Source organism: Aegilops tauschii, chromosome 5, assembly GCF_002575655.3.
Source record: "Aegilops tauschii subsp. strangulata cultivar AL8/78 chromosome 5, Aet v6.0, whole genome shotgun sequence".
Lineage (NCBI taxonomy): Eukaryota > Viridiplantae > Streptophyta > Magnoliopsida > Poales > Poaceae > Aegilops > Aegilops tauschii.
The window spans coordinates 553,644,074-553,787,847 of record NC_053039.3 but is presented as its reverse complement, the minus strand read 5'-3'; the positions used below and the strand labels follow the sequence as shown (position 1 = coordinate 553,787,847).

At 48.2% G+C, this 143,774-nt stretch overlaps 4 protein-coding genes and 3 pseudogenes across 4 annotated transcripts; all 7 read right to left on the bottom strand.

The window, feature by feature from the left end:
• Positions 1-1,349: 1,349 nt before the first annotated feature.
• On the bottom strand, positions 1,350-2,599 carry LOC141022653 (BTB/POZ domain-containing protein POB1-like). Its single transcript, XM_073498915.1, has 2 exons — positions 2,334-2,599; positions 1,350-2,187 (listed from the first exon to the last, which is right to left on the bottom strand). The coding sequence occupies exons 1-2, from the start codon at positions 2,597-2,599 to the stop codon at positions 1,350-1,352; spliced, it is 1,104 nt and encodes a 367-aa protein (XP_073355016.1).
• A 25,574-nt stretch (positions 2,600-28,173) lies between these two features.
• Positions 28,174-31,699, bottom strand: LOC109744812 (BTB/POZ domain-containing protein POB1). The gene is made up of 5 exons (XM_020303950.4): positions 31,343-31,699; positions 30,118-30,236; positions 29,978-30,041; positions 29,366-29,645; positions 28,174-29,247 (listed from the first exon to the last, which is right to left on the bottom strand). The coding sequence occupies exons 1-5, from the start codon at positions 31,563-31,565 to the stop codon at positions 28,413-28,415; spliced, it is 1,521 nt and encodes a 506-aa protein (XP_020159539.3). The 5' UTR covers positions 31,566-31,699; the 3' UTR covers positions 28,174-28,412.
• A 2,174-nt stretch (positions 31,700-33,873) lies between these two features.
• LOC109744807 (BTB/POZ domain-containing protein At2g46260-like) lies at positions 33,874-39,457 on the bottom strand. Its single transcript, XM_045229324.2, has 6 exons — positions 39,229-39,457; positions 36,304-36,407; positions 36,127-36,228; positions 35,988-36,051; positions 35,196-35,475; positions 33,874-35,078 (listed from the first exon to the last, which is right to left on the bottom strand). The coding sequence occupies exons 1-6, from the start codon at positions 39,455-39,457 to the stop codon at positions 34,247-34,249; spliced, it is 1,611 nt and encodes a 536-aa protein (XP_045085259.1). The 3' UTR covers positions 33,874-34,246.
• Positions 39,458-39,834: 377 nt separating this feature from the next.
• Positions 39,835-50,647, bottom strand: LOC123494229 (BTB/POZ domain-containing protein POB1-like; annotated as a pseudogene).
• A 13,731-nt stretch (positions 50,648-64,378) lies between these two features.
• On the bottom strand, positions 64,379-123,330 carry LOC109744805 (BTB/POZ domain-containing protein At2g46260-like; annotated as a pseudogene).
• A 1,346-nt stretch (positions 123,331-124,676) lies between these two features.
• LOC109744804 (BTB/POZ domain-containing protein At2g46260-like) lies at positions 124,677-128,066 on the bottom strand (annotated as a pseudogene).
• A 7,174-nt stretch (positions 128,067-135,240) lies between these two features.
• Positions 135,241-137,213, bottom strand: LOC109744803 (BTB/POZ domain-containing protein At2g46260-like). The gene is made up of 5 exons (XM_020303944.3): positions 137,183-137,213; positions 136,893-136,951; positions 136,745-136,811; positions 136,136-136,410; positions 135,241-136,031 (listed from the first exon to the last, which is right to left on the bottom strand). Exons 1-5 carry the CDS (start codon positions 137,211-137,213, stop codon positions 135,507-135,509), a joined length of 957 nt encoding a protein of 318 aa, XP_020159533.1. The 3' UTR covers positions 135,241-135,506.
• Between the last annotated feature and the right edge of the window lie 6,561 nt (positions 137,214-143,774).

The window sequence follows — 143,774 nt, the reverse complement described above, 5'->3', positions numbered from 1 at the left end:
TCTATCTCAACCAGAGACAATTTGAGGAAAAAAATTGAACTGGGAATCATCTGTGTTCTTTCTGCAATAACATAGAAACTGCTGAGCACATGTTCTTCTCCTGTAGTGTTGATCTACTTGGGGTTGTACTGGTAGAATTCCCGGTACTTGAGGCATTGCGGGCTTGCGGCGGTGTGTTGGGGGATTTGGAATGTTGGCGACAGGGTTACCTTTGACATTTGACAAACACGTGATGAGATCACCTATATATAGGTGATCTTTACAATCTGTGCGTTTCTGTTGTATTGGACAGGGTGACTGAAAGAAGCTGACAGAGATGCTGATGCTTTCAGTGAAGGAGTGCAGACGCTGATGAGTGATGAATGAAGTTTGGGAAGCATAAAAATTGCTGGGCTGCTTCCTTTGTGCTGTGTAGATGTTGGGTTCGTTTTGGATGTTGGATGTTGGATGTTCAGTGTGCTGCTAGCCACCTGTATTGGCTGATTCTTGTTTGTTAGGCCAGAGTGTTACTGTCAGTGCCAACAGGTTTTTGCCCCGTAGCAGTCGGTTGGTCGGTTTCGATGTCGAATCAATTGCAGCGGGTTTCCTGTTGCTGCTCCAGCTCGAATCCCTCTTTCGGTCTTTCCCTCTTCCTTTTGTTGTATGAACAGCTATATTTCCGTTATTGCAAATTAATGGAAAGGGGGTAATGCCCGGTTGGGGAAAAAATGTGTCGCCAAAATAATGTCACAAACTTGCAGTAGCAACTGACCCGAGTCGATCTGGTTTATTCAGAGTGTCGTGCCATCACAAGGGAGGGAACACAACACCTGCAACTTCAGGATTCGGCTACTGGGCACAAGCCGAGGAAGCTGCATACATTCTATCTATCTAGATGCACAAGCCGAGGAAACATATATGCTGCATGAATGAGGATTATTATTCGATTTATCCAACCGTATTCATCGGTACATTACATACAAAAACATATATCTTTGCACAATCTCAGTATGCTGCCCTACCTAAAATCTCAATTGGCTACCCTGGCATGCTTCCTTGTCTGAGACCAAGGCCCAAGCTGATGATGCCGAATCTATCTATCTATATAGAACAAAAAGAACGGAAGAGATATGCTAGTCAGACCAATAGTGCATGTCTACCACGCGGGCTATCCAGCCTTCTCACTGTAAGAGCACCCTTACATCATTCAGGCACCAAGCCTCCTTCTCCAGCAGACATAACAAAACGACGAAACGAAACAGCACAAGCAAGAACTACCAAAAAGAACTCCACATTGTGCCCAGCCAACCAATAAAACTCTCTGAAATGACACTGAAGCTATCAACCTAACTTTGCTGAGTGAGATATCATCAAGTCTCTAGTCCCGGCTGCGCCACCACCCCCACCCTCAAGTCAGCTCTCAGATGCAGCACGCCATCGATGAAGAGGTTGTCGTTGGTAATGAACGTCGACCATGGAACCTCAAAAAGATCAGCGCATCCCAGCATCCAATCATCGCCTGTATGCTTGTCCTGGAACCTGGTAACGAATTTCCCCGACGATCTTGTCCTTGCAGCTAACTCAAAATCTACTGTCAAACATGTTGGGCCCTTTGGCATCTCAATCTTTTCTACACAGAGGCCAAAGCTGTATGCCTTACTCTGCTCATGCATTTGACAAAACGCTATGAGAAAGAAATCCTGTCCAGCAAGATGGAACAAGTGTGTCAAAATTTTCCCGGTTGGGAACAGTCGGGAGCACTCCTCGTGTGTTAGATCCAAGTAAACAATGGCCTGTGGGCAGGGCTGGTCGAATTCAACGACTTTGATTGGTTTAAGCCTGTAAGCTCGCTGTGGGACTTGCCAGCAGGTTCTTGTGTCTGCATCAGTAGTGCCTTGCTCATGTGCTGGGTAAGCTTTGTGCAAGAGAACATCGATGATAAGCTTCTTTGTTTGCTCACTGTCTACATCATCATCACTGCATGTCAGCACTTCATGAAGTTTACTCCAAGTCATATGACTGAAGCGCACCAGCGGAAGTAAACGAGAGCTCCATATCTTGTGCCTTTCCTCTGTTTCTGGGTATTGCTTGCACGCCCACTCAAGCAGAAAGCTATATACGGTATCTTCAGATCTTATCTGTAGGTCAGTACCAGAAAAGATGGCTTCAATCCCAACAAGAGGCATGTCCATCAATTCATCAGAGAAGCTGGAACAGACAAGTCATGCCATGAGTAACACTCCATGCATGATTTTGTGAAAAAAAATGTCTACACTTTTTTCTTTTTTGAGGAAGATGTCTAATGCTTTCTCGGAAAGTAAAAAAGGTAGCTCCATCAGATGGTGGTCACTCACTTGGCAAAAACCTTGTATTTGCTGGCAAGGAATTCCTTGGCAGCATCTGTCAGATGCCGAATTTCAGCAGCCACTGAAGTGGAGCATGGGTAATCTAGGTAGAGCAACGCAGACTCTCTGGTCATAGGCAAGTTTGTGAGTAACTGGTTACAATGCCTCATGCAAGCAAGAACCTCAAATTTATCAGCGGCCATCAAGATGTCGAGCAGAAGATTGGGCTCAGTTGTTGTCAACTTTCCAGTGTACATAAAGCTCAAAATCTCCATCATGACAGTTTCCTCCGTTCCTAGTAGAATGAAACAATCGAGGCATAAGGGTTTATGATAACGGAGCGCTCCGGCCCCGCCTCCCAATCCTCCCGCTCACACGGCAGCACGCGCTCCGCCCGCTCAGATTCGAGCTTGGAACGCAGCTCCGCCTCATAGGCCAGATCGACGCCATCGCCCGGCGAAGCTTCACGGGCCCGCTTGCTACCCGAAAGGCCTCGGAGGAGGAACCCCGAGACTTGTCCATGGCGGTCACCTCAGCGAAGGAGAGGAGTAGAGGGGGTGGGGAGGGAGCGGATCTGGAAAACTGGCGGATAGGGCGACGCACCCTGCCGATATCGGCGGCGGAAGCAGGAAACCCTAGGAAGGGGGGAAGCGCCGCGACGCACCCATAAATAGCCACAACAGGCCAGGCCACAGAGGGCCGAATGGGCCGGAACGGGACCGCAGGCCCGGGAAGGGGACGGACGCGGAGCAGTGGCCACAACCAGCTGCCCCGGGTGCTGCTTCGGCTGGCGGTGGTTCTGGGCTGGATCCGTGGGAGGCCGCTGCTGCTTCGGCTGGCGGTGGTTCCTCCTCGTCGGCGCCGCGCCCGCTCCGGCCAGGGGCCCGGTCCCTCCGCCCCGGCCCCCTCCTCGCTCGTTTGCGGCGGGCGCTGCCTCTCGCTCGGAGCCGCGCTTCGGGCCTGGCTCTTCCTCCTCGCAGGCCGGGGATCGGCGCCCCCCTCCCTCTGCTTCGGGTGCCCCTTCTGCGGTCCGTGGCGATGCCATCCTGCCGCCGCCGCCTCCCCCTCCTCGCCAGCACCCTGCTTCCTCGGGCCCTTCACCGACCCTGACTTGCTTTGCTTGCCACCGCCCGAACCACTTCCAATCTAGATGCACTAACCCACCCTTCTGCCTCATCTGTCGCTCTGATGGCCATCTTACTGTCGACTGCCGTAACCGTACCAAGAACCCCTCTTTCATTCAGTTTGGCTTGGGTATTCCCGGATGTTCTTTCTTCGCTCTGGATGCTGATGTTCCTGTGGTGATGGCTGCGCCGTCCCTCTCTAACGCGGCCATCATCACGGTGTGCGGTCAGCTGATCTCTCCGCAGACCCTCCTGGATGGTTTGAAAATATGGGACGATGGTGGCTGGGATTGGCAGGTGCGCCAGCTTTCAGAGTATGAATCCGCAGTGGTTTTCCCCTCCAAGGACTGTCTATGGATGATCTCCTCGTGCACCAGTTTTACCCTCCCCCTCAACCAGCTTGTGGTATCTGTCAAAGCGGCTACTTGTGGTGCCAAGGCGGTGGGCCCTCTTAGCAAGATCTGGGTGCTAGTTGACGACGTGCCAGTTGGGCTTCGATCTATGGAGTTCATGATGGCGTTTGGTAAGCTCATTGGAAAGCCTGTGGAAGTGGATTCGGAATCCCTGGGCAAGGTTGGCCCGGTTCGTCTCAATGTTTGGTGCATCGACCCCGTCTGCGTTCATGGTTCCGTGGATGTCTTCCCTTCTCCTGAGGGTGTGTGACTTCGGGTTCGGGTGGAGGGTGCTGAACCCCGTGCTCCACCTCCACCTCCGCCTCCTCCTTCCAAGCCTTCGGACCAAGATGACACGCAGGGGGATGGTTCGGCTGGGGGGCATAACCCAAGTGGAGGTACTGATCCGCGTTTTACACAATCTGAATGGGATAAGTTGGACCCGGATGAACGCAAGCTGCTCAAGGATAATGCCCCTGCTCCTAATCCTCAGAAGGAGGACTTGGCTTCTCGTGACGCTGGTGTTGGTAAGGGGACCCCCTTCTCTGGTGTTTGCTCCAATGTGCCTACTCGCCCGCAGTCTCCTTCCTTCTCTGGGATCGAGGATCTTCCCGCTTCCCCCTTGCGCTCACCAAGCCCTCAACTAAGAAGAAGAAGAAGTCTTCGGTCTGGGAATTCTCGGCTAAGAGTCGGGCCTCCTCCACTTCCAAGCTTTCGGCGGCGGGTCTGGCTCGTCGTCTGGACAAGGATCTAGGTTCCGCCTCGGGGTCTGGCCCTGGGCCGGCGTCGCCGATCCGGTGCTCCCCTGTGCTGCATTCTCCGGCGTCCACGGCGCGGAAGGGCCGGCGTGCGCGACTCTGGCGTTTCGGTGGCGGTGCGGGCGGAACGGCGTGCCGCGGCCAGGGATCTCCCTCCTTCAGGTTCGTCTGCCCAACCATCTCTTCCTGCCTCTCCTGTTCGCCTTGTTTTACCAGCTCTGTCAGATGATCATTTGTTGCATATCATGTCTGATATTGGGCTGGCTACTATACCGGGGATGGGCTCCCCCTCTCACCTTCTTTCTGTCATTAGGGCCAATGAGGCAGCCCAGGCTGCCATTGGTAAGGCAGTTGAGGCCGCGAAAGGTGCTGGTCCTGCTGGTGCTTAGGGCCAAGCCGGGGGGTTGGAGGCGACAAATGGTTGTGGCCAGTCGTCTGGCCCCCCGGACCTTGATAAGGTTGGGCGTCCCAAGCGATCTAAGCCTTGTGGGGCTCCGTGCAAATCGAGTCTCCGTATTAAAAACCTTTCCTTCAGATGAGAGCTTTATTCTGGAATATTCGTGGTTTCGGTGCTAGGGGGCACCGTGACCAGATTCATGACTTGGTTTGTGGTGAACATATTGACATTTTAGGGCTGGTCGAAACGTTTAAGGAATCCTTTTCCCCTTCTGAACTCTCTGCGATAGCTGGGATGGATAGGTTTGATTGGCACTTTCTCCCCGCCTCGGGTCATTCCGGGGGAATCTTGATTGGGTCCAAGCGGGACGTTTTTGATTTCATTGCTTTTGATCATGGCATCTTTTGGGCTAGCTGTGTGGTTCATCATCTTTAGCTGAACACTTTGTGGGAATTTATGGTGGTATATGGCCCTGCGGATCACACGCTTGCTCCTCTCTTTTTGGACGAACTATCGATTAAGATTGAAGCATGTAATATTCCTCTTCTAATTGGGGGTGATTTCAATTTGTTACGTTCTTCGGCCGACAAGAATAATCCTAATTTCTCCTGGCCTCTTGCCAATGCTTTTAATGATTTCATTAGTAACTGCGCGCTGCGTGAGCTCCCTAGGGTGGGGGCGCGTTTCAACTGGTCTAACCATCAATCCTCGCCTGTCCGGTCGGTGCTGGACAGGGTTTTTGTTTCTGTTCAGTGGGACTCGCTGTTTCCCCGCGCGCTGCTTAAGGCTAAGCCTGCGGTGGGCTCTGATCATGTTCCCCTGATCCTGGATGCTGGTATCCTTTCTCTTGTTTCTCCCTCCCGTTTCTAGTTTGATGCTTCTTGGCTTGTTGTTGAGGGCTTTTGTGACATGATGGTTTCTAAGATTACTAATCTTCTTTCTTCTCCTCATCGCTCTATTGGTCCCATGGATGATTGGCACAAGGTGTCTTATGAGTTGCGTAAATTCTTAAGGGGGTGGTCTCGGAATAGGGCGGCCGAGTTGCGTAGAGACAAGGAATCCCTCGAATCTCAAATCCGGGATTTGGACCAATCTGCTGACACATCTGGGCTCTCCGCCTCTCAGTGGGCTACTCACTACTCCCTGGAAGACGCTTTGGTGTTGCTTCACCAACAGTCAGAAATTTACTGGCGCCAACGAGGTGCCCTTAACTGGACCTTGAAAGGGGATGCTATGACGGCTTATTTTTTTGCGATCGCGAATGGCAGACGCCGCAGATGTTTCATTGACACTCTGTTGATTGACGGCGTTAGAATTTCTGACCAGTCCCTCATTATGAATCACATTGTTAGCTTCTATTCCAATCTACTCGGCTCTAAGCCGGACCCTGGGCTTGGCCTTTGCCCTGACTTCTAGGATGAGGGGTCTAAGATCTCTCCGGGCGAAAATTCGGGCCTAATGGTCCCCTTATCTGATGAAGAGATTTGGCAGGTGATTAGCTCGGCTAACCCGAATGCTGCTTCCGGCCCTGATGGTTTTTCGATCCCCTTCTTCAAAAATTCTGGCCGCAGTTGCGGCCTCTCATTTGTACGATCATCCAAGGGTTCTGGTTGGATACGGTGGACATCTCTCGCCTTAATTACGCTGTCATTACCCTTATTCCTAAAGTCAAGGGCGCGTATTTGATCTCGCAATTTAGGCCGATTGCCCTTATTAATAACTTCGCCAAGTTTCCGGCTAAAGGGTTAGCCACCCGTCTCTCCCCCATTGCCCACCGTACCATTAGCCCTTTTCAGTCGGCTTTCATTAAGGGTCGTTTCATTCTGGACGGGGTTCTCTGTTTGCATGAAATCGTTCATGACCTTAAGATTCGCAAGTCGAAAGCGGTGATTCTAAAATTAGACTTTGAGAAGGCCTATGACTCGGTGAGTTGGCATTTTCTTCGTAGAGTTTTATTGGCCAAAGGGTTCGAGGGGCCCCTCGTCCATAGGATTCTGCAGTTGGTCTCGGGAGGCCACACTGCCATCAATGTTAATGGTCAGGTTAGAAAATTCTTTGCCAACGGTAGGGGCCTGAGGCAAGGCGATCCTGCCTCTCCCATTTTATTCAATTTTGTTGCAGCTGCTTTATCTCGCCTACTCTCTAGGGCAGCCACTAGTGGGCACATTACTCCGGTGTGTTCTAATCTCATTCCCCATGGTCTCACCCATCTCCAATATGCGGACGACACTATTATTCTGGTCGAGTTGAATGAGGCCTGCCTTGCCCACCTCAAATTTATTTTACTATGCTTTGAGGCTATGTCGGGGCTTAAGATTAACTTTGCCAAGAGCGAAGTAGTTGTGACTGGTGTGGACGAATTGGAAGCCGCGCGAGTGGCCCACCTTCTTAACTGTAAGCAGGGCTCCTATCCGTTCAAGTACTTGGGTTTGCCTATTTCCCCGGATGTGCTCCATGCCAAAGATTTTGCCCCGGTAATCACTAAGCTGGGAAACAGGGTCCTTCCCTGGCGGGGTAGATATAATACGAATGCTGGTAAAGTGGCTCTAATTAATGCTTGCCTCTCCTCCCTCCCCATGTTCCTTATGGGCTTCTTTCTCTTGTCGGCTGGGATTCATGCTGGTTTTGACAAACACCGTGGGGCGTTTTACTGGAATGCTGCAGACAATCGTCGCAAATATCGCTTCGTCAAATGGAAATTGGTGTGCAGGCCCAAAAACCTTGGGGGGTTAGGAATTCTTAATACTTCCATCATGAATCAATGCTTCTTTCTAAGCTCGTTGGTGGCACGCCTACCAATCATTTTTCCCAAGTTTGGAAGGCCCGTATTCCCCCTAAGATTAAAATTTTCTTGTGGCAAGCCTTTCGAGGCCGGTTGCCCTCGGCTGATCAGATTCGTAAGAGAAATGGGCCGGTCTCCCAGTTCTGTGCTCTTTGCGGTGATGTGGAAGACTCGGATCATATCTTTTTTCACTGTCACCTGGCTAAGCTTATTTGGAGTTGTGTGCGGGACTGGCTTCATGTGTCTTGGGCCCCTGCCTCCTTTGCCGAGTTGCGCAGCTTGGCTTCCAACCTCTCCGGTGTATCTAGACGCATCTTTTGGGTGGGCTTGGGGGCTTTATGCTGGTCTCTGTGGACTACTAGGAACAAATTTACTATCGAGCACATGTTTCCGGCTAAACCGGCTGACTGCTTATTTAAATCGTGTGCTTTCCTGCAGCAGTGGAAATCATTGACTAAGGTCGACGACCAAGAGGCGCTCTCTATGCTGATCTACAAAATCCGGATGGCGGCGTCTCAGTTATGCAGACAAGAGCAGGATGCTTGATTGCTTCTTTTGGGCCAGATGCTTTAGCTTTAGTTGGTTCTTTCTTTTCCGGCCTGCGTGCCGTGTACTGGCGTGGGAGCCATGTACCTGACTTTATCCTTCGTCGTCTTGCCCAGCGTTGGGGCTTGGGTGTGTTTGTTACTTTTCGGTGATGCTGTTGCTACCTGCCTTATGGCTTTATTTATAAAGTCGGGCGTATGCCTTTCCTCTAAAAGGGTTTATGATAACAGTTCAATAAAGAACTAAATGGCAGATTCTTTGTGCGTAAATTACAACAGTAGACCTCCTATATTCAGGAAAGCTATCCATGCAGAAGACTAAGCGTGGATATACATTTGGTAGTTAAAGGCGATGATGAAAACTGAAAAGAGACTTAACCATTTCATTATGAAAAAGAAAAAGGAATGGCTGACAGAAACTCAGAGACAGAATGCTTCTTTCTAATAACATGTGGTGGGGGGGAATCCCTTTTCTTCAAAAAAAAAACTCAGAGACAGAATCCCTATAATACCATAAATAATCAACATTTTATCCTAAAAAAACATAGTGTGTACACTCTACATACTACAGTATAATAACACAGTCACAACAGAAAACCAGGACAAACTATAAAGGGATGGATGTTATCAGTTTACCTGAATCAGCAATTCGGAGTGTTATATGCCTCTGATCAGACTCTTTCATGCCATTTGAGAAAATCTAAGGTGAATAAAGCATATTAGGAAACATGTACTGACCATAGAAGAAATGAATCTCAAAAGGTTACGAAAATTACCTTAAGAAAGAATGGACTATTTGCAGCGAGAACAACCGAATTGATGTAAATGGTCTTTACTCGTAAAACTGGCGCAGACACCATGGTCCAAGAAGAGTCAATACTTTTTCCATCTGTTCATCACACAAAGAATACAAAGATCAGAGAGAAATAAAGGCCAAACTGGGGGAAATGAGATAATAGGCATACAACACAACCACTAGACAGATTCTGCTGTTAAGTAATAGGAACGCTCTGTTCTTCTATGTGTGCATATTCGTTGATTCAACCTTCAGAAATATGGTAAAGTGATTAACAAAACATCATGAACATTCAAATTGACAGATTCTGCTGTTAAGGTAATAGGAACGCTCTGTTCTTCTATGTGTGCATATTTGTTGATTCAACCTTCAGAAATATGGTGAAGTGATTAACAAAACATCATGAACATTCTATGTGTGCAATTTATTTCCAGCAAACAAACGCTTTGTGACAAACACAAACTTGACAAGGAAGAAGATTACAAGTTAATCAATCCACGAAAGGACAGCATTGTCAATTTCAATGATTCAATATTTGTTTTAACTTTGATATTGTTAGAACTTTGAACATCATTGCTGCTCCACCTAAATATGTGACTAAGAATTTTCTGCATCCTAGTTGGATGTATAGACGATGCACAATTTGTTGATTGCTTCATTTGAACAGATTTGATATTAATCCAGACTAGAAAACCTCCATAGTCAGACAAATAACTCTCAAATTCACACAGCAACAGGTGAGGCTTGCTATAATTGTTCACCCCTAATGAAAGGCAAGCCAAGTGAAGTGAAGAAACAGCAGGAATCACAAATAAGCCACAGATTCCACACGGACCCATAGCCGAATCGCGCTGAACAGCAGAGAATCACCAGCAGCTGCATCCATCAATCCAATTCCAAGGGCGTGGGAGGAGTGAGGCATGGTACGGACCTGCTTCCTCCTTGTGGAGGCTGTTGGAATATTAGACAAGTTCATGATTAATTCCAGTAAATAATTCATGACTAGAAGAGATACTAGCATGCAATAATCTAGCAAACTAGAAGAACAGCAAGACATGCATAACAGCAGCAAACACGTAACAATAGCTGTAGAAACAGACATGAACAGAGGATGTTGGACGTACTGATCGTTAGCTATTATGGGTGCGACAGTGTTGATGACGATGTTGGCGACGATCTGCTGCTGACGGCGATGAATACGACGATGAGTAGCACCGCCCGACTTGGACGGAAGACGACCCGTGATGACGAATTTGAGCAGTCGCGCACAGCGCTTCCCAAAAACCTAATTCGTCCTCTCCCGGTGCAGGATCGCAAAGACGAACGGTTCCGGAGACCTGCTCTCCCACGCGCCGATGCACGCCGGCGTTTGGGATGGAGTAGACTACGATGGCGACGCAAGTTGTGAGATGAGGCAAAACCCTAGGTGTTTTTCGGTGTGTCTCTGGCCGCAGCCGGTAGCTGTATATATATTAGGACCAGAGGAGGTATTGTGTCGCGACCACAATCCCAAACCGACTCGGTTTCTAATTCGTATACTTACCGGACAAGAAATCAAAGGCAAAAGGAAGCTGCGCTCCTGCAAGGAGACGGACTGGATTTCGGCGGACCATTCACGCGCATGTCGCATGTACGCCTCGCCTCGCCTCGCCTCGGCACGGCCCGGCCCGGCCCGGCCCGGCCCGGCCCGGCCCGGCCAGGCGAGGCGAGCGAGCGCGCGCGTGTGGTTTCCCTTTCTCTTCTCACACACCACTTAGAGTGGTGGAGAGAACCCACTATATAAAGAGGTCCAACTCTTCTTCAACTTCCAAGGTGGGACTAAACTTAGCACCACCACTTGCCATTTTACACATGGGCTTTGAGATTTCAGAAATTGCTATGGGCCTAGCCCATTAATTCTAACAATCCCCCACCAGATCTCAAATACCCATTTAGAGATTTGCCTTCTCTCATCACTTGTTTAATATACCAGTGTTTCAGCAGAGACTGTTAAGTTGAACTTCTGCCTAGAACTTTAAGCTACATCCATTCACAACTTGACAATGGACTATGCCTTGAATTGCTAGTTTTGTGTGAACAGGTTTCACTCAAAGTCTTAACCAGTACCTGACCGCCAGTAGGCTACCCCGCGGTTTGGAGCTTATACGTCATACTCCCTGGTCTCTTCGTGAGCTTACTAGAGATCACCCAAATCTCATAGACTGCGACGTTTACAGTCAGAACTCATATAGGTGTGTTCTTTCAAGACTGCTCTGTAGGACAGCATCTTTGCTAATTATAGCCAATAGAACCACATTAAGGCATGTTGCCAACCTGCCTTACAGATCTGAGCCTTACAGCTCTGAGAGTTTTGCATCTTCACTTGGAGACGATCATAAGTTATTACTCTCCTCAGTTAACCAATAGCTTGTTCTTCCCAGATCCTAATTCACGGGATCTCCGATCACAAAGGTTGGGTTACTACTATGGTGTAACATCTATGGGTCTCATACCCATCTCCCTCGATGCAATATCTATCACATTTCGTGATAGTCCCTTTGTAAAGGGATCTGCCAGGTTTTTGTCTGTTTGTATGTACGTAACAGTTATTACTCCGGAGTTTCTCAACTTCCTGACAGACTTCAAACGTCTTTTCACGTGTCTTGATGACTTTGCATTATCTTTAGAATTGTTCACTTTAGCGAGAACCGTTTGGTTATCACAATTCATAAGAATAGCCGGTACAGGTTTTTCAACAACCGGCAAGTCCATCAAGAGCTCACGCAGCCATTCTGCCTCAACAGTAGCTGTGTCCAAAGCAGTTAATTCTGCTTCCATAGTTGACCTCGTCAATATGGTTTGCTTGCAAGACCTCCATGACACTGCGCCACCACCATGAGTAAATACATACCCACTTGTTGCGTAAAGTACATCAACATCGGAGATCCAATTTGAATCACTATATCCTTCTAGCACAGCAGGATGCCCTGAATAAGTAATTCCGTAACTCATAGTACCTCTCAGATAGCACAAGACCCTTTCTAGTGCATGCCAATGATCATCACCCGGGTTGGACATGAACCTACTCAGTTTGCTCACAGCAAAAGAGATATCTGGTCTTGTAGCGCTAGCTAAGTACATGAGTGAACCGACAATTTGAGAGTATCTTAATTGATCTCTCGTTTCTTTCTTGTTCTTTCTGAGTGTCACGCTGGGATCATAAGGTGTTGGAGAAGGCTTGCTATCCATAAAACCGAATCGGTTCAAGACCTTCTCAACATAGTGAGATTGCGTTAATGTAATCCCACTCTCATCCTTAATAAGTTTGATGTTTAGAATTACATCGGCTTCTCCCAGATCTTTCATGTCAAAACTTTTTGATAGAAAAGACTTGACCTCATTAATTGCATTAATGTTTGTACCAAAGATCAGTATGTCGTCCACATACAAACATAATATGACACTATTGCCCCCACCATGGCGATAGTAAACACACCTATCAGCCTCGTTAATGACAAATCCTGCAGAAGTCAGAGTTCTTTCAAACTTCTCATGCCATTGCTTAGGTGCCTGTTTCAGACCATACAAAGATTTTAACAACTTGCACACCTTTCTCTCTTCACCCTTTACCACAAACCCGTCAGGCTGATCCATATAGATCTCCTCTTCCAACTCTCCATTGAGAAAAGCTGTCTTTACATCCATTTGATGAATGATAAGACCATAAGAGGCAGCCAAGGAAAGTAACACTCGAATGGTGGTCATTCTAGCAACGGGTGAATAGGTGTCAAAATAATCTTCGCCTTCTTTCTGAGTGTAGCCCTTGGCCACTAGCCGCGCCTTGTACTTATCAATAGTACCATCAGGCTTCAGCTTCTTTTTGAACACCCACTTACAGCCCACAGGTTTACAACCATATGGTCTATCAGTTAGTTCCCAAGTTCCATTAGAAAGAATTGAGTCCATCTCATTATGAACAGCTTCTTTCCAATCATCTACATCCGGAGATGCATATGCTTCTGCAATCGTCTTGGGTGTGTCGTCCACAAGGTATACAATGAAATCATCACCAAAGGATTTTGCAATCCTTTGTCTCTTGTTCCTTCTAGGAACTTCATTGTTATCCTTCTCAAGGACTTCCTCATGTGATTGTTCGAAATATTCATCAGTTGTACTAGATTCAGGAATTATCTCAGAAGAAAATCTAGCAATGCTATGCATATCTTTCATAGGGAATATGTTCTCAAAAAATGTTGCATCACGAGATTCCATTATAGTATCAACATGCATATCAGGTACTTCAGATTTTACCACTAAAAACCTATAAGCAATGCTCCGTTGAGCATACCCTAGAAAGACACAATCCACTGTCTTTGGTCCAAGTTTGCGTTTCTTAGGAATAGGAATATTGACCTTTGCCAAACATCCCCAAGTGCGCAAATAAGAAAGTGATGGTTTTCTCCCAACCCACTCCTCATAAGGGGTTTTCTCTTTATTATTGTTGGGAACTCTATTCAGGACATGACATGAAGTCAATAGAGCCTCCCCCCACCATGCCTTAGATAAACCAGCAGTGTCTAACATGGCATTCACCAAGTCAGTCAATGTGCGGTTTTTCCTCTCGGCCACTCCATTTGATTGAGGTGAATAGGGAGGCGTCCTCTCATGAATAATACCATGTTCCTCACAAAATTCATCAAAAACTTTTGGAAAATACTCTCCACCACGATCGGACCTAAGACGCTTGATCTTTCTCTCTAGTTGATTTTCAACTTCAGCTTTATAGATTTTAAAATAGTCTAATGCTTCATCTTTAGTTTGCAACAAATAAACATAGCAAAATCTAGTCGCATCATCAATCAAAGTCATGAAATATCTCTTTTCACCTTTTGTCAACACACCATTCATCTCACAAAGATCAGAATGTATGAGTTCTAGAGGTGCCAAGTTTCTCTCCTCGGCAGCCTTATGAGGCTTTCGAGGTTGCTTAGATTGCACACAACTATGGCACTTAGAACCTTTGGCAACTGTGAAGTTCGGAATTAAACTCATGCTGGATAGCCGAGACATTAAACCAAAATTAATATGACATAAACGAGAGTGCCAAATACTTGCATCATCATTAACACTAGCACAAATTTGGTTTATTGACTTATTGCAAAAATCTGAAAGAGAAAAGCGGAACAAGCCTCCGCACTCATAGCCTTTTCCTATAAATTGTCCAAATCTTGACACGATTACTTTATTGGACTCTAAAACTACCTTAAATCCATCTCGACATAGAAGGGAGCCGCTAACTAGATTCTTGTTCATAGTAGGGACATGCTGCACGTTCCTTAGTTGCACGATCTTTCCCGAAGTAAACTTCAGATCCACCGTGCCAATGCCACGAACAGAAGCATGTGACCCATTCCCCATTAGGACGGAAGAATCCCTTGCGACCTGATAAGAAGTAAACAGGGAGATGTCAGCACACACATGAACGTTAGCACCCGAATCAATCCACCACGAAGATGATTGAAATACTGAAAGCACAATAGGTAAATTACCATACCCATCAGTATTGCTAGCGGTCACCATGTTGACAGTCTTGGAGCTTGTTTTCCCTCTGCGGTCTGCACGTTCAGGGCATTCCTTGGAAAAGTGTCCAGGCTTCCCACAGGCGTAGCACTCTAGCTCAGCCTTGTTGAACTTCTTCTTCTTGAAAGTAGTAGTCTTGGTAGGCTTGTTGAAAACAGGTTTGTTCTTCCCTTTGTTCTTGTTCTGTGGGTACCTCTGCACCATGTTAGCAGTAGGCTGAACCTCACCTCCTTTTTCAGTGGTATCTTTAGCCCGAGCTTTTTCTTCAACATCAAGAGATGCAATCAGATTTTCAACTGATATCTCCTGTCTCTTATGCTTCAGAGTTGTGGCGAAATTCCTCCATGAAGGAGGCAACTTTGCAATCATGCACCCAGCCACGAATTTGTCGGGTAGAACACATTTAAGGAGTTCAAGTTCCTTCACAATGCACTGTATCTCATGAGCTTGTTCAACCACAGAACGGTTATTCACCATCTTGTAGTCATGAAAACTCTCCATGATGTACAGTTCACTGCCTGCATCTGTTGCACCGAATTTTGCATTCAGTGCATCCCACAGAATTTTTCCGTCGTTTATGTGCATGTACACATCACACAGACGGTCAGCAAGAACACTCAGAATGCATCCCACAAACATAGTATTGGCTTCCTGGAATTTTCTCCGATCTTCGTCGGTTATTCCCTCTGGAGCACCAACACTAGCGTGGAAAACTTTCAGAGCAGTAAGCCAGAGCGTGGTCTTCACCTGCCACCTCTTAAAGTGCACACCGGTAAACTTATCCGGCCTCAGTGCATCAGCAAATCCAGCCATAGTTAACTCAGGAAATTGCCTACAATTAGGTTTTTGGATTGTTGGAATATTAGGCAAGTTCATGATTAATTCCAGTAAATAATTCATGACTAGAAGAGATACTAGCATGCAATAATCTAGCAAACTAGAAGAACAGCAAGACATGCATAACAGCAGCAAACACGTAACAATAGCTGTAGAAACAGACATGAACAGAGGATGTTGGACGTACTGATCGTTAGCTATTATGGGTGCGACAGTGTTGATGACGATGTTGGCGACGATCTGCTGCTGACGGCGATGAATACGACGATGAGTAGCACCGCCCGACTTGGACGGAAGACGACCCGTGATGACGAATTTGAGCAGTCGCGCACAGCGCTTCCCAAAAACCTAATTCGTCCTCTCCCGGTGCAGGATCGCAAAGACGAACGGTTCCGGAGACCTGCTCTCCCACGCGCCGATGCACGCCGGCGTTTGGGATGGAGTAGACTACGATGGCGGCGCAAGTTGTGAGATGAGGCAAAACCCTAGGTGTTTTTCGGTGTGTCTCTGGCCGCAGCCGGTAGCTGTATATATATTAGGACCAGAGGAGGTATTGTGTCGCGACCACAATCCCAAACCGACTCGGTTTCTAATTCGTATACTTACCGGACAAGAAATCAAAAACTTGTCTGCCAAGACATAAAAATAAAACGGCAAAAGGAAGCTGCGCTCCTGCAAGGAGACGGACCAGATTTCGGCGGACCATTCACGCGCATGTCGCATGTACGCCTCGCCTCGCCACGCCACGCCACGCCACGGCCCGGCCCGGCCCGGCCAGGCGAGGCGAGGCGAGCGAGCGCGCGCGTGTGGTTTTCCCTTTCTCTTCTCACACACCACTTAGAGTGGTGGAGAGAACCCACTATATAAAGAGGTCCAACTCTTCTTCAACTTCTAAGGTGGGACTAAACTTAGCACCACCACTTGCCATTTTACACATGGGCTTTGAGATTTCAGAAATTGCTATGGGCCTAGCCCATTAATTCTAACAGAGGCGGAGCTCCTCGCGGCGGAACACCAAGTCGGGGAGGGGTCCTCCGGCGACGCCGTCGACCTCCAGCCGCAGCACCCTGTCAGAGAAACTCTCTGAATTGAACGCGACCTCGAAGCTGGGCAACCCGCCCCCGCGCGAGATGTCCAGGCCAATCTCCGCCTCCGCCGGCGCCCCCGTGGTGGCGGCCCCTTCGCCGCCAGCCATGCGCCCCGCCGCTGCCAGAAGAGGTTGGAGGCGCGGGAGGGACAGCGTGGCCGTAGCCATAGCCGGATTGTTCCAGAAGGCGAGGCGAGGTTCAAACTTTTGGGAGAGCCGCCAACCTTTTCAATTTTTCGGGGAGAGGAGGGAGGAGGGAATGGGACTTCAGTCTTTTGTTTTTTGAGACTTCAGTCTTTGTTCAGCCACTGACGTGTGGGCCCGGGGCCATATGTCAGTGGGCGTCACGGCATGTCAGGAGAGCCACGTCCGAAAAACATAGCCAATTGTCTGATTGCGCATTGAATTTAAATTGTTTAGACCAAAATACACACAAAACTTTTAAATGGATTTCTTCTACGCCAGATTGTGGTATTCAATATGCTAATCAAATTTTAAGTTTGATGTAACTCACGTTTCACTTAAATTAATGGGATAATTGATATTGTGCCCTTAGTTCGGTCTCACTAGGCTGGTTTGCCTCTAATTTTTAAAACCCATGATCCTGCCCAAGTGCGTTAGGTCCTCTTATGTTCCGTCCCAATTTCGTCCAAAATGGTCTACAAAATGTCTCCCTAACAGTCAAACGCCTTTGACTGGATGGAATTGGGATAGAAGGGCAAAACCATAAGGGGACCAAATGTACTTGGGCAGGACCACGAGTTTTTCAAAATTAAGGGCAAACCTGCCAAGTGGGACACAACTAAGGGTATAATATCAATTATACCTAAAATAATTATTTTTAGTTAGTTATTACTCAAACTAGGGACTTTTATCAATGGAAGTACTTTGCGATAACTTTTGGATTAGAAAATCTTTATCACATCTCTAAATAGTTTTTGAGGCTAGAGGGGAAAAACCCAAGTGGGTCATTGCCTTCCCGTAAAAAAAAGTCCTTGTCCAAGCCTCCACTTTAGCTAGGCCCTCAAAATTTTCTCAAACCCCCATAGAAGTAGGGACTCTTCCCTCACCCCAAGCCCCTTTCAGAGGTTGTGATGTGGTAGAAGTGTTTGATGCGCGCCAACTTTATGTTCTCGTCACTGACCATCTGGTCCTCTGTTGCCGTCCACCAGCATGCAACCCCACCCACCGGCCTTCCTGCCTTCTTTCTTTTCATGCACACACACCTTGTTGGAAATATGCCCTAGAGGCAATAATAAATTGGTTATTATTATATTTCCTTGTTCATGATAATCGTTTATTATCCATGCTAGAATTGTATTGATAGGAAACTCAGATACATGTGTGGATACATAGACAACACCATGTCCCTAGTAAGCCTCTAGTTGACTAGCTCGTTGATCAATAGATGGTTACGGTTTCCTGACCATGGACATTGGATGTCGTTGATAACGGGATCACATCATTAGGAGAATGATGTGATGGACAAGACCCAATCCTAAGCCTAGCACAAGATCGTGTAGTTCGTTTGCTCAGAGCTTTTCTAATGTCAAGTATCATTTCCTTAGACCATGAGATTGTGCAACTCCCGGATACCGTAGGAATGCTTTGGGTGCACCAAACGTCACAGCGTAACTGGGTGGCTATAAAGGTGCACTACAGGTATCTCCGAAAGTGTCTGTTGGGTTGGCACGAATCGAGACTGGGATTTGTCACTCCGTGTAAACGGAGAGGTATCTCTGGGCCCACTCGGTAGGACATCATCATAATGTGCACAATGTGACCAAGGAGTTGATCACGGGATGATGTGAATTACGGAACGAGTAAAGAGACTTGCCGGTAACGAGATTGAACAAGGTATAGGGATACCGACCATCGAATCTCGGGCAAGTAACATATTGATAGACAAAGGGAATTGAATACGGGATTGATTGAATCCCCAACATCGTGGTTCATCCGATGAGATCATCGTGGAACATGTGGGAGCCAACATGGGTATCCAGATCCCGCTGTTGGTTATTGACCGGAGAACGTCTCGGTCATGTCTTCATGATTCCCGAACCCGTAGGGTCTACACACTTAAGGTTCGATGACGCTAGGGTTATAGGGAAAGTATGTACGTGGTTACCGAATGTTGTTCGGAGTCCCGGATGAGATCGCTGACGTCACGAGGAGTTCCGGAATGGTCCGGAGGTAAAGATTTATATATGGGAAGTCCTGTTTTGGTCACCGGAAAAGTTTCGGGTGTTATCGGTAATGTACCGGGACCACCGGGAGGGTCCCGGGGATCCACCAAGTGGGGCCACCAGCCCCAGAAGGCTGCGTGGGCCAAGTGTGGGAGGGGACCAGCCCCAGGTGGGCTGGTGCGCCCCCCCCCCCCCACCAGGGCCCAAGGCGCATGGGAGAGTGGGAGGGGGCAAACCCTAGGTCCAGATGGGCCTTAAGGCCCACCCTAGTGGCGCCCCCCCTCCTCCCCTTGGCCGCCCCCTAGATGGGATCTAGGGCTGGCCGCCAGCCCTTGGGGGTGGAAACCCTAGAGGGGGCGCAGCCCCTTCCCCCCTATATATAGTTGAGGTTTGGGGCTGCCCAAGACATGAGAACGTCTCTCTTCCGGCGCAGCCCTACCCCTCTCCCTCCTCCTCTTCCGCGGTGCTTGGCGAAGCCCTGCGGGATTGCCACGCTCCTCCATCACCACCACGCCGTCGTGCTGCTGCTGGATGGAGTCTTCCCCAACCTCTCCCTCTCACCTTGCTGGATCAAGGCGTGGGAGACGTCACCGGGCTGCACGTGTGTTGAACACGGAGGCACCGTTCTTCGGTGCTTAGATCGGAATCAACCGCGATCTGAATCGCTACGAGTACGACTCCTTCATCCGCGTTCTTGCAACGCTTCCGCATAGCGATCTACAATGGTATGTAGATGCACTCCCCTTCCCCTCGTTGCTAGATTACTCCATAGATTGATCTTGGTGATGCGTAGAAAATTTTGAATTTCTGCTACGTTCCCCAACAGTGGCATCATGAGCTAGGTCTATGCGTAGTTTCTATGCACGAGTAGAACACAAAGTAGTTGTGGGCGTAGATGTTGCCAATTCTTCTTGCCGCTACTAGTCTTATCTTGTTTCGGCGGCATTGTGGGATGAAGCGGCCCGGACCGACCTTACACGTACGCTTACGTGAGACAGGTTCCACCGACTGACATGCACTAGTTGCATAAGGTGGCTAGCGGGTGTCTGTCTCTCCCACTTTAGTCGGAACGGATTCGATGAAAAGGGTCCTTACGAAGGGTAAATAGAAATTGGCATATCACGTTGTGGTCTTACGTAGGTAAGAAACGTTCTTGCTAGAAACCTATCCAAGCCACGTAAAAACTTGCAACAACAATTAGAGGACGTCTAACTTGTTTTTGCAGCATGTGCTATGTGATGTGATATGGCCAGAAGATGTGATGAATGATATATGTGATGTATGAGATTGATCATATTCTTGTAATAGGAATCACGACTTGCATGTCGATGAGTATGACAACCGGCAGGAGCCATAGGAGTTGTCTTTATTTTTTGTATGACCTGCGTGTCATTGAATAACGCCATGTAAATTACTTTACTTTATTGCTAAGCGCGTTAGCCATAGAAGTAGAAGTAATCGTTGGCGTGACAACTTCATGAAGACACAATGATGGAGATCATGATGATGGAGATCATGGTGTCATGCTGGTGACAAAGATGATCATGGTGCCCCAAAGATGGAGATCAAAGGAGCAAAATGATATTGGCCATATCATGTCACTATTTGATTGCATGTGATGTTTATCATGTTTACATCTTATTTGCTTAGAACGACGGTAGCATAAATAAGATGATCCCTCACTAAAATTTCAAGAGACGTGTTCCCCTAACTGTGCACCGTTGCGAAGGTTCGTTGTTTTGAAGCACCACGCGATGATCGGGTGTGATAGATTCTAACGTTCGAATACAACGGGTGTTGACGAGCCTAGCATGTACAGACATGGCCTCGGAACACATGCGAAACACTTAGGTTGACTTGACGAGCCTAGCATGTACAGACATGGCCTCGGAACACAAGAGACCGAAAGGTCGAACATGAGTCGTATAGCAGATACGATCAACATGGAGATGTTCACCGATAATGACTAGTCCGTCTCACGTGATGATCGGACACGGCCTAGTTTGACTCGGATCATGTATCACTTAGATGACTAGAGGGATGTCTATCTGAGTGGGAGTTCAATAATCAGATGAACTTCATTATCATGAACATAGTCAAAAGGTCTTTGCAAATTATGTCATACGCTTTAGTTCTACTGTTTGAGATATGTTCCTAGAGAAAATTTAGTTGAAAGTTGGTAGTAGCAGTTATGCGGACTGGGTCCGTAAACTGAGGATTGTCCTCATTGCTGCACAGAAGGCTTATGTCCTTAATGCACCGCTCGGTGTGCTGAACCTCAGCGTCGTCTGTAGATGTTACGAAACATCTGACATACACGTTTTGATGACTACGTGATAGTTCAATGCGTAATGCTAACGGTTTAGAATTGTGGCACAAGAGACGTTTTTGAAACGTCGTAGAACATATGAGATGTTCTGAAGACTGAAATTGGGATTTCAGACTAGTGCCCACATCAAGAGGTATGAGACCTCTGACAAGTTTCTTAAGCCTGCAAACTAAGGGAGAAAATCTCAATCGTTGAGCATGTGCTCAGATTGTCTGAGTACTACAATCACTTGAATCGAGTGGGAGTTAATCTTCCAGATGATATAGTGATAGTTCTCCATAATCACTGCCACCAAGCTATTAGAGCTTCGTGATGAACTATAAATATCAAGGAGGAGCATCAATTGTTGATGGTTAGTAAAACCACTAGTTTAAGAAGGGCAAGGGCAAAAGGGATACTTCATGAAACAGCAAAACGCTTGCTGCTCTAGTGAAGAATCCCAAGGTTGAACCCAAACCCGAGACTAAGTGCTTCTGTAATGAGGGGAACGGTCACTGAAGCAGGACTACCCTAGATACTTGGTAGATGAGAAGGCAGGCAAGGTCGACAGAAGTATATTGGATATACATTGTATGAATGTGTACTTTACTAGTACTCCTAGCAGCACCAGGGTATTAGATACCGGTTCGGTTGCTAAGTGTTAGTAACTCGAAATAAAAGCTGCGGAATAAATGGAGACTAGCTAAAGGTGAGATGACGATGTATGTTGGAAGTGTTTCCAAGGTTGATGTGATCAAGCATCGCATGCTCCCTCTACTATCGAGATTTGGTGTTTGCGTTGAGCATGATTGGATTATGTTTATCGCAATACGGTTATTCATTTAAGGAGAATAATGGTTACTCTGTTTATTTGAATAATACCTTCAATGGTCTTGCACCTAAAATGAATCTCGATCGTAGTGATACACATGTTCATGCCAAAAGTAATGATAGTACCACATACTTGTGGCACTGCTATTTGAGTCATATTGGGATAAAACGCATGAAGAAGCTCCATGTAGATGGATCTTTGGACTCACTCGTTTTTGAAAAGATTGAGACATGCGAACCATGTCTATTGGTATATATGCATGAAGAAACTCCATGCAGATGGATCGTTTGGACTCACTTGATTTTGAATCACTCGAGACATGCAAATCATACCACATGGGCAAGATGACTGAAAGGCCTCGTTTTCAGTAAGATGGAACAAGAGAGCAACTTGTTGGAAGTAATACATTTTGATGTATACAGTCCAATGAGTGTTGAGGCATGCAGTGGATATCGTTATGTTCTTACTTCACAGATGATTTGAGTAGATGCTGAGTGTATTTACTTGATGAAACACAAGTCTGAATTATTGAAAGGTTCAAGTAATTTCAGAGTGAAGTTGAAGATCGTCGTGACAAGAGGATAAAATGTCTGTGATATGATCATAGAGATGAGTATCTGAGTTACGAGTTTGGCACACAATTAAGACATTGTGGAAAGTGTTTCACAATTAATACCGCCTGGAACACCATAGTGTGATGGTGTGTCCGAACATCATAACTGCACCCTATTGGATATGGTGCATACCATGATGTCTCTTATCGAATTACCACTATCGTTTATGGGTTAGGCATTAGAGACAACCGCATTCACTTTAAAGGGGCACCACGCAACTCCGTTGAGACGACACCGTTTAGAGAAACCTGAGTTGTCGTTTCTTAAAAGCTTGGGGCTGCGATGCTTATGTGAAAAAGCTTCAGGCTAATAAGCTCGAACCCAAAGCGGATAAATGCATCTTCATAGAAAACCCAAAACAGTTGGGTATACCTCCTATTTCAGATCTGGAAGCAAAAGTAATTGCTTCTAGAGACAGGTCCTTTCTCGAGGAAAAGTTTCTCTCGAAAGAATTGAGTGGGAGGATGGTGGAGACTTGATAAGGTTATTGAACCGTCACTTCAACTAGTGTGTAGCAGGGCACAGGAAGTTGTTCCTGTGGCACCTACACCAATTGAAGTGGAAGCTTATGATAGTGATCATGAAACTTCGGATCAAGTCACCACCAAACCTCGTAGGACGACGAGGATGCGTGCTACTTCAGAGTGGTACGTGATCCTGTCTGAGATATCATGTTGTTGGACAATACTGAACCTACGAGCTATGGAGAAGCGATGGTGGGCCCATATTCCGACAAATGGTTAGAAGCCATGAAATCCGTGATAAATGGATCTTTGAGAAGAAGACGGACGTGGACGGTAATGTTACCGTCTATGAAGCTCGACTTGTGGCAAAGAGTATTTCCACAAGTTCAAGGAGTTGACTACGATGAGATTTTCTCATCTGTAGCGATGCTTAAGTCCGTCGGAATCATGTTAGCATTAGCTGCATTTGTGAAATCTGGCAGATGGATGTCAAAACAAGTTTCCTTACCAGTTTTCGTAAGGAAAGGTTGTATGTGATACAATCAGAAAGGTTTTGTCGATCCTAAGGATGCTAAAAGGTATGCTAGCTCCAGCGATCCTTCCATGGACTAGAGCAAGCATCTCGGAGTCAGAATATACGCTTTGATGGAGTGATCAAAGTTTTTGGGTTTATACAAAGTTTGTTAGAAACTTGTATTTACAATAAAGTGAGTGGGAGCGCTGCAACATTTCTGATAAGTATATGTGAATGACATATTGTTGATCCGAAATGATGTAAAATTTATGGAAAGCATAAAGGGTTGTTTGAAAGGAGTTTTTCAAAGGAAGACCTGGATAAAAGCTGCTTACATATTGGGCATCAAGATCTATAGAGATAGATCAAGACGCCCGATGATACTTTCAAAGAACGCACACCTTGACATGATTTTGAAAGAGTTCAAAAATAGATCAGCAAAGAAGGAGTTCTTGGCTGTGTTACAAGGTGTGAGTATTGAGTAAGACTCAAGACCTGACCACAGCAGAAGAGAGAGAAAGGACGAAGGTCGTCCCCTATGCTTTAGACGTAGGCTCTACAGTATGCTATGCTGTGTACCGCACATGTAGTGTGCCTTGCCATGAGTTGGTCAAGGGGTACAATAGTGATCCGGGAATGGATCACATGACAGCGGTCGAACTTATCCTTAGTATCTAGTGGACTAAGGAATTTTTCTCGATTATGGAGGTGAAAAGGAGTTCGTCGTAAAGGGTTACGTCGATGCGAACTTTGACACTAATCCGGATGACTCTGAGTAGTAGACCGGATTCGTATAGTAGAGCAATTATTTGAAATGGCTCCAAATAGCGCGTGATAGCATCCACAAGATGACATAGATATTCGTAAAGCACACACGGATCTGAAAGGTTCAGACCTGTTGACTAATAACCTCTCTCACTAGCATAACATGATCAAACCAGAACTCATTGAGTGTTAATCACATAGAGATGTGAACTAGATTGTTGACTCTAGTAAACTCTTGGGTGTTGGTCGCATGGTGATGTGACCTGTGAGTGTTAATCACATGGTGATGTGAACTAGATTATTGACTCTAGTGCAAGTGGGAGACTGTTGGAAATATGCCCTAGAGGCAATAATAAATTGGTTATTATTATATTTCCTTGTTCATGATAATCGTTTATTATCCATGCTAGAATTGTATTGATAGGAAACTCAGATACATGTGTGGATACATAGACAACACCATGTCCCTAGTAAGCCTCTAGTTGACTAGCTCGTTGATCAATAGATGGTTACGGTTTCCTGACCATGGACATTGGATGTCGTTGATAACGGGATCACATCATTAGGAGAATGATGTGATGGACAAGACCCAATCCTAAGCCTAGCACAAGATTGTGTAGTTCGTTTGCTAAGAGCTTTTCTAATGTCAAGTATCATTTCCTTAGACCATGAGATTGTGCAACTCCCGGATACCGTAGGAATGCTTTGGGTGTACCAAACGTCACAACATAACTGGGTGGCTATAAAGGTGCACTACAGGTATCTCCGAAAGTGTCTGTTGGGTTGGCACGAATCGAGACTGGGATTTGTCACTCCGTGTAAACGGAGAGGTATCTCTGGGCCCACTCGGTAGGACATCATCATAATGTGCACAATGTGACCAAGGAGTTGATCACGGGATGATGTGAGTTACGGAACGACTAAAGAGACTTGCCGGTAACAAGATTGAACAAGGTATAGGGATACCGACGATCGAATCTCGGGCAAGTAACATATCAATAGACAAAGGGAATTGAATACGGGATTGATTGAATCCCCGACATCGTGGTTCATCCGATGAGATCATCGTGGAACATGTGGGAGCCAACATGGGTATCCAGATCCCGCTGTTGGTTATTGACCGGAGAACGTCTCGGTCATGTCTGCATGATTCCCGAACCCGTAGGGTCTACACACTTAAGGTTCGATGACGCTAGGGTTATAGGGAAAGTATGTACGTGGTTACCGAATGTTGTTCGGAGTCCCGGATGAGATCCCGGACTTCACGAGGAGTTCCAGAATGGTCCGGAGGTAAAGATTTATATATGGGAAGTCCTGTTTTGGTCACCGAAAAAGTTTCGGGTGTTATCGGTAATGTACCGGGACCACCGGGAGGGTCCCGGGGGTCCACCAAGTGGGGCCACCAGCCCCAGAAGGCTGCGTGGGCCAAGTGTGGGAGGGGACCAGCCCCAGGTGGGCTGGTGCGCCCCCCCCCCACCAGGGCCCAAGGCGCATGGGAGAGTGGGAGGGGGCAAACCCTAGGTCCAGATGGGCCTTAAGGCCCACCCTAGTGGCGCCCCCCCTCTCCTCCCCTTGGCCGCCCCCCTAGATGGGATCTAGGGCTGGCCGCCAGCCCTTGGGGTGGAAACCCTAGAGGGGGCGCAGCCCCTTCCCCCCTATATATAGTTGAGGTTTGGGGCTGCCCAAGACATGAGAACGTCTCTCTTTCGGCACAGCCCTACCCCTCTCCCTCCTCCTCCTCTTCCGCGGTGCTTGGCGAAGCCCTGCGGGATTGCCACGCTCCTCCATCACCACCACGCCGTCGTGCTGCTGCTGGATGGAGTCTTCCCCAACCTCTCCCTCTCACCTTGCTGGATCAAGGCGTGGGAGACGTCACCGGGCTGCACGTGTGTTGAACGCGGAGGCACCGTTCTTCGGTGCTTAGATCGGAATCAACCGCGATCTGAATCGCTACGAGTACGACTCCTTCATCCGCGTTCTTGCAACGCTTCTGCATCGCGATCTACAATGGTATGTAGATGCACTCCCCTTCCCCTCGTTACTAGATTACTCCATAGATTGATCTTGGTGATGCGTAGAAAATTTTGAATTTCTGCTACGTTCCCCAACACACCTCACTTGGCCACCTCCACATAGCGCCTCTGCGGTCCCCTCTAACGTCGTCAGCCGCCTTCACCGCCTTCCTTCCATCTTCTCGAGCCTCCACCTGAGCAGCCAATCACAGTGTGTGGCAAGAGCTCAATGGGCAGGGTAGAGAAAGGAAAAGAGAGAATAAGAAAGAGAAAAGGATAAACCATCGACTGGCAGATCAAAGATCCCGTAAGGCATAAAAAATCAGGGTGAGACCCGGGGGCTAGTGTTGGAGATGGGGACATTTTTTTTGGCTGAGAAAATGGAGACTAACCCATGTTGGCCTTTATGGGTAATTATTGGAGATACTCTAACATGGCACCACATATGAGACCTTCTATTCCCCATAGTGGCGCGCAATGAGCAAATGCACCCTCCTCCTCCCCCCGCATGTGCTTTGGGCACACCCATGTGTGTTTTCCACCCTTTTTTTGCTTTTTAAACTTTGATAAAATATACAAAATCCCAAGTTCAAAAAATGTTTGGGATTTGAAAAAAGATTCAAAATTTCAGAAAAAGATATCGAATTTGGAAATGTTCATGGAATTTGAAAAAATGTTCTCGGACTTTAAAATGTTCATGAAATTGAAAAAAAATCTAAATTTCAAAAGATGTTCATGAATTTGTTTCCAGATTAAAAATGTTCCCGGATTTTTAAAAGTTCATGAAACTGAAAAAATATTCTAAATTAAAAAAATGAATTTGTTTCCAGATTTAATTTTTTCATGAATACCAAAAATGTTTCGGATTTTGAAAAAGTTCATGAAATTGAAAAAATATTCTAAATTTCAGAAAATGTTCATGAATTTGTTCTCCACTTGAAGCAGCACGCTCGTGTCGGGGGTACCGATACGTGTTACGTCGCTATTACCCGACCTAGGCGCTAAATAGGATCTGCCCCACCATACATGGATGGAGGCAAGGGATGGCCAGCCAGCCAGGGCCAAGGCCCACCAAAGAATCTGATTTACTTGTTGAAAGCAGGTGAACAGTTTTACTTTTTTTTTTTTGAATTTCCTCTATAGCCATAGCCAACCCCTCAACATTTGATTTCATTGTGTTACGTGATATGATACCACCATGCTTCATACTGTACAATTGCAATCAGTCAAGAATATAAAACACGAATCTCTTACTTTCCTCGTTTGACACAAAACCCGACATTTTAAGCACATATGTCAGGGCTTACGTGGATGCCACGTGGACGAAATACTGACATGGGGTGGGCACCACAAGTCAGTCTGCTCCCCTCTACTACGGATCCGCTATACAGCGCGCTGCCACGTAGAGTTGCGCGTAACAAACTAGGTGCCCTGCATCTCAAAAAAAAAAAACTGTGGAAAATCTAAAGTATAGCATGCTATCTCACTCGCCAAAGTCGCTTCCGACTTGAGTTGCACTTCCCAAACCTGGAGTACGATGATAAGTTGCAGAATGCAATCCTGATACGACGACACTCGGCAAAGTTGCTTCAGAGGGTCGTAGTTGCACATTCTGGATGCAGAAACCCAATCTTCAGACCATCTGCCGAGTGAACGATCATTATCACGACCACTTCCAAACAATTGCTTGTGAGTTTGAATCAGGCAAAACTTCTTTCATAACACTGAAACATCAGTGCACAATCTCACATTGGCAGCTTCGCTGTCGAAACTGAGCTGATGATGACGAATCTAGTCCAGAACAGAAAAAGGGGTGAACACCCACGCATGTGGAGCAAAAGACTACGGTGAATCCAGAACGATGATGAACACACACGTTTTACAAAGAAAAAAAGCTAGATATCGCCACAGTTTTCAAGTCTCTCATTGCAGGTAAGAGCTAGCCTCCTTACATCATTCAGGCAAGCCAAGTTTTCCAGCACAGACACCAAAATAATGAAATGAGACCACATAAGGATGAGCGACTAAAAAGAACTCCACGCTGCCAACATTCCAAGCCAACAACTGAAATCCCATTGGACCGATGGACCTGACTTTGCTGCTGAGTGAGATATCATCAAGCTTGTAGTTTTGGCTGCCCCAGCAACACCCTCAAATCAGCTCTCAGATGCAGCACGCCGTTGATGAAGAGGTTGTCGTTGGCAATGAACGTCGACCATGGAATGCCAAATAGATCACTGCATCCATGTGTCTCGTCAGTGGTGGAGATCTTACCCTCCAATTTGCGCACAAACTTTCCTGACGATCTTTTCCTTGCGGCAAACTCGTAATCTACCATGAAACATGATGATCCCTTCATATTTTTGGCGACTCCTAACCAGAGGCCAAAGCTGCACAACTTACTCTGCTCATCCATTTCACAGGTTGCCATCAGATAAAAGCCCCATCCTAGAAGCCGGAATGGGTGCGGGCATATACGCCCAGACGGGAAGAGTTGGGAGCACTCATCGCGTGTTAGATCCAAGTAAACTATAATCTGTGGGCAGGGTTGATCAAAGGCAACCAATTTCACAGGTTTGTACTCGTATGCTCGCTCAGCAAATCGCGAACAAGTTGTTACCTCTGCTGCAAGAGCACCTTCCAACTGCTTCGGGTAAGCCTTGGGTAGAAGTGCCTCAGCAATACGATGAGTTACTTGCTCGCGATCTATATCATTATCAGTGCTTGCTAATATCTCCTGAAGTGTCATACACGTCATATGACTGAAGCGTACCAGAGGAAGTAAACGAGAACTCAAGATCTTACGTCTTTCCTCCAATTCTACGTATCGTGCACGGGCCCAGTCAAGCATGAAGTAATATACGTCATCTTCAGTTTCCACTTGTATGTCAGTACTTGAAAATATGGCTTCTATCCCAGCAAGAGAAATGTTCATCAGCTCACTTTTAAACCTGAAATGAGACCAACAATATCATGAGTACACTGAATACATGATTTTGTGACATCAATATCTGTAGTTTTCTCAGAAAAGAAAATAAAACATGGCTTCATCAAATGGGGATCACTAACTCATAAAAATCCTTGTACTTGTTGGCAAGGAATTCCTTGGATGCATCTATCAAAGGCCGAACTTCATTGACCATTGAAACAGAACAAGGATGGTCTATGTAGAGCAGTGCAGATTCTGTGGTCATAGGCAAGCTTATGAGCAGCTGACTGCAATGCCTCATGCAAGAAAGAACCTCGAACTTGTCTGCAGCCATCAAGATGTCGAGCAGACGAGTGGGCTCAGCTGTAGTCAACTTTCCACTGTACATATAGCTTAAGAGCTCCATAAAAGCATTTTCCTCTGTTTCAAGTAGAATGAAAACATAATGCATAAGGATTACAGAAACAGTTAACCGAAGTAAACAGAAAAAAGGACACACTTATGTATCTTAAATGATTATGTAGGTTGATAGTTGACTTTCAATATCGAGAAAAGCTCCATGGGAGACTGACTTTTTCTTCATCACAGAAGAGACAAAGAAATGGCAAAAACTATCTATGAAGCATAATCCTTCGGTTACCATAAATATTCATGTTTTTCTTTCAAAATTATAGAAAACAGTAACACAGTCACGACAGCAAACTAGAATAAATTATAAGAGGAAGAATGTTACACTTTAGCTATCACCTTACCTGAATCAGTAATCCTAATTGTTGGATTCGTCTGATCAGATTCTTTCATGCCATTTGAGAAAAACTAAGAAGGATGAAGCTTATTAGAAACTTCCACTGACTAGAACAAATGCAGTTCACAACCAGGTTCTCGAAATTACCTTTAGAAAGAAAGGACTTCTTGAAGCAAGAATCGCTGAATTGATATGAATGTTTTTTTCTCGTAAAACTGGTGTACCCACCATCATCGATGAAGAGTCAACACTCTGTTCTTTCTCACCTGCAAAGTATTAGATAAAAGAAATAAAGAAAAAATCGGGTAATATATTATTCTGTTAAAAAACACGGAACACTGTATTTTTCTACAGGTGTAGATTCATGTAATCAATATTCAGAAATAGGATAAAATGGTCATCCAACAACCTGACCATGCTTGTAGCTCTCATAGATGTAACTGACTAACTGCTATCTAATGAGCAGTTCATACTGCACATGCATCTAGTAGCACAAGCAAGTTCAAGTAGCTAAAATAGAAACAAGGTGTTAAGTAAGAACTTGTGGTTATCTCTGTATTTTCTGCAAGCACCAGCCTGTAACCAATATATAGCGTGTATTGAGACAACAGGCAACCAAAGGCTACCTTTGATTAGCAGATTGTGCAAAAACTATACCTGCATCCGTATGAAGTTTTTTGTTTTTACCACGCAAGCTAATGATAACCAATGTTTCAACACTACGAAAAGCGGAGATGGACAGAAAATGCAGACTAATGTTGACTTAGAATTGAAGGATTGAAGGTTATGAAGCAGTTTCTTCTTCACTTCAGATACAGCTAGCTGTTACATCAAGAGCCGACTTGATAACAATATGGTATTCCATACCTATTTGTTCTGTTGCTGCATTAAGAATAAAAATTGGCAGATCTATTGTCGTAAGTACTGACTAGTGAACACACAATAATTTCCCTTTTGAATTATTTGACATGTCCATGCCCCATGGTAACTCACTCAAAACAAGTTCAATTCGAGATCTCTAAATTTTCCCACAGACAAATAATTTTGAAAAAACTAACTACAGGAAATTAATGCCTTCTCCAGATGCTTTGTGACAAACTGTATCGAGAACTGTAATGTGAAGACTGAAGGTTTAAAATCGACAAAGAACAAACATGTTAGCAGAATTCTCAGGTTCAGCTGGCAAGCACCTCTCCAAGTTTTCCCAGCTGAATAGTGGTCAATGTCAATCACAATTGGGTTTATTTTCATCCAATTTTGGGGGTAATCCAACCATGGACTTACATTATTTCAACAGAAAAAAATGTTGACATCAGCTACATCCAATAGTTACAGCATTTTAATAATCTGTTAATAGCAGCTACATACGCACCTTGCTCCTCGCGGCGGCGCTCCTGGTTGGCAGAAGATCCTCCGCAAGATCCCGGCGCGGGGCCGCCGCCGACGATCTCTATCCGCAGCACCCTGTCGGAGAAGGTGGCCGAATCGAACGCGAAGTCGAAGCTGGGCACCACGCCGCCGCGCGAGAAGTCCAGCTCCATCGCCACTGCCGCCCCCGCCCCCGCCGCCGTCGCTGATTCTTCGCCGGTGTCCATGCCCTCCGCCGCGTGCGGGAGAGAGAGAGAGGGACGAAACGCCGGGCGGCGGCCGGCCGTAACCTAGCCGCCGAAGCTTCTCCGAGAAGACGAGAAAGTGAGGCCAGCGGTAGGTATCAGACTTTGCAAACAGGACCCTCGGAAGTCGGAAATGTTAAATTACGGGCACGCTCTCAGGTTTAAAATGCAAAAAGACCATGTCTACTTACAACTTACCATAAAATCACATTCGGCTCCCTGTGGGATGATGCAAAGCCTGATCGTGAGGATGCTGCTATATTTGTTACTCGCTCCGATCAAAAAAAAGAAGTGTCGCATTTTTGAACTAGTTTTGAATAAAGATTAGTTGAAAACTACGACACTTATTATAAATCAAAGGGTGTATAACAAATAAATAGAGCTGTTTTCCTCTTAAAGATATAACTCGCTTAATTTTCATTTTTTAAGGAATTATTCTGTTTTATATTCTACTTCTACAAAAGGAACATAGATTTCACCCGCAAAAAATAAGGAACATAGACAAATACACGCTGAAAACATATTGTTTTTATGGCTTTTGGAGAAGATCTAGTGCTACGTGTACCACACATGGCCCAACTAACAACACTTCTTTCTCTTGAAGATGGAGGTGATAGCCCTTGAACCTTCAAAGGTCCACGAGCTTGTGGGTTCCCCTCCCATTTGTCTGGCTCCAACGATGGGAGGGGAACCTTTTTTCTTCCGGCAGGCATGTAGAGAGGGGGTAGGTCTTTTGGTGGTTCCACTAGCGTGGTGGGGATGGCTCTCCATCAAATAATTATCTACTGCAACTACCTCCTCATCTTCGGGGGGGGGGGGGGGGGGGGGGGGGGGGGGAGGGGGGTCTCATCTCTTGCAGAGTCGAGGGGCTAGCCTCCAGAATTTCTCGTTCCGCCCTCTAGGAGGCGCCGACAATGTAGCCTTGGAATCCCCCCCTCCCCCCTCCGACTTTGTCTTTACTGTATCTGTGAGTGCTCCAACACCCTTGGGAGGCTCGGGAGGAGTTGTATAGAGGTGGCCAACTAATGTCGTCCATGGTCAGCCACTCACATTTGTTGGAAGATAGATGATCTAGGATATGCTTATGTGGAAGATTGGAGGATCTTGTGGTCTCCTTCGATGTCACCAGGGATGGAGACAGATTGGGATCAGCCCATCCAGGATATGGTCAAGTCCTTTTTTTTAGAGAAACTTCCAATCTATTTACCTTCAATCATGACAGTATAAAGAACATCAGAAGTAATAAAAATTACAGCGAAGTTCGTGACCGCCTAGCGACGACAAGCACTGGAGCGAGTTGAAAGCGTGCTGCCGTCATCGCCCCTCCCTCATCGGGGCCGAACAAACCTTGTTGTGGTAGATAGTCGAAAAGTCATCGTGTTAAAGCCTCATAGAAGCAGTGCACTAGAGTAGCAATCATCGCCGACGAAGAAAGCCGTAGATCGGGATCAGTCCATTGAGCACAGGGTCCAAGCTTGACAAAGCCACATAGCGAAGGGCTACGCCGAGCCCAATCAAGGTTGGCAAAGCAAAAGAACCGTGATCATGTTGCGATGGATTTTGGTATTGATGATGTGTACCATTTTCTCCCCTTCGACACATGTTTCGGCAACGTCGAAGGAGTGAAGCTCATAGATCTCTAGGGACAAGTGTCTTGCTTCCTGAGCATTTCTATAGTACTGTGTCCCGTGTCAAGGAGATCATTTGATGTAGTTCGTTAGTTTCGTCTCCAGTTTGTCAAACTTTGTAAACACCTTGGATGACTTTTTAGCAACAAAAATTGCCATTGTAAACGCTGTACTTTTCCTGTTGTGTTCATCTTAGATGGGCGTATGCTCTATCCATGAGATCATCATCACACTGGATGTAAAAGAGATGGAAAGCAGCTGCCTCGGAAGAGTAAGGAAATCATTCGAAGACGAAAGCATCACCCTACGGCCGACGCCGAACCATGGCACCTCAGGTCGCAGGCTTGAAAGAGGGCGGCAAGAGTCTTCAACTCTAGCTAGGTGTTTTTTCTTTTCACTTTTTGTGGAGATTGAACAAAGGCGACAAAACACCGAAGATCACTAGCTGTCGGAGTTACAGAAGAACAATTCATTTCGATATCTTGACGAGGGAAGGGCTCCGAGACATTGATCAGAGGATATCTTGAGAAACTCTCATAAATGTTCCTCTTTTGCAAAATTTTAGCTGAAAGCATTCGGATCCAAGGATCAGGTGAACCCCGACTTGATACAAGCAGTCGGGTAACCTTGAGGTCCCTAACCTTGAGTAAGTCCAGATAATGGAACACAACATGTTCAGACACCCAGTAATGCCCGCAACTTTGGGGGAACACATGTAATAAGGAATCGCCCTACCATTCAGGTTACGGCATGAAACAAGACGGTATTTGCTTAACAAAAACTTGACGACTACGATTAATCTTGAAAACAAGTAAAGGGTGATCAAAGGGTCTACCGCCCCGGTTTCCAAAATTTCATTCTAAGAAGCCACGAGCCTCCACCAATTCCTTAGATGCTTCATCTTCAGGCGCCAAAGTGTTTCCAGCAGCATAAACAAAAATAACGAAACTAGACTCAGATTACAGCCAGAATCCCATTGAAGCGGCTGATGACGAACAAACGACTTAATAACTCTGCCAAGTGAGTGAGACATCATCAGGCCTGTAACTGATCCGTCTGCTGGACCGCCACCAAATCAGCTCTCAGATGCAGCACACCGTCGATGAAGAGGTTGTCATCGGCAATGAATGTCGACCATGGAACGCCAAAAAGATCATCGCATTTTTTCAACCAAGCACTGGTGAAGGTGTGCTTACAACTGTACTTGCTCACAAATTTTCCGGACGATCTTGTCCTTGCAGCAAACTCAATATCTAGTGTCAAATCTGTGGAACCGAATCCAATTAACTGGAGACCAAAGGTGGACAACTTACTCTGCTCATTCATTGTACAGACTGGGCTGAGATAAATGCTCCCCTTCCACCCTGCAAGCCGGAAGTCGTGTGACCATGCATGTCCAGACCGGAAGAGTCGGGAGCAGTCCTCGCGTGTTAGATCCAGGTAAGCAATAACCTGTGGGCAGGGTCGATCAAAAGCAACCAATTTCACAGGTTTGTACTTGTACTCTCGCTCAGTAAATTGCCAACAGGTTGTTGCGTCTGCTGCAAGAGCACCTTCCATCTGTTTTGGGTAAGCTTTTTGTAGAAGTACCTCGGCAATACGTTTAGTTACTTTCTCATGGTCTATATCATCATCACTGCATGCTAGGATCCCCTGAAGTTTTGTACATGTCATATGACTGAAGCGTACCAGTGGCAGTAAACGAGAACTCAAGATCTCGCGTCTTTCCTCCAATTCTGGGTATCGTTCACGGGCCCATGTGAGCATAAAGGCATATATGCAATCTTCCCGTATTACTTGTAGGTCAGTACTTGACAAGATGGCTTCAATCCCAGCAAGAGGGAAGTTCATCAGTTCATGCTGGAACCTGAAAAGAGTTAAATCATGCAATTAGTACACCAAATAGATGATTTGCGACATCAATGTCTACATTTTTCTTAGAAAATGAAATAAAACATGGCTCTATCAAATTGGGATCACTAACTTAGCAAAATCATTGTATTTGTTGGCAAGGAATTCCTTGGCTGCGCTGATCACACCCTCGACCTCAGCCGATAATGAAGTCGAGCAAGGGTGGTCTAGGTAAAGCAGTGCAGATTCTGTGGTCATAGGCAAGCTTGTGAGCAGCTGACTGCAATGCCCCATGCAAGAGAGAACCTCAAATTTGTCTGCAGCCATCAAGATGTCGAGCAATAGACTGGGCTCCGTTGTTGTCAACTTTCCGCTGTACATATATCTTAAAAGCTCCATAAGGGCATTTTCCTCTGTGTTCCAAGTAAATAAAAAAATTACATAAACATCAAGGAAAGAGCTAATAAAGAATTAAACAAAAAAAGACGGCCTTTTGTATATATCCTACTCCCTCCGATAAAAAATAAGTGTCGTGGTTGAACTAGAACCACGACACCTATTTTGGATCGGAGTGAGTAAATGATTATAAGTTGAATGTTGACTTTCAGTACTAAGAAAAGTTTCCTGGGAGACTAACCTTTTCTTTATCACAGAAAATATAAGTATCAGAAATTAAGAAACATATTACCTCCGTCCCAAATTATTTCTCTTAGATTTGTCTAGATACGGATGTACCTAACACTAAAACGTGTCTAGATACATCCGTATCTATACAAATCTAAGACAACTAATTCGGGATGAAAGTAGTATTTTGTTTACTCTAAATATTCATAAAAATATAGGAACTATAAAAACTATAACACAACCACAATAAAATTAGAATAAATTGTAAGATGCAGAATTTACCCTTTAGTTATCACATTACCTGAATCAGCAATCCTAATTGTTGGGTGCGTCTGATCAGATTCTTTCATGCCATTTGAGAAAAGCTGAGAAGCATGAAACTTATTAGAAACTTCAGCTGGCTAGAAAAAATGTAGTTCACAGAAGGTTATCAGAACTACCTTTAGAAAGAAAGGACTTCTTGAAGCAAGAAGTCCTTTAGAAAGAAAGGACTTAATTGTTGGGTGCGTCTGATCAGATTCTTTCATGCCATTTGAGAAAAGCTGAGAAGCATGAAACTTATTAGAAACTTCAACTGGCTAGAAAAAATGTAGTTCACAGAAGGTTATCAGAACTACCTTCAGAAAGAAAGGACTTCTTGAAGCAAGAATTGCTGAATTGATATGAATGGTTTTTTCTCGTAAAACTGGTGTACCCACCATCATCGAGGAAGAGTAATCACCTGCAAAATACCAAAGATCAAAAAATAAAAATAAAGAACAAATTGGAAAAGTAAAATGTATGGAAATAGAAAGACCGAACATATATTCTTCTACTGAAATACTCGCAACACTATGTTCTTCTATGGGTGAAATATTTTTGTGATCAATCTTCAGATAAAAGAAAAATAATGGTTAAACAACGTGCAAAAATCAAACAACCATTTAGCTGCATCCAGCAATCATAGCATACAGTACAAGGTGTCGAGGATATCCTCACTCTCTCGAAACAGGCTTCCACCCTGCTTTATAGAGAAAGTCACACGGCCGAACAATACAAGGTGTCGAGGATATCCTCATACAAGCTGATCAAGAGAAAGATGACGACAAAACAAGCCGGACACGGCAAACAAGAACCCAGGGGTGCACTACTAGTCGCCGCCGAGAAGAAGTGCATCAGAGGCCGGACCACCAAGAGTCAGAACCAATCCCGATATCAAACCACGAACACGTGCCACTTGGATGACACTACCGGACTTCGCTGCAAAAACTCCAGCATGCTGCCACTGGAGAGGACCCTCTACTGTCTCACTCCAGACCAAGTAGTGTCGACCCTGCTGGACAAGCAACCAAGACCTCGAGTTTGAAACACATTGTCACGTGCAAATGAAACGGGGCAAACGAAACCGCCAACCACTATAATCAAGGTTGGGCCAAGTAGCGCTTCAATTCCACCCGAACAGGCCGCCACGATCGGGGATCACCCACACTCACCGACGCCCCCCTAGGAGGGACAAGACGCACAACGCTTCTGCCGTCACATCCACTAGAGATAGACAAGGGTTTTCGTCCAGAGGGCACCACACTTGCAAGCATCGTCATCATCGGTGCCAAGGCACGGAGCTTTTGCTCGGCACCCCCCCCCCCCCCCCACACACACACCTCACTGAAGGGACCCAAGCTACGATGGCCCCCGACGTGGACCGCCCATGACAAACATGGAATCGACGACAACAACTACGCCAGGATCGGCCGCCACCACGCACCCACCAATCACATGACGAAGAAGCGTCACCAACACCATGGCAACACTGCTCGTCGGAGAGCCAAATGCGCAGCTAGCCACTCAGGGTTGCCGCCCCGACATCCACGACCTCGAGCCCCCACCCCACACCAAACCTGCAGCCACCAGTGGAAAGGGTGGAAGGCAGCTCCTTCCCCACCCCTTGAAAACCCCCAAACTTGCGAGCATCAACGAACCCGACTAGATTTGGACGAAGGCGAGCCCAACACAATGGCCACTTGTAGCAACAACCTTTGAGCCCCATATCGAGCCCCGCTATATGCTGTGCTTCGGGCACCAGCCGACCCCACTGACTCCTACCCCGGCCCAACTCAGCAAGAATAAGCACCTCGTTGGTGGCTCCCACCATCGAGCTAGGGGGACATGCACGTCCGTAACACTCCTGGTGATAGCCCTCGCACCCCAAGGAGACATCCATCGGCAAGACGTGAGGGAAGCTGTCCAGACACCTGACAACGACCCAGGTGGGCCTGGCTAGGGTTAGGGTTTGAGCACCCCTTGCAGGTCCTGCAGGAGGCGGGGAGAGTGGAGGAAGGAGAAGCCACAACACCGCATACCGCCGGGGTCTTTGCCCGACAGCGTCGAGGGGGGCCAAAGGCGGCGGCGGGGGAGTGTCGTCCATGCCGACCTAGGGGACGAAGCATGGGCCAAAGGAGGTGTGCTTACGCCTTGTACAATGTTGTGTGCTTAGGGGATGTGCTTAGAAAAATAAACCAGCTTTTCCTTAAGCACCGGTGCTTATTTGTATAGGGTATGCTAAATTAGGGACCCCTCGTATAGAAATAAGCATTGGCGCTTAAGAAAAACTCGGTTTATTTTACTGAGCACCTTGCATTATACAAGGCCTTATAGCTCACTGAGTACAGTAATAATGGATGTAACATGCTAATTGCCATCTAATGAATTAGTGTAGTCCATACTGCTATATCCAGTAGCACAAACAAGTTCAAGTAGCCAAAACAGAAACAAGGTGTTAACTAAGTTCAAGTGGTTATCTTTGCATTGTTGGAAAGCACCGATCTGCAACCAGTATTTTTGCATGTATGGAGGCAGCCGTATGAAGTTTTTAGCAGGCTAATGACAACCTTTGTTTCAAACAAGAAAAAAAAAGAATGCAGACTAATGTTCAACTAAAATGAAGGTCATGGAACAGTTTCTTCTTCGGTCCAAATACATATGTTACCTCAAAAAAGAGAAAAAGAGAATGCAGACTAATGTTGAACTAAAATGAAGAGCACACTTGCTAATAATATGTTATTCTATTTGTTCTGTTGCTACATTTAAGAAATATAACAGTTGGAAGATTTATTGCAGTGACTGCACATTTTTCCTTTTTTAATGATCTGACATGTCAATGCCTCAATGTAATCTCACTCAAAACAAGCTTATTTCAAGATCTCCGAATTTTTCCCACAAATAAATAATTGTTAAAAGCCTACCTAGGCAATTCCTTGGAAAGGGCTTCGTGACAAACTTGACCAAGACTTATGACATGAAGATTAGAAGTTTGAAATGCACAAAGGACAACAAATATTCCTTCAGGTACTGGTAGCACCTTTCCAAAAATTCAAAGCTGAGTAGTTGCGCCCCTTTGCTGTCCAGTGGTTAATCTCAATTACAACTGATTGAAGTTTATTTAAATTTTTGGGGGCTAATCCGGTAATGGACTGATATTATTTGAACACCACTGCTACATCCAAAATAGCTGATGTATTCTAATATGTTAATAACAGCTATATCAGGCACTGTACGCTACATACCTTTCTCCTTGCGGCGGCGCGCCTGGTCGGCAGTGGATCCTCCGCCGACGTGTCCGCCGGAACCCGGCGCGTGGTCACGGGCGACGATCTCTATACGCAGCTTCTGATCGGAGAAGTTGGCCGAATCGAACGCGAAGTCAAAGCTGGGCAGCACGCCGCCTTGCGAGTAGTCCAGCCCCATCTCCGCTGCCGCACCCGCCGCCGTTGCTGAATCTTCAACGGTGTCCATTTCCTCTGAGAGAGGGACGAAACGCGGGGCGGCGGCGGGCGTAACCTAGCCGCCAAAGCTTCTTCAGGAAGGCGAGGTCAGCGGTTCCAGACTTTCCAAACAGGACCCTTGGAAATAGGAAGTGCAAAATTACGGGCAAGCGTTCTGGTTTATAATGCAAAAGACCACATGGACCTAATAAAAATCACAATGCACTCCTTCTGGGATGCTTCAAAGCCTGATTGTTTGTTAACGAATAAAGTCTTTTTTTGGATTTTGTTGATTAATAAAGTTGTTTCCCTCTCGAAGAGACAACTTGATTAATTTTTGTTTCTATTTCAAAAATGCAACTTTCACCTTCCACAGCTATCAACCTAACTTTGCTGAGCAAGAGATCATCAAGTCTGTAATCCCGGCTGCGCCACCTTCAAGTCAGCTCTCAGATGCAGCACACCATCGATGAAGAGGTTATTGTTGGCAATGAACGTCGACCATGGAACCTCAAAAGATCACCACATCCCAGCATCCAATCATCGCCTGTATGCTTGTCCTTGAACCTGAGCACGAATTTCCCTGACGATCTTGTCCTTGCAGCTAACTCAAAGTCTACTGTCAAACATGTTGGGCCCTTTGGCATCTCAATTGTTTCTATAAAGAGGCCAAAGCTGTATCCATTTGATAGTTTGTTATGAGAAATAGATCTTTGTCCAGCAAGATGGAACAAGTGTGCCAAATGTTTCCGGTTGGGAAGAGTCGGGACTATTCCTCATGTGTTAGATCCAAGTAAACAATGACCTGTGGGCAGGGCCGGTCGAATTCAACCACTTTGATTGGTTTAAGCCTGTAAGCTCGCTGTGGAACTTGGCAACGGGTTGTTGTGTCTGCCTCAATAGTGCCTTGCTCATGTGCTGGGTAAGCTTTGTGCAGGAGTACATCAGTAATAAGCTTCTTTGTTTGCTCACTGTGCACACCATCATCACTGCATGTCAGGATTTCGTGGAGTTTGCTCCAAGTCATATGACTGAAGCGTACCAGCGGAAGTAAACGAGAGCTCCATAGCTTGTGCCATTCTGGGTATTGCATGCATGCCCACTCAAGCAAGAAGCTATATACGGTATCCTCAATCATGGCTTCAATCCCAGCAAGAGGCATGTCCATCAGTTCATCAGAGAACCTGGAACGAAACAAATCATTCCATGAGTAGACACTTCATGCATGATTTTGTGACAAAAATGTCTACACTTTTTTCTTTTTGAGGAAGATGTCTAATGCTTTCTTGGAAAAGAAAAAAGGTAGCTCCGTCAGATAGTGATCACTCACTTGGCCAAAACCTTGTATTTGCCGGCAGGAATTCCTTGGCTGCATCCGCCAGATGCCGAATTTCAGCAGCCACTGAACTGGAGCATGGGTAATCTAGGTAGAGAAATGCCAACTCTCTGGTCATAGGCAAGTTTTTGTGTAACTGGTTACAATGCCACATGCAAGCAAGAACCTCCAGTTTATCAACGGCCATCAAGATGTCGAGCAGAAGATTGTGCTCAGTTGTTGATAGCTTTGCAGTGTACATACATCTCAAAATCTCCATCATGACAGTTTCCTCCGTTCCTAGTAGAATGAAATAATGAGGCAGGGTTTATGATAACAGTTCAATAAGAAAGAACTAAATGGAAGATTCTTTGTGCGTAAATTACAACAGTAGACCTCCTTTATTCAGGAAAGCTATCCATGCAGAAGATTAATCATGGACAAAATACTCATTTGGTAGTTAAAGGCGACGGTGAAAACTGAGAAGAGACTTAACCATTTCATTATGAAAAAGAAAAAGGAAGGGCTGACAGAAACTCGGAGACAGAAAACCTGTAATACCACAAATATTCGATGTTTTATATTAAAAAAACATAGTGGGTACATACTACAGAATAATAACAGTGTCACCATAGAAAACTGGGATAAAAAGGAAAGGATGTTACCTGTTTACCCGAATCAGCAATTCGGAGTGTTAGATGCCTCAGATCAGACTCTTTCATGCCATTTGTGAAAAGCTACGGAGAATAAAGCATATTAGGGAACATGAAAACTGACCATAGAAGAAATGAATCTCAAAAGGTTATGAAAATTACCTTAAGAAAGAATGGACTATTTGTAGCGAAAACCACCGAATTGATATAAATGTTCTTTACTCGTAAAACTGGCGCGGACACAATGGTCCAAGAAGAGTCAATACTTTTTCTATGTGTCCATCACAGAAAGAATACAAAGATCAGAGAGATATTAAGGGCAGACTGAGGGAAATGGAGTAATAGGCATAAACTAAACCACTAGAGAGATTCTGCTGTTAAGATAATAGGAACACTCTGTTCTTCTATGTGTGCATATTCGTTGATTCAACCATCAGAAATATGGTAAATTGATTAATAAAACATCATGAATATTCAAATTCATTAGCTGCATCAAGATATCTGAGCATGCTCGCTGCTTCCTGAGTAAAGTAATAGTAAACGTCATCCCAAGGATTCTATTAATATACCGTATAATGGTGTCCAAGTACAAAAGAACAGACAATCAAAGTGTAATATTGTTATATAGTTAATCAGTATTTTATACCACGCAAACGTCTATTGGCAAAATCAAGTTCAAGCAACAAACAGGAACACAGGTTTAACTAAGAGTTCGTGGATATCTTGCCATCATTGGCATGTAACTAGTATGTTGCACATGTGGAGAAACACGCAACCTGCAAGGGTTACCCAGTTGATCATCAGACTGTGTCAGTAATAACAGCTATACCTGTACATCACAGGCGTTAATACTACATTAAACTAAACGATGATCAAGCAGGCTAATATCTAGTAACATTAAATGTTTGAATAAATGAGACAGAGTATTGCTTGACTTTAAATGATGAACAGGGAACAAGGTTGTGAAGAGCTCTAGAGTAGGAACCCGCCCCTCCATGCTTTCTCTCCAAATATATATGGCGTTTCACAGTTGCTCGTAAAATCAAAGTTTTTACAAAATGAGGAATATAAATCAACTTCCTCAACCTTCCAAATATACACCCATTAAATGAATAACTGATTGACAATAACACGTCTTTCCTGTTTGTTTCGTCGGTTTAACTTTTGTCAGGAAAAGTTCTTTTATGAATAATCTGGCATGCTAATGTAACCTTACACAAACCGAATGCCAAGAGCACATAAATATTTTCTCTAAAATCTAATAAGTGATATATTTCCAGAAAACAAACGCTTATGTTAACCAATCCTCAAAAGGGGGCAGCACTGTCAATTTGAACGGTTCAATATTGTTTCAACACCATAACTGCTCCACCTAAATATTTGACTCTCAATTTGCCGTATTCTAGTTGGATGTATTTGTTGATTGCTTCATCTGAACAGATTTGATATTAATCCAGACTAGAAAACTCCATAGTCAGTCAATTCTTAAATTCACACAACAACAGGTGAGGTGAAGTGAGGAAATAGCAAGAATCGCAAATAGGGAACAAGGTTGTGAAGAGCTCTAGAGTAGGAACCCACCCCTCCACACATTCTCTTCAAATATATATGGCGTATCACAGTTGCTCGTAGAATCGTTTTTTTTTTACTAAATGAGGGATATAAATCAACTTCCTCATCCTTCCAAATATACATCCGTTAAGTGGATAACATATTTGAAAATAACGCATTCTTCCTGTTTGTTTCGTCGATACAACTTTTGTTAGGGAAAATAATTTTATGAATAATCTGGCATGTTAATGTAATCTTACGCAAACCAAATCCCAAGAACTATAAATTTCCAAGCACATAAAGATTTTCTCTAAAATGTAATTAAGCAGTATAATTCCAGAAAACAAACACTTTGTGACAAACTTGACTAGGAATCACCCTGAGGATTACAAGGTAACCAATCCACAAAAAGGACAGCACTGTCAAATTTGATATTGTTTGAACTTTGAACATCATTGCTGCTCCACCTAAATATGTGACTAAGAATTTGTTGTGTTCTAGTTGGATGTATGGACGATTAACAATTTGTTGATTGCCTCATGTGAACAGATTTGGTATTAATCCAGACTGTAGAAAACATCCATATATATAGTCAGACAATTAATTCTTAAATTCACACGACAATAGGTGAGGCTCATATCATTCTAATCGATCGTTAGCCCCTAATGAAGGTGAAGCTATGTGAAGTGAAGAAACAGCAGGAATTGCAAACAGCCACAGATCTCCACACGGATCCATAGCCGAATTGCGCTAAACAGCAGAGAATCATACACATGAATCCGTCTAATTCCAAGGGCGTGGGAGGATTGAGGCACTGTACTGTACGGACCTGCTTCCTCGTCGTGGAGCTCCTCGCGGTGGAACGCCAAGTCGGGGAGGGGTCCTCCGGGGACGCGCGCCGTCGCTGGCGATGGCCTCCAGCCGCAGCACCCGGTCGGAAAAGTTCTCTGAATTGAACGCAAACTTGAAGCTGGGCAGCCCGCCCCCGCGCGAGATGTCCAGACCCATCTCCGCCTCCTCCGGCGCCCCTGCAGTGGTGGCACCCTCGCCGCCGGCAGAGGAGGTTGGAGAGGCGCGACACCGTGGCCGTAGCCCTAGCCGGTTTCTTCGAGAAGGCGAGGCAGGTTAGGTGGTTCCCTATTTGTGAGAGCCGCCCGGTTTTTTTGGACGGAATAGGTTTCCCGCTTTGTTTATAGCTATACCTATACCTACCTACTATTAAAGGGAATAGGTATTCTTGATTTGGTTTAGTTTTTTTTTTGTTTGGTCTAAGTGCATGTTAAAATTCTGTGCTGTTGGCTCGTACACGGGCTAAGCGATCTGGGCCAGGTACTTGCATGTTGATGGGCCTTTTATGGGCTTTCATAGAGATCACGAAAAATAATTGGGTCAAAAGAAATAAACATTGTGGGAATTAAACACCGAACCTCCTATCTGTATCTTCCATGTAACAACCAACAACCTATACAGCATTCACATTACTAATCCCAACTCACTCTAAATATACGAGTGGCAGTCCTCATATTTAGAGCGAGCTAATTAAGCAAATGAGCTAATTAAAGGAAGGATTGTGGGCCTAAATAAAATATTTAAACGGATGTGGCTAATTAAAGAAAGGATTACGGGTAAACCTATGGAATAATTAAAAGAAAGATTGTGGTCTTAATAAATAGAATATTCAAATATATGAGGCTAATTAAAGGAAGGACTTGACGTAAAAAGCTCAGATAATTAAAAGGAAGAATTTGTAGGCTTCAATGTGTTGGGGCTGCTAAATTAGAAAAGGAAGGATTTGATTCCCGACTAAAACGGGTGAGGGCGTCATGGTAATTAAAGGAAGGATTATACTTAAATAAAATCAGTGGGAGATTATGCCCGACAAAGAAAATATGAACAGAGATAAATTGCATCATATTTTTTATGTTCATTTTGTAGAATGATGCTGCGTTGCAGCATGTTCTTTATAGTGAATCCAGTGCTGTGGGACATTCTGCTTGCACAAAACATTAATTTTTTCCGTTACAACGCACGTGCATATGTGCTAGTATTACTACAAAGCGAACATCACCGATAAAATTAGATAGGTGCTGGGACAAAAGCAGTACAGGCATACCTAAAAGAAAATGAAAGAGAAAGAAAAGAAACATATGCCGACACCGACAGATCAACAAAAAGGAAGAAGCTACACAACTGCCGCACACACCGGGGATCCTCCACTAAGCTCCTATACTCCGAGGCGCCGGTACCAATTAACACCTCTAAGAAGGGACGCGACGATGACGACACTGCTGCCAAGGGTTTCCCCCGGTATGCGACGAGGAGAGAAGAAGGATACCCCCGACACCCTCCAGGAAGGTCCGGCGGCACCCTCACGCACCGCCGCGTCGGTGTCGGCTGGGCCGACAGGGATTTCTCCCGATCCCAACCTTCACCTCGGGCGCTCCGGAGCACGCCACCAAACAAACCACCACTCTGCGCCAAAACGGTCTTGAGCTTCCGCGCCGTCTCACCACGGCACCGCGAAAGGGGCCTGCTCAACGAAGAAGCGGAGCCGGGACTCGGGGCAACAGCATCGTCGGCACGCGGGAGGGCCCAACCTCCACCATCAACGACGGTAACCGACCGGACGCGACAGCAGAAGCATACCAGGCCCGTGGGCCCACATGCCCGGCCGGGTTCGCAGACGCCCGTAAAGCTCCTGTCGTTGGCGCCACCACCTTGAGTCCGAGTTGCTCCTCCGCTCCACGCAGAGGACGTCGAAGCCACGCCAATTAACACCTCTAAGAAGGGACGCGACGATGACGACACTGCTGCCAAGGGTTTCCCCTGGTATGCGACGAGGAGAGAAGAAGGATACCCCCGACACCCTCCAGGAAGGTCTGGCGGCACCCTCACGGACCACCGCGTCGGTGTCGGTTGGGCCGACAGGGATTTCTCCCGATCCCAACCTTCACCTCGGGCGCTCTGGAGCACGCCACCAAACAAACCACCACTCTGCGCCAAAACGGTCTTGAGCTTCCGCGCCGTCTCACCACGGCACCGCGAAAGGGGCCTGCTCAACGAAGAAGCGGAGCCGGGACTCGGGGCAACAGCATCGTCGGCACGCGGGAGGGCCCAACCTCCACCATCAACGACGGTAACCGACCGGACGCGACAGCAGAAGCATACCAGGCTCATGGGCCCACATGCTCGGCCGGGTTCGCAGACGCCCGTAAAGCTCCTGTCGTCGGCGCCACCACCTTGAGTCCGAGCTGCTCCTCCGCGCCACGCAGAGGACGTCGAAGCCACGCCAATGATCGGCCTGCTAGGACCCAGATGGGGCCGGGAGGGGCCAGATCTGGGCCGGGGGCGCGCTGCCGGCCACCGCACGTCACCACGCCGCCCCGCTGCTAAGGGGCAGCACCTCCACCTCGCCCGCCGCCGGGTCGCCGCCCAGCCGAGCAGCACCGCCGACGTCCACTGCCCCGGGAAGGGGAGCCGCGCGCTTGGGGACAGGAGGTCCCGCCGTCTCCGACACCACCCGAGCCAGCGCCGGGGGCGTCCGCCGGCGACGGCGGGAAGGAGTGGGAGGACGGGGACGGCCGAGGGGGAAAGGAGGGGGTGCGCCGTCCCGGCCACCTCCCGGGGAGGTGGCGCAGGGGCGGGACGGGGAGGGGGAGAGGGGGGAACGCGCGGGACTGGCCGGGAGGTGTGCACCCGGCGGCCGGCGGCGGCGACGGGGAAACCCTAGCGGGAGAGCTGGGTCGGGAGTGGTCAGAAGCCGGTTTGCGTGTTTCAACAATAAGGCCAAGTAGCTCCCAGGGTTTTTTTTTTCTCAGCCGAGATTTTCAGAAACCAGCCCTTCCGTTACCCAGCGAAAAATTCAAATATCGCCCGAAAGTTTTGAATTTATACGTCTAACATATGTCAAATAGAACCCGTATGATTTTCTGAATACAAGATCACTCTTTTTTTTGAGGGAATGCCATCATGGCTAATTTTATTAAAATTAAATCACGCTTACATCGTCAATCAACAGCGGCAAAATAAAACTAGGTGGATCATCAGCCCACACACAACTATCTAGCCTACATTCATGTGCAAGTGTATGCGCTACCCGATTTGCTTCCCTTGGACTGTGCATAAATAAGATTCTGTGAAAAGAGCTCGCCTGAATACGAATGTCTTCGAATATTGGAGCAGCAACTGTCGCAGAGAAACCGCCTTCCAGAAGAGTATCAATAACTCCTGCACAATCAGACTGAATAACTAATTTCTGACAGCCTATTTGATTTGCAAGATGAATACCATCTAGAACTGCTTGAGCTTCAGCTGTTGCCGCGTCAAGCGCAAAAGGAATGAGCTTGGATCCCACGCCTACAAATCTTCCTTTATCATCTCTGATTACCACACCTGTAGCTCCTGACCTCATACTAATATCGTACTTCGCATCAACATTTACAGAGACAAAGCCCTCGGATGCCCGATGCGAAGTACTTGATCTTGGCTGAATCTCTTTCCCTTGTGCTTTCGAGAAACTAGATACCAAGACTTGAATTGACATCGCCGCTTGTGATAAAGATTGCACGGTTTCTGCATGGACTGTCTGTCTTCGTCTCCACCAAATATACCAAGCGGCCGTTATGATTGTTTCTCTCAAAAACTTTACTGATGCATCAACTGGGACCTTGAACTTTCCAGCCATCAGATAATCAAGCACTGCACTACCTGACCGATCTATCTGACATGCTTCAGTAACCACCTCTATCAGGTCAATTTTCTGCCAAATACCTTTTGCTTCCTCACACTGAAAAATAACATGTTTTATGTCTTCACAATATCTCTTACAGACCGGACACGTACTGTTATTAATTATGTGGCGGTTAACCAGAACATCATGACAGGGAAGAATCCCATGCAAACATTTCCAAGTAAAAATTTTCACTTTTGCTGGAACAGCGCACTTCCAAAGATCTCTCCAAATCGTGTTCAACCTGAAGATCCCGTTCCACCAGATCTTTGCAAGGAGACACCAAAAGTAGATTCCCACTCCATGTGGTAAGCAGAACGAACTGAAAATAAACCATTCTTACTGAATTTCCATGCCACAAAATCACCCATTCCATTCTGACTCAACGGAATTGCTAGGACTTGTCTTGCATCAATATCCCAAAAAATGGATCGAATTAAGTCAGCATCCCATACTCCTGAACTAGGATCAATCAGTTCATGGACATGTTTTAGCAAACAGTGACCTTTGGGCGTTAAAATCCTTCCGTTATTACTATACGGTAGCCATGCATCCTCTCAAATATCAATTTGCTGACCATCTCCGACACGCCAGATCGCTCCCTTATTAAATGTATTGAGCCCTGACTATATAGTCTGCCAAGTAAAAGATGAACCTGATTTAAGTTTAGCATTAAGTATCTTGCCATCAGGATAGTACTTACTTCTCAAAACTCTTGCGCATAAGCTGTCCGGAGCCTCAATTAATCTCCATATTTGTTTAGCTAACATAGCTAAATTAAAACAGTGAGGATCTCTGAACCCCATTCCTCCTATCTCTTTTGGAACACAAAGCTTCCACCAGGCAAACCAGTGCATCTTCTTATTACTGATGTCATCGCCCCACCAACACTGCGCTATTGCATCCGTGATTCCTTTACATATATTTTTTGGAATCCTGAATACAGACATTGCATATGCCGGAAGAGCTTGGGCTACAGCTTTAAGCAGAACCTCTTTACCTCCAATGGATAATGTTTTCTCTTTCCAACCTTGAACTAGTTGACAAACTCTATCCACCAAATATTGAAATTTGTCACTCCTGTCTGCCCCAACTAACAAGGGTAGACCCAAATATTTTTCTGACAATGCCTCCACTAAAATATTAAGAGTTGTGCACACCTCAACCCTTTTATCAACAGAAGTATTTGGACTGAAATATATGCTGCATTTAGCTTCACTTACCATTTGACCGGACGCATTGCAATATGATTGCAGAATACCCTTTAATGTATTTGCATTAGCCACATCTGCTTTCATCAAAATTAAAGAATCGTCGGCAAATAGAAGGTGTGATACCGAGGGAGCATCACGACAGACCTTCACCCCTTCGATTGCTCCTCTTTCTTCAGCATCCGACAATAAGGCTGATAAACCCTCTGCCACCAACAAAAATAAATATGGGCTAAGTGGATCACCCTGTCAGAGCCCCCGTGATGGGATAAATCTTTCTGTTATCTACGAATTAAATCTCACTGAATATGTAACAGATTTAACACATGCCATCATTAGTTCTACCCATCTCACATCAAATCCCATTCTCAACATAATTCCTTCAAGAAAGCACCATTCCACACGGTCATATGCTTTGTGCATATCCAATTTTAGCGCACAAAGACCATGATTACCCTTCTTCCTTTTAATTCTATGAACACTCTCATAAGCAACCAAAACATTATCAGTTATGAGTCTACCCGGGACAAAAGCACTCTGAGCCTCTCCAATCACCTCGGGTAATATACCTTTCAGCCTTTTAGCCAACATTTTACTTATAACTTTGTAGACCACATTGCACAAAGATATTGGCCGAAACTGAGATAATTTCTCTGGTTTGTCCACCTTTGGAATTAACACTATTACCATGTCGTTCCATCCTTCTGGTATAACTGCAGTATTAACCGCCTCCAATACCTCCTTCACCAAATCCTCTTCTAACATTACCCAGAAACGCTTATAAAAAGCTGCATGCAGTCCATCGGGACCCGGTGCCTTTAGATCACCTATATCAAAAAGAGCTTTTCTCACCTCCTCAGATGTAAATGGTGCGAGAAGGTGATCGTTCATGGCCAGCGTCACTCGAGGTTTTGCTTTATCTAGAACCTCCTCATTTGCTGCATTAACCTCGGACGTAAACAAGCCTGAAAAATAATCATTAATCAGAATGGCTAAAGAATCACCTTCAACTATGTTACCATTATCATCAAGCAACATTTTAATTAGGTTTCTTTTCTTCCTTGCTGTAGCAAAATGATGAAAAAAATTGGTGTTCCTGTCACCATGTCTCAGCCAATTCGCCCGCCCCCTTTGCAACCAGAATATTTCTTCTTGCTCAAACAGATCCTCTAACATCACCAAGATTTGTCTTTGTCTCTCCAAAGCTTCATTTGTCATAGGGCCCCTTCTTAACTCTTCTAATTCTCCTTTTATTTTTTCTATTCTTTTCCTGGGTTAATACAAGATCACTCGTAGTACAATGGTTCGAGTCCCTTGCCTAGCTCCGGGGGTCACACGGCCGAACCCCAGTTCTGCCAACTTAAGCGTGACTCAAAAAAAAAAATCTTGGAGCTGCCAACCTTTTCAATTTGGTAAACGCTTGTACCCGGTGGACCGGCTCAAAATTGCGCCGGTCACGCACGGGCGTCACGTGTACGCATCTCAAGTGGGACCGTCCACCGCCCTCCCTTCATCTTATCTTCTCAGCTCAAACGACCACATCCACTTAATCTCATCTCAGGTGACTACTCCCATCTCCTCCGCTCTGCTCCACCTCGTCTCGCACGCCGCCGACGAGATCGGATATCCTCTGCCACCGGCGACGCGATGCCGGCCGGCCATGGCCACCACCACATTCTGTTTCTTTATCCCTGCCATGGCTCTGCTCCACCAAACGCCTCCGCGGCGAGCTGCGCCTGCGGCCGCAGTGAGCCGCGCCCATGGATGCAAGGCCGTGCAGCGGAGCCTGTTGCGTCCTTGGACCGGCGGCGATGTCCGAGGTAAGGCGTTGCGACCAGTGAGATGCGATGCTGGAACCGGCGCGGGGATTTGCTTCAACCGGCGAGGATGGTGGTGGGCTGCGGTAAGTGGCTTTTTTTTTGCTGGAAACACTTGACTTTTGCTAGAATCAGTTTCTCGATTTGCTGCAACAGGAGAGGATAGTGCTGGGCGCCACAACGGCGGGGGTGCCATGTTTTTTGCTATACTGGATTTTTGGCGGAACCAGCTTTTTGACTCTGCTGCAATCGGCGAGGATGGTGTTGGGGTCGCTACGATGGCGACGCCATGAATTTTTTTGCTGCATTGATTTTTTTTGCTGGAACCCCCTTTTTCAGTTTTGCTGGAACTATATGAATTTTTTGTTGAAACCATGTTTGTTTTTTGCTGGAACCAAATCAATGTGTCTTGCTGGAAACACATCATTTTTGCTGGAAACACTTTATTGTTTGCTGGAACCATATCAGTTATTTGCTGGAACCATATAAATTATTTGTTGAAACCATATAAATTATGTGCTGGAACCATGTGTTTTGCTTTTCAAATTGGCGTTGTCATTTTTTGTTGCAACCGACGAGCGGCGACGGCGAGCGGCGAATGGTGTGGAGCCAGCGAGTTTCGAGGTCGCGCGGACAAGGATCAGTGACGTTCATTATGTTTTTTTTTCTATGCATGCGAGGTAGAAAGACGGAGGGAAAAAGGAAAATGACACAAGATCTGACAGTTCAGCTTTTATATCGGGTGGCTAGCAGCAGACCGGCCGAAAGGTTGGGCCGGCGCGCCGGCGCCTAATAGTGCCCTTTCAATTTTGGGGAATGGGACTTCAGTCTTCGTTTTTCGGGACTTCAGTATTTTGTTAAAAACATATCCACCATCTGATTGCGAATTGAATTTAAATTGTTTGGACAAAAATATACACAAACTTTTAAATGGATTTCCTCTACGTTCAGTTATGGTACTCTTTATGCTTCTCCCTCCGTTTTCGAATATAAGTCTTTGTAAAGATTCTACTATGAACTATATGCGGAGCAAAATAAGTGAATTTAAATTGTTTGGACAAAAATATACACAAACTTCTAAATGGATTTCCTCTACTTCAGTTATGGTACTCTTTATGCTCCTCCCTTCGTTCCTGAATGTAAGTCTTTGTAAATATTTCACTATGGACTACATACAGAGCAAAATGAGTAAATTTACACTCTAAAATGTATCTACATTCATCCGTATATGGTCCATTGTGAAATCTCCACAAAGACTTGTATTTAGGAGCAGAGGGAGTAATCAAATTTTAAGTTTGATTTAACGCATGTCACTAAAATTAATTACTTTTTAGTTAGTTATCACTCAACCCAGGGACTTATCTTTGGAAGTACTTTGCGATAACTTTTGGATTAGAAAAATCATTAACGCATCCCTAAGTAATTTGGAAGCTAGAGGCCAAAAAAAAAAGACCAAACCCAAGTGGGTCATTGCCTTCTCGCGAAAAAGGTCCTCATCCAAGCCTCCATTTTAGCTAGGCCCTAAATTTTTTCTCAAAGCCCCTATGAGCAGGGGCTCTCCCCCTCATTCCCAAACCCTATCCATAGGTTGTGATGTGGCAGAAGTGTTTGATGCACAACAGCCCCACCCGCCGACCTTCCTGCCTTCTCTCTATTATCTTGCACACACCAGTTGTCGCTAACATCCTCCATCATGAGCCCGTGTGCTCCAACCCACATCGACCATCCGCAAAGGCACCCAACATACTCCACCGACAACATGGCCACGTCACCAACTGACAGCCCTCTGGCGGCAAAGCGCCTGTAGCACTCCATGTACATGGCACTAGGAGCACATTGACCAACTGCGACAATCAGTGGACAACAAGAGCTCGAAGGGCGGGATGGAGAAAGGAAAAGAGATAACACGAAAGAGAAAAAGATAAACCATCGATTGGAAGATCAAAGATCCCGTAAGGCATAAAAAATCAGGGTGATAACCGGGGGCTAGCGTTGGAGCTAGGGACATTTTTTGGTTTGAGAAAATGAAGAGTAACCCATGTTGGCCTTTATGGGTAATGTTGGAGATGCTCTAACATGTCACCACATACGAGACCTTCTCTTCCCCGCGGTACGCGGCCGATCAATGAGCAAACGTGGCCCCTCCTCCTCCCGAGCGCACGCTCTGGGCCGACCCATGTGTGGGGTGGGGCACCCCTATGCCCCCCCCCCCCTTTTTTTGCTTTTTAACATCGAAAAATGTTAACAAATTCCAAATTCAAAAAATGTTCCGAAATTCAAAAAGGACAACGACATCTAGATCGGCACTAGAGGGGAGAGTGCTACCGTTGGAGCAGGGCATGCTCGGGCGTGTCCTCCGATATCGATCATGCCTCTCTTCGGCCCGGCCGTTCCTGGAGGATAGAGGTTCAGCCTCACCGCCGCCGGCCGGGAGGATGTACATATGCTAGCTCAGGATTCACTGATCCGCGTCGGTCTGTCGAATATATAGCACTAACAGCCAATGAAATGTGCAGTTAGCATGCCAGACTTATCAGTCCACGACTTATCCAAACAATCGTTAGTCTATCACCGTTTGAGTTTGAATCAAGCACATATTCATTCATCGACACATACAGAAACATCGGTGCACAATAATCCTAGGAAGCAAGTTGCTGGCTTCATCGTCGAAACCGAGCCGCCGATGGCGAATCCAGTTTACAAAAGCAAAAAATAACACATACACATGTACGGAAGATGGTTATGGTGAATCCAGAACAAAAATGATGAACTTTCACCATTTGCAAAGAAATAAATATGTTCAGATAAAATGTGCCTATGCATCACAAGAGTATCCGACTTTCTCATTGCGAGTAAGAGCCTCCTCACATCATTCAGGCAAGCCAAGTTCTCCAGAACAGACACCAAAATAACTAAAATGAGACCGCACAAGCATACACTAGTAGAAAAAGGGTTATTTGTCCCGATTCGTAAGGGCCATTTGTCCCGGTTCTTGAACCGGTACTAAAGTGTTGTTACTAATGCCCTAGGCTTTTAGTTCCGGTTTTTACATGAACCGGGACAGATGGGCCTCCACGTGGCCCGTGCGGCGAGTCCAGGCAGGAGGCCCTTTGGTCCCGGTTGGTGGCACCAACCGGGACCAATAAGCGTCCACGCGTCAGCAGCTGGCAGGAGCTGAGGTTTTTTTTGAAAGGGGGTGGTTTAGGGGTTTTGGGGGGTTAATTTAGGTGTTTCATATATTGTGTTATCTAGCTAATTAATAGAGAGAAGTGTCCTCTCTTATCTCCGTGCTTGGTCGACGTATGCTACGTATTATACGTATAGAGAGGACTCGACACGCTAGCTAGTAAGCAAATGAAGGAAACAGAAGATCGTCATGAACATATGCATACAGAGAGAAGTGATATCGACCACCTCTCCTTCTCCGAGAGATTGGTCGAACAACAAGTTCTCGAATATCTATCCGACACTACTGGCCACATATATACAATATAATTATCTCTTACAATATAATCTCCTAATTATATATGAAGTCAAGGTCCACATGGTATTCTCCGTCTTTAGCGATCACGTGGTCAAGAAAGAATGCCGCCAATTCCTCTTGAATTGCTCGCATACGATCTGGTGGTAGGAGTTCATCCCGCATCCGAAAGATCTAATTTGAAGAAGGGGGTCAATACATATATATATATATATATATATATATATATATATATATATATATATATATATATATATATATATATATATGAACAAATGAAACTCAACACAAATGATGGTAATAAAATAAAATTGTGAATATTATTGCTTACGCACTTCATATTGTTTGTCAGAGTAGCCCCGCTCACAGGTCGTGTGGCTGATGGACTCGCAAACGTAGTATCCATAGTAATTATTCCCGGCTTCCTGCCACAACCACTTTACAAGAAATAGAGGTCAATCAAACTGATAAGCAAGCATGCTATAAATGGTATTGATGAAACTAGCGCTTGAATCACTAGGAGATGTGAGGAACATGCTAGTAGTACTTACTTTCGGGTGTCTAAATTGCAGCTTCTTCGGCAGTCCCGGAGCTTTATTGGTGAATTTTGTCCAAACCCTGCCAGACAAAGAAAACAATTACTTGATATCAGGAAATGAACAAAGTTGCTGATATGGTGCGATAATGATCGATTTAACTTACTTCTCGAGCATTTCAGTCATGTCCGCATACTCCTTAGGATCTTTTCGTCTCGAGTCTAAGACGGTTACTAGTCCCTGCTCAAGCTTAATCTCTAGGAGAATATAGTGAAACCTGCGCACGCATGCATAACTCATCAGTTACATTACTATAACCTGGACTAATAAGGGAAACCAAATATACACAAGACAGTAACACTCAGTTGAAGTTGTAAGGAAAGAGTACTATATCTTTGTTTTCATTTATTACCAACGATCGTAGCAAGTTGACCTCGGTATCTGTGGCATGAAATTCAACCTCATATGCATCTATGAGATTTGTGTTAATGAACCCAATATCACCGACTTGTCTTTTCTTCAATTCAGCGATCTTCAATCTGCATGATATAGTGAGGATAATTATAAATACATGCAATGAAAGAGCTGACCTATATATAGAGACTTAATGACAGAAGTAGTACTTACAGACAGTAGCAAGTGACCGTTAATTTATCGAGGGCCTGTTGATTGAAAAACTGGAAGAACTCCTCAAATGGAACATTTAACAGTTCAATTCTAACGAGGTCATGCTCCTCTTTAACTCTCAGCGTCAAAATATTCGTCCCCCCAGACTCTCTGCAGGTTTTCATGTACCAATCATGGAATCTTCGCATCACCGTTGTTAGAGATCTTTCATCTTTGACGAGAGGCTTCCTGTACTCGTATATGTGTTCGTCCACCTCCAAGAAATCATAATGTACATCGTCGGGCAGGTAATCTCCAAGATTGGTATAACCGGGCACCATCCTCGGATCATTAGCGACGATATCGCTAGACACCTTGAGCGGGGGGGGGGGGGCACGATTGGTTCGCTTGTTCGCCGAGCTGGGCAATTTTTTTCCCAGCTCGTCATTCTGCTAACCTTTGATCACTGATAGTACTTCCCGACCGCGTCGCTTCGAGAAATGACTTTTCAATAATGCGGTCATAGTTGGCTTTCGGCGGAGACTTTGGTGGTTTCTTCAGGGCATTGATAGTGCGCTTCGCTTTCACCGGATCTATCTTCTCCTCCGAAGGTGGATGTTTCTTTGCTTTCACCCCTTCAAAGAAGTCCTTCACTTCGGTCCGCACGATCTTCGCGTTTTCCTCCTCGGTCCTCTCGTATGGTAGCTTCTCTGGAGTCTTTAGAGAAGGACCGAATCTGTATTGCCTCCCGCCTCTGGCTGTACTGCTAGAAGCCGGAGCAGACGGAGTGGCTGCGGCTGTCTTCTTTCCTTTCTTTCGAGTCGGAGGAGAAGGACTACGACGCTCCGGAGCAGCCGAGGCGGCGGCGGGTCTGTTCCGCCCTTGCTGGCGAGGCGGAGAAGGAGGAGGCTGGCTGCTCGGGCGCGCCGGCGCAGGCGGAGAAGGAGGCGGAGTGTCGCCACGCGCCGGAGAAGGAGGCTGGGTGCCCTGATCACTCACCGGAGGAGGAGGCGGAGGAGGAGGCGGAGTGCCCTGACTCGCGGGAGGAGGAGGAGGAGGCGGAGGCGTCCAGTTCGGCAGGTTGATGAGCTCCTTCCGGCATAGGCATGGAGTCTTCAGAGAAGAACCCAGCCGAGTCTCCCCTTCACCCGTAGGGTGGTCAAGCTTGAGGTCCTCAAATCCGTCGGTTATTTCATCCACCATCACCCTAGCATATCCTTCTGGAATTGGCCGGCAGTGGTAGGTTGCGCCAGGTTGAGTAGGTAAAACAGAGCCAACAGCCACCTTGACTTTGAATTTCATCCATTGCGTCATAAGGTGGCAATGTTGAGACTCCGTGATAGCATCCACGGGGTAGCTAGCAGGTGCCGTGAAGACAGGCTCCTGCTGAAGCAGCTCGGTGGAAGCCATGCTGCTTCTCCGCTGAGATGGCGGGGTAGCTTCGGGGGAAGTTTCGGCAGGTCGTTTGCTGCGATTGCTTCTCGTTCCTCTATCGCTAGTACCCTTGCGTGCAGCGCCTGCAGTTGGGTATGCTCCACTTTCTTCCTCCTCTCCTGGCATTTGTAACCGCCTACGTCCGGAAACCCAGCCTTCCACGGAAGGGAGCCTGGCGTGCCTCGTGTCCGTCCAGGGTGCTCAGGATTCCCGATGGCCATTATGAGCTCGTCGTTCTCTCTGTCTGGAACGAACGTCCCTTGCTGGGCTGCATCAATATACTCCTGAAGCCTCGTGACTGGTATTCTCAGTTGCTCGTCCGTCCAAACACACTTCCCTGATACAGGGTCCAAGGTACCGCCAACCCCGAAGAACCAAGTCCGGCAACGGTCTGGCCACTTCAATGTCTCTGGTTCGACCCCTTTATCAAGCAGGTCATTCTCAGCCTTGGCCCACAACGGCCGGGCTTTGAGGTAGCCACCTGACCCCGTGCGATGGTGAAGCTTCTTCTTCGTAGCATTCTTCTTGTTTGTCGCTGACATGTTCTTACTCTTGTCTGATGTCTTGTGGGCCACAAATGCGGGCCAGTGATCTCTGATCTTCTCATACCGGCCGATGAACTCTGGTGTCTCTTCTTTGTCGACAAATTTTTTCAGCTCATTCTTCCACCTCCTGAATAGTTCTGCCATCTTCTTAAGAGCATGAGACTTGATCAATTGCTCTTTAACTGGCTTCTCCGGATCATCCTCTGGCGGTAGGGTGAAATTTGCCTTCAACGCGGTCCAAAGATCATCTTTCTGCATATCGGAGACATAAGACACCTCAGGGTCTTCTTTAGCCGGCTTAAACCATTGGTGGATGCTGATCGGGATCTTGTCCCTAACAAGAACCCCGCACTGAGCAGCAAATGCTTCCTTTGTCCGGATGAGTTCAATCGGTTGGCCATCGCGCGCGATTTCTATGATCTCAAACCTTTCATCCGAGCGCAACTTTTTCTTCGGGCCTCGTCTCTTTACCGAAGTTGTGCTCGATCCAGAGGGCTAGAAAAAAGAAGAAAGACGAGAGTTCATTAATATATGTGTAGATACCAAAAACAATATGCATCAATTAGCTAGCTATAGTCAGCACATGCTTAATTAATATATATACCTGGTCGGACTCCGTTCGGTCACCGGAGCCGTCATCACGATGTCCTTCTTGCACCAGCATTGGGTTACCGGAGCCATCATGATCATGTCCTTCCTCCTCCATTGTTCGATCACCGTAGTCTGCTTCTTCACCCTCTCCTTCCAGACCATCGGTGTCATTGAGAAACGACAAGACGACCTCACTTCCGTGTGCGATTATGTCCCCCAACATCGCTTCTGTTGCTTCGTCTCGGGGGTCCATAGTTTCTGCAAATTTTTACAACATGGCAATTATTATTCAAACATGACAGATGGATATATTAGTGGCAAACGTAGAACTAGCTAGCTAATCACAATAAGGAATCATATTAATTAGTGGCCTCGACGCTGCTTCTCTAGGGTTTGGGGTGGCCTCGATCGGCAACGCTTCAAGGGTTTGGGTGGCCTCGACAACGCTTCAAGGGTATGGGGTGGCCTCGACGACAACGCTCTTTTAACTTGGTAAATTTGGGTGGCCTCGAGAGAGTTTGTCGGGTAGGGGCGCGGCGGGAGGGGTAGGAGACCGACATCGTTTTTTCTATGGTTTGGGTGTCCTCGAGAGTTTTGGTCGAGCGAGAGGGCCCGGGGGGGGGGGGGGGGTTGCTCCCGTGGTATAAGTTATCACGGTCGAGAGGGGGTATATATATCGACCACCCATCATGTCGAAGTTATTTTGGAACGGAGTTCCCGATAAAAATTAAGAAGAGGTAGTAGAAGATAAAAAAAGAAGAGAAGAAGAAAAAAAAGGAGAAGAAGAAGGAATAGAGGAGAAGAAGAAAAAATAGACTCTATTTTTTCTTCTTCTCCTCTATTCCTTCTTCTTCTCCTCTTTTTTTCTTCTTCTTCCTCTTCTTATTCTTCCTTCTTCCTTTCTTCCTAGCTAGATATATAAAACTTTTCTAAAAAATGTTATCGGGGAGGGGGTATATCGACCTCCCCTCATGTTGAAATTATCGGGGAGGGGGTATATCGACCCCCACCCCCCTCATCATGCATATATAGCTACCACATACATATATACATTGAAAAAAAATTACATATATGCAACAAAAACATTAATACACATATGAACAAAAAAATAGATATATGAACAAAAACATGCTCTGAACAAAAAAATTAATGTAATAAATCTAATAAGAAATTAATCTAATAAAAACATGCTCTGAACTTACATATAGCCACATACATACAAATATACATTATATATATATGAACAAAAAATTAATCTAATACGAAATAAAAACAGAGACGGACCGGCGCGACGGCTCACAACGGAGGCGTCTGGCGATGGCGACGGCGGGGGAGGCGAGGGCGCCGGCGCGTGGGAAAGGGCTCGGGCGCGGGGCAGGGGCGGCGCGGCGACGGCGTCGGAGGCAGGGGCGGCGCGGCGACGGCGTCGGAGGCAGGGGCGATGACGGCGACGGCGACGAGGAGCAGCGCTGGGGCGTCGGGCACGAACTGACGAAGAAATTGTGAAATTTTCACAAGTCCAGCTTATATACCCAGAGCATTGGTCCCAGTTCGTGGCACCAACCGGGACCAATGCCACCTTTAGTCTCGGTTGGTGCCACCAACCGTGACCGAAGGTCAGTTTTCGGCAGCCCAAAGGGCGGGAAGCGACGGCCTTTGGTCCCGGTTGGTGGCACCAACCGGGACTAAAGGCGAACCGGTACCAATGCTCCCCCTTTAGTCCCGGTTGGTGCCACCAACCGGGACCAAAGGCCCTGTGCTGCCCGCGTCGCGGCCAAAACTTTCGTACCACCTCGCTAGTTGAGAGAGCTTGAGAGTGGTTTATAAGCGCTGCTGTGCCAACCCTCTCGAGCTCCTCTCAACTGCAGGCTTTCGGGCCTAATTTGTAACAATGTGCTTGTGGGCCTAATGGGCCTCCTACGGGCCTGAATCCTGGCCCATGGTTGGGTTTCTAGTCGTATTCAGGCCGTGGTGGCACAGTAGGTGGCACTTTTTTCATTTTTTTGTTGCTTTATTTTTTTTATTTTTTTTCTGATTACAACAAAAAACTTATTGTTCCTATTTTTATTTATTTTATTAAATTTTATTTATTTTACTTTTATAAAGTTTATTTTGTTTCTACTTCTTTATTTTCTAAAAGTTTATTTTATTTTATTTATTTTGCTTCTACTTATTTATTGTATTAAATTTTATTTTATTTTATTTCTACTTATTTATTTTATTAAAATTTATTTTGAACAGAAAATACTTTAATAATTTCAGTGGCATGAATTTTATATAATTTTAGTTTAAAAAATACTAGAGGTTTATAAAATCTTTTTAGTTCATTCCTTTCGCTATTAGAGTTATATAAAAGTTTTTTAGTTAATTTTGTTTTTGTATGGTGTCATCATTTCACCCACATAGCATGTGCAAGAAAGTAGAGAGGGTTACGGCAAAAACTGGATGCACTTCGTGTACAAAACGAACAATCTCTTTCGAAGTATCAGAGTTTCATACGGAAACTCGTGTGTTACAAAGGGATTTCATTTTTTTGAATTTATTTGAACTCCAGAGTTTTTCTGTGTTCAAAATGCACCATTCAAAGCCACATCATCAATTTTCAACCCTTTCTCACTTCATTTGTCATTTTTCATGAATTTACTGATTATTTTGAGCTATAAGACCCAGAAATTGAAAAGCATTTCAAATGAACTCTGAAAAGGTTGAAAGTTGGCATGGTATCAACATTTCACCCACATAGCATGTGCAAGAAACTAGAGAGGGTTACGGCAAAAACTGGATGCACTTCGTGTACAAAACGGACAATCTCTTTCGAAGTATCAGGGTTTCATACGGAAACTCGTCTGTTACAAAGGGATTTCATTTTTTTGAACTTATTTGAACTCTAGAGATTTTCTGTGTTCAAAATGCACCATTCAAAGCCACATCATCAATTTTCAACCCTTTTTTGACTTCATTTGTTATTTTTCATGCATTTAGTGATTATTTTGAGCTATAAGACCCAGAAATTGAAAAGCATTTCAAAGGAACTCTGAAAAGGTTGAAAGTTGGCATGGTATCAACATTTCACCCACATAGCATGTGCAAGAAACTAGAGAGGGTTACGGCAAAAACTGGATGCAGTTCGTGTACAAAACGGACAATCTCTTTTGAAGTATCAGGGTTTCATACGGAAACTCGTCTGTTACAAAGGGATTTCAATTTTTTTGGAGTTATTTGAACTCCAGAGTTTTTCTGTGTTCAAAATGCACCATTCAAAGCCACATCATCAATTTTCAAACCTTTTCCGACTTCATTTGTTATTTTTCATGCATTTACTGATTATTTTGAGCTAGAAGACCCTGGAATTGAAAAGCATTTCAAATGAACTCTGAAAAGGTTGAAAGTTGGCAAGGTATCATCATTTCACCCACATAGCATGTGCAAGAAAGTAGAGAGGGTTACGGCAAAAACTGGATGCACTTCGTGTACAAAACGGACAATCTCTTTCGAAGAATCAGGGTTTCATACGGAAACTCATCTGTTACAAAGGGATATAATTTTTTTGAACTTATTTGAACTCCAGAGTTTTTCTGTGTTCAAAATGCACCATTCAAAGCCACATAATCAATTTTCAACCCTTTCTGACTTCATTTGTTATTTTTCATGCATTTACTGATTATTTTGAGCAATAAGACCCTGAAATTGAAAAGCATTTCAAATGAACTTTGAAAAGGTTGAAAGTTGGCATGGTATCATCATTTCACCCACATAGCATGTGCAAGAAAGTAGAGAGGGTTACGGCAAAAACTGGATGCACTTCGTGTACAAAACGGACAATCTCTTTCGAAGTATCAGGATTTCATACGGAAACTCGTCTGTTACAAAGGGATTACATTTTTTAAAACTTATTTGAACTCCTGACTTTTTGTGTGTTCAAAATGCACCATTCAAAGCCACATCATCAATTTTCAACCCTTTCTGACTTCATTTGTTATTTTTCATGCATTTACTGATTATTTTGAGCTAGAAGACCCTGAAATTGAAAAGCATTTCAAATGAACTCTGAAAAGGTTGAAAGTTGGCATGGTATCATCATTTCATCCACATAGCATGTGTAAGAAAGTTGAGAGGGTTACGGCAAAAACTGGATGCACTTTGTGTACAAAACGGACAATCTCTTTCGAAGTATCAGGGTTTCATACGGAAACTCGTCTGTTACAAAGGGATTTCATTTTTTTGAACTTATTTGAACTCCATAGTTTTCCTGTGTTCAAAATGCACCATTTAGAACCACATCATCAATTTTCAACCCTTTCTGACTTCATTTGTTATTTTTCATGCATTTACTGATTATTTTGAGCTATAAGACCCTGAAATTGAAAAGCATTTCTAATGAACTCCGAAAAGGTTGAAAGTTGGCATGGTATCATCATTTCACCCACATAGCATGTGCAAGAAAGTAGAGAGGGTTACAGCAAAAACTGGATGCACTTCGTGTACAAAACAGACAATCTCTTTCGAAGTATTAGGGTTTCATACGGAAACTCATCTGTTACAAAGGGATTTCATTTTTTTGAACTTATTTGAACTCTAGAGTTTTTATGTGTTCAAAATGTACCATTCAATGCCACATCATCAATTTTCAACCCTTTCTGACTTCATTTGTTATTTTTCATGCATTTACTGATTATTTTGAGCTATAAGACCCTGAAATTGATAAGTGACCAAATTAATAGAAGTTCATCATCACATTAAAACCAAAGTACATACATAGTTCTCATTGAACGACATATAGCTCTCCAGAGCATCTAATTAAACCATACATTGAAATTATGTAAAACATTTCAATGCAACAAGAAATGCAATCATAATCGCAACCAAGGTAACAATTGATCCAACTGCATAATGATACCAAGCCTCGGTATGAATGGCATATTTTCAAATCTTTCTAATCTTAAACCGCATTGCATCCATCTTGATCTTCTGATCATCGACGACATCCGCAACATGCAACTCCAATATCATCTTCTCCTCCTCAATTTTTTTTATTTTTTTCTTCAAGTAATTGTTTTCTTCTTCAACTAAATTTAACCTCTCGACAATAGGGTCGGTTGGAATTTCCGGTTCAACCACCTCCTAGATAAATAAAATATATGTCACGTTGGTCGGCATAATTGTCATAAACAATAAATGAACCAATAGTTATAAAAAGATAATATATACCACATCCGAATCATAGACAGGACGAGGGCCGACGGGGGCGGATACCAAAACCATCGCACTATATAATAACAAGGAATAATAAAAGTAAGAAAATTAGACAAATATCTATCTGAAGTAAGAATTTTTTTATTTCAGAAAGAAGATAAGAACAAGAGGCTCACCACGGTGGTGCCGGCGACGAGATCGGCGCGGGCGATCGACGGCGGTGAAGACGGGGACGGGACGTGACAGACCGCTAAACCTGGACAAATCTCGGGGAAAATGGAGCTCGGAGGTCGAGTTTCGAGAGGACAAAGATTAACTAGTGTGGCTCAGACATTTCATCAAACACCTCATGTGAATAGGAGGTGAGCTAGAGCACCCAAATGCCCTCCCCTCGCCGGCCAGAAAAAACAGAGCACTGTGAGTGCTCTGTCGCGATGTGGTATATATAGGCAGCTCATTTGTGCCGGTTCGTGGCTGAAACCGGGACTAAAGCCAAGCCATCTGTCCCGGTTCAAGCCAATAACCGGGACCAATGGTTGTGGGCCAGGAGCGATGCCCATTGGTTCCGGTTCGTGCCTAGAACCGGGACAAATGGGTCCACACGAACCGGGACCAATGCCCACGAGGCCCCGGCCGGCCCCGTTGGCTCACGAACCGGGTCGAATGCCCCCATGGGTCCCGGTTCGTGGCTGAACCGGGACTAATGGGCTTGCCATGCCCGAACCAAAGCCCTGTTTTCTACTAGTGATATGAGCGACTAAAAATAACTCCATGCTGCCAACATGCCCAGCCAACAACTGGAATCCCATTGAATTGATGGACCTAACTTTGCTGAGTGAGATATCATCAAGTTTGTAGTTTTGGCTGCCCCTGCACCACCCTCAAATCAGCTCTCAGATGCAGCATGCCGTTGAATCATTGATGAAGAGGTTGTCATTGGCAACAGTTGAACATCGACCATAGAATGCCAAATAGATCCCCGCATCCTTCCACCCTGTCAATGCTGAAGGTAACATTAGCCACCATGTTGACCATGGAATTCGGCTCATTAATAGTAGAAACGTTGGATTTCTCCTTTCATTGTAATAAGTAATAGTAACATGTTAAGAGCCTCCACCATTTTCAGTCATCAATGCGTTGCCAGATGACACAAAAACAATCAAATTAGAACCAGAGGAAGCATGAACTACCGAAAACATACCCACTGCCAACATCCTCAGCCAACCTACAATGTTTATATTACAACTGAAATCCCGCGCACACGACCTAACTCTGTTGAGTGAGATATCATCAAGCTTGTAACACCGGTACCGGTTGCTCGACCACCGTCAAATCAGCTCTCAGATGCAGCACACCATCGATGAAGAGGTTGTTATTAGCAATGAACCTTGACCATGGCATCTCAAAGATATTGCCCCATCCAAGTGACGCATCACCAGGAAAGGCGAGCTTCTTATTAACTTGGCTAACAAATTTCCCTGTAGGATTTCTCCTTGCAGCAAACTCATAGTCCAATGTGACGCACCTTAAGCACTGCGGCATCCAGTGGAGCTCAATGTACACTAGTAGAAAATAGGGCTTTCGTTCGAGCTTGGCCAGCCCATTAGTCTCAGTTCTGCACGAACCGGGACCCATGGGGTGCATTAGTCCCGGTTCGTGAGCCCAGGGGGCCGGCCGGAGCCTCGTGGGCATTGGTCCCGGTTCGTGTGGACCCATTTGTCCCGGTTCTAGGCACGAGCCGGGACCAATGGGCCTCGCTCCTGGACCACAGCCATTGGTCCCGGTTCGTGGCTCGAACCGGGACAGAAGTGGAGCTTTAGTTCCGGTTCCTGCCACGAACCGGGACAAATGAGTTGCCTATATATACCCCATCGCCGCAGCAGAGCACTCCACAGTGCTCTGTTTTTTGCTAGCCGGCGAGGGGGAGGGCATTGGGTGCTCTACCTCACCTCCTATGCACATGAGGTGTTCGATGAAATGCCTGAGCCACACTAGTTAAGCTTTCTCCTCTCGAAGCTCGACCTCCGAGCTCCATTTTTCTCGAGATTTGTCTAGGTTTATATTATCGGTCCGTCACGCCCCGTCCCCGTCTTCACCGCCGTTGATCGCCCGCGCCGATATCGTCGCCGGCACCACCGTGGTGAGCCTCTTGTTCTTATCTTCTTTCTGAAAGAAAAAAATTCTTACTTTACATAGATACTTGTCTAATTTTCTTACTTTTGACACACATAATTATATATAATGCACGTAGATGAACCGGCAATGGATGTACGGTGACAGACACACCTCCGAGTACATTAAGGGCGTGCATGATTTTCTCGAAGTGGCTGAGGCAAACAAGCAGAATGGTTTTATGTGTTGTCCATGCCCTAAATGTGGGAATATGAAGTCTTACTCTAACCAGAAAATCCTTCACACCCACCTGCTTTACAAGGGTTTCATGCCACACTATAATGTTTGGACGATGCACGGAGAAATAGGGGTTATGATGGAAGACGGCGAAGAAGAAGAGGACGATGGCAACTATGTGCACCCTGAATACGGTGATGCTGCAACGGGGGAAGCTGCTGAAGATCAAGAGGAACCAGGCGATGGGCCCGGTGATGCTGCAACGGGGGAAGCTGATGAAGATCAAGAGGAACCAGACGATGTGCCCGATGATGATGATGATCTCCGCCGGGTCATTGTCGATGCAAGGACGCAATGCAAAAGTCAAAAGGAGAAGCTAAAGTTCGATCGCATGTTAGAGGATCACAAAAAAGGGTTGTACCCCAATTGTGAAGATGGCAACACAAAGCTCGGTACCGTACTGGAATTGTTGCAGTGGAAGGCAGAGAATGCTGTGCCTGACAAAGGATTTGAGAAGCTACTGAAAATATTGAAGAAGAAGCTTCCAAAGGATAACGAATTGCCCGACAGTATGTATGCAGCTAAGAAGGTCGTATGCCCTCTAGGATTGGAGGTGCAGAAGATACATGCATGCCCTAATGACTACATCCTCTACCGCGGTGCGTACAAGGATTTGAACGCATGCCCGGTATGCGGTGCATTGCGGTATAAGATCAGACGAAGTTCAAATAAGTTTTAAAAAATAAAATCCCTTTGTAACAGACGAGTTTCCGTATGAAATCCCGATACTTCGAAAGAGATTGTCTGTTTTGTACACGAAGTGCATCCAGTTTTTCGTAACCCTCTCAAATTTCTTGCACATGCTATGTGGATGAAATGATGATACCATGCCAACTTTCAACCTTTTCATAGTTCATTTGAAATGCTTTTCAATTTCAGGGTCTTATAGCTCAAAATAATCAGTAAATACATGAAAAATAACTAATGAAGTTAGAAAGGGTTGAAAACTGATGATGTGGCTTTGAATGGTGCATTTTGAACACACAAATAGTCAGGAGTTCAAATAAGTTTAAAAAATGAAATCCCTTTGTGACAGACGAGTTTTCGTATGAAATCCCGATACTTCGAAAGAGATTGTCCATTTTGTACACGAAGTGCATCCAGTTCTTGCCATAACCCTCTCAACTTTCTTGCACATGCTATGTGGATGAAATGATGATACCATGCCAACTTTCAACCTTTTCAGAGTTCATTTGAAATGCTTTTCAATTTCAGGGTCTTCTAGCTCAAAATAATCAGTAAATGCATGAAAAATAACAAACGAAGTCAGAAAGGGTTGAAAATTGATGATGTGGCTTTGAATTGTGCATTTTGAACACATAAAAACTCTGGGGTTCAAATAAGTTCAAAAAAATAAAATCCCTTTGTAACAGATGAGTTTCCGTATGAAACCATGATACTTCGAAAGAGATTGTCCGTTTTGTACACGAAGTGCATCCAGTTTTTGCCGTAACCCTCTCTACTTTCTTGCACATGCTATGTGGGTGAAATGATGATACCATGCCAACTTTCAACCTTTTCGGAGTTCATTTGAAATGCTTTTCAATTTCAGGGTCTTATAGCTCAAAATAATCAGTAAATGCATGAAAAATAACTAATGAAGTCAGAAAGGGTTGAAAACTGTTGATGTGGCTTTGAATGGTGCATTTTGAACACACAAAAAGTCGGGTGCTCAAATAAGTTTAAAAAAATGAAATCCCTTTGTGACAGACGAGTTTCCGTATGAAATCCTGATACTTCGAAAGAGATTGTCCGTTTTGTACACGAAGTGCATCCAGTTTTTGCCGTAACCCCCTCAACTTTCTTGCACATGCTATGTGGATGAAATGATCATACCATGCCAACTTTCAACCTTTTCAGAGTTCATTTGAAATGCTTTTCAATTTCAGGGTCTTCTAGCTCAAAATAATCAGTAAATGCATCAAAAATAACAAATGAAGTGAGAAAGGGTTGAAAATTGATGATGTGGCTTTGAATGGTGCATTTTGAACACACAAAAATTCAGGAGTTCAAATAAGTTTTAAAAAATGAAATCCCTTTGTAACAGACGAGTTTCCGTATGAAATCCTGATACTTCGAAAGAGATTGTCCGTTTTGTACACGAAGTACATCCAGTTTTTGCCGTAACCCTCTCAACTTTCTTGCACATGCTATGTGGATGAAATGATGATACCATGCCAACTTTCAACCTTTTCAGAGTTCATTTGAAATGCTTTTCAATTTTTATTAAGTAGAAACAAAATAAAATAAAATATATAAGTAGAAACAAAATAAAATAAACTTTAGTAACATAAATAAAATCAGTAAATGCATGAAAAATAAATAAATAAACTTTAATAAAATAAATAAAACAAAAAAGAAAGCAAAAAAACTGGAAAAAATTAATGGCACTAACAGAAAGTTTATAATTTTTATTACATAAAACCAAAAAGAATAACTTAAAAACTAGTAAGTATTTTGGTGTAAGTAGAAACAAAATAAAATAAATAAAACAAAAAAGAAAGCAAAAAATGGAAAAAATTAAAAAAAGTGCCACGTACTGGGCCACCACGGCCTCCATACGACTAGAAACCCAGTACTAGGGCCAGGATGCAGACCCGCAGTAGGCCCAATAGGCCCACAAGCACAAAGACTGGATTTAGGCCCGTAAGCCTTGTCGGGGGTTGGGTGCGACATATACCAATGGATGGCTTATCATGATGGGAGCGAGTAGAACGTCGCCGGTGCCTGGAAGCGGGATGAGGTGTAGACACGAACGCCGGCGCACTTTACCGAGGTTCGGGGCTCTCCTAGGAGATAACACCCATAGTCCTGCTCTGCGGGGTCTCCGCATGATCACTAAGGCACTGGTGGATACAAAAGGTGCTCCTCGAGCTGTATGCTAGAGTTAGAAGAAGGCAGGCATGCTCTCTCCTTCCTCTAGGTATGAGTCTAGTTCTAACCGGTTGGGAACCCTTTGCATGGGTGCCCTGGGGGTTTATATAGGCCTACCCCCAGGGGTACAATGGTAATCGGGCCGGGTGTAGGACCCGGCTGTCAGTGTCTCTGGTTGCCGGCTTCTCCGCTGGCTACTGGGGCCCGCCGCCTGGTGGGCCCCGCCGACTGGTCTGGTACGGAGCCGACAGGCCGCTCCCGCTGCTCGCGGGTCTTGCCGGCTGCTGATTACCGTAGCCGTGATGGTAATGACACATGCTTGGTCAGGGGAGCGTGGCTACAGTCTCGCCGCCTGGCGGGAGATCACTGTAGCCACACCCGGTCTTATCTAGTTAATGGTGCACGGGCCCCGAGGAAGGAACGGGCAGCTTGCCAGAAGCCGCCCTCCCTCGGGTCCGACTGGCTAGGCTTCCGTCGTCTTCCGGGCTCTCGCTGCCTGGTAGGGCCCGCCGCCTGCAGGCCGTACCGACAGGACGTCGTGGGAACAGGGTTTCACCTGCCAGCAGCGACGTCAGGGGCGGAGTGGCGACAGTGCCGCGCCGGGCCGAGATCTCCGCCTGTACGGAGCACTATGGCCACGTCCAGCCCTGGATATGGGGGTGATGGGCTACACTGTAGCCTCACCCTGTCTTGTCTTCTTAATGAGGGCGCAGACTCTGAGGGCGCTATGGGCCGCCTGCTAGAGGCCGGCCTCCCTGGAGGCCGCCTGCAAGGAGTCGGCCCGTCTTGGTGCCGCCTTCTGGAGCTTAGCCTCCTTCCGGCAGCCGGCCGCTTGGGCCAGCCGGCCATCAGAAGGCGGTGCTTCATCTTGAGGTTCTGAGGGGCGCAACCGGCCCCGATGTCTTGAAAGGTTCAGGGACTCGGCTTAGGCTACCCATGGCCCATTACTCCGGCAGTAGTCCCCGAAGCTGGTGAGGTGCCGCGGCTGAGGAGCCGAGGAGCCTCAATAGTTTCTTTCCCCGGGTGCTCTGGACGGAAGCTTCATTCGACTCCTGGCAAGCCGCCTGGTGGGAGTCGGCCACGTCCAGTCAGATTGATCTGAAACTTCGAACGCAACGGCGGGAACTAGGTGGCGTGCTAGCTAAGCTTCCAGGCCCACCGCCCGTCGTGGGCATGCCACGTGGCGTCAGCCAGCCGGGCCAGCCTGCTAGCCCACGCGCGCGATGGGACGCGACAGCAGGCTGGGCCCGCCACCACCGGGCCTCGGCACACGAGCGGATCCGCTGTGGCCGAGGCAGGCGGTTGAGCCTCTTCGTGGAGTTACTGCGCGCAGTAACTCACGCGGTAAACGCGGGGACATGGGGTCATGGGCACAGTTAATCCCACGATCCCACGCCCGCCCCCTCGGCTTCATAGCTCGTCGGCTATAATTAGAGGGAGGAGGGGGAGCGGCAGAGCACGCGCGCCCCTCTGCCCCATTCTTGCCTCCTTCTTCCTCCTCTTGCCACAGCGCCCCCGAGCTCCGCCGGAGTGCTACCGCTGCTCGTCTCCGTCGAGCTCTTCCGCCCCGAGCCCTCTTGGCCCTGCTCCGATCCTCAGCTCCCACGCCGCGCCATTAGCCTCGTCGAGCTCTTTGCTACCTCTTGAGCACTGCGTTGGTTTTCCCTTGAAGAGGAAAGGGTGATGCAGTAAAGCAGCGTAAGTATTTCCCTCAGCTTTTGAGAACCAAGGTATCAATCCAGTAGGAGGCCACGCACGAGTCCCTCGCACCTACATAAACAATTAAATCCTCACAACCAACGCAATAAAGGGGTTGTCAATCCCTTCACGGTCACTTACGAGAGTGAGATCTGATAGATATGATAAGATAATATTTTTGGTATTTTTATGATAAAGAGCAAAGTAAAATAAAAGGCAATAAAAATAGCTAAGTGTTGGAAGATTAATATGATAGAAGATAGACCCCGGGGCCATAGGTTTCACTAGTGGCTTCTCTCGAGAGCATAAGTATTACGGTGGGTGAACAAATTACTGTTGAGCAATTGACAGAATTGAGCATAGTTATGAGAATATCTAGGTATGATCATGTATATAGGCATCACGTCCGCGACAAGTAGACCGACTCCTGCCTGCATCTACTACTATTACTCCACACATCGACCGCTATCCAGCATGCATCTAGAGTATTAAGTTCATAAGAACAGAGTAACGCTTTAAGTAAGATGACATGATGTAGAGGGATAAACTCATGCAATATGATATAAACCCCATCTTGTTATCCTTGATGGAAACAATACAATACGTGCCTTGCTGCCCCTACTGTCACTGGGAAAGGACACCGCAAGATTGAACCCAAAGCTAAGCACTTCTCCCATTGCAAGAAAGATCAATCTAGTAGGCCAAACCAAACTGATAATTCGAAGAGACTTGCAAAGATAACCAATCATACATAAAAGAATTCAGAGAAGATTCAAATATTGTTCATAGATAAACTTGATCATAAACCCACAATTCATTGGTCTCAACAAACACACCGCAAAAGAAAATTACATCGAATAGATCTCCACGAGAATCGTGGAGAACTTTGTATTGAGATCCAAAGAGAGAGAAGAAGCCATCTAGCTAATAACTATGGACCCGAAGGTCTGAGGTAAACTACTCACACATCATCGGAGAGGCTATGGTGTTGATGTAGAAGCCCTCCGTGATCGATGCCCCCTCCGGCGGAGCTCCGAAAAAGGCCCCAAGATGGGATCTCACGGGTACAGAAGGTTGCGGTGGTGGAATTAGGTTTTTGGCTCCGTATCTGGTAGTTTGGGGGTACGTAGGTATATATAGGAGGAAGAAGTACGTCGGTGGAGCAACGTGGGGCCCACGAGGGTGGAGGGCGCGCCTGGGGGGGGGGGGTAGGCGCGCCCCCTACCTCGTGCCTTCCTTGTTGATGTCTTGACGTAGGGTCCAAGTCCTCTGGATCACGTTCGTTCCGAAAATCACATTCCCGAAGGTTTCATTCCGTTTGGACTCCGTTTGATATTCTTTTTCTGCGAAACTCTGAAATAGGCAAAAAAAGCAATTCTGGGCTGGGCCTCCGGTTAATAGGTTAGTCCCAAAAATAATATAAAAGTTTATAATAAAGCCCATTAATGTCCAAAACAGAATATAATATAGCATGGAACAATCAAAAATTATAGATACGTTGGAGACGTATCAAGCATCCCCAAGCTTAATTCCTGCTCGTCCTCGAGTAGGTAAATGATAAAAACAGAATTTTTGATGTGGAATGCTACTTGGCATAATTTCAATGTAATTCTCTTAATTGTGGTATGAATATTCAGATCCGAAAGATTCAAGATAAAAGTTTAATATTGACATAAAAGTAATAATACTGCAAGCATACTAATTAAGCAATTATGTCCTCTCAAAATAACATGGCCAAAGAAAGTTCATCCCTACAAAATCATATAGTTTAGTCATGCTCCATTTTTGTCACACAAGAATGCTCTCATCATGCACAACCCGATGACAAGCCAAGCAATTGTTTCATACTTTAGTAATCTCAAACTTTTTCAACCTTCACGCAATACATGAGCGTGAGCCATGGATATAGCACTATGGGTGGAATAGAATATAATGATGGGGGTTATGTGGAGAAGACAAAAAGGAGAAAGTCTCACATCAACGCGGCTAATAAATGAGCTATGGAGATGCCCATCGATTGATGTTATTGCAAGGAGTAGGGATTGCCATGCAACGGATGCACTAGAGCTATAAATGCATGAAAGCTCAACAAAAGAAACTAAGTGGGTGTGCATCCAACTTGCTTGCTCACGAAGACCTAGGGCATTTGAGGAAGCCCATTGTGGAATATACAAGCCAAGTTCTATAATGAAAAATTCCCACTTAGTATATGAAAGTGACAAAACAAGAGACTCTCTATCATGAAGATCATGGTGCTACTTTGAAGCACAAGTGTGGAAAAAGGATAGTAGCATTGTCCCTTTTTATTCTCTTTTTTTGGGCCCTTTTTTTATTTGGCCTTTCTCTTTTTTTATTGGGATAATGCTCTATGAATGATGATCATCACACTTCTATTTATTTACAACTCAATGATTACAACTCGATACTAGAACAAAGTATGACTCTATATGAATGCCTCCGGCGGTATACCGGGTTAGCAATGAATCAAGAGTGACATGTATGAAAAATTTATGAACGGTGGCTTTGCCACAAATACGATGTCAACTACATGATCATGCAAAGCAATATGACAATGATGAACGTGTCATGATAAACGGAACGGTGGAAAGTTGCATGGCAATATATCTCGGAATGGCTATGGAAATGCCATAATAAGTAGGTATGGTGGCTGTTTTGAGGAGGATATAAGGAGGTTTATGTGTGATAGAGCGTATCATATCACAGGGTTTGGATGCACCGGTGAAGTTTGCACCAACTCTCAATGTGAGAAAGGGCAATGCACGGTACCGAAGAGGCTAGAAATGATGGAAGGGTAAGAGTCCGTATAATCCATGGACTCAACATTATTCATAAAAAACTCACATACTTATTACAAAAATCTACAAGTCATCAAAAACCAAGCACTACGTGCATGCTCCTAGGGGGATAGATTGGTAGGAAAAGACCATCGCTCGTCCCCGACCGCCACTCATAAGGAGGACAATCAAAGAATACCTCATGTTTCAAATTTGTTACATAACGTTTTCCATACGTGCATGCTACGGGACTTGCAAACATCAACACAAGTATTTCTCAAATTCACAACTACTCAACTAGCACAACTTTAATATCACTACCTCCATATCTCAAAACAATCATCAAGCATCAAACTTCTCTTAGCATTCAGCACACTCATAAGAAAGTTTTTTACTAGTCTTGAATACCTAACATATTAGGATTAATTTCCCAATTTAAGCAAATTACCATGCTGTTTAAGACTCTCAAAATAATATAAGTGAAGCATGAGACAATAATAGTTTCTATAAAACAAAACCACCGCCGTGCTCTAAAAGATATAAGTGAAGCACTAGAGCAAAAACTATATAGCTCAAAAGATATAAGTGAAGCGCATAGAGTATTCTAATAAATTCCGAATTATGTGTGTCTCTCTCAAAAGGTGTGTACAGAAAATATGATTGTGGTAAACTAAAAAGCAAAGACTCAAATCATACAAGACGCTCCAAGCAAAACACATATCATGTGGTGAATAAAAATATAGCTCCAAGTAAAGTTACCGATGGAAGTAGACAAAAGAGGGGATGCCTTCCGGGGCATCCCCAAGCTTTGGATTTTTGGTGTCCTTAGATTATCTTGGGGTGCCATGGGCATCCCCAAGCTTAGGCTCTTGCCACTCCTTGTTCCTTAATCCATCAAATCTTTTAACCAAAACTGGAAAACTTCACAACACAAAACTTAGCAGAAAATCTCGTGAGCTCCGTTAGCGAAAGAAAACAAAACACCACTTCAAGGTACTATAATGAACTCATTATTTATTTATATTGGTGTTAAACCTACTGTATTCCAACTTCTCTATGGTTTATAAACTATTTTACTAGCCATAGATTCATCAAAATAAGCAAAAAACACATGAAAAACAGAATCTGTCAAAAACAGAACAATCTGTAGTAATAACGCAAACTTCTGGAACTCCAAAAATTCAGAAAAATAGGACGACCTATATAATTTGTTTATTGACCAGGAGAAATTGGTATCAATATTTTATCACGTTCTGGTGATTTTTAACAATTATTTTCGTGAACAGAAAGTTTCTGGAATTTTCAGCAAGATCAAATAACTCTCATCCAAGAAGATCCTATAGGTTAAACTTGGCACAAACACTAATTAAAACATAAAAACACATCTAAACAGAGGCTAGATCAAATATTTATTCCTAAACAGAAGCAAAAAGCAAAAAACTAAAAATAAAATTGGGTTGCCTCCCAACAAGCGCTATCGTTTAACGCCTCTAGCTAGGCATAAGAGCAAGGATAGATCTAGGTATTGCCATCTTTGGTAGGCAATCCATAAGTGGCTCTCATAATAGATTCATAAGGTAATTTTATTTTCTTTCTAGGGAAGTGTTCCATGCCTTTCCTTAGCGGAAATTGGAATCTAATATTCCCTTCCTTCATATCAATAATTGCACCAATCGTTCTAAGGAAAGGTCTACCAAGAATAATAGGACATGAAGGATTGCAATCTATATCAAGAACAATAAAATCTACGGGCACATAATTCCTATTTGCAATAATAAGAACATCATTAATTCTTCCCATAGGTTTCTTAATGGTGGAATCCGCAAGGTGCAAGTTTAGAGAGCAATCATCAAAATCATGGAAACCTAGCAAATCACACAAAGTTTTTGGAATCGTGGAAACACTAGCACCCAAATCACACAAAGCATAGCATTCATGATCTTTAATTTTAATTTTAATAGTAGGTTCCCACTCATCATAAAGTTTTCTAGGGATAGAAACTTCCAACTCAAGTTTTTCTTCATAAGATTGCATCAAAGCATCAACGATATGTTTAGTAAAAGCTTTATGTTGACTATAAGCATGTGGAGAATTTAGCACGGATTGCAACAAGGAAATACAATCTATCAAAGAGCAATTATCATAATTAAATTCCTTGAAATCCAAAATAGTGGGTTCATTAATATCTAGAGTTTTGATCTCTTCGATCCCACTTTTACCAATTTTTGCATCAAGATCTAAAAACTCCGAATTTTTGGAACGCCTTCTAGGTAAAGGTGGATCGTATTCAGTCCCATCATTATCAAGATTCATATTGCAAAACAAAGATTTAATAGGGACACATCAATAACTTTTAGATCTTCATCTTTATTTTCATAGAAATTAGAAGAACACACTTTCACGAAGCAATCTTTCTTAGCACGCATCCTAGCTGTTCTTTCTTTGCACTCATCAATGGAAATTCTCATGGCTTTGAGACACTCATTGATATCATGCTTAGGTGGAATAGATCTAAGTTTCAAGGAATCAACATCACTAGTAGAAAAAGGGTCAAATGTCAAGCACATTAGTGCCGGTTTGATTTTGATCCGGCACTAATGTGTGCATTAATGCCGGTTCCAACGGCTAGCCGGCCGCTCTCATTAGTATCGGTTCATGGCGAACCTTTAGCACTGGTTCGTGCCACGGACCGGTACTAAAGTGAGTGGTGGCAGGATGTTGTCAGTCCGGGGCCCCTCCAGCACCTTTAGTACCGGTTCGTGGCACGAACCGGTGCTAAAGATCGTCGTACATAAACCCTTCGTCCACCCGAGCTTGCTCTGTTCTTCCCCTTTCCCCTCTCCTCTCTGTTCTTCCCCTCTTCCTCTCGAGCTCATCACACATTTTGCACAAAATTTGTCAAGATTTGAAGGCCCCCATCCATTCAAATGATCACAAAGGTTAGCAACTTTGTCCTTTCATCTCTCATTGCTAGATCAGCTCTTCTAATGCTTTGTATAGTGATTAATTTATGAGTTTAGTAATTTGGGAGGAAATATATGTGCTAGTATTTGATTTATATGCAATTTGAGGTAAAAAATAACACTTAGTTTGCATATGTAGGTGTGGTTTACTTAGTGCCTTCTAAATCTCCGTCGTAACCACCGTCCATCGCCCGCACCGTCCCGTCGCCGGCACCACCTTGTGGTGAGCCTCTTGTTCATGAATGTTTTACATTACCAAATTGATGTTTGTGTGATTTGGATATATAGTTACTCGTATAATTATCTTACCCGTACGTTGTTTGTTATACATAGTGCCATGGTTTTGATATCCGTCCCCATCGGCCCTCGTCCTTGTTATGATTCGGATGTGGTACATTCTGTTTTAAAACTAGTTATTGCATTTCGTGTTTATGACAAATTATTATGCCCATCAAGTTGACATAGATATTTTTATCTAGGAGGTTTGTGAACCGAAAATTCCAACCGACCCTATTGTCGAGAGGTTATATTTAGTTGAAAGAGAAAACGAGTATTTGAAAGAAAAATTGAAAAGAATTGAGGGGGAGAAGATGGAATTGGAGTTGCATGTTGCTGATGTCGTCGATGATCACAAGATCAAGATGGAGAAAATGCGCTTGAAGATTAGAAAGATTAGAAAATATGCCATTGATAGTGAGGCTTGGTATCATTATGCTGTTGGATCAATTGTTACCTTAGTTGCGATCTTGATCACATTTGTTGTTGCATTTAAATGCTTTAGTTAGAGAGTTATTTGTTTGTTGCATTTAAGTGTTGTATGAACTTTATGTATGAACTTGTATTAATCTGGTCTTTTCGGTGTTGTGTAATGAAGATGAGCCGACAATGGATGTACGATGACCGATGCTCTCCCGAGTTCATTAATGGCGTGCAAACTTTTCTGCTTGTGGCTGAGGCAAACAAGTGGGCGGATGGTTTTATGCCTTGTCCATGTGCTGTCTGTAAGAATGATCACAATTACACTATGTCAAGAACCATTCACGTCCACCTGTTTAAGTCCGGTTTCATGCCCCACTATAATGTTCGGACCAAGCACAGAGAAAGAGGGGTTATGATGGAAGACAATGAAGAAGAAGAGGACGACGACAGCTATCCTGGCCATGGGTTCCCTGAATACGATGATACAACAATGGGGGAAGAAGCTGAGCCGGCAATGCGGGAAGAAGCTGAAGAAGAGGCATCAGATGAGCCCGCTGATGATCTAGGTCGGGCCATTGCCGATGCAAAGAGAAACTGCGCAAGTGATTTGGAGAAGAAGAAGTTGCAGTGCATGTTAGAGGATCACAAGAAATTGTTGTACCCGAATTGAGAAGCTGACAAGAAAAAGTTGGGCACCACACTGGAATTGCTGCAATGGAAGGCAGAGAATGGTGTATCTGACAAGGGATTTGGAAAGTTGCTGGTAATGATAAAGAATATGCTTCCAAAGGACAACGAATTGCCCGAGAGTACGTACGAAGCAAAGAAGGCTGTCTGCCCTCTAGGGTTAGAGGTGCAGAAGATACATGCATGCCCTAATGACTGCATCCTCTACCGTGGTGAGTACGAGGATTTGAACGCTTGCCCGGTATGCGGTGCATTGCGCTATAAGATCAGCCGCGATGACCCTGGTGATGTCGAGGGCGAGCGCCCCAGGAAGAATATTCCTGCCAAGGTGATGTGGTAGGCTCCTATAATACCACGGTTGAAACGTTTGTTCCAAAACAAAAAGCATGCCAAGGCGATGCGATGGCACAGAGAAGACCGTAAGAAAGACGGAAAGTTGAGAGTACCTGCTGACGGGTCGCAGTGGAGAAAAATTGAGAGAAAGTACGGGAAGGAGTTTGCAGATGACGCAAGGAACGTATGGTTTGGTCTAAGCGCAGATGGCATTAATCCTTTTGGGGAGCAGAGCAGCAACCATAGCACCTGGCCTGTGAATCTATGTTTGTATAACCTTCCTCCTTGGTTGTGCATGAAGCGGAAGTTCATTATGATGCCAGTGCTCATCCAAGGCCCTAAGCAACCCGGCAACGACATTGATGTGTACCTAAGGCCATTAGTTGAAGAACTCTTACAGCTGTGGAATGGAACAGGTGTACGCGCGTGGGATGAGCACATGGGGGAAGAATTTGACCTAAAGGCGTTGCTGTTCGTGACCATCAATGATTGGCCCGCTCTCAGTAACCTTTCTGGACAGACAAACAAGGGATACCACGCATGCACGCACTGTTTGGATGATACCGACAATATATATTTGGACAATTGTAGGAAGAATGTGTACCTGGGACATCGTCGATTTCTTCCGAGAAGGCATCCCGTAAGAAAGAAAGGCAAGCATTTCAAAGGTGAGGCGGATCACCGGATGAAGCCTCGCCACCATACTGGTGCTGATGTACATGATATGGTCAAGGATTTGAAGGTAGTCTTTGGAAAGGGTCCTGGTGGACAACCTATTCCGAATGACGCTGACGGACGCGCACCCATGTGGAAGAAGAAATCTATATTTTGGGACCTGCCCTATCGGAAAGACCTAGAGGTCCGCTCTGCAATCAATGTGATGCACGTGACGAAGAATCTTTGCGTGACCCTGCTTGGCTTCTTGGGCGTGTATGGGAAGACAAAAGATACACCTGAGACACGGGAGGACTAGCAACGTATGCACGGAAAAGACGGCATACATCAGGGTCACGCCAGCTACGCTCTTACCAAAGAAGAGAAGGAAATCTTCTTTGAATGCCTGCTCAGTATTAAGGTACCGTCTGGCTTCTCGTCGAATATAAAGGGAATAATAAACATGGCAGAGAAAAAGTTCCAGAACCTAAAGTCTCATGACTGCCACGTGATTATGACGCAACTGCTTCCGATTGCATTGAGGGGGCTTCTACCGGATAACGTTCGATTAGCCATTGTGAAGCTATGTGCATTCCTCAATGCAATCTCTCAGAAGGTAATCGATCCAGAAATCATACCAAGGTTAGAGAATGATTTGGTGCAATGTCTTGTCAGTTTCGAGTTGGTGTTCCCACCATCCTTCTTCAACATCATGACACACGTCCTAGTTCACCTATGCGAAGAGATTAATGTTTTGGGTCCTATATTTCTACACAATATGTTCCCCTTTGAGAGGTTCATGGGAGTGTTAAAGAAATATGTTCATAACCGTGCTAGGCCAGAAGGAAGCATCTCCAAGGGCCATCACAATGAGGAGGTCATTGAGTTTTGTATTGACTTTATTCCTGACCTTAAGCCGATTGGTGTTCCTGAATCGCGACATAAGGGCAGACTGGATGGAAAAGGCACGCTAGGAGGGAATCAACTAATATTGTCGGGTGGTAGGTGCGACATATGCCAACGGGTGGCTTATCATTGTGGGAGCCAGTAAGACGTCGCCGGTGCCTGGAAACGGGATGAGGCGAAGACATGCACGCCGGCGAATCTTACCCAGGTTCGGGGCTCTCCGTTGAGATAACACCCCTAGTCCTGCTCTGCGGGGTCTCCGCATGATCACTAGATCAAAACAAGTAGCTACAAATGCTCCTTGAGCTGTCGGATTCGAGGGAGAAGAAGAGCAAGGCTAGCTCTCCCTTTCTCTCTATATGGTGTGTGTAATTCTATGAGACCAACCCTTTGCATGGGTGCCCCGGGGGGTTTATATAGGCCTACCCCCCAGGGGTACAATAGTAATCCGGCTGGGCGCGGGTCCCGGCCGTCAGTGTCTGTGTTCGCCGGCTTCTTTGCCGGCTACTGGGGCCCGCCGATTGGTGGGTCCCGCCGGCTGCCGGCCTCTTGGTCAACAGGCCGGCCCCACCGCTAGGGGGTCTTGTCGCCGGCAGGTTGCTGTTGCCTCGCCCCTGATGACGAGGGCCTTGTCGAGGTAAGCGTGGCTACAACGCAGCCGCCTTGCGGGCTCTCACTGTAGCCTTACCTCGTCTTGTCTCCTTAATGAGGCACATGTTTTGAGGGAGGGAGGTAGCCGGCTCTTGGGAGCCGGCTACGCCCCTGGCCGAGTAGGGGAAGCCGGCCGCCTTCGAGCGTCTCTCTAGCTAAAGGGGCCCGCCGCCCACGGGCCGTACTGGCGCTTGTCGTGGGTGACGTCGAGGTCAACATGGCTACAGTGCCGCGCTAGACGGGAGATGGCTGACCCGTACGGCGTCCTGTGGCCATGCCTGCTTCGGGATGCGGGGGTAGTGGGCTGCACTGCGGCCATGCCCCGTCTTATCGCCGTTATGTGGACACAGTCTTGGTGGGTGCGGTCTTGGCCGGCTTCGGGGAGTCGGCGCTCTTCATGGCCGGCTTCGGGGAGTCGGTCCTCTTGGAGCCGGCTTCCTGGAGGCGGCCACCTCGTAGCTTTCTTGGGGAAGGTTTCTGAGACTGGGTCGCCTTCTGGGAGTCGGCCCGGGGGATAGCCGGCCGGGGGAAGGCGGCCCTATGCTTCGTATGCTTGAAGGCTTAAACAGCCTGATAATTTCTTGAAGAGCCAGGGGGAGTCGGTTAGGCTACCCGTGGCCATTTACTCCGACAGTAGTCCCCGAAGCTGATTGGGCTTCGAGGTTGGGTGGAAGTCGAGAAGCTCGGCCAGCTTCCTATCTTGAGGAGCCGGCGGCTGGGAGCCGGCTTCGGTTGGGCGCGCCGTTTTGGCGAATTTTTTTGAAGTCGGAGGGCGGGAGTCTGCTGGCGCGCGCACCGGGCTGCGGGCCGGCCACTCGCCGCCTGCGAACCACATGGCATCCCTTGGTTGAAAAGCCTTCCAGCCCACGCGCGCGACAAGACGTCGCCGCAGGTTGGGGGCCCACCACTCCTACGCCCGGGCCTGGGCGCGGATTCTCTGCGGCCCAAAGCCGTCCACACGTCTTCCTGCGGCGGTTTCGGCATGCCTTTAGGGGCGTGGGGGGCGTGGGTGCAGTTAATCCCACGTCCCACCCCACGCCTCGCCTCCTCGGCTTCGCCGCACGAAGCTATAAGTAGGGGGAGGGGGGAGAGCGGCAGGCGCTCGCACGCCCCTCTCCTCTCCGCCATCTTCTTCGTTCTGCTCTCCCTCACAGCGGCATCTCGCCGCCGCACCGTTCCACCACTCTTTTCTCCGCTGCCGCGCTCATTCTCACCGGTCTCACGCCGCGATGCAGTACGGCGGGGATTGGGACGGCTCCAACGTCCATGAGGACCACGTCGAGTTCCTCCGCAAGACGCGGTGGCTGCCCGGCGCGGACAAGGTGCGGGTCCGTCTCGCGCCGGAGAAGGAGATCACGCCGGAGCCGGAGGAAGGCGAGCGGGTGGTCTTCCGCTCGCATTTCTTGCACGGCATTGGCTTGCCGGCAAGCGAATTCTATCAACTCCAGCCGCACCACCTCACCCTGAACACGGTGGTGCCGCTGTCCGCCTTCGTCACCTTGTGCGAAGGCTATCTCGGCGTCCTCCCCACCCTCGAGCTCTGGGGGGAGTTCTTCCAATCCAAGCTGGGCACGCGTATGCAGGGCGTGCCGGCTCAGAGTGGCGCCTACATCACGATGCGGAGGGTGACAGCCGACAACCCCTTCCCCGTCATCACGCTGATCCAGTCGGTGAAGCTATGGCAGAAGTCATACTTCTACGTGAAGAACCTCGCCCCGCAAGGCGACTACGTCAATTTGCCGGCTTACGTAGCCGGCCCGCCGGCGGGTAGGCGGCCCCAGTGGTCCTATCGGGCCGTGACGCTGACGCCGGCTGGAGCCGCAGCTGTCGCCTGACTGCGGGTGATGATCCAGTCGGAGGGCCTATCTGGGCCCGACCTGCTGGCCGCCTTCGTCACGCGCCGGGTGCTTCCGCTCCAGAGCTGCCCTCATCTGATCTGTCAGATGAGCGGCCAGCTCGATCCGAGTCGGATGTGCACCAAAGACATGCCGCACGACGAAGTGGCCCACATGGTGAACTACCTTGCGAACTGCAAGCTCTCCGCATAGTGGCAGTTTGGCAAGGAGCCATATTGCCGAGCTCACCCACCGCCCACGGTATGTTCTCTTTTTCCCTTTCTTCTCTCAGTTCTGTCGTCGAGTTCCTTTTGGCCGACTCTGACTAGTCGGCTTGTCTCGACAGAGCCCTCTTCTTCGGCCTGCAGGCGGGTCGGACGCGGAGCGCCGATTCGTCCCCGACGGGACGGAGCACGATCTGGAGGACCCCGACTTGGGGGCGGCCGCCATGGATGACAACACCGAGGCGGGCAGTGGCCAAGCCGGCGGCGAGGCAGGCTGCTCCGGGCTTGGAGTCAGGTTCGACGACTGGCCGGACGACGACGAAGCGGAGGTTGTCCCACGCCGCCAGCCGGCGCCTGACCATGGCGCGGGTTCCTCCGCCGCGCCGCCTGCTCGGGGCGGCGGGCAAAAGCGTCGTGCCGCGCCGGGCTTGTTCGGCAGTCGGCCGAATAAGCCCAAGCGCGGGGCAGCGGCGACCAGGCGGGAGGAGGCGGCCGCGAAGGCGGCCCGCTTTCGCAAGGCGGTGAAGCAGCCGCAGACGGTGTCGGCGTAAGTGTATATACTCCTTCACGTATTCTTTTTTTCTTTCTCTGGTAGTTCCTGAATCCTTGTCCTTTCCCAAAAAACCAGGGCTCCATTGTCGCTCGAGCGGGTTGCTGCCGCCTCCGTCGTTGGGTCGCCGGGAGGATCCGGGAGCACCACTCGCCGCGTGGCCCCCCGTGCCGATCTTCAGGCGGCGACGGAGCGGAACGCGCAGGAGGAGCGGGAGGCGCGGGAGGCGGAGGCATTGAGGGCGGCCGCCGCCAAGGCGGCGCAGGAGGAGGAGGCAGCGAAGGTGCGCGCCGACGCCGCGGCCAAGGCCCAAGCGGAGGCTGCGGCTGCGGCGATGGCGGAGGGAGCCTTGCTGGTCACCCCACTGCGCGTCGCAGCGCCTGGGGTCCCAGAGCCCTCGCCAGAAGAAGCCGGCGGTGACCCGCCGGGGCTGGAGAGGGAGGACGACGTCGTCGTCCTGGAGAGGGAGGCGGCACCGGCCCCGCCGCCTGGGGCGACCCAAGGCGGCCGGCCTAACCTGCCGCCTGTGCAATCAGCCGGGGGCGAGCCGGCCATGAGGACTGATCTGGCGGTCCGGATGCCGTCGCGCCAGCGCGCGGGGAAGGCCGCGTTAGAGCCGCAGAAGGCTGCATCGGAGCCGCAGCAGGCCGCGGGCTCCAGCTCGTCAGCCCAGGACATGGAGGCGGCCAGCGCCAGCTCGGGGTGGACGCCGGGCAGAGGGACGGCCGTGATGAACGTGGCTGCGCAGGACGTCCGGACCCGGCTTCAACCCCAGGCTACGGCGCTGAGGAAGGACAACGACGAGTTCCTTGCGACGCGGGCGGCCATCCGGGTTAGTCTTCTTGTCTTTGCTTTTTGATCTTGGTTTCTTCCGTGGGGGCGCGTCAACGCACCCACTGGGTGTAGTCCCCGAGTTCCGAGTCGGCTGCTGAGCAGGCGGCTTGAAACTTCCTAGCGGACCTTGTTTTGCTATTCTTGTTCTCATTCGCTCTTCTGCCTGACTTGCAGGACTACCACAACCTCCGCGCGGCTGCCTTCAACTCCCAGGCTCGGGAGCTGACCCAGAAGACCGCTGACCTATCTGAGAGCCGAGGTAAGTGCTTCGTCTTTTATCTCACGTGGGGGCGCGTCAGCGCACCCACTAGGTGTAGTCCCCGAGATTCGGGCCGACTGCTGAGCAGTCGGGTCAGATCTTCCTTGATGACTTCTTCTTATTGCTTCTTTTTTTTCTCTGCCATCCCTGCAGCGGCCAACGCTAGTCTAAGGGAGCAGCTGGGAGGGTCTCAGGCCGCCCTCCGTGCTAAGGAGGCCGAGTTTGCCGCCTTGGCACAGGAGCGTGACCGCCTGGCCAAGAGGTTGGCTGACCAGGAGGAGAGCCACAAGGCGGCCCTGAAGGCGGTGTAGGACAGCGAGGCCGCCCTCCAGGCCGAGTATGAGACAGAGGCGGCTAGCTGGGCCGAAGCGAAGCAGACGCTGATCAACGGCTATGGCCAGATCGAAGATTTGGTTGACGGTAAGCCGCCTTCTTCTTCGTCCTTGCTTGCCACTTGCCGTTTTGGCTCGTTTTCTGACTTGGTGTTTTTCTCTTTTTTCTCTTTCTTTCTTGCGCAGAGTACTTCCCTGGCTACTCTACCGCCGCCAACCAGATCATCGAGGCCCACCGCAAGGCACAGAGGCAGGCTGGCGCTGAGATCGCGCCGAACGCTCGCCGGTCGCTGGAGGAGCAGCTCTTGGCGATCCAGGCCCGCCTCCAGCCGGCTCATCGCCTGCTCCGCCGGCTTCAACGTGTCGGGGCGCAGGTGTTGGCCGCTCTCTGGCCTGGTGAAGTGATTCCCCGCACCCCCAGTCAGACTGCCGACTGGCTGGAGGTGGCGGTCGGCCGCTTCGAGTCCTGGAAGGCTTCGGCGGCTCGGTCCGGCGCCAGGCGGGCGCTGGAGTTCGCCAAGGCCTGGTATCCCGGGCTGAGTCTGGACCAGCTGGCCACCTGGCGGCAGCAGGCCGACACGGAGCTGGAGCCGGCGCGGCCGGCTATCATCCGGCGGGCTTCGGCGATCGCCGACTACACCGACACCAGCGCCTTCGCTCCTGAGGTGGACGACAACGGTGTTGCCCAGCCGGAGGAGTGGTTCGGGCTGAACCCGGCAGACGGCGAAGACTCGGCAGAGGAGATCGACTCCAGCGACGAGGGCGAAGAGGAGGAGGAGGAGGGTGAAGACGCTGGGCCAGATGGTGGAGCGGCCGGTCAGCCTCAGCTTGACCGTGCCTCCAGCAACAAGGCACGCACGGGTGCACCGCCTGCAGCCGGCGATGATCAAGCCGAGACCCGCCAGCCAGCCACTCCTCCAGCTGGTGGCGCCGTCTCCACCGACCAACCCGGCTCCCACACCGCGCCCTTAGTCTAGTCTGCTGTCTTTACTTTCCTGTCTTATCACTTTTGGAACAATATTTTGTTAAGTTTGCACAATTCCACCCACTGGGGGTGTATTCGAACTATGTTGATTGCTGGCCTGTTGGGGGCCTTATGTGTAAATATGAATATGCATGTGTTTGGCTTTCCCTTGTTCTTTGCTTTTCATCCTTCTGCTGTTTCCTTTGCCGCCCTCCCTTGGTTGCCGCCTCCCCAGTCGGACAGTTGCTCTGCAATCTGTGGCTGGAGTAGTGCTTGGCCTGTTGGGAGGGCAGTACTCTAGCTTTGTTGGATTATAGCGAAGTGTTTGGGAGGCCGGCCAGCCGGCTGTTTTGACAGTCGGCAAGCGTGGTTGGAGGCCGTCTTTTCGTTATACAAGTTCGTTGGTCCTTAGCCGTTTTTCGTGTGGGCATCCTTTCTGCCTTTGGCTCTTGCTAGTCGGACAGTCGGTTCTTCGAGTTGCGACTTTCAACAAGAGAGGGCTCGGGAGCTGGCACACTACTTGTCTGACTTCAGGTAGAACATTAATATAACTTAAGGCGGCCAGTCCCCGGGCCGACTAGTTGAACCCCGGTGCCAGACAGAAAATGAAATGTACTAATACATTCATGAATATGACATTCGTCATTCATAGATAAAGGAAGGCAGTCCCCGAGTGCTCCTCGGGGGGCCTGTTGTTTCGTACTTAATACAAAAGGGTAGCATGATACATACTGCTTTCAACTGTAAAATCTTCTCAGGAGGTTCGCGTTCCATGGTCGCTCCGACTCCTTGCCGGAATCATCCCTCTTGCGTGCTCTTGGTTTTTGCGCGTCGATCAGGTAGTAGGAGTCGTTGCCTAGTGCCTTGCTGATGACGAAAGGGCCTTCCCAAGGGGCCGAGAGCTTGTGCTGGCCAGCTGTTCGCTGGATCAGCTGAAGCACAAGGTCGCCCTCCTGGAAAGATCTTGGCTTGACCTTGCGGTTGTGGTAACGGCGCAACCCCTGCTGGTAGATGGCGGACCGGCTGAGTGCTAACAGCCGGCCTTCTTCCAGCATGTCGACACCGTCTTCTCGCGCTTCCTTGGCCTCCGCCTCCGTGTACATGGTGACCCGAGGCGAGTCGAACTCGATGTCGGTTGGGATGACAGCCTCGGCACCATATACAAGGAAGAACGGAGTGAAGCCGGTTGACTTGTTAGGGGTAGTACGCAGACTCCAGAGGACAGCCGGCAGCTCATCGAGCCAGCAGCCGGCCGATCGCTCCAGTGGTACGACCAGTCGGGGCTTGATGCCGGAGAGGATGAGTCTGTTTGTTCGCTCGACCTGGCCGTTTGACTGCGGGTGGGCAACGGACGCTAAGTCCAGTCGGATACCCTGCGTCGTGTAGAAACGTGCCAGTGCTCCTTTGGCAAAGTTTGTGCCGTTGTCGGTGATGATGCTGTGCGGCACGCCATACCGGGTAGTGATGTCGGCAATGAATGTCACGGCAGTCGGCCCGTTCAGCTTCTTGATCGGCTTTGCTTCGATCCACTTGGTAAATTTGTCCACGGCGACAAGCAGATGTGTCAAGCCGCCGCGGGCTGTCTTGATTGGGCCCACCATGTCCAGCCCCCAGACGGCAAAGGGCCAAGTGAGGGGGATGGTCTTGAGTGCAGAAGCCGGCAGGTGTTGCTTGGAACTGAAGACTTGGCATCCTTTGCAGCTCTTGACTATCTCTTTGGCATCTTCCAAACCAGTCGGCCAAAAGAAACCGTGGCGGAAAGCTTTGGCCACAAGTTATCTTGAGGCTGCGTGGTGGCCGCATTCGCCTTGATGGATATCCTTGAGGATTGCCACTCCTTTCTCTGGCTCGACACAGCGCTGGAAGACTCCAGTGATGCTGCGCTTGACAAGCTCTCTGTTTATTATTGCATATGCTCCGGCTCGATGTTGCACTAGTCTTGCCGAGATCTCATCAGCCGGCAGCTCTCTGTTGACTAGAAAGTTGAGGATGGGCTGGGCCCATGATGGAGCTGTGACTTCTTCTACTGTCAATACTTCCACCGTGACTCGGGTGGGTGGGTTGGGTGGTGGAGGGTTGGAGTCGGCCACCGCTTCTTGTGTTGCTGCAGTCCCCGGGCCGACTGCTGCAGTCCCCGGGTCAGGTTCTGAAGTCCCCGAGCCGGCTGCTGGGTTCCTCCAGTCGGATCCGGCTGCATCAGGGGCAGGCGGCATGAAGATAGAGTCCGACTCTGGAGACGGCTTGATGGACGGCTTGAGGAGGCACTGGAGAGAGACACCGGTCGGTATAGCCTGTCGGGTGGAGCCGATCCGCGCCAGGGCATCTGCTTGGTCGTTGTCGGCCCGTGGTACGTGAAGGAACTCGCACCCTTCGAAGTACCCACTGATCTGCTGGACGAGGAATCGATAGCTCGCCATGTTTGCATCCTTGGCGTCCCAGTCGCCAGATGACTGCTGGACCACCAAGTCTGAGTCGCCATAGCACAGGATCCGGCGTATGCCAACCTCTTTGGCTAGCCGGAGCCCGTGTATGAGTGCCTCGTACTCGGCCACGTTGTTGGAGGCGGCGAAGTGGATTTGCAGCATGTATCTGAGTCTGTCGCCTTTGGGAGAGGTGAGGACGATGCCGGCTCCCAAGCCGGTGCGCATCTTGGACCCGTCAAAGTGCATCCGCCAATGGGTAGAGTCGGGAGCCGGCGGTAGGTACTGGGTCTCGGCCCAGTCGACGAGGAAGTCGGCCAATGCTTGGGACTTGATGGCGGTGCGGGGCTGGTAAAAGATGGTGTAAGGTGCCAGCGCAATGGCCCATTTAGCCACCCGGCCGGATGCATCCCGGCTGCCTATGATCTCGGCGAGCGGGGCGGTGCACACGACCGTGATGGGATGCTCTTGGAAGTAGGGCTTCAGCTTCTTGGCGGCGAAGTACACCCCATAGCACATCTTCTGGTAGTGCGGGTAGTTTTGCTTTGAGCTGGATAGTACTTCGCTTAGATAATACACCGGTCTCTGGACTAGCTGGGCTCGGCCTTCTTCCGGGCGCTAGACCACGACAACTGTACTGACCACTCGGCTAGTCGCGGCAATGTAGAGGAGCATGGGCTCCTTCTCAGTCGGCGCCGCCAGGACAGGTGGAGTAGTCAGCATCTTCTTCAACTCATGGAAGGCTTGGTCATTCCACTCGAAATCAGTGGATTTCTTCATGAGTCGGTACAGGGGGAGGGCCTTCTCTTCTAGCCGGCTGATAAAGCGGTTTAAGGAGGCCAGGCACCCAGTGAACTTCTGCACGTCCCACAACTTGATGGGAATCTCCATCCTCTCAATGGCCTTGATCTTCACAGGGTTGCACTCAATGCCGCGTTCGGAGACCAGAAAGCCTAGCAGCTGGCCGGCTGGTACTCCGAACACGCACTTCTCGGGGTTGAGCTTGATCTGGAATCGGCGCAAGTTGGCAAATGTTTCTTTGAGGTCCTCCAGCAGGGTGCCGCGCTTCTCTGTCTTCACCACAATATCGTCTACGTGGACGTGGGCATTTCTGCCGTGTTGCTTGAGGAGGCATTTCTGCATGCAACGCTGAAAAGTGGCACCGGCATTCCTTAAGCCGAATGTCATAGTCAGGTAACAGAAACCTCCGAATGGTGTGATGAAGGCAGTCTTCAGGCGGTCTGCTGGGTCCAACTTGATCTGATGGTACCCTGAGTAGGCATCCAAGAAACTCAACAGCTCGCATCCGGCCGTGGAGTCTATCACTTGGTCAATCCATGGCAAAGCAAACGGATCTTTGGGGCAAGCCTTGTTGAGGCTGGTGTAGTGTATACACATACGCCACTTGTTGTTCTTCTTCAACACCAAGACCGGGTTGGCAAGCCACTCTGGGAAAAATACTTCCATAATAAAGCCGGTGGCGAGGAGCCGGGCTATCTCTTCTCCTACGATTCTTCGCTTCTCTTCTGACAGTCGGCGGAGGGGCTGCTTGACCGGCTTCGCGTCGGCTCGAACGTGTAATTTGTGCTCGGCGAAATCCTTCGGGACACCCGACATGTCCTTTGGGGACCATGCAAAGGTGTCTCGATTCTCACGGAGGAAGTCGACGAGCTCGCCTTCCTATTTACTGTCCAGGTTTGCCCCAATGACAGCAAACCTTTCCGGGTTCTCCGGGTCCAGAGGTATCTTCTTCGTCTCCTTGGCCGGCTGGAAGGAGCCCTGCGCATCACAATCTTTGGGGTTGGGGGACAAGGCCGGCTGCTTGCCGTCCATGGCCACAACTCGCTCCAGCATCTTCTTCTCTTCCGCTACTACGAGGGACTCGGCCAGCCGACTGCTGGCTGCAGCGCACTCGACGGACTTCTTGTAGTCGCCGGCTACAGTGATGATCCCCTTCGAGCTCGGCATCTTCATCTTCAGGTAGGCGTAGTGGGGCACAGCCATGAACTTGGCCAGAGCAGGTCGGCCAAGCAAGGCATGGTAAGGGCTCTCTAGATCCACTACCTCGAACCAGATCGCCTCTCGGCGAAAGTGATCCTTGTCTCCGAAGAGAACATCCATCTTGATCTTGCCGATCGGGGAACAGGACAGGCCGGGTACGATGCCATGGAACACGGTCCGGCTTGGCATGAGCTGCTTTGCTTTGATGTTCAGCTTCTCCATGGTATCGCGGTACAATATGTTGATACTGCTTCCGCCATCAATCAGAACGCGGGAGAATCGGGCAGCTCGCCTCTCCGTCGCGAGGGCGACGTCCAATACTAATGCATATGAGCCAGGGGACGGCATCACCTCTGGGTGGTCGGCCTGGCTCCAGTTGATGGGCTTCTCGGACCAGTGCATGAACTCGGGGTTGCTGGAGGCGACTGCGTTGACCTCTTGGTGCTGTCGGCGCTGACTGCGCTTGCCCTCAACTTGGCTGGTGAAGACGACGTAGGCGGCGTGCTCTTCAGGGAACTCATCTTGAATGGCTCCGACTGCTGGTCGAGCCGCCGGCTGCTGGGGGGCTGGAGGCGGCGGGCCGGGAGGCGGAGGCGGCACCAGCCCCTCGCCCTTGGAGATCCGTGTGAGCCAGTGGCACTTTCGGGTCATGTGGTTCAACGGCTTCGCGCCGCTGTGGAACTTGCAGGGGGCATCAAGAGTCTGCTCGTAGGAGAAAGCCGGCTGCCAAGCCTGCCTGCCGCCCTTCTTCTTGGGAGCGGGCCGCTCTTCGGGCTGCTCATCTTCAACTGTGGCCACTTGCCGGCTGGCGGAAGGCGGCATAGGGGCCTTGCGCTTGTGATCGTTCTGGTAGGGGCGCCGATTGGAGTCGCCAGCCGGCGTCTTGGGAGACGGAGCGATCACCTTCCCAGAGGCGTCCACTCGAAGCTCGGTCTTCATCGAGGAGTCGGCCGTGGCGTACTTGTCTGCGATGATCAGCAGTTCGTCGAGGGTAGCCGGCTCGTCGCAGAGGAGTCGGTGCTTGAGGAGGGTGCCCTCTCGGCACCCGGCGGTGAAGTACTCGATGGCCTGAACCTCGTGCACCCCCTCGCAGGAGTTGCGGAGCTCGGCCCACCGCGTGAGGTAGTCGCGGGTCGACTCGTTGGGCCCTTGGACGCATATGGAGAGCTGGCGAGGCTTGGGAGGCCGCTTGTACGTGCTGGTGAAGTTGCGGACGAAGACTTCCGTGAAGTCCAGCCAGCTGTTGATGCTGTAGGGCTTGAGGCTGTTGAGCCAGGTACGCGCCTTGCCTTGTAGCATGAGGGGGACGTACTTCACGGCTACGCGCCTGTTGCCGTTGGCTATGCTGACAGCCGTAGAGTAGTCGATGAGCCAATCTTCCGGCTTCACAGAGCCGTTGTACTTGGGCGTGTCTCTGGGGAGCGAGAACCCTTTGGGGAAGGGCTCGTCGCGGATGCGGGGGCCAAAGCATGGCGGACCGACATCGTCTTCTTCTTCTAGCACCAGGGATCGAGCCAGGTGGTCGATCCGGTGGCGGGCGTCGTTCTCGCCGACTCCTTCGCGGTGGCCTAGCCGGCCACCCAGAGTCGGATGCGTGACAGGCGGCGGGGTGGGATATCACTCCCCTCGAGGCGGGGGAGGAGGCGGATTTCCTTGGCGCTCCACTGCTTGAGGGCAGCCTTCCGCGTCGCGCTCGATGGTGATCCGAGTCCGGCTGTGGCTAGCAGCCGGCTCCTTGTCCTTCCTCGCGCGGGCGCCGCTCGCAGTCGGCGACCGGGATGTCGCGGCGTGCTCTCGGCGCGGGGGAGGACTCTCAGCGCGGGCGCCGGCTTCGTGCCATTCTGCGGCCACGTCGATCAGCTGCTGGATTCGCCTTATCATGTAGGGAGCTCATCGGCTCCCAGCCCATTTAGCTCTTCAGCGGCCGCCTGAGCGGCTCGCAAGTTCTCGAGCGGGGTGGTCTGCCCCCCAGCATGCTGGCGATGGCTGCGCCGCGCTTCTGGACGATGCCGACTCGGCTCGGCCCGCCAGGAGGCGGCGTGCCAAAGGCGGCGCGGTCGATTTCGCGCTGGTGAGCCTCGGTGAGGCGTCTCATGGAGGCTATCTTCTGGCCTTCCGCGATGAGGGCGAGGCGGCGTGCCTCCAGGGTCTCAGCGTCGGCGTCGGCCGGGATGGGGACGTTTAAGTCGTGCATCGCCGCTTGCAGGGCGTCGTGGGCGTTCTCGCCCGAGTTGGCGACGTGGCTGATGACCAGCACTTCGGTGACAGCGCTGCTGTCGCTATCAGTTCGAGGGAGAGGGTCGTCGAAGACTACCACGTCGGAGGGGTAGGCGTCGAGCGATGCCGTGTCGGAGTCGACAAGCATCGGGTCGGTGGAGCCGACCGACTCCAAGTCTACAGTAGGCTCGCTGGAGACGTGAAGTTGGTCGAGGAGGCTGACGAGGCGACTCTCGGAGTAGTCCGTGCCCGCGTCAGACGCGGGCTCGTCGGAGATGCGAGTCTCGCCGAGCAGATCGGCGAGGCAGCTCGCTGCGCAGGCGTCGTCGACGCCTTGCAGCGCGTCGGGGCAAACGCCGTCGGGCGTAGAAGGCTGGTTGCGCTCGCGGGGGAGAAAAAGGGTTCCCGCCCAAAACAGGTCTCCGGACGACGGTGCACCTGGCCCCACGGTGGGCGCCAAATGTCGGGTGGTAGGTGCGACATATGCCAACGGGTGGCTTATCATTGTGGGAGCCAGTAAGACGTCGCCGGTGCCTGGAAACGGGATGAGGCGAAGACATGCACGCCGGCGATTCTTACCCAGGTTCGGGGCTCTCCGTGGAGATAACACCCCTAGTCCTGCTCTGCGGGGTCTTCGCATGATCACTAGATCAAAACAAGTAGCTACAAATGCTCCTTGAGTTGTCGGATTCGAGGGAGAAGAAGAGCAAGGCTAGCTCTCCCTTTCTCTCTATATGGTGTGTGTAATTCTATGAGACCAACCCTTTGCATGGGTGCCCCGGGGGGTTTATATAGGCCTACCCCCAGGGGTACAATAGTAATCCGGCTGGGCGCGGGTCCCGGCCGTCAGTGTCTGTGTTCGCCGGCTTCTTTGCCGGCTACTGGGGCCCGCCGATTGGTGGGTCCCGCCGGCTGCCGGCCTCTTGGTCAACAGGCCGGCCCCACCGCTAGGGGGTCTTGTCGGCGGCAGGTTGCTGTTGCCTCGCCCCTGATGACGAGGGCCTTGTCGAGGTAAGCGTGGCTACAACGCAGCCGCCTTGCGGGCTCTCACTGTAGCCTTACCTCGTCTTGTCTCCTTAATGAGGCACATGTTTTGAGGGAGGGAGGTAGCCGGCTCTTGGGAGCCGGCTACGCCCCTGGCCGAGTAGGGGAAGCCGGCCGCCTTCGAGCGTCTCTCTAGCTAAAGGGGCCCGCCGCCCACGGGCCGTACTGGCGCTTGTCGTGGGTGACGTCGAGGTCAACATGGCTACAGTGCCGCGCCAGACGGGAGATGGCTAACCCGTACGGCGTCCTGTGGCCATGCCTGCTTCGGGATGCGGGGGTAGTGGGCTGCACTGCGGCCATGCCCCGTCTTATCGCCGTTATGTGGACACAGTCTTGGTGGGTGCGGTCTTGGCCGGCTTCGGGGAGTCGGCGCTCTTCATGGCCGGCTTCGCGGAGTCGGTCCTCTTGGAGCCGGCTTCCTGGAGGCGGCCACCTCGTAGCTTTCTTGGGGAAGGTTTCTGAGACTGGGTCGCCTTCTGGGAGTCGGCCCGGGGGATAGCCGGCCGGGGGAAGGCGGCCCTATGCTTCGTATGCTTGAAGGCTTAAATAGCCTGATAATTTCTTGAAGAGCCAGGGGGATTCGGTTAGGCTACCCGTGGCCATTTACTTCGACAAATATGTATGGACAAACATTCTCTCACTGAAGCACACTACATAGTTCTATAGAATTCCGCCTTGGTGGCTCGGTATATGGACGAACAAAAGAATTCTCTACGCTCCAAACACCCGGAGCGGTCTGATGACTGGATTACACGTGAGCAAACCAGGAGTTTCGCCGGCTGGTTGCAGACACGTACCATGCATGACGCCTCTATTGAAGATGACCTGTACTCGCTGTCCCAGTTACCATCTTCGAATATAATGACTTTCAAAGGGTATGAGATAAATGGTAATACATTTTACACGATCGCCCAAGATAAGAAGAGCAGCAACCAAAACAGTGGTGTCCTCTTTGATGCAACAACCAAGACGGGAAAGGAAACATATTATGGTGACATAGAGGACATATGGGAACTTGACTATGGACGTGGTTTGAAGGTCCCTTTGTTTCGGTGCAAATGGGTCAATATGACACGAGGCGGGGTAACGGAAGACCCGCAGTACGGAATGACAACAATGGATCTCAACAATCTTACGCATGCAGACGAACCATTCGTCCTAGCCAATGATGCGGCACAGGTTTTCTATGTGAAGGACATGTCTACCAACCCGAGAAATAGAAAAGATAAGGAAGCGAATGCATCATATGATGAGCCAAAGCGCCACATAGTTCTTTCTGGGAAGAGAAACATCGTGGGAGTGGATGACAAGACAGACATGTGAGAAGATTATGAAAAGTTTGATGAAATTTCTCCATTCACAGTGAATATTGACCCGAGCATCTAGTTAAATGATGAAGATTTTCCATGGCTACGGCGCAAAGGGACACACGCGAAGAAAAGGTTTCACACCAAAAGATCTGGGATGTGATCGGCTTCCCTATCATCACTTTCTTCTGTGTTTCACACCCAGGAGGGAATCTCTGTAATAGTTAGGGTAGTTATGTGTTTTGGCATTTGAAACGCGAAGAAATTTTCTGTGCAAACAAATTCTTTCATGCATTTACTGATTTTTCAGGTAAATGGCCCTGAAATTGAAAAGCATTTCAAATGAACTCAGAAAAGGTTAAGTTATTCACAAACTAGTGATTCACAAAAATTTCAAATAATTCAAAATTTAAACTATTCAAATTTGAAAACTAAAAAAATAAGAAAATAAAAAAGGCCACCTACTGGGCCAGAGCGGCCTGCATACGACTAGAAACCCAACCTGTAGTTGGGCCAGGATGCAGGCCCGCAAGCCCAGTAGGCCCACAGGCAGATTAGGAAAGGTAGGCCCAGAAGGCCTGCTTTTGAGAGGAGCTCAATGCAGTGCCCGCGTCGGGGCTTATAAACTGGTCTTGGCGCTCCTCAACTAGCGAGGTGGGACTAAACTTCTGCGCCCCTCGCCTGGCAGCGCACACCCTTTAGTACCGGGTCGTGGCACCAACTGGTACTAAAGAGGGGGTCTTTAGTACCGGTTGGAGCCACCACCCGGTACTAAAGGGGGGCGCTTCCCGCCGCTTGGCCTGGCCAAAACAGACCTTTAGTACCGGTTGGTGGCTCCAACCAGTACTAAAGGGGTATTCTATATAAGAAGGCACTTCAAAAAAATTCAGTTTCTCATCTCTCCCTCTGCTTCTTTCTCCTCTGCCCCGTCGCCGCCGCCCCTCGTCGCTGCCCCCATCGCCGTCCGTCGCCGTCCCCGTCGCCGTCCGTCGCCGTCCCCATCGCCGTCCCCATCGCCGTCCGTCGCCGTCCCAGTCGCCGCCCCGGCCGTCCCCGTCCCCGCCGTCCCCGTCACCGCGCCCCGCCCCATTGCCGCGCCCCGCCCCGTCGTCCCATCGTCCCCGCCTGGCCCGTCCTCGTCCCCATGCCCGTCGTCACCGCCCGTCTCCGTCCCCGTCGCCGCGCCTCGCCGGTGAGCTCCTGCCCCGGCCGCCATATCTACACACACACATATACACACACATTGTTTTTTAGTTTTTTAGTTATAGAATTTTTTTTCCGTTTTTTAGTTATAGAAATATCTATAGAAATGTTAGAAATTTTAGAATTAGTTTTAGCTAGATGAATTAGATTAATGTCAAATTGTTAGAATTTGCATATAGAATTTTAGTTATCACAATCCAATCATTTAAAAAATGTTAGTTTTTGCGGGCATATAGTATTTGTTCTCCACGATGCCCGGCCCGCATCCTCGCCGTCGACCCGTTCGCGACGACGTCCGGCTGACCCATGTCCGGGACTGGGCTCCGCCGGGCTAGCACTGGGAGGTGCTACCTGGAGGGGCGTGCTGCTTGGTGAGGAACCCGGCCTCGGGTCCCGTCGTCGACCCTGATCTCCTTTGGCGGCATTCGCGTGTACCACATTCGGTGCAGAGGGAGCCGGCCCCGCTGGAGGTGGTGCGTCGCCGTGTCAGGGAGGAGGACGAGCACGTCCATCGCTACATGGCTGCTATGGACGTCAGGTTCTCCAATACCTGGCAGGTTCTTTGGGCAGATGACCGGAGTTATGATCCTGTGATGGTTCCTTCTCTTTGGGTGTCCACCGCCCGTGCCCCAGGAACCGCGAGTGGCCTAGATTCTTCTGTAGTATTCGGTCTTTATTAGCTACCTAGCCAGTGATGTATTCGATATATAATATTCGAGACGATGTATTCGAGATTATATATATTATTAGAGACGATGTACTCGAGATTATATATTATTCAAGACGATGTATTCGAGATTATATATTATTCGAGACGATGTATTCGAGATTATATATTATTCGAGACGATGCATATTATGTACTATATGATTCAGTTTTTCCTTATTGATTGCATCCATGCATTGTAATTTGAATACTAAATTGTTTTATATTTCTTCTGTATTAGTTAAATAAAAGCTATGGCGGACAATACCAGCAAAGAGGGAGAAGAGGCCCCATTCGAGATCATACGCAGCCCAAACAGGCCAGATGATTTGAATGAAGCAGATGACGGCTCCCAATATCTGAACAATACCGGGGAGGGTGATGATAAGATATTCGATCTCGACGATTGACCTGATGAAGTCATGAACTATGATTATGATTATGATGACGCAGACAATGATTATGATGACGAACACAATGTTGATCTTGAAATAACAAAGACTACCAGCGAGGTATATTTATATAAGCAGACATCTAGTAACCATCACATGTTTTTTTATTTGAAGATAAATTAACGAATCGATCTTTCTTCTTTCAGCCCTCCGGATCGAGCAAATCTGCTTCTACAGACAGCAGGACAAAGCGAGGCCCGGGCAAAAAGTTGAAGGAGGGTGTAAAGTACAACATCGATTCCATCAATGCTAGTGGCGAACCCCTCACGCCTAAGAACTTTGCGAACAAGTTCGTTCGTCAGTGCGGAGTTCTTGTGAAGGACCAACTCCCGATCTCCATTCAAGAATGCAAAGAGCCAAAAACTAAACGTCCAGATGTTACTTGGGTCGACGACAGAGAAAAACAAAAGCTTTGGGAATCTCTGATGGAACATTTCACCCTACCAGATTATTTCACTGATGCAGATGTCTAGAAAGTCAAGGACGCTGCTCTTAAGAAGATGGCAATTGCGTTCAACACCCACAAGAAAACTGTATGGGCCAACTACCTCGCTGCAGAAAGGAAGACTCCAGAATTCAAGGGAACACTGGAGAAGCAAAGAGAACACTGGCACGCTTTCGTGAAGGAATCAGAATTATCTAAGGAACGATCGAGAAAAAACAAGTCCAATGCCGCAAAAAAGACGCAGTTCCATAGGTTGGGTCCAGGTGGCTACGCGGTGGCAATGCCTAAGTGGGATAAGTCTGAGCAAGAGATGGAGGATGCAGGGGTCACTCTGGTTACAAGGAGCTGGCCCCCCAGGTGCAGAACTTGGTTCTATGCGCATGGGGGGGCATTGGACCCGAAGACAGGCCTGGTTTCGAAGAAGGCAAGTCTAAAAGGAGCCGAACAAAAGTTACTTGACACAATAGAAGATGCTCGAAAGGGGGTGTTCACGCCTAACAGAGAGAACGATGAGCTTACGCGTGCCCTGGGAAATCCTGAACACCCGGGAAGAACACGAGGCAAGGGCGTTATTCCCTGGTATGAGGGCTTTTCAGAATGGAATGACGACTACAGGACCCGTGCAAGAACAAAGATGGAGGAGGAGAAGAAGAGGAAGCTGGAGGAGGAGCAGAGGAAGCAGGACACAGAATGCCTTCAAGGTCTAGAAGCAAGGCACGCGGACTTGGCACTCAAATTCCAGCAGCAGCAGCATATCGACTCACTTAGCCAGGAAAGGGGGTCTCAACAGCGGCGACAGCAACGGATGATCATCCAGCATTGGATAGCACCGTCCCATCCATGCCGAGAAGCAGCATTGGTTCCGCCCCGGGCGACGCACTGCTGGATACATACCCTGTGGATGACATCATAGAGAACACTAACTGTGGGCTACACTTCAAAATGAAGAACATATCCATGAAGGTGGCGGACGCCGTTGCTTTTACAATTACCCCCGAAGAAACCTTCCATTGCACCCGGATTCCAGCGGGCTATGCTCGTGTCTTGGTTGATGAGGTGGTGGACTCATATTCGGGGCTACAGCTTGACATTCCTGGAGGTGACGACGAGCACACACTGGGAGAGGCCATACATCGTATCATCCTATGGAGAAAGGATTGCATCATCTTTCGAAGTCCACTGACACCGCGTCTGCCGACTCGTCCTCGAAGTCCGCCACCGAGTCAGCAGACTCCCGCTCCTCCAAGTCCATGAACGCGTGAGCCGACGACTCCTCGAAGTCCGCCACCGTGTCAGCAGACTCCCGCTCCTCCAAGTCCACGAACGGGTGAGCAGACTCCTGCTTCAAGTCCGGCACAGCGTCAGGACACTCCTCCTATTTCAAGTCCAACACCGTGTCAGGCCACACCTCTTGCTTCAAGTCCGGCACAGTGTCAGGCCACTCCTCCTGCTCCAACTCAGCCACGTCAGCCGTCTCCGCCGCCTCAGCAATCGCAGAAGAGACACGCCACAGCTATGGTGCGTAGCGGTACGAGTCGAGGTAGTACAAGAAGTACAGGCGGAGACAAGCCATATAAATATGGTCCAAGCCTCGCTCCTCTTCCTCAGAGGCCTTACGACATGACCGAGGAGCAAAACGATGCCATAGTGCAGGCCCAAGTGGACGCCCATTTTGGACCAAAACCGGCACCGCCGCCAAGGGAGAAAGTGCCTGAGAAAGTCATTGACCACTTTATTCATATGGCAAGAAAACCAGCTCCCAAGCCTGTTGACTCGGACAATGAGCGCCAAATCAGGAAGGCACATCGAGCACGACTACAGAAAGAAGCGAGCTCGAGCTCGAGCCAACAAGCAGCTGTCAAAAAATGCGGGAAAACCGTTCCCCAGCTGGGAGAACAGGCGGCGCAATCGATCCCCCCGCTTGTTGTGCCAACAACACATGAGAGTATGCGCGCCCAATATTATTGTGGGCAAACCGTTTACGTTCCCCAGCTGGGCAATGTGGTAATAACCGAGGAGCATATAATGCAGGCTGAAATGCTCAAGATCACTGTTGGACAACTCCTCGATATCGAGCCCATGTCTCCGCTTAGAGACGAGGAAATAAAATGGAAATATGTCCGGGGCCAACCTTTGGTCGAGCCAGACGAGGTCAAGAACCTCCCAACGAGAATGTATGAATTGCATCAATGGTACATGAACATTACCAAGATTTCCAATCGAGACTCCCTCATGGTGAATGTCAAGGAGGAGCATTACTTCCATGAGAAAGCCGTGTCCGTTGAGTATTCAGAACTATTTCAGTTATACAATCAAGACGCACTCGACAAATCTATCGTCAGTTGCTATTGTCTGTAAGTGATTTCTTTCTGTAGTTTAAGTCTCAAGCTAGCTGTAGTGATCATTTTGATCAATCATTACCTGTAATTAGCCTCACTATATTCTTTTCTGTGGTATTATGCAGGATGAAGATGTATGAAATGAAAAAATCTGGACGCTATGGCATTGGGTGCATTGACCCAAATACCATTAATGAGTACACATGGAATATTCCAAGTTGTCGAGCAAGTTTAGAGGAAAGCATGCTAGAGTTCTTCAAGCGCCTCAATACCAATGGAGATATACTACTTCCTTACAACTTCCTGTGAGTCACACTGTCTTGTACTACAAATTCTGTTTTTGCTTACTAGCTAGCTAGATGTTAATAATTAAGTGTATAGGGTTTAGGGTAGTTGATTAGTGTTATGCACATGCCCGCTTAATTGAGACATGCAAACGTGTGCGCATGCAGTTTCCACTGGATCTTGTTAGACATTAAAGTTGAAGAAGGAAAAGTTGAAGTACTGGACTCACTACTTAAAAAAAAGTGACTACACCATCTTGTTTGGGATAGTCAACAGGTAATTTCAATCATTATTAACTATATCTCGGCCTATTTAGTTCGTCATTTCCTGATATGAACTATTTAATAACCCCTTTATTAATTTTCTTTGCTGGCAGGCAGGGCTTGGGCAAAGTTCATCAAGGTGACTCCAGGCAAATGGGCAAAAAAGCTGTTTTGGTATCGACCCAAGGTAAGTAATTAAGTAGTACTAGCTAGCTAGCTAGCTACCATCTCTTTAATTCTTGTTTCAATACCATTAATTAATTATCATGCTTGATTAATCATTATCTGATTCAATTCCATTCTGGTAAAGGCCCTGAAGCAGGCGTCGGGGACTGATCTGTGTGCATACTATGTTTGCGAGAACATTCACATGATGGCGTCCGAAAGGAGCAGATCTCAAAGACAGGACTGGGTACGTTTGTTAGAACACTATTCACAAATTTTTACACCATTATCGATATCTAGTCACACAACTAATACACATGCATATTGATCTCCTTCTTAACAGTTCAGAGAGGTACGGGAGCAGCTCCTACCAACGGAGCGCATACTAGCACTTCAAGAGGAAATAGCGGGATTTTTGCTCGACCAGGTCATAGATCCCAAAGGAGAATACTATTACCCGCTACCGCCCCCATGAACCACTTGTCATCGTGCTCCGAAGGCACCAATGCAACATGTAGGAGAAATTGTATATATATATATACATGTGTATGTGTGAATAATTAATGGTGGTGGTTGTGAGACATTCGATGATATATATTTATATATATATGCGGTTCTACGAGAAAATCTATTTATATATATGCATAACGTGTACAATATGTAGTATCGTAAAATACCAGCAAACAAAAAAGAATTAAATGGAAAACACAAAATTAATGGGAAAATAAAAAATTAAACCAACCCCCCCCCCCCAAATATTTAGTACCGGTTGGTGTTACCAACCGGTACTAATGGTCTACCAGCACCCGGGCCTGGCTCGTGCCACGTGGTGGCACTTTAGCGCCGGTTCGTGCCGAACCGGTAGTAAAGGGGGGGGGGGCTTTAGTCTCCACTCTTTAGTGCCGGTTGTAGAACGACACTAAAGGCCCATACGAACCGGCGCTAAAGCCCGGTTCTGCACTAGTGCATCAAGAGAAATTTTATCAACGTTCCTAGCCAATTCATCAATCTTAGGCAATTTTTCTTCAAACAAAGCATTGAAATTCTTTTGCGAATTCATAAATTCTTTAACACTAGTCTCAAATTCAGAAGGCATCTTATTAAAAATTCCATAAGAATTGTTGTAGGAATTACCATAATTATTAGAGGAATTACTAGGGTACGGCCTAGGATTAAAGTTTCCTCTATATGCATTGTTACCAAAATTATTCGTACCGACAAAATTCACATCCATAGATTCATTATTATTCTCAATCAAAGTAGACAAAGGCATATCATTAGGATCAGAAGAAACACTTTTAGTAGCAAATAATTTCATAAGTTCATCCATCTTTCCATTCAAAACATTAATTTCTTCTAGCGCATGCACCTTTTATTAGTAGATCTTTTAGTGTGCCATTGAGAATAATTAACCATAATATTATCTAGGAGTTTAGTCGCTTCTCCTAAAGTGATTTCCATAAAAGTGCCTCCCGCGGCCGAATATAAAAGATTTCCAGAAGCAAAATTCAATCCGACATAAACATTTTGTATAATCATCCACAAATTCAAACCATGTGTAGGGCAATTACGTATCATTAATTTCATCCTCTCCCAAGCTTGTGCAATATGTTCATGATCAAGTTGCTTAAAATTTATAATATCGTTTCTAAGAGAGATGATCTTAGCGGGAGGAAAATACTTAGAGATAAAAGCATCTTTGCACTTATTCCAAGAATCAATACTATTTTTAGGCAAAGATGAAAACCAAGCTTTAGCACGATCTCTAAGCGAAAAAGGAAATAACTTCAATTTAACAATATCATTATCCACATCTTTCTTCTTTTGCACATCACACAAATCAACTAAGCTATTTAGATGGGTAGTGGCATCTTCACTAGGAAGGCCGGCGAATTGATCTTTCATGACAAGATTCAGTAAAGCAATATTGATTTCACAAGATTCAGTATCGGTAAGAGGAGCAATCGGAGTGCTAAGAAAATCATTATTATTGGTATTGGTAAAGTCACACAATTTAGTATTATCTTGAGCCATCGTGACAAGCAAGCAATCCAACACACGAGCAAACAAGAAGCAGGCGAAAAAGAGGCGAACAGAAAAGAGAGGGCGAATAAAACGGCAAGGGTGAAGTGGGGGAGAGGAAAACGAGAGGCAAATAGCAAATAATGTAATGCGGGAGATAAGGGTTTGTGATGGGTACTTGGTATGTTGACTTTTGCGTAGACTCCCCGGCAACGGCGCCAGAAATCCTTCTTGCTACCTCTTGAGCACTGCATTGGTTTTCCCTTGAAGAGGAAAGGGTGATGCAGTAAAGCAGCGTAAGTATTTCCCTCAGTTTTTGAGAACCAAGGTATCAATCCAGTAGGAGGCCACGCACGAGTCCCTCGCACCTACACAAACAAATAAATCCTCGCAACCAACGCAATAAAGGGGTTGTCAATCCTTGCACGGTCACTTACGAGAGTGAGATCTGATAGATATGATAAGATAATATTTTTGGTATTTTTATGATAAAGATGCAAAGTAAAATAAAAGGCAATAAAAATAGCTAAGTGTTGGAAGATTAATATGATAGAAGATAGACCTGGGGGCCATAGGTTTCACTAGTGGCTTCTCTCGAGAGCATAAGTATTACGGTGGGTGAACAAATTAATGTTGAGCAATTGACAGAATTGAGCATAGTTATGAGAATATCTTGGTATGATCATGTATATAGGCATCACGTCCGCGACAAGTAGACCGACTCCTGCCTGCATCTACTACTATTACTCCACACATCGACCGCTATCTAGCATGCATCTAGAGTATTAAGTTCATAAGAACAGAGTAACGATTTAAGTAAGATGACATGATGTAGAGGGATAAACTCATGCAATATGATATAAACCCCATCTTGTTATCCTCGATGGCAACAATACAATACGTGCCTTGCTGCCCCTACTGTCATTGGGAAAGGACACCGCAAGATTGAACCCAAAGCTAAGCACTTCTCCCATTGCAAGAAAGATCAATCTAGTAGGCCAAACCAAACTGATAATTCGAAGAGACTTGCAAAGATAACCAATCATACATAAAAGAATTCGGAGAAGATTCAAATATTGTTCATAGATAAACTTGATCATAAACCCACAATTCATCGGTCTCAACAAACACACCACAAAAGAAAATTACATCGAATAGATCTCCACAAGAATCGTGGAGAACATTGTATTGAGATCCAAAGAGAGAGAAGAAGCCATCTAGCTAATAACTATGGACCCGAAGGTCTGAGGTAAACTACTCACACATCATCGGAGAGGCTATGGTGTTGATGTAGAAGCCCTCCGGGATCGATGCCCCCTCCGTCGGAGCTCCGGAAAAGGCCCCAAGATGGGATCTCACGGGTACAGAAGGGTGCGGTGGTGGAATTAGGTTTTTGGCTCCGTATCTGGTAGTTTGGGGGTACGTAGGTATATATAGGAGGAAGAAGTACGTCGGTGGAGCAACATGGGGCCCACGAGGGTGGAGGGCGCGCCTGGGGGGGGGGGGGGGGGGTAGGCGCGCCCCCTACCTCGTGCCTTCCTGGTTGATGTCTTGACGTAGGGTCCAAGTCCTCTGGATCACGTTTGTTCCGAAAATCACATTCCCGAAGGTTTCATTCCGTTTGGACTCCGTTTGATATTCTTTTTCTGCGAAACTCTGAAATAGGCAAAAAAAACAATTCTGGGCTAGGCCTCCGGTTAATAGGTTAGTCCCAAAAATAATATAAAAGTGTATAATAAAGCCCATTAATGTCCAAAACAGAATATAATATAGCATGCAACAATAAAAATTTATAGATACGTTGGAGACGTATCACTCTTCATGGCGCGCGAGCATGGAGGAGATTGGGACGGGTCGAACGTTAATGAAGACCACATCGCCTTCCTTCGCGACACGCGGCGCCTTCCCGGCGCAAAGTACGTGAAGGCGCGCGTGCCTCCCGCGGGGGAGATCTCGCCGGCGCCGGGGGAGGGCGAGCGGGTCATCTTCCGCTCGCACTTCATCCGCGGCTTCGGCCTGCCGGCGAGCGGCTTTCTCCGCTTGTTCCTCGAGTTCTACCATCTCCAACCCCATCACATCACGCCAAACACCGTGATGCTTCTATCCGCCTTCGTCACGATGTGCGAAGGCTACCTCGGCATCCTCCCCACCATCGAGTTGTGGGGAGCGTTCTTCTATACCAAGCTGGGCACCTCCGTCCGGGAGGTTGCAGCCCCCAGTGTGGCGCCTTCGTCGCGGTGCGCCGTCCGTCCCCAAGGAACGCCTTCCCCTCCATTAAGCTGCCACAGTCGGTCAAGATGTGGCAGCAATCTTACTTCTACGTGGAGAACGTCGACCCGGCGGTCGACTTCATCAACCTGCCGGCCTATGAAGCCGGCCCGCCAGCTGAGCCTCGGGCCAACTGGGGCTACAAGCCGAAGCCGGTATCAGCAGACGCCGCCGCCGCCATCAACCGACTCCGGGTGTTGACCGCAGCCGAAGGCCTCAAAGCGTCCGACTTGCTGGTCGCCTTCGTCGTGCGCCGGGTTCTCCTGCTCCAAGGCCGGCCTCACTTGATTAGCCGGATGAGCGGGCACCGCGACCCATGCCGGCTGAGTACCAAGGAGATGCCGGCTGCTGAGGTGGCGAACTTGGTGAACGAGATCTCCGACCTCAAGCTGGAGGGGTCCTGGCAGTTCGGCAAGCAGCCGTACTCCCGCGCGGACCCGCCACCAGCCGTAAGCTTTTCAATCTTTCCTTTCTTCCATACTTCGTCTTGATGCCGTCTTGCGGTCTTGAACAGTCGGCCTCTTGCCCTTTGAAACAGATCTACATGCCTGAGGCGACAGCCGCCATCGTGGGGGCGGGTGGCCCTATGCACCGGACCGGGCTATGAGCGACGTGGACGACCCCAACCTGGGGGCGGCCGCCTTGGAGGACGACGCCACAGGCGGCTTCTATGGAGCCGGCGGCTCCAAGGAAGGCGGCATCGAGACATGGCCTGATGATGACGATGAGGAAGACGAGCCGCGCCCTGCACGAGGCGCCACCAGGGCGGATGCGGGCCCCTCCGCCGAACCGGCCGCTCGAGGCGGCACGCGAAAGCGTAAACAAGGCGCCGCCTTGTTCGGTAGCGTGCCAAAGAAGGCTAAGAATCTGACCGCCGCGACTAGGTGGAAGGAGGCCGCCGCGAAGGCGGCCAAATATCAGAAGCTCCCGAAGGCGCCTCCCATGGTGTCGGCGTAAGTATCTTTTCTTGTGCTTTTCTTTCTTGTCGATTCTTTCTGAGCTTCCTTTCTTCGTCTTTCTTGACTTAGAGCCCCGCTATCTCTTGAGAAGTTGGGCGCCGCCTCCATCATTGGGTCGGCAGAGACCTCCACCACCACCCGGCGAATCGATCCAGCCGCCGACCTCCGGGAGGCGCAGGAGCGAAACGCGCGGGATGCGCGCGAGGAGCAGGAAGCCGCCCGCCTGGAGAAGGCGGAGGCAAACAAGGCGGAGGCCGCCGCGCTGAAGAAGCTGGCGGAGGCCGAGGCCGATGTCTCCGCGAAGAAGCGGCTTGAAGAAGCCGCGCGCCGCCAGGAGCCGCTTTTCGTCGTCCCTCTGAACTCCGCGCCGCCACCTCCAGAGTTTGTGGCGCCGACCGGAGGTGCCGCCGACGAGCACCCGGTCATGGAGAGGGAAGGCGGCGACGTCGTCATGCCAGACGTAGTCGTGCCTCCACCACCGCCGTCTGAGGGAGCGCGGGACAAGTAGCCGGCTGATCCGCCAGTGCCACCAGCCGAGGGCGAGATGGTGACGGGCCCGACTCCCGAGGTCCGCACACCATCGCGCCGCCGGCTTGCAAAGGCGGCTTCGGCACCACGCCCGCTGGAAGCCGGTGCCGCAAGCTCTTCGATCCCGGACGCCGAGGCGACCAGCGCCGCGCCCGCTGATTGGGTGCGGGGAGGCGGGACGGGCCCTTTGAATCAGGCGATCCTGGACGTCCAAGGCAAACTCCGGGCTGAGGCCGACGCCCTGAAGCGGTGCAACCAAGCGTTCCTGGAGTCGCGAGCCGCCGTCCGGGTAGACTCCTTGGTTCTTCATTTTTAACTCTTGTATTTCTTTGTGGGGGCGCGCTAGCGCACCCACTGGGTGTAGTCCCCGAGTTTCGGGCCGGCTACCGAGCAGGCGGCTCAGAACTTTAATTGGCAAGCTCCGAGTACTAACATTGTCTAAAATCTTCACTGCAGGATTATCATAACCTTCGCGCGGCCACCTTCAACTCCAAAGTCCAGGAGCTGAATCAACGGACCACCGACTTGTCGGAAAGCTGGAGTAAGTCTTTGTTTTGTTTCTCTGTGGGGGCGCGCTGGCGCACCCATGGGCGCTGGCGCACCCGCGGGCTGTAGTCCCCGAGATTCGGGCCGACTGCTGAGCAGTCAGGCCGGATCTCCCCGACAACTGTTCTTCTTCTTTGTTTACATTGATAACTTCTTTCTCTGCGGGGGCGCGCTGGCGCACCCGCGGGCTGTAGTCCCCGAGATTTGGGCCGACTGCTGAGCAGTCAAGCTGGATCTTCCCGGCAACTGTACTTCTTCTTTGTTGGCTGCTGACGCCTTTTCCTTTCTCCCTTCTTGCAGAGGCCAATGCTGCCCTGCAGCAGCAGCTGGGTGAAGCCAACACCGCCTTGCGCGCCAAGGAGGTGGAGTGCAAAGAGCTGGCCCAAGAGCGTGACCGGCTGACCACGCAACTGGCGGAGCAGGCGGAGCTTCTCAAGAAAGCCCAGCAGGAGGCGGAGGCGAAGGAGTCCAATCTCCTTGCTGAGTTCAAGACCGAACGCTCCGCCTGGACCGTAAGGAGGCATTGCTGACTGCCGGCTTTGGCGAGATTGAAGACATGGTTGACGGCAAGCTTCCTTCTTTACTCTTTCTTCGAGCCGCCGGCTGCTGATCAAGCCGGCTTCTTGTTTCTAATTTTGGCTTTTTTGCTTTTTGTTTGAGCAGACTTCTTCCCCGGTCACTCCGGCGCCGCCAATCAGGGCATCGAGGCCGATCGCAAAGGGCGGAGGGCGGAAGGTGCGAAGATCGCTGCCGACGCCCCCGGGACCCTTAGCGAACCGCTTCTCAGCATCCAGGCCCGTCTTCGGCCGGCTCATCGGATACTGCGCCGTCTTCAGCGTGTCGGCGCCCAGGCGATCGCCGCCCTGTGGCCAGACATGCCGGCTCCACGTACACCCATCCGGACTACCGACTGGCTGGAGGTGCCGGCCGGCTGTCTTGAGGCCTGGAAGGGCTCCTCGGCCCGGGCTGGGGCAGGCCAGGCCATGGAATTCGTCAAGGCGTGGTACCCTGGGCTAGACCTAGCCCAGTTGGCCACGCTTCGACTGGAAGCCCAAGAGGAGCTGGTGGCGGTGGAGCGTGATCTTGTCCAGCGGGCCGCGGCGATCGCCGAGTACACCAACACCAGCATCTTTGTTCCTGAGCTGGCTGAGAACGGCACCGAGGCGCCACAGGAGTGGTTCGGGCTGAACCCAGAGGATGGCGAGGACTCGGCCGAAGTGATCGACTCCAGCGACGAGGGAAAAGACGAGGAGGACGAGGAAGGTGAAGAGGAAGCGCCAGAGGTTGAAGCAGACAGCCAGCCTCAGCTCGACCGCGCCTCCAGCAACGAGCCACGCCCGAGCGAGCTGCCTGCTGCTGAAGGCGACCAAGCGGAGACCGACCAGCTGGCCGCTCCACCAACCGGCACCACCGACTCCACCGTTCCGCCGAACCCGTCTGCTGCTCCCTAGGCTGCCAATTTATCTTTTGTTTTTTCCTGCTTTATCAGTCTCGACAAACTTTGTTAACTTCGCACAATTCCACCCGCGGGGTGTATTTCAAAACTTATGTTGAATGTTGGCCAAGGGCCTTTTGATATGTAAATATGCTTGCCGAGTTCTATCTTTCCTTGCTTTCTGCTCCTTGGCTTTTTTCCTTTGCCACCCTCCCTGGGCTACCGTCCGGCCAGCCAGACAGCCGCTCTGCGGACTGCGGCTGGGTTCAGTACTTGGCCGCTTTGGGAGGGTAAGTACTTAGCCGATTAGAGTTTTTTAGCAAGTTAAGTAGAAGCCGGTCGGCCGGCTGCTCAGCAGCCGGTCGGTGATGCGGGAAGCCGGCTTGAACTATGTGCATGCTTTGGGTCCATAGCCATTTTTCAGGCGGACACCCACAAGACAGTCACTCTGCGAGTTGCGGCTTCTGGCAGGAGAGGGATTAAGTGCCAACACATTACTTGTCCGGCTGCAGGAAGCATTACATAGTACAAGGCGGCGAGTCCCCGGGTCGACTGGTCGAACCCGGTGCCAGGCGGACTAACGAAATAACACATTCATAGGCATAATACTTATCATATAGATAAAAGAGGGCAGTCCCCGAGCTTCTCTCGGGGGACCCGGAGTCTTCGCACTTAATACAAAAGTTGGCATGGTACATACTGCATCAACTGTAAAACCTTCGGAGGAGGTTTGCGTTCCATGGTCGCTCCGTCTCCTTGCCGGAGTCGTCTCTTTTGCGTGCTCGAGGCTTCTGAGCATTGATCAGGTAGTAGGAGTCATTGCCCAACACCTTGCTGATGATGAAGGGGCCTTCGCAAGGTGCTGAGAGCTTGTGCTGGCCGGCTGTTCGCAGGATTAGCCGGAGCACAAGGTCTCCCTCTTCGAAGGATCTTGGCTTGACCTTCTGATTGTAGTATCGGCGCAGGCTCTGCTGGTAGATGGCGGACCGACTGAGTGCCAACAGCCGGCCCTCTTCCAGCAGATCGATGCCGTCCTCGCGAGCTTCTTTTGCCTCCTCTTCGGTGTACATGGTGACTCGGGGGAGTCGAATTCTATGTTCGTCGGGATGACGGCTTTGGCACCGTAGACGAGGAGGAAGGGCGTGAAGCCGGTTGACTTGTTCGGAGCTGTGCGCAGGCTCCAGAGGACGGCTGGCCGTTCGTTGAGCCAACAGCCGGCCGAACGCTCCAGAGGCTTGACCAGTCGGGGCTTGATGCCGGACAAAATGAGGCCGTTTGCTTTCTCCACCTGGCCGTTTGACTGCGGGTGGGCAACGGATGCTAGGTCCAGTCGGATGCCCTGCGTCGCGCAGAAACGGGCCAAGGCGCCTTTGGCAAAGGTCGTGCCGTTGTCGGTGATGATGCTGTGTGGTATGCCATACCGGATGGTGATGTCGGAGATGAAAGTCACAGCAGTCGGACCATTCAACTTCTTGATTGGTTTTGCTTCTATCCACTTGGTGAAGTTGTCCACCGTGACAAGTAGATGAGTCATGCCGCCGCATGCAGTCTTGAATGGTCCCACCATGTCCAGGCCCCAGACAGCAAAGGGCAAGGCAATGGGGATAGTCTTGAGTGCAGAAGCCGGCAGATGTGGCTTTGAGCGGAACTTCTGGCACCCTTTGCATTTCTGGACCAAGTCTTTGGCATCTTCTAGAGCAGTCAGCCAGAAAAAACCGTGGCGAAAAGCTTTGGCAAAAAGTGCTCTTGAGGCCGCGTGGTGACCACACTCGCCTTGATGGATATCTTTGAGGATAGCTTGGCCTTGCTCCGGCTCCACGCAGCGCTGGTGCACACCAGTGACGCTACGCCTCACAAGTTCTCTGTTGACAATGGTGTACACTGTCGCCCGGCGTTGCACTTGCCGGGCCGAGATCTCATCAGTCGGCAGCTCTATGTTCACCAGAAAGTTGAGGATGGGCTGAGCCCATGAAGGTGTTGTTATTTCTTTGACCGTTAGGACTGCAATTTGTACGAGGGCGCTTGGGCCAGGAGGCGGCGGGTTGGAGTCGGCTGCCGCTTGCTGAGTCGATGTAGTCCCCGGGCCGACTGCTGCAGTCCCCGGGCCGGGCTCTGAAGTCCCTGGGCCGGGTGCGACTGCTGCAGTCCCCGGGCCGCCTGCCGAATTCCCCGCGCCGGCTGTTGGGGTCCTCAAGTCAGATCCGACTGCTTTAGGAGGAGCCGGCACGAAGATAGAATCTGATTCTGGTGACGGCTTGATAGACGGCTTGAGTAGACGTTGCAGGGCGACGCCGGCTGGTATTGCTTGTCGGGTAGAGCCAATCCGTGCCAAAGCATCGGTTGCTCATTATCATTTCTTGGCACATGGAGGAACTCACACTCCTCGAAGTATCCACTGAGTTGCTGCACGAGGAGCCGGTAGCTCGCCATATTTGCATCCTTGGCGTCCCAGTCGCCTGACGACTGCTGGACCACCAAGTCGGAATCACCATAGCACAGGATCCGGCAAATGCCGAGTTCCTTGGCAAGCCGGAGCCCGTGGATGAGTGCTTCATATTCAGCAACGTTGTTGGAGGCGGCAAAGTTGATTTGCAGCACATATCTGAGCTTGTCGCCTTTGGGAGAGGTGAGGGCGATGCCGGCTCCCAACCCGGTGCGCATCTTGGAACCATCAAAGTGCATTCGCCAATGAGTGGAGTTTGGCGCTAGCGGCAGGTACTGGGTCTCGGCCCAGTCGACGAGGAAGTCGGCCAGTGCTTGTGACTTGATGGCGGTGCGAGGCTGGTAGTAGATGGTGTAGGGGGCCAAATCTATGGCCCATTTGGCCACTTGGCCTGAAGCATCTCGGCTTCCAATGATCTCGGCAACTGGAGCTATGCAGACCACAGTGATTGGGTGCTCTTGCAAGTACGGCTTCAGCTTCTTGGCGGCAAAATGCACGCCGTAGCACATCTTCTGATAGTGGGGGTAATTCTGCTTGGAGGCGGACAACACTTCACTCAGGTAATACACCGGCCTCTGGACTGGCAGTGCTTTGCCTTCTTCCTTGCGTTCCACAACTATGACCATGCTCACCACCCGGATGGTGGCGGCGATGTAGAGAAGCATGGGCTCCTTAGCAGTCGGAGCCGCTAGGACATGCGGAGTGGTCAGCATCTTTTTGAGCTGGAGAAAAGCTTCATCCGCCTTGTTGTTCCACTCGAAAAAAGTGGTCTTCTTCATGAGCTGGTACAGGGGAAGAGCCTTCTCGCCTAGCCGACTGATGAAACGGCTGATGGATGCCAAGAAGCCAGTAAATTTTTGCATGTCTAGCAGTCGGGTGGGCACTTCCATCCTCTCGATGGCCTTGATCTTCACAGGGTTGCACTCTATGCCGCGCTCTGAGACCAGGAAGCGAAGAAGCTGGCCGGCTGGTACTCCAAAAACACACTTCTCTGGGTTGAGCTTGATCTGAAAACGCCACAAGTTTTCAAAGGTCTCCTTGAGATCTTCCAGCAGCGTACCCCGCTTCTCCGTCTTCACCACAACATCGTCCACATAGACGTGGGCGTTTCTGCCGAGTTGCTTGAGGAGACACTTCTGCATGCAACGTTGAAACGTGGCACCGGCGTTTCTCAAGCCGAACGTCATGGTCAGGTAACAGAAGGCTCCGAATGGCGTGATGAAGGCGGTCTTCAGCCTGTCGGCCGGGTTCAGCTTGATCTGATGATACCCTGAGTATGCATCCAAAAACCTCAACAGCTCGCATCCGGCTGTGGAGTCTATCACTTGGTCGATTCTTGGCAAAGCACATGCGCCACTGCTTGTTCTTCTTCAGCACTAGGACTGGGTTGGCTAACCATTCTGGAAAGAACACTTCCATGATGAAGCCGGCTGCTAGAAGCCGGGCTATCTCTTCTCCAACAACTCTTCTCTTCTCTTCTGACAGGCGGCGCAAGGGCTGCCGGACTGGCTTGGCATCAGGTCGGACATGTAGCTTGTGCTACGCGAAATCCGTCGGAACACCCAACATGTCTTTGGGAGACCATGCAAAGATGTCCCGATTCTCACCGAGGAAATCGACGAGCTCGCTTTTCTATTTGCTGTCAAGGTTCGCATCTATGACAGCGTGCCTCTCCGGGTGCTCCGGGTCCAAGGGTATCTTCTTTGTTTCTTTCGCCGGCTTGAACGAGCCCTCGGCTTCCGACTCCTTGGGGTTGGGTGACATTTCCGGCTGCTTGCCTGCCATCGCCACAACCCGGTCAAGGAACCGCTTCTCAGCTGTGATCACGAGGGACTCGGCTAGCCGGCTGCTCTCTGCAGCGCAGGCGGACGACTTCTTGTAGTCCGCTGCTATGGTCAGGATTCCCTTGGAGCTCGACATCTTCATCTTGAGGTAAGCATAGTGGGGGACCGCCATGAACTTGGCCAGAGCAGGCCGGCCAAGCAATGCATGATAGGGGCTCTCAATGTCCACCACCTTAAACCAGACTGGCTCTCGGCGGAAGTGATTTTTGTCCCTGAAGAGGACATCTATCTGAGTCTTGTCGATTGGTGAGCAGGAAAGGCCAGGAACTATGCCATGGAATACGGTCCGATTGGGTTGGAGCTGTCTCTGCTTGATTCCCAACTTCTCCATAGTATCTTTGTACAGAATGTTGATGCTGCTGCCGCCATCTATCAGAACTCGGGAGAACCGAGCAGCCCGCCTCTCCGTGGCGAAGGTGGCATCCAACACGAGAGCATAAGAACCCAGAGAAGGCATCACCTCTGGGTGATCAGCCCTGCTCCAGCTGATGGGCTTCTCGGACCAATGCATGAACTCGGGGGGTCTCTAATGCTACTGCATTTACTTCTTGTTGCCGCTGCCGTCGGCTGTGCCTATTGTCGGCCACGCTGGTGAACACGACATAAGCTCCATCCTCTTCAGGATATTCATCTTGTATTGCGCAGACAGGCCGAGCCCGCCGGCTGCTGAGGAGGAGGCGGCGGCGGGCCGGCAGGCGGGGGAGGCAGGAGTCCGTCACCCTTGGCGACCCTGGTGAGCCAGTGGCATTTCTGAGTGGTGTGGTTGGATGGCTTCGCACCGCTATGGAACTTGCAGGGTGCATCAAGAGTCTGCTCGTACGAGAAGGCGGGCAACCAGTTGGGTTTGCCGCCCTTCTGGCGTTTGGGAGGAGGCTGCCCTTCCGGCTGCTGGTCTTCAACTGTCGCCACCTGCCGGCTTGTGGAAGCCGGTTGCGTGGCCTTGTGCTTATGGTCAGTCTGTTGCTGTCGCCGACTGGTGTCACCAGCCGGAGTCCGAGGAGCTTGGGGAGCCACCTTGCCAGATGCGTCAACTTGGATCTCCGCCTTCATGGAGGAGTCGGCCGTGGCGTACTTGTCTGCTATGATCAGCAGTTCGTCGAGGGTCGTCGGCTCGTCGCAGAGAAGCTTGTGCTTGAGGAGGGTGCACTCTCGGCACCCGGCAGTGAAGTACTCGATGGCCTGCACCTCGTACACACCCTCGCAAGAGTTACGCAGCTCGGCCCAGTGCGTGAGGTAGTCGCGAGTCGACTCGTTGGGGCCTTGGACGTACAAGGAGAGCTGGCGAGGCTTGGGCGACCGCTTGTAGGTGCTGGTGAAGTTGCGGATGAAGGCTTCAGTAAAATCGACCCAACTGTTGATGCCGCGGGGCTTCAGGCTATTCAGCCATGTCCGGGCTGTGCCCTGGAGCATGAGCGGAACGTACTTCACGGCAACGCGCTTGTTGCCGTTGGTGATGCTGACGGCTGTGGAGTAGTCAACCAGCCAGTTCTCCGGCTTCACGGAGCCGGTGTATTTGGGCGTATCTCTCGGGAGAGTGAACCCTTTGGGGAAGGGCTCATCTCGGATGCGGGGGCCGAAACAAGGCGGACCTAGCTCGTCTTCTTCTTCTAGTGCCAGGGATCGGTTGAGGCGGTCGATCCGGTGGCGGGCGTCGTTCTCTCCGACTCCTTCTCGGCGACCAAGGCGGTCGCCGAGTGTCGGGTGGTCAACATGCGGTGGGGAAATGCGTCTCTCCCTACGGGGAGGGGGAGGCAAACAGTCGTCTCGTCGCTGCACTGCTCTTGGGCGGCCGTCTTGGTCGCGCTCGATGGTGATGCGAGTCCGGCTGCGGCTAGCAGCCGGCTCCTTGTCTCTTCTATCGCGGACGCCACCAGTCGGCGTCCGAGATGCCGCGCCTTGCTCTCGGCGGGGAGGCGTGTCGTCGTTTTGCCGGTTGGGCGTTTCAACGCGGCAGCCGGCTTCTTGTTGTTTGGCAGCCGCGTCAAGGAGCTGCTGGACGCGCTCCGTCATGTGGCGACGCTCATCGCCTTCGAGCTTGTCTAGCTCGTCTGCTGCCGCCTGGGCAGCTCATATGTTTTCTGCGGGCGTGGCGTAGACGGGACGATCCGTCCCGAACATGCTGGCGATGGTCGCGCCTCGCTGCCGGATCAGACCAATGCGGCTAGGCCCCCCAGGAGCCGGCGTGCCGCCGACGGCTCGGTCCATCTCACGCTGGTAGGCCTCCGAAAGGCGTCTCATGCTGGCCAGCCTGTTGGCGCTTTCGACGAGCTGGACGCGGCGTGCCTCCAGCATCTCGGCATCGGCGTCTTCAGGAATGGGCGCAGTCAGGTCTTGCAGCGCCGCCTGCAGTGGATCCTGGCCACCTCCACCAGAGTGCTCGCCATGGCTGATGACGAGCACCTCCATGAAAGTGCTGCCGCCGCTTTCGGCGCGAGGAAGTGGTCCGTCGTAGACCACCACGTTGGTGGGGAACGCGTCAAGCGACACCGTGTCGGAGTCGACGAGCATCGGGTCGGTGGAGCCAACCGACTCTAAGTCTGCAGCAGGCTCGATGGCAACGTGGAGCTGATCGAGGAGGCTCATCAGGCGGCTCTCGGGGCCGTCGGTGCCCGCATCAGACGCGGGCTCGTAGGAGAGGCGAATCTCGCCAACAAGATCGGCGAGGCAACTGGCCGCGTAGGCGACCTCCACGCCGTGCAGCGCATCGGCGCAAACGCGGTCTGGCGTGCCGGGCTGGCTGCGCTCGCCAGGAAGGAACAAGGTTCCTGTCCAGAAAAGGCTCCGGACGACGGTGCACCTCGCCCCATGGTGGGCGCCAAATGTCAGGAGTTGGGTGCGACATATGCCAATGGATGGCTTATCATGGTGGGAGCGAGTAGAACGTCGCCGGTGCCTAGAAGCGGGATGAGGTGTAGACACGAACGCCGGTGCACTTTACCCAGGTTCGGGGCTCTCCTAGGAGATAACACCCCTAGTCCTGCTCTGCGGGGTCTCCCCATGATCACTAAGGCACTGGTGGATACAAAAGGTGCTCCTCGAGCTGTATGCTAGAGGTAGAAGAAGGCACGCACGCTCTCTCCTTCCTCTAGGTATGAGTCTAGTTCTAACAGGTTGGGAACCCTTTGCATGGGTGCCCTGGGGGGTTTATATAGGCCTACCCCCAGGGGTACAATGGTAATCTGGCCGGGTGTAGGACCCGGCTGTCAGTGTCTCTAGTTGCCGGCTTCTCCGCCGGCTGCTGGGGCCCGCCGCCTGGTCGGCCCCGCCGACTGGTCTGGTACGGAGCCGACAGGCCGCTCCCGCCGCTCGCGGGTCTTGCCGGCTGCTGATTACTGTAGCCGTGATGGCAATGACGCATGCTTGGTCAGGGGAGCGTGGCTACAGTCCCGGCGCTTGGCGGGAGATCACTGTCGTCACACCCGGTCTTATCTGGTTGATGGTGCACGGGCCCAGAGGAAGGAATGGGCCGCCTGCCAGAAGCCGGCCTCCCTCGGGTCCGACTGGTAAGGCTTCCACCGTCTTCCGGGCTCTCACTGCCTTGTAGGGCCCGCCGCCTGCAGGCCGTACCGACAGGCCGTCTTGGGAACATGGTTTCACGTGCCAGCAGCGACGTCAGGGGCGGAGTGGCGACAGTGCCGCGCCGGGCAGAGATCTCCGCCTGTACGGAGCACTGTGGCCACGTCCGGCCCTGGATATGGTTGTGATGGGCTACATTGTAGCCTCACCCTGTCTTGTCTTCTTAATGGGGGCGAAGACTCTGATGGCGTTGTGGGCCGCCTGCTAGAGGCCGGCCTCCCTGGAGGCCGCCTGCAAGGAGTTGGCCCGTCTTGGTGCCACCTTCCGGAGCTTAGCCGCCTTCCGGCAGCCGGCCGCTTGGGCAGCCGGCCATCAGAAGGCGGCGCTTCATCTTGAGGTTCTGAGGGGCGCAGCCAGCCCCGATGTCTTGAAAGGTTCAGGGACTTGGGTTAGGCTACCCGTGGCCCATTACTCCGACAAGCCTGTAGTAGAGAGGAGCTCGAAGTGGTCGGCTCGGCAGGGCTTATAAACCACTCCGAGCCCCTCTCGGCTAGCAAGGTGGGACTAAACATAGCACCGCAGCGCGCCAGTTCCAGCACATGACCTTTGGTCCCGGTTGGTGCCACCAACCGGGACTAATGGGCCTAATTGGTACCGGTTCTTAGTACCAACCGGGACCAATGACCCTCTTTGGTACCGGTTGGTGGCACCAACCGGGACCAATGGTCTCTGTTTCCCGCCCTTTGGGCTGCTGAAAAGAGGCCTTTCGTCCCGGTTGGTGGCACCAACCGGTACCAAAGGGGTGCATTGGTCCCGGTTGGTGCTAATAACCGGGACTAAAGCTTCATGTATATAAGGCACACTTGTGAAAATTTTGGATTGCATCTTGCAGTTCGCCACCGACGACGCGCGCGGAGAGGACGCCGCCAGGCTGCCAGACGCCGTCGCCGTCGCCCTGCCCTGAGCTCGCCGTCGACGCGCCGCCGCTGCCCCCTGCCAGTGCTCGCCGTCGACACCCTCGCCCCTGCCCTGCCCCAAGCTCGCCGTGTCCGCGCCGCCGCCGCGCCCCTGCGTGCCCTGCCCCGAGCTCGCCGTCGCCACGCCGCCCCACGCCCTTGCCCTGCCCCGAGCTCGCCGTCAACGCACCGCCCCGCGCCTGTGCCCTACCCCGACGGTGCGCGCCGCCCCTCCCCGTTCGGTCCGGTGGCCGGCCCCCTTTTCCTCTCTGTTTTGTTCATACAAGTTTTTTTGTTCATATTATGCTTTTTTTTATTCATAGATGATGATATATATGATGTTTTTTGTTCATATGTATGCATGGATGTACATAATGAGATCAATGATGAATTGTTTTGTTCATATATATATTATTTAGGTTGTAATTAGAAGATATCGATTTTAGGTTAGTGCATTTTAGGTTAGTTGATTTAGTGCATTTTAGGTTTGTTCTTCTTTTAGGAAGAAGGAAGAAGGAAGAAGAAGAAAAAGAAGGAGAGGAAAAAAATAGGGGTCGGACATGTGATGAGGGGGGACGTCGGACATGACATGAGGGGGGATGTCGAAAAAAATAATTAAGAGATGGAAAAATAAGGAAAAAAAGAGGAGAAGAAGAAAGGAATAGAGGAGAAGAAGAAAAAATAGAAACTATTTTTCTATTTTTTCTTCTTCTCCTCTATTCCTTTCTTCTTCTCCTCTTTTTTTTCTTCTTTTTTTTCTTCGATCGCCGAGCGGTCGAGGGTCACCGAGGGGTCGAGCGAGGGTCGTCGAGGGGTCGAGGGCCAAGGGTTCAAGGGTCGAGGGGTTCGAGGGTCGAGGGGTCGAGGGTTGAGGGTCGTCGAGGGGCCGAGGGTTCGAGGGTCGTCGAGGGTCGAGGGGCTTAGTAGTTGAACTAGTTGATTTAAATAAAAACTACTTTATTTTACTATATATAGAAGTAGTTTATTTTTACTAAGTACTACTTTATTTTATTTATAGTAAGTGCTTAGTAGTTGAACTAGTTGATTTAATAAAACTACTTTATTTTACTATATATAGAAGTAGTTTATTTTTAGTAAGTACTACTTTATTTTATTTATAGTAAGTGCTAAGTAGTTGAACTAGTTGATTTAATAAAACTACTTTATTTTACTATAGAAGTAGTTTATTTTTAGTAAGTACTACTTTATTTTATTTATAGTAAGTGATTAGTAGTTGAACTAGTTGATTTAATAAAACTACTTTATTTTACTACAGAAGTAGTTTATTTTTAGCAAGAAAATTAATAGAACTAGTTTATTTTTTAGATCAAGCAATTATTCCCGCATCAACGTCGACGATGCCTATCCCGCATCCTCGTCGTCGACTTGGCGGAGGAGGCTGGCTTGATCAGAGGGGCCATGTCCGGGACTGGGCTCCGCCGGGCTGGTATTGGGAGGTGCTACCTTCCGGGGGGCGTAGGTTGGTGAGGAGCCAGCCCGTCGTTGACCCGATCCTTGTTTGGTGACGGTCGCGTGGGCCAGTGATGGTGGCGAGGCTTCCGGACACCACGGAGGTGGTACATCACCGTGTCAGCGAGGAGGACGAGCACGCCCATCGCTACATGGTTGCATTGGAGGGCAGGTCCGACAATACCTGGCAGGTTCTTCAGGGATCTCACTGGAGCTATGATCCTGTGATGGTTCCTTCTCTTTGGGTGTCCACCGCCCGGGCCGATACCCGTCGGGCGCTACGGTTCTAGCTGTATTAGCGATGCTATATGTATGATAGTATGCGAGGTGTATTAGTGATAATATTCGACGATGTACGGACGCAAGAGATGATGTAGTTTTGCTTATAATTGAATGCATGCTAATTTCAATACTACTTTTTTTAGGATTTGGTTTTGCTTATTGAATGCTCAAATTGGAAAAGTACTCCTACTTTGAATGCTAAAATTGCAGAGCACTATGCAAGGAGTATGCATTTAATTAGTTGATAGCTTATAGGGTTTATGTTTTTGCAAAAATCTAGGAGCCCCTCCATCATCCCCGCCGTCGTCCCCGTCACCGACCCCCCTCCGAACTCGAGGTGAGACCAGCCAAATCTCCATGTCAATAGGAGTCCTATATATGAGAGGACGATATGTCCTTTTTTAGAAAGATAATTAAACGATATTTTGGGTTGACTTTAAGTCTGTCGAGTCTCCACCATATATGAGAGGACGAAGAATCCTGACTGTTGTCGTGGGGTAGCTTCTCCTTCGTTCTCGTGTGCTAGAAAATTTGGTGTAATGCACTCGGGAACGAAAGGAGAAGCTACCATCACCGACGGTCGCAATGTCAGAGAGGAATCAGTGAGGGAGAGTCTCCACCATATATATATGAGAGGACGAAGAATCCCGACTGTTGTCGTGGGGGTAGCTTCTCCTTCATTCCCGTGTGCTAGACAACTTGGTGTAATGCACTCGGGGATGAAAGGAGGACCTACCATCATCGACAGCCGAATATGTACACCACGTGAGCTAAGTGTTTTCAAGAAAAGACTCGACAGACCGATAGTCAACCCGTGTTGAATAATAATGATTTATTTTGGTTTTTAGTACATATATTTAATTGTACAAGTTTAATATTTGAATTATGAACATAGGAAATGTCGTACTCGGACGACGAAAGTCTCCCGGGGGAGTGCGACTGGTGGCACGACGACCGAGGTCTATGCGACAGGCCTCACCTAGACGAAGGTCGGCGCTTCAGCATTAAGCTGGAGGAGACCTTCGATGTTGAAACGGTACGCAACGACGACAAGTGTTATTTTTTCGTAATTAAGCACGACTTCAACTATTTCAACGTGTAATTTTCATCTTTTACAATTCGACTAGCTTATCCCATGCCATGCAAGATGCTATGCTTGGAGAGGATGGGTTTTGAAGACCATGAAAGTCTGGAAACAAAGAAAATTCACCTAAGGACCCATCATGATATGGATTTTCAAGTAAATCTGTATAATTCTGAGAGCGTAACCCATTTTGGTTGCAAAAATTGGGAAGCATTTTGTAAGATGTATGATTTTGATGAGGGTATGCTTGTCACCATGGATCTTGGCGATCCTGACATCGACCAAGACAATATGGACATTTGTGTCCTTGTTGATACGCCTTCAATTCTACCGTTATGTGAGTTTCTCAAACATAGTTATTAACTAATTTATATTGTTCATTTTAAAATAGTTGACAGCTTATTTCCATTGACAGCTTATTTTCATTGTTCAAACAATGTGCGGAACATGGTAGACAGAACCTACTACACCGATGGCTCTGAGTTAACTTATAAGGAGAAAAATCATCTAGTCGGATTTTGTATTTATCTTGAGAATTACAATATCTATTGTAAAACTCCTCCACATTATGGTCAATACGTGCCACTAGTGCACGTGTTGAACTACGGTAACATCCATGCAGATGTCATGGTAAGATTTTTTAGTATTACGACATTCGTGCATCTTTTGCATAAATTCTTTTAAAACTTAACTACATTGCTAACTATGAAGTTATTACTATATGTTTTTCAACAGGAAATCCCGAATGATTGTGTGCTTCATCTGATGTATCAGAGTGGTCGCCTTGATGTTTTGAACATACATCCAGGTCATCCTACGAATCTCAACTGTCCATACCGGATTTCTAAAAGAAGTGGAGACATGAAAATCAAGGAATGAAAAAAATGTATGGACTGTCGTAAGGAGGTTCTTGAAAGCAAAAGGAAGCGAAGTGCAAGAATTGGAGACAGGATGATCTCCATTCTCCATAATTGAGAGTCAGGGTCTATATTGTTTTATGCTATTTTATCTTAAAGAGGGTATTTAGGTCCTACCTAATACTGATGATCATGTGCCTAGAACAATTAAGTAGGGTTGGTTCGATGACTATGAGGATGATGATCGTATGACTTGTTATTAATAACGAGTAGAAGTTGTATGATGATGATTAGTAGGACCTATTATTATGATGATGCATGATGCGGACATGAAGAGTTATTATATATCAGTGGGTGAAATGAACATTGATTCGATTGAAGTGAAGGCAACAAGCATGTGGTACATGTCGAAAGTAGTACTAATCCAAACCTGATCAAGTTAGGATTAATATTACTTTCGACATGCACCACATGTTGCCTTCACTTTAATCTAAGCCATGTTTAGGCATAGAAGTAGCGTTGGTAAACCAAGCACGGAAATAAGAGAGGACAATTCTCTCTGTTAGCTAGCTAACACACCCTAAATTACCCCCTAAACCACCCCCTTTCAGAAAAAAAACAAAAACCTCAGCTCCTGCCAGCTGCTGACGCGTGGATGCCTCTTGGTCCCGGTTGGTGCCACCAACCGGGACTAAAGGCCCTCCTGCCTGGGCTCGCTGCACCGGCCACGTGGAGGACCATCTGTCCCGGTTTATGTAAGAACCAGGACTAAAGGCCTAGGGCATTAGTAACGACCCTTTAGTCCCGGTTCAAAAACCGGGACAAAATGGGCCTTATGAACTGGGACAATAGGGCCTTTTTCTAGTGGTAGAGGCCAAAGCTATAAAAGTTACTTTCCTCACCCAGCACACGACCTGCCACAACACGGAATTCCTGCCCTGCAAGAAAGAATGAGTGCGAGAATATCCATCCTGACGGGAAGAGTCTGGAGCACTCCTCACGCTTTAGATCCAAGTAAACCATAACCTGTGAGGAAGGTTGATCAAATGCAACCACTTTTAGAAGTTTTAACTCGTAAGCCCGCTCGGCAAATTGCCAATGGTTTGCCGCATCGGTTGCAATAGGACTTTGCTGGCATCCTGGATAAGCTTTGTATAGAAGTACCTTTGTTAGTTGCTCATGGTTTATGTCATTATCGATGCATGGTAGGACCTCCTGCAGTGTCGCAAAGTCCATATGACTTAAGCGCAACAGTGGAAGTAAGCGAGAACTAAAAATCTTATGCCTATCCTCCAAATTTGGATAGTGTGCACATGCCCACTCAAGCGAGAATTCACATATGCAACTTTCACCTTCCACATGTAGGTCATTACTTTTGAAGATGGCTTCGATATATACCAGTAATAGGGATGTTCATCATTTCATCTTTGAACCTGAAATGAGACAGCCATGCCTTGAGCACGTTTTAGATATTATGGCTTGACAACAATGTCCGCATTTTTCTCAATAAAATAAAATAAAATGTGGATCCATCCAGTGGAGATGACTCACTTAGCCAAATCATTGTATTTGTTGGCAAGGAATTCCTTGGCTGCATCTGTTAAAGGCCTAACTTCATCGGCCTTTAAAATGGAGCATGGATGGTCTAGGTAGAGCAGTGCAGAATCTGTGGTCATAGGTAAGCTTGAAAGCAACTGACTGCAATGCCTCATGCAAGAAAGAACCTCAAACTTGTCGGCAGCCATCAATGTGTCGAGCAGAAGAGTGGGCTCAGTTGTTGTCAACTTTCCAGTGTACATATAGCTTAAAAGCTGCATCATCGCATATTCTTCTGATCCAAGTAGAATGAAAAAAGGATTAAGTAAATAGTTTGATAAAGACCTAAAACAACAAAACGAGAGTTTTTCTGCTCTCTAAATGATAGTTTAAGTTTCACAGAATTGAGAAGGCTATCTGTAGGAGACTAACTCGGAAACATAGTCTTTTCCTTACAAAAAATGTTAGAAAATATTAGGGTGTGTCTAGGTCTCAGTCGACTTAGACTTAACCATGTCTCAGTCAAGCGATATAGTATATGGAAAGAAAAAGGAAAAACTAAAAAGATATTTTTGTACAAATCTCAATGCAAGATCAATATAACATAACATCGACTGAGACATAACGAAGTCTAAGTCGACTGAGACTTAGCAAAACTGAAAATATTAACACGATCACAATAGCAAATAAGAATCAGTTATGAGAGGAACAACGTAAACTTTGCTAACAAATTACCTGAATCAGCGATCCTAAGTGTTGGATGTGTCTGATCAGATTCTTTCATGCCATTTGAGAAAAGCTAGGAAACATGACAAATATTAGAACCGTGAACCGGCTTTATAGAAAATGCATTTCACAAGGTTGCAAGAATTACCTTGAGAAAGAAAGGACTTCTTGCGGCAAGAATCGCCGAATTGATATAAACCATTTTTCCCCGTAAAACTGGTGTGCCCAACATGGTTGAGGAAGATTCAATACTTTCTCCTTCATCGCCTAAAAAATGCCGAAGACTGGTGATAAAAGGACAAACTGGGAAAAGAAATACAGTGTATCGAATAGAAGCAGTAGAGAGATAGTTTGCTATATTAAAATACTTGGAACACTCCGTTCTTTAGCGGATGCAGATCAGTTAATTAATTTTCAGAAATAGAGTAAAATGGTTAAAAAACATCAAGGTAGTTGAACTTTACTTCATTCCGCAATGTAAGCATGCTTGTAGCTTAGTAGCTCACTAAGCAAACTGATCATCATAATTTTAAATAGTGGGCTATGTCAAATAGCGGCAATCCTTCAAATTAGCTATAGCGGGGCTATAGTCGGCTATTTCGTAACTTTGCGAGATAATTGTACATAATACCATTTAGCAGCACCCTGCTCAAACTGCTATAGCAGGACTATAGCCGGCTATATTTCGTAACTTTACACGACAATTGTACATGAATACCATTTAGTCGCACCCTGCTCAAACCGCTATAGTGGGACTATAGCCGCTATATATATGCTGATGCTACTGTAATTTCCTGTAACCTTGTTCACACAAAACTTTATACTGTTATCTGATGAAATAGTGTAGTCTATACCACACAAGAATCTGGTAGCACAAGCCAGTTTAAGTAGCTACGAGGTGAGTATATTTGCAAGGACTGGCTGTAAACCGTATGTTGCGTGTATGCAGAAAACATGCAACTCTAAAATTTCCTCATGTAGCTCTGCTGGGCATCGATGCCGGTGAGACGACGTGCAAGGCTTTAGCGGCCAGCAAGACATGTGATTGTGGGTGTGCCCATGGCCGGATCTAGCCCGCGCAAGCCTTCTACCCCGACAGTGCAGGGTGTGATGGTGTTGCCCTCGTGGTGCAGTACGGATCGTGGTGCTGGCGACCTCCGGCGATCCCTGTCCCTGTCTAGATCTGTCAATGTGTGTGCTGAATCTGAGTGGGATCTCGCCTCTGAGGCGGGGATTTCGCTGCGCGTGGGACGACATCAGAGATACCCGGGCTTGGCCGCTGTTGTACTATGGCTCGGCGGTCCTGGTGCAGTGTTTTCCATGGCAATGTGTTTCCTTTATATGCGACCCTATGGCCTGGCGGCAGCCCCGAAAGGTGAGCCTGCACGGTTTGCTATACGTACGGCGAGCAGCGCTACAGTGATGGTGGCATCTTTCCTTGTTTCTGTGGTTGGTGAGGGGGAAGTGCGAGCGATTCTCGTGTTGTTTGTGCTTTTGCGGTGGAGGCTCCCTGGTCTTAACCTAGTGGATTCGATCTGGTGGCGGCAGTCCTTCCTTCGAGATGGGTTGGCGACCTTGGTATCTTTGTGTGGCGTGGGATGTCGATGTTTTTTTCCTTTCTGAGGAATGGGCTTTTTCTTGAGGTTCCTCCGGCCTTCTTCTTCGGTGCTTGAGTTTGGAGGGCGACTTCATGTTCAAGCTGCTCGTTTATTCCCAGTCTTTTATGCTTGGTGTGTGTGTTGTGTTGTAAGATTTGCTTTCAGCATCCTGGTTTCTTGTAATTCCTGACTGGTTGATAGCTCTGTCAATTCAAAGCCGGGCTCTCAGCGTGCCTATGTTTTACAAAAGTTCATCATGATCCTCCAGATGTAAAACAGATGGAAGCTTTTTTCTTTCCTTCACTTCAATAAATATGTACCAAAGGTGATAAAACACCAGAAATCACTAGCGGTTAAAAAAATACAGGAAAGGGGTGCGAGGCACCGACCAAGAATTTCTTGAAAAAACTCCCAATAAATTTTGCAAAAAATGCTGGAAAACCTTTCACACAAGTTGATGGACAACCCCTGAGGTCCTTTTTTTTAGGACCCCTCAAGAGGGGCAAGGGGTTCCTGCATTTTATTAAAAAGAAAAGAGATGATCCATTTTATAAGAGAAAGCGTACATAAAAACCAAACATTTCTCGGTTAATTAAGAAAAACCGAGTGAAAACCCGAAAAAAACACAGAAAAAGACACTAGAGCTTCGGGATAGGGAAGGCAAAGACATGACATCAAGGGACATTGTCAGAGCCAGACACAAGGGCGCCGAGGCCCAAAACCAATCTTATTTTGTTTTAATCGTGTTCATCGTCCAACGTTTTTTTTGTAAGTCCTGATGCTGAACATCAATTGTTCAAACAGCCAGCAGTCCTCCTAGAAACATGATGACTACGAATATTCTTGAAAAAAAAATACACAGGAGTATTTTTTTCGACCACAAGATAGAAAAGGATCAAAAGGGTTTACGCCCCAATTTCCAACTTCCATCGTGGGAAGCTAAGAGCCTCTCCACCAAATTTCTCGTACCGTTCAGGCAGAAGCATGAACTACCAAAAACTCACCCAGTACCGCCTATCCAACCAACAAAGTCCCAGATTAGAAATGAAATCGAGTCAAAGGGGACAATACTACACGCACGATCTAACTTGCTGAGTGACACATCATGAGGTCTGTAATTCAGGCTGCTCCGGCAAAGTCAAATCAGCTCTCAGGTGCAGAACGTCATTGATGAAGAGATTGTCGTTGGCAATGAACCTCGACCATGAAACATCAAAAAGATCTTCGCATCCATACATGCAATTATCAGTGATGTCAACATTTGCCTTCCGCTTGCACACAAATTTTCCTGACGATCCTGTTCTTGTAGCAAACTCATAACGTACCGTCAGACATGTTGAGCCCTTCATACTATCGACTGCTATCCAAAAGCCAAAGCTGTACAACGTACTCTGCTCATCCATTTCACAGCTTGCCGCGAGATAAAAGTCCCGCCCCCCAAGCCGGAAGAGGTGTGAACATATATCTTTTGACGGGAAGAGCCGGGAGCACTCCTCGCGTGTTAGATCCATGTACGCAATAACTTGTGGGCAGGGTCGATCAAACTCAACCATTTTGAGAGGTTTGCACATGTAGGCTCGCTGTGGAACTTGCCAAGAGGTTGCTGCGTCAGCTGCAAGAGAAGCTTGCGTGTGTGCCGGATATGCTTTGTGTAGAAGCACATCGGTAATACGCTTAGTTGTTTGCTCAAGATCTCTATCATTATGAGTGCACGTTAAAATATCATGTAGTCCCGTCCAGCTCATATGACAGAAGCGGACCAGCGGAAGTAACCGAGAATTCCATATCATGTTCCTTGCCTCCGATTCCTGGTAATGCTTGCAGGCCCACTCGAGCAAGAAGTCATATATGGTATCTTCATATGTTATCTGTAGCTCAGTACTCGAGAAGATGGTCTCGATCACAGCAAGAGGCATTTCCATCAGTTCATCAGGGAGCCTGAAATGAGCAAAATCAGGACTTGAGTACACACTTCATGCAAGATTTTGTGACAAAAAAAATACTCCCTCGGATCCAAATTAATTGACGCTCCTTTAGTACAACGTTGTACTAAAGTTGTACTAAAGGAGTGTCATTTAATTTGGATCAGAGGGAGTACTACACTTTTCCTTTTCCTGAGTAAAATATTTACAGTTTCTCAGGAAATAAACAACAAAGGTGGCCCCATCAGATATAGATCACTCACTCAGTCAAATCCTTGTATTTGTTGACAAGGAATTGCTTGGCTGCATCTATCAAATGCTGAACTTCCGCAACCAATGAAATGGAGAATGGATGGTCCAGATAGAGCACTGCAGATTCTTTGGTCATAGGCAAACTTTTGAGCAACTGAGTGCAATGCCTTATGCAAGAAACAACCTCAAATTTGTCTGCAGCCATCAAGATGTTGAGCAAAAGACCCGGCTGAGTTGTTGTCAACTTTCCACTATACATAAAGCTTAAAAGTTCCATAAGGGCATTTTCCTCTATTCGAAGCAAAATGAAAAAAAAGGATTAGTCAAACAAGTAAATAAAAAGGATAGCCTTTTGCACCCCCAAATCTAATGATTATTTAAGTTAAATATTTCTCTCAAAGTATGAGAAAAACTCCATAGGAGACTTATCTTTTAATTATCACAGGAAGTAAAATAAATAGTCGTAGAATCTATAAAACATTATTCGTATTTACCATAAATAATAAATGTATTTATTTTAATAATATAGTAAGTACTAAGTAGTAAAACAACCACAATAGAAAATTATATTAAAGGAAAATAGGAGAATGGTACTCTTGAGCTATCACATTACCCGAATCAGTAATCCTGATTTTTGGATGCATCTGATCAGATTCTCTCATGCCATTCGAGAAAAGCTTTAAAAAACATGAAGCTTATTAGAAACTTCAACCGACCAACAAATGCATTTCACACGGTTATCTGAATTACCTTTAGAAAGAAAGGACTTCTTGCAGCAAGAATCGCCGAATTGATATAATGGATTTTTCTCTTAAGACCAGCATACCCATCATCATTGAGGAAGAGACAATACTTTGTCCTTCATCACCTGAAAAATACAAAAGATTAAATAATTAAATGGAAAAAGTAAAACATACCGAAATAGAACCATTGTACATAAATTCCACTGTTAAAAATACTCGGAACAAGTTGAAATACTGAGAATACTCTATGCTTCTATGGGTGCAGATTGATGTAACTGATCATCAGAAATAGGATAAATTGTTCAAAATAACGTCACCAAGATTGAACAGTCATTAATCGGCATCCAGAATCTAAGTTATTGTGGCGTACAATACACGTGTCCTTCAATGTCTGTCATCGTAATTACATCTCCAGTTTTATTTGGGACATGGTTAACGCGGTTGAGCCTAAGACAACGGCACATATTCGAGTCGGATTGTGTGCATTACTTTGGCCATATGAAACTGTGGGAATGACATTATATTTAACATACACAAAATTACAATTTTTTTTGCGGGTCATTTTTCGGGCGTCTGGATGGATCCGTACGCGGACGTTATTCAAACGTGCGGAAGTCAGGGAGCATATGGCCTATGGGCGCAACCAGTGGCGGAGCTATGTGTGCTCCTGGGGTGGTTGCCCCCCCCCCCCCCCCCCCCACCCCCACACACATTCTTAGCAAAAAGTGTGAAGGAAAAAAATGTAGAGGGTTTAGATAAGGATAATTTAGTATTTGCCCCCCTCAGATCTGCATGTTTTATGATTTGCCCCCCGAACTTCCTTCCTAGCTCTGCCAGTGGTTGGCGGTTTGGATGGCGGTCCAATAATAGGATAGGTGTTTAGCCATCACCTTGACCTATTTTCGCTGGTTGTGGCATTTTATTCCTCCTGTTCGACTTTGCTTGTGAACTTGTATTGCACTGCATACTTTGTTGCTTCCTAATTTAATAAAATGCAGAGGTCGGGGTAAACATTCTTTATAGAAAATAATGATTAAAAGTTTAAACCGTACCCCACCACCAAGGACAACAAGTACTATAACCTTCAGGTTTAAAGTTAAACTGGCATAGAATCTGTCTAAATTTCCCAAGCTCAATGGTTACGCTCTTTCGTTGTCCAGTGCCTAATTAATCTCCATAGAGTGGATTAATACAACTTCCAAATTGTTGCGGCCTTGTCGTCCAGTAAATATTTGCCGCATTCTAATCTGTTAATTGCTTCGCCTGAATAAATTTAATCATCAGTACGTTTCCACAACAGGATTGTACGAACCTTTCTCCTCGCGGCGGCGCGCCTGGTCTGCAATGGATCCTCCGCCGGACCCCGGCGTGTCGTCGCCGACGATCTCTATCCGGAGCTGCCTTTCGGAGAAGTTGGCCGAATTGAACGCGAACTCGAAGCTGGGCAACACGCCACCGTGCGAGAAGTCCATCTCCATCTCTGCTGCCGCAGTCGCTGACTGTTCGCCGGCGTCCATGCCCTCCGCCACGTCTGAGAGAGAGAGAGAGAGAGGAAGCGCGGGGCGGTGGCCGGACGTAACCAAGCCGGCTAAGCTTTTTCGACAAGGCGAGGTCGGCGGAGTCAGAGTTGAACTTTTGGAAGGCCCGGAATCTGCAAAGAGGACCCTCGGATCGGAAGTCAGAAGTGCCAGCTCACAGGCCGTACGTGTTCAGGTTTGGTATGCAACAGACCACCTGGAGCGGAAAAATCAGAATCGTCTCCTTGTCGGACGTCTCTCCCAATATTCCTGATTACAAACAAAAAGCCTCATCAGTTGACCATATACAAAGATCGACCTGTCCATACTTTTTTTTTCAAGATCAAAAGGGTTTTATTCCATCAAGGCAGGGCTACAATCTTTTCGCAAGAGATCCTCAATACATGAGGGTCCTCTGCCGAGCCACACAACTGTAACTGGCTCAGAACGACTGTACCTTGCCAGGAAATTTCTGTGGAATAAATACGCTATCAACCATAAGGGACTTAATTTCAGCTACTAAATGACCAGACACTGCGTCCATACTCTTCTCACTGATCATGTTTACTGCTACCAAAGAGTCGATCTCCACATGTATAGGAAGTTCTGTTCTCTAAACGGCAATCGATAACCCTTCCATGCATGCATAAAGCTCTAATTCCAGGGCATTCCTGCATGAGAATAGCTCTCTACAAGATGAGCATATGATGTTACCACTGATGTCACGAAGAATCATACTGGCACCAGCTCGCCAATTATTTGTCCATGAACCATCAGTTTTGTCCAGCCCTCTTTAGGCATAGACCATCTTGGTGTAGTCACTGAATAAAGTCGTTTTCCACTCACAAAGAGATAAATTCTTGTTTATTTTCATTTAGGTGGACGCTACGCGTTGGTTGGATGATGAATTGATTATATCGGCCGCTCTGTTAGATGGCGCGCGAGACAATGTTGCGGTCACCTCCCGCAACGACAATAACATCAGGCAGCTCACCGCAGCTCCACCAAAAAGTGTTTTATCGCTGGGAAAAATTGCATATACAAAATAATTGCCTTCTAATTACTACAAAAACCAGACGTTCCTTGGGTTCAGTGGTACCACCATAACACACCACAAATATTGCCACCCACTCCTTCCTTCCAATAAAAGAGAGTAAACCAACCACTCCCCACACTCCTAAATATTACTTTTGTCATTACAAATAACGTTCTTTCTACTCTTGTTTGGCTAGACTCCTGGCTACTTGACAAACCAGTACAAAAGGCCTTCCCCATTTGTTCCCCCACATTACCAATGACAAGGTTTTAATCAATACTATTTGGCAGTGCCACTTGTGAGCTGAATATTGTGCTCTCTTCGTTGCAGGATTTCCGGTCTAACGAGCTTCACGACAATCAGTCCCTTATCCATGGGCTCCCTTTTACCTTCCGGGGAGCGTACAATGCTATCTTTTCCGAGCAGTACAACAACCTCAACTACGATTATATCTGGTCATCCAAGGTCCCCATCAGTCGCCTGGCGGGTGAAGATCTTCGGGTGGCTGCTTTTCAGGTATAGACTTAACTCTAAGGAAAGTGTACATCACAAACACCTGGTAGACTCCACCTGCCCGAGATGTGACGACCGATGTGAAGACGTTGTCCACTTGGCCCTTCGCTGCTCGTCCGGCGCTCAAGTGTTTTGACCACTTTTTTTTAGCAACCAGCGGGAGCTCTGCCTTTTCATTACGAATAAGATAGTTGGCCGGTTTATAACGAAAACTGGCCGAAAACCGATACAACACACACACCAGCCCCGGGGATGCGTACCAAATGAGTTGATGACTCTGTCGCCCAAGAAACCAGAGTAGACACCCTACCACTCGACCTAGAGTCGTCACTTCGGCTTACAGAGCTCAGAAATACACACACATGCCGCCGTCGGGCTGCGCTTCACACGAGCTAACAAATCTACCGCCCATGCTACCAGATGGGCCTCTACGACAGTGAGGTGCTCCCAAGAGATGCCATGCACATGACTAGCCGATGACGGAAAAGTAGGACAACAATACACACGAAGGTCTGACAATAGGCCGGTAATCCGACAAAACGTTTCCAGAGGGGGATGCGACAGGTACACCATTGCCATGGCTAGAACTTAGGTTTTCACCAGGAAAGCTCGAGATCCAAATAACAAGGGGGGTGAAGGGGCTCCACAATGACACCTCCAAGATGGTAAACGACGCTGAGGCTACCTCTATCGTCGGCATTGCCCGAGGCCGATGCAAGGATTTCGCCTGGGGCTCACCATGCCCAAAGTCATAGCATCACGCCACAACCTCCACTCAAGCACTGGTATCCTAGTTTCCAAGATGGCTTGTCATTGCCAACATCCACCACCCGACATCCCGATTTGCAGCTCACCACCACCGTCAGCTGCACTCAAGACCAGATCCAGCCAGACTCGGCCCGTCACATCCATAGATGTAGATCCGATCGCAAATGCCTCAGCCAATGCCAACTCTGGCCCCTAGCTCACTGCCCCGTCGCCCACACGAGTTGAGCAGCTAGATCTAGCAACACCACACATGCATCCGCCAGCCTAGAGATGTTGCTCTGTCGTCCAAGCACACACCTCCACGCCTTCGAGCACCACATCTTGCACATCAGGAACAGATCCCCGCCACCACCGTCTGCCGGTGAGGATTTCACCTGCCGACATCCTTCGGCAACAGCGAGAGAATGAGGGGAGAGGTATGGAGCTAGGACGGCAGCTAGATTTTTTTCCACCTGAGTCGTCCTAGAAGCAACGTGGGGGTCTTTCGGTGGCCTATCTCCGAATCTCAGAATTCTTCATATTTTGCCTGATTTTCTCAGCCGGTGCAGTCTACTAGGGCTTCTGGGTTACATACTTCTTGGAAAGCATTTGGGAGAATCCATCTCCGGAAGGCCTCGACCCCAACCTTTGGCCCTCTTTCACTGTAATGGCCCGACAAAACCCATCGGATCCTGGCCGTTGCGCCTGCCTACCACGACGCCGCAGACCAACGCCAGTCTTTCCTGCGCACTTTGTCCTCGCTTGTGCGCACTCAGGATTAACTTCCCAGTCGATCATCCATCCTCAAATTGCTCCAAGCGAAGCACACCTAATTTTAAGATTCCTTTCGGACGGGCTCTAAAAAAAACGTGCACCTTGTTTATATGAGTAGTCTAGCGTTACTATTAAAGCCGGGATGTCACAGTGGTCTCACTGCTCTTTGGAAGATTTCGGACTCGAGCAAGACCCTCATCCTCCCAGATGAACATCACCCCTGAAGGATCACAATTAGGAAAATAGTGTTCGAATTCTCTCTTTGGATCTTTCACTTTAAAAACATGGCTCTTTGGGATGCCTCTAGATCTTGGCTTCTGTACCTCTATGCTAAGGTTGAATCCCTCTCATGATGTAAGAACTCTGTGCTTTCAATGGTAATATATTCAGATGGGGAAGCTCTGCACACATTACATATATGTTACTAATATGCTGTAGCAACCAATCAACAACCCTCGATTCAGCCACTCTGTCCAGTACCCAGGGATTCAAACTTACTGGCTGCAGCTGCAAGCTCACAGTCAACTTCCCTTGCAAGAGCATCCAGAAATTCCTTGCATCGTTCAGGAGGTTTAGCTGTTCCAGTGCAAGAACAGCGAAATTAGACCGCAAGCAGAAGCATGCGCAGCTAACTAACAAAATAGAGGCTATGAAGCAGCTGCCTCGGAAGAGTAAAACTCATTTTGCAGCCGGTCTCAAGATGTCTTCCCTTTTCGCTTTGGCCAGTGTTAGGCGCCGGCGGACGGGCCGAAACACTGGGCCGGTCGAGTCCCAGCCACAGGATCAGCCATTGGTCAACCTTTAGATCTGACTATTCTTCTCTTCCGACTACCTCAGAACCATGGGGATTTTTCCGCCACAGGAAAAAAAGAAGAGAGAGAGAGCAGCGCCCAACTCGTCCTCCGCCGGCCGTGCTTGCCGGCCGCCCACGGGCGCCCTCGGCTGGTCGCGGGGCGCACCGCATCAGGTCGACGAGCACCGCATCAGGTCGTCATCGTCCTAGGCGTGCGGCCGTCGTCGTCCCCGTGCTCGCTGGCTGCTCGTGCCTTCTGGCTTCTGCAGTTGTTCGCTCGTCCTGGGCTGTTCGCGGTCGCCTCCTGTTGGAGCACCGCACCGCCCCCGCCGCTCCAAGCTACATAGCCGCCGCGCTCGTCGCCTCCTGTTGAAGCATCAGTGGGTAATTTCATGGAGAAAAATGGATGTAGCAAAAATGTCGCCTGTAGTAGCAACAAATCGACACGGTTGCAGCAAAAATGCCTCGCCGTCGTTTCTAGGATTAAGCTTCGCCCATTAAAATCATTGCTGCAAAACGGAAGCCAGATGTAGCTTTATTGGTGCAAGCTGCAGCTCACCTCGACGGCGCCCCGTCGTCATCTCAGCACCGCTTCCTTGATTGAATAAAAAAAACACTGGATCCAGCTTTCGTAGGCAGCGATTCAAGCATCCTCGTTGCATGGTTGCTGCTCCACTAGTAGCCCGTTCCAGCAAAAAAAAGTCTGTCGGTCATGGCACCATGCAGCTCCGCTTATGATAGATGTAGCAAATTTCCTCCCCAGTAGTAGTAAAATCTAACGATGGTTGCAGCAAAAAAGGTTGCTGCCGTGGCATCGTTGCTTACGAGTGCAGCTCTGGCGGTTGTCGGTTTCAGCTTTTTTGGCTACTGGTTCTAGCAGTTCCAGCCAACGGTTGTAGCTTCTGGCGACACTGATTCGAGCTTCCCCCGGCAATGTTTGCAACTCCCTGCCAAAACTAGTTCTAGCATCTCTCCCGTCGGTTCCAGCAAATCCCTGACTGGATGTAACTTTTTGAGTCCACCGTTGTAGCATAGGGCACCGCCGTTTGCAGCTCTCCTGGGGCCACAGTTGCAGCTCCCCGGCCGCTATGGTTGTAGCACGAGGGCACCTCGGTTCCCAGCGTCTGACTTGCCGCCGGTTGGAGCAAAATAGCTGATGGTTCCAGCATCGCCGTCCGTGCAACGCTCCTGCTGTCGTGTTCATCTTCGATGAGAGATGGTCGTCGGGGATCAGGGCCCGAGCGTTGGTCGTTAGAGAGAAACAAAGGATAGGGGAAGAGGGAGATCTGCTCGGGATGGGGGAGGATGGTCGCGGCGGCGACGCCGATGGTGCGGGGCGGGGGATCGGAGCTATGACGACGCCGGTGCGGGACGAAGGAGCTGCGAGGCTGAGCTGTGCTGCGAGGAAGAAAACGTTCGATGTGGATAAGGAAGGGGGCACGCTGTTTGCTGGCCACATGATCGCGATTGATCGCGTGGCTTGCGTTAGACCGGCGCAACGCTTCGGCCGGCAGTCCGTCTGGAAACGTTTTCCTTTCGCTTTTGTGGAGATTGACCAAGGGGGACAAAACACCAAACAACACGTAAAGACATGTAAAGGCAAGTCGGTTTTTTCTTAACCTAAACTTGGAAGACTAGGACTAATCTTGAACAAAAGGATACGCACGTACATGTTCGACAGAACGAAAGAAAGGTCGCAAGGGTCGACGGCCCCAGTTTCCAACTTCTTTCATTTAAGAGGCTAGTACAATCCACCGATTTGTTAAGTGTTTCAAGCAGACACCAGAATAACGAAATAAGATCAAGTTAGAAACATCAACTACCAAAAACTCACCTATTGTTTTTTTAGAGAGAAGGCCCAGCCGAGCCCGAGAAGAGCTCGAGCTTTGCCGACTTTGAATCAACAAAATCCCAGATTACAACTAAAACCGATTATGTTGAAGCAACCGATATAATGCACGCACAACCAAACTATGCTGAGTGAGATGTCATCAGTTCTGTGATTCAAGCTGCTGCTCTAGTACCGTAAAACCAGCTCTGATGTGCAGCACGCCATCGATGAAGAGTCCGTCGCCAGCAATGAACGTCGACCATGGAACCTCAAATACAAGATCGTACATATTCATGCAAGAACCGGTGAATGTAATCTTTTTCTCCAACTTGCTCATAAATTTTCCCGACGGTCCCGTTCTTGTAGCAAACTCAAAATCTATCGTCAAACACGTTGAACCCTCAGGCTCATCACGGACTCCTAACGAGAGGCCAAAGCTGTACGACATTGTCTGCTCATCCATTTCACAGCTTGCCATGAGACAGAAGCTCGAGGCTCCGCCCCGCTCCTAGGTTCCCCCTGCTCCGCCGCCGCCGGCCCCGCCTCCCTCCTCCCTCCCAGCCCGCCCCCCGCGTCGCCTTCCCGAGCGAGGCGACCAGGGGCACATCTCCCCGCCCCCCAGCGCCTCCCCTTCCCGTTCCCCTCCTCCCGCCGCCGCTGGCCCTGCCCGCGTGGTGTTGGCGGCAGCGGCGGCCGTCCCTTCCCCGCGCGCGGTGCCACGGCTCGGGTAGTGGCGTCCCGCGGCGGTGCTCCTCGGTCTTCGGTGATTCTGGTAGCGGCGGCCGCTCCTGGCGGCGCAGCTCCGGGTGGCCTAGAGGCGGCGGCGCAGCCACTTGGCGGCGCGCTGGCGCGGTGGATGGTGGCGGCGCCCTCTCGGCCTAGATCTAGGCCCTTTTGGGCCCCATCTGGGTCTGGGCGGGCCTGACTCGGTCTCGCCTGCGGCGGCTCCGGCGGGGACGGTGGTGGCGCGGCTCGTGCGGGGGGTGGTGCAGACGGCGGCACGTCTACTGCAGCTCGGCGACGGGTGCTTCACGAGCCCCGTTTGTGCTTGGCCGGGCCTCGAGGGCCTGGTACGCTTCCCTTGCCGCGTCCGGTCGGTGACCGCCGATGGCGGTGGAGGTTGTCTCCTCCGGCGTGGCTGCTCTCGCTGCCATTCCTCGTTCCCAGCTGCTCCCTCTCGTCCTCGTCGGTATCCACGGTGAGGCGGCGGTGATGATGGCAAGACCGTGGTGGCGCATGCTCGTGGGTGGCTTGTCTCGTGGTGCGCGTCGGACCGTTCGGGGTTGTGGGTGTTTGGCGGATGGGAGAAATCCGGGCCGGCTTGCCGGCACCGACGCGGTGACGCCCGTGGGCGCCATCGTTCCTTCCTGAAGGGCGTCGGATCCTCCCCTTCCCCACGCCCCTCCGCGTACCGGGGGAAACCCTTGGACCTGTCCGGGCAGCAGCGTCGTTGTCGTCGTGTTCCTTCCTGAAGGTGTTGCTTGGTATGCGGAGGTTCGAGGTGCCTGTAGCGAGGTGGTACATCTCCGGTGGGCGCAACGGTTTTGGATTATCATCGTTTTCGTCGATCCGACGCTGTTGACTTTATTTTCTCTTTTCTTTCTCTTTTGTTTCTTTTGGGCATACTTGTGCTGTTTGCCTCAGCATTGGACTCTTTGTTGTATCGGGCGGTTGCTATATCAATATAGCGGCGCGAAAGCCTTTTTCTCACGTGAGACAGAAGTTCTGCCCTGCAAGATGGAACAAGTGCGAGAATATTTCTCCTTTTGGGAAGAGTCGAGAGCACTCCTCGCGCGTTAGATCCAAGTAAACAATAATGTGTGGGCAGGGCCTATCAAACTCAATCACTTTGAGACGCTTGAACCGGTAGGCCCGCTGCGGAACTTGCCAACAAGCTGTTGCCTCTGCTGCAAGAACAACTTGGTGGTGTGCTGGGTAAGCTTTGTGTAAAAGCATGTTGGTAATACGCTTCGTTGTTTGCTCATGGTCTATATCGTCATCACTGCATGCCAGGACTTGGTGGAGTTTCTTCCAGCTCATATGACTGAAGCGCACCAGCGGTAGTAAACGAGAGCTCCATACCTTGTGCCTTTCCTCTGAGTCTGGGTATTGCTTGCGGGCCCACTCGAGCAAGAAGCTATATATACCATCTTCAGTTTTTACATTTATGTCATTACTCAAAAAGATGGCCTCAATCGCAGAAAGAGGCATGTCGATTAGTTCATCACGGTGCTTGAAATGAGCAAAATCATGAATTCAGTGCACACCATACATATTTTGTGTTACACGTAAATAGAAAAAAGGTGACTCCCTCAGATGGAGATAACTCACTTAGCCATATCTTTGTATTTGTCCATGAGGAATTTTCTGGCTGCATCTGTCAGATGCTGAACCTCAGAAGCCAATGAAATTAAGCATAGATGGTCTAGGTAAAGCATTGCAGATTCCGTGGTCATAGGCAGGCTTGTGAGCAACTGGGTGCAATGCCTTATGCAAGACATAACCTCAAATTTGTCTGCAGCTATCAAGATGTCAAGCAGAAGAGTAGGTCGAGCTGATGTCAACTTTCCACTGTACATAAAGCTTAAAAGCTCCATAAGTGCATTTTCCTCTGTTCCAAGTAGAATTAAAACAAAAAAGCACAAGCATAAGGGAAAGAAATCCAAAAAGAAGTAAGCAAAAAGGGATAGCATTTTTGTACCCTAAATACAAATGATTGTTTAAGTTGGATACTGAATTTCGTACTGAGAAAAACTCCATGGGAGACTAATCTTTTCTTTATCACAGAAATTTAAGAGAAGTGTTAGAAACTCCGAAATATAATCTTTATTTTAACAATAATAAATAGTAAAACAACCAGAATAGCAAACTATAATAAATTATAAGATGGAAAATGTTTTTTAACAATAATAGGGAATAATATTATACTTGTGCTACGGCATTACCTGAATCAGCAATCCTAATTATTGTTGGACGCATCTGATCAGATTCTTTCATGCCATTCGAAAAAAGCTATAAAAACACGTGAAGCTTATTAGAAAATTCAACTAACAAGTACTGAACACATGGTGTTTAGTAGGTTATCAAAATTACCTTTAGAAAGAAAGGACTTCTTGCAGCAAAAACTGCTGAATTGATATAAATGGTTTTTTCTTGTAAGTGTGTCCAACATCATTGAGGAAGAATCCATACTCTTTCTTTTATCACCTGAAAAATACAAAAGATCGGAGAAATAAAGAACCAATTGGGAAAAGTAAACACGAGGAAACATATTCATTGAACTGAACACTCTGTTATTCTGTCGCTGCGGTTCATGTATTCAACCTTCGGATATACGATGGAATATAAATAGTTAAAATAAAATAACAAAAATTAATGTGAACTGTCATTAGCAGCATCCATAAATCTAAGCATGCTCACAGCTAGCACACTGTGTGAAGTAGCCGTAGATTTTATTTCTACTTACAGAATTAGTGTAACATCTAGTAGCACAAACAAGTTCAAGTAGTTCAAAGCTAAATAAAATGTTAACTAGGAACTTGTGGTTATCTTTGCTTTTCTGCAAGCACTAGCCCTGCACTAGCATTTGTCATGTATATACAAAATATTATGGCAGTACCAAAATTAATTATCTGTACACTACATGTATATATGAAGTTTTTGCCAAGCAGAGACTGGCAATAACCTTTCTTTCAACAAAAATGAAAACAAAAAAATAGGTAGTAAAAATAATGCAGACTAATGCGTTGACCTAAAATGAAGGTCCCAAACATTCTTTGCTCCCACTCCAGATACTTCTGTTACATCAAGAGCACATTTGATAATTAAATGGTAGTAGGAGTAGATTAGAAGGTTCCCAACTTACAAGGGACAACAAGTGGTAGAACTCTCAGGTTTTAGCTGGTATGTCATGTATCAAAAAAATATCGATTAAGAACGAATAAAATATTTACAAAGTGTACATGTTTACAAAATGGGTACATATGTCAGAACCCCGCCCCTCAGACTCCACATGCTAACTACTCATGGTTATGGTTAACTCTTGACCGGAAGGTTATGGCCCTCCGCATGATATCTGTTGAAGTGTATATGTGGATTGCCTAGCCCTTTCCATCAGTTCTGACTTTTGGTTGCGTTGGCTAATGCATGAAGCTTAACATGGTATCAGAGCTAAGGTCTTGAGTTCAAGTCCAGGCTTTCGCAATTTATTTAAAAAATTGCTGATGCCCCCCTTTGTGTCCACGTATAGGCCTCTTGAGTCATACGTGAGTTTCGCGCGCCGTCGCTCTCTTCCGGTTGCACGTGTTGACTTGTCTTCCCCGTCGCACGTGAGGGGGGGTGTTGAAGTGTATATGTGGATTGCCTAGCCCTTTCCATCAGTTCGGACTTTTGGTTGCGTTGGCTAGTGCATGAAGCTTAACAATATCCACAGAAGTCAATTGTGTCATCTCGATGCACGATAATCTCCTGCCATTGAAGATGAGGTGGTTTCTGTCTTTCCAGGCACTCCACATGATATTGATAAGGTGTCTAGTATTTCCACTTGTGGTTGTTCTCAATATGACAGAAAATCCCATCCAATAATGCATCAACTGTAGGGTAGATCGATGAAGGCCTCGCTTGAAGGGGTGTGGTCATCCACCCAAGATAGCACCCGGTGGCGGACCCTGATGATGAACGGCAAGTCATTGCAGAGGTGGAGCACAGTCTCGGGGACTAGAAGTAGAGCGGACAACAGTGGTGGACCTTGAGCAAGAATTAAGAGAACCTAACTGAGTCTTAGGCTTAGGCTAGTCATATAGTGCGCTAAATGACCTTGCGCAAGAATTAAGAATATCGGCCCGCATGGACTTATCGGATTTCTCCGCCACGAATTTGAGACGAAACCTATGAATTAGGCTGTAAATGAGAGTTGGAGGAGTACTATCCAATGGGGGTTCCAAAACCATTGGAGGTTGAGAGGCACTGAGTTGATAAGAGCATCTACAGCCGGGCTCACCAAACCCCACTTATATGCCCGGGTGGACGGACTGGTCGTGCAAAAAAACTCAACCTAGAAGGGCTCTTCATACCAGGCCTAAATGTCCGAGCTGACCAGCACCCCTCATACCATCCTAATCGGGGTGGATATGTGAAGGCTTAGCCGTGTGTCGGTGTCAAAACCGGCGGATCTCGGGTAGGGGGTCCTGAACTGTGCGTCTAAGGTCGATGGTAACAGGAGATGGGGGACACGATGTTTACCCAAGTTTGGGCCCTCTTGATGGAGGTAATACCCTACTTCCTGCTTGATTGATCTTGATGAATATGAGGATTACAAGATTTGATCTACCACGAGATTGTAATGGCTAAACCCTAGATGTCTAGCCTGTATGATTGTGATTGCCTCTACGGACCAAACCCTCCGGTTTATATAGACACTGGAGGGGCCTAGGGTTGTACAGAGTCGGTCTACAAAAGAAGGAATCTACATATCCGAACGCCAAGCTTGCCATCCACGCCAAGGAGAGTCCCATCCGGACACGGGAAGAAGTCTTCTGTCTTGTATCTTCATAGCCCATTAGTCCGGCCCATGTTACTGTTGGGGAATGTAGTAATTTCAAAAAAATTCCTATGCACACACAGGATCATGGTGATGCATAGCAACGAGAGGGGAGAGTGTTGTCCACGTACCCTCGTAGACCGAAAGCGGAAGCGTTAGCACAACGCGGTTGATGTAGTCGTACGTCTTCACGATCCGACCGGTCAAGTACCGAACGCATGGCACCTCCGAGTTCAGCACACGTTCAGCCCGATGACGTCCCTCGAACTCCGATCCAGCCGAGAGTTGAAGGAGAGTTTCGTCAGCACGACGGCGTGGTGACGATGATGATGTTCTACCAACGCAGGGCTTCGCCTAAGCACCGCTACAGTATTATCGAGGTGGACTATGGTGGAGGGGGGCACCGCACATGGCTAAAAGATCAAACGATCAATTGTTGTGTTTCTAGGGTGCCCCTGCCCCCGTATATAAAGGAGCAAGGGGGGAGGTGCGGCCGGCCAGGAGGGGGCACGCTAGGAGGAGTCCTACTCCCACCGGGAGTAGGACTCCCTCCCTTTCCCTTGTTGGATTAGGAGTAGAGGGGGAAAGAGGAGGGAGAGAGGAAGGAAAGGGGGGGCGCCGCCCCCCTCTCCTTATCCTATTGGGACTAGGGGGGAGGGGTGCGCGGCCCTGCCCTGGCCGCCTCTCCTCTTCTCCACAAAGGCCCACTATGGCCCATTAAGCCCCCGGGGGGTTCCGGTAACCCCTCGGTACTCCGGTAAAATCCCGATTTCACCCGGAACACTTCCGATATCCAAATACAGGCTTCCAATATATCAATCTTCATGTCTCGACCATTTCGAGACTCCTCGTCATGTCCGTGATCACATCCGGGACTCCGAACAACCTGCAGTACATCAAAACTCATAAACTCATAATATAACCGTCATCGAAACTTTAAGCGTGCGGACCCTACGGGTTCGAGAACTATGTAGACATGATCGAGACACGTCTCCGGTCAATACCAATAGCGGAACCTGGATGCTCATATTGGCTCCCACATATTCTACGAAGATCTTTATCGGTCAGACCGCATAACAACATACGTTGTTCCCTTTGTCATCGGTATGTTACTTGCCCGAGATTCGATCGTCGGTATCTCAATACCTAGTTCAATCTCGTTATCGGCAAGTCTCTTTACTCGTTCGGTAATACATCATCCCGCAACTAACTCATTAGTTGCAATGCTTGCAAGGCTTAAGTGATGTGCATTACCGGGTGGGCCCAGAGATACCTCTCCGACAATCGGAGTGACAAATCCTAATCTCGAAATACGCCAACCCAACAAGTACCTTCGGAGACACCTGTAGAACACCTTTATAATCACCCAGTTACGTTGTGACGTTTGGTAGCACACAAAGTGTTCCTCCGGTAAAGGGGAGTTGCATAATCTCATAGTCATAGGAACATGTATAAGTCATGAAGAAAGCAATAGCAACATACTAAACGATCAAGTGCTAAGCTAACGGAATGGGTCAAGTCAATCACATCATTCTCCTAATGATGTGATCCCGTTAATCAAATGACAACTCATGTCTATGGTTAGGAAACATAACCATCTTTAATTAACGAGCTAGTCAAGTAGAGGCATACTAGTGACACTCTGTTTGTCTATGTATTCACACATGTATTATGTTTCCGGTTAATACAATTCTAGCATGAATAATAAACATTTATCATGATATAAGAAATAAATAATAACTTTATTATTGCCTCTAGGGCATATTTCCTTCAGTCTCCCACTTGCACTAGAGTCAATAATCTAGTTCACATCACCATGTGATTTAACACCAATAGTTCACATCACCATGTGATTTACACCCATTGTTCACATCGTCATGTGACCAACACCCAAAGGGTTTACTAGAGTCAATAATCTAGTTCACATCGCTATGTGATTAACACCCAAAGAGTACTAAGGTGTGATCATGTTTTGCTTGTGAGAGAAGTTTAGTCAACGGGTCTGCCATATTCAGATCCGTATGTATTTTGCAAATTTCTATGTCAACAATGCTCTTGCATGGAGATACTCTAGCTAATTGCTCCCACTTTCAATATGTATCCAGATTGAGACTTAGAGTCATCTGGATCAGTGTCAAAACTTGCATCGACGTAACCCTTTACGACGAACCTTTTTGTCACCTCCATAATCGAGAAACATATCCTTATTCCATTAAGGATAATTTTGACCGTTGTCCAGTGATCTACTCCTAGATCACTATTGTACTCCCTTGCCAAATTCAGTGTAGGGTATACAATAGACCTGGTACACAGCATGGCATACTTTATAGAACCTATGGCTGAGGCATAGGAAATGACTTTCATTCTCTTTCTATCTTCTGCCGTGGTCGGGCTTTGAGTCTTACTCAATTTTACACCTTGTAACACGGGCAAGAATTCTTTCTTTGACTATTCCATTTTGAACTACTTCAAAATCTTGTCAAGGTATGTACTTATTGAAAAAACTTATCAAGCGTCTTGATCTATTTCTATAGATCTTGATGCTCAATATGTAAGCAGCTTCACTGAGGTCCTTCTTTGAAAAACTCTTATTCAAATATCCCTTTATGCTATCCAGAAATTCTATATCATTTCCGATCAACAATATGTCATCCACATATAATATCAGAAATGCTACAGAGCTCCCACTCACTTTCTTGTAAATACAGGCTTCACCGCAAGTCTGTATAAAACTATATCCTTTGATCAACTTATCAAAGCGTATATTCCAACTCCAAGATGCTTGCACCAGTCCATAGATGGATCGCTGGAGCTTGCATATTTTGTTAGCACCTTTAGGATTGACAAAACCTTCTGGTTGCATCATATACAACTCTTCTTTAATAAATCCATTAAGGAATGCAGTTTTGTTTATCCATTTGCCAGGTTTCATAAAATGCGGCAATTGCTAACATGATTCGGACAGACTTAAGTATAGATACAAGTGAGAAACTCTCATCGTAGTCAACACCTTGAACTTGTCGAAAACCTTTTGCGACAATTCTAGCTTTGTAGATAGTAACACTACAATCAGCGTCCGTCTTCCTCTTGAAGATCCATTTAATCTCAATGGCTCGCCGATCATTGGGCAAGTCAATCAAAGTCCACACTTTGTTCTCATACATGGATCCCATCTCAGATTTCATGGCCTCAAGCCATTTCGCGGAATCTGGGCTCATCATCGCTTCCTCATAGTTCGTAGGTTCGTCATGGTCAAGTAACATGACCTCCAAAATAGGATTACCGTACCACTCTGGTGTGGATCTCACTCTGGTTGACCAACGAGGTTTGGTAGTAACTTGATCTGAAGTTACATGATCATCATCATTAGCTTCCTCACTAATTGGCGTAGGAGTCACAGGAACAGATTTCTGTGATGAACTACTTTCCAATAAGGGAGCAGGTACAGTTACCTCATCAAGTTCTACTTTCCTCCCACTCACTTCTTTCTAGAGAAACTCCTTCTCTAGAAAGGATCCGTTCTTAGCAATGAATATCTTGCCTTCGGATCTGTGATAGAAGGTGTACCCAACAGTAACTTTTGGGTATCCTATGAAGATGCACTTTTCCGATTTGGGTTTGAGCTTATCAGGTTGAAACTTTTTCACATAAGCATTGCAACCTCAAACTTTAAGAAATGACAACTTTGGTTTCTTGCCAAACCACAGTTCATATGGTGTCGTCTCAAATGAATTTAGATGGCGCCTTTTTTTAACGTGAATGCAGCTGTCTCTAATGCATAACCCCAAAACTATAGTGGTAAATCGGTAAGAAACATCATAGATTGCACTATATCCAATAAAGTACGGTTATGACGTTCGGACACACCATTACACTGTGGTGTTCCAGGTGGCGTGAGTAGTGAATCTATTTCACATTTGTAAGGGCATTTTTATCCCTTAGTTGGTTTTGGTGATTGATGACACTGCTTTTGCGGACTAATCATGTGCATCAAATATTTCAGATATATTGACTAGGCACAAGATGATTGGGTTCCCCTCAAAGGCTATAGAAGACGGCGTTTCTCTTCGGTTCTTTTCGGTGGTATTGAGTCGTAGGGAAGCCGTACTATTAAGAGGGGGTCCGCTTTGGAAAGGTTGGGTGGATTCATCACGTACACATCGTCCCTTGCACCTCCTTTCCTCTTGCCTTTGGAGCATCCTAAGTTTTCCTTGTCTATGCAATTATAGCTCTTGTCTGCCGAACTAGGAAGTGCGGTAGTACTGCTCGTCAGAGCGGTAGTACCGCAGGACCTTGCCGTAGTACCGCCCGCTGGTGCGGTAGTACCGCTTCTGGTAAGCGGTAGTACCGTGGTCCCAGCTTAGTTCCGCAACTACGCGGCTGTAAGGGGCGGATGTAATTTTTTACATCCGCACCTCGCGCGGTAGTACCGCGGC

What these genes read in the sequence shown, in the direction of transcription:
- LOC109744807 (XM_045229324.2), bottom strand. Translation starts at nt 39,457, where the DNA reads ATGGACACCGTTGAAGATTCAGCAACGGCGGCGGGTGCGGCAGCGGAG. An exon ending in GAAGTCCTTTCTTTCTGAAG is followed by an intron (nt 36,229 to 36,303) that starts GTAGTTCTGATA and finishes CATGCTTCTCAG; the next exon opens with CTTTTCTCAAATGGCATGAA. An exon ending in AATTAGGATTGCTGATTCAG is followed by an intron (nt 35,476 to 35,987) that starts GTAATGTGATAA and finishes CTTGGAACACAG; the next exon opens with AGGAAAATGCCCTTATGGAG.
- LOC141022653 (XM_073498915.1), bottom strand. Translation starts at nt 2,599, where the DNA reads ATGGAGATTTTGAGCTTTATGTACACTGGAAAGTTGACAACAACTGAG. An exon ending in AAATACAAGGTTTTTGCCAA is followed by an intron (nt 2,188 to 2,333) that starts GTGAGTGACCAC and finishes TGTCTGTTCCAG; the next exon opens with CTTCTCTGATGAATTGATGG.
- LOC109744812 (XM_020303950.4), bottom strand. Translation starts at nt 31,565, where the DNA reads ATGGACACCGGCGAAGAATCAGCGACGGCGGCGGGGGCGGGGGCGGCA. An exon ending in GCGCCGCCGCGAGGAGCAAG is followed by an intron (nt 30,237 to 31,342) that starts GTGCGTATGTAG and finishes AATACTTTGCAG; the next exon opens with GTGAGAAAGAACAGAGTGTT. An exon ending in GAAGTCCTTTCTTTCTAAAG is followed by an intron (nt 30,042 to 30,117) that starts GTAATTTCGAGA and finishes CATCCTTCTTAG; the next exon opens with TTTTTCTCAAATGGCATGAA.
- LOC109744803 (XM_020303944.3), bottom strand. Translation starts at nt 137,213, where the DNA reads ATGCTTAGATTTATGGATGCTGCTAATGACA. An exon ending in GAAGTCCTTTCTTTCTAAAG is followed by an intron (nt 136,812 to 136,892) that starts GTAATTTTGATA and finishes GTGTTTTTATAG; the next exon opens with CTTTTTTCGAATGGCATGAA. An exon ending in AATTAGGATTGCTGATTCAG is followed by an intron (nt 136,411 to 136,744) that starts GTAATGCCGTAG and finishes TACTTGGAACAG; the next exon opens with AGGAAAATGCACTTATGGAG.